We start from the raw sequence: 121,037 nt of genomic DNA, 5'->3' as shown, positions 1-121,037 counted from the left end.
ATCTTTCTTTCGCATTTTCCACCTCATGACTGACGCACACCTCCTCGTCACCGCTCTTTTTCGCAACAATCGACTTATGGTGGTAAAATCGAGGTTTCACCCCAATAAAATTTCAAGTGGCTCTCTCATTCAAACACACATAGCAATATGTGAGGAACCTTTCCTGTTGAAAGTCGATCACGTGCACTGTTTGTATTTAATCGCGAAGCGCGTGCTATATAGACCAAAAGATGCTCTTGAGATTACCTGTAATACCGAAGAATATAACATCACTGCCATATTGCGAAATGTTGCCCAATTCATACCTGCTTTTGATAGAGTTAGATAACCTATCAATTCCTTTACCGAGTGATTAGCAAATCGTCTCTAATTTCTATATCTCGCCAACGTCATTTCGCATATTTGCTCTTGCAGAAATTCCATACAAATATACATTGAGAGCGCACACAGAATATTGCTGCGTGAATTCTCTGTTCAACTACCGAAATGCTTTCCCTATATAGTTTAATTTTGTGTCTGTTGACACGATAAAGGTGGATTTGGAGTCAGACCCATACTGTGCTTCCCATTTGCTGAGTGCAAAAACTCACCCACAATCCCTAAGCGGGTGGAAATGTGAAGCTGGAGGGGTTTGTAAAATTGTTGTTCCAAATGAGATGCGTTTAATTACAGGTTTACAGGATCAATGTGGTATTGACTGACATAATTACTTTGCATACATAATGTGTACATTAATAAAATGTGATATTAAAACTCACTCTCTCAGAGCTTTTGTCTTAATTACACCTAACACTATCTGCCGACTCAAAACACCACCCATAATCCTTCAATGGATCTCCCTCCCTTCCCAATATTGCCAACATCTCCAAATTAGCAACAATTTCCTCTCTAAAATTGATTGCGTAAGTCACTGGTATGATGGGTGAGTTATTGGCACACGACGAGGCAATTCGCTATAGTTCGAAGGGGAGGAAAATCTCTTTGGCATACTGGATTAAAACCAACAAGTGGTTATTTAGTGGAATTCATTTGAGAGGCCCCCATTGAAGTTTAACCTCATATGACAGACACTATGGGAAAATGGAAAGGAGGCACTCGAGGGAGAGACAATGCCTGGGGAATGTTGTACATAACTCAGTTTAAGCTGCAATAAAACACCATCCAAGCAACTCTAATGGTATTGAGGCAATATTTTCCGACTTTAACGATTGTACACGTTACCATATTATTCTTCCCTTGTCGTTAAACACGCGCAATTCGCTTCGGATTTATAAATACCTCAGAATCAAATAACATGCAAATGAGTGGCCAAAAACTAAAGCAACGTCAATTGAAATTTTAATACCAAGCGTCCAAATAACCCTTTCTCCCTCTCTCACATCCATACACAAACATTGAAGGGTAGCTTTGGCAGCAATAAATGAAAACTATGAGCGAATTGGAGTATAGTAAGAGTGTATCGAAACAAAGAGAATGCTGAAATACCTTCAATTTTTACTTTATATCATTCAAAAATGCTAATAAAATATTGCACATTAATTAAGTTTAATTATGCGAAGTTATTTCAGACACAATTCCATGAGCCATTAACTCTCTTATTCGGGCATTAAAATTCTTTTTAGTACAAAGTTGCTTAAAGATAAATTAATTAGGCTTCGCACTACGCCCCTGAACAAGTACAGATGATATGAGTCAATTATCGCAACTTTAAAAGAACAAATGATGTGCAAGTGATTGTGAGGGAATGTTTTGCAAAAACAATTGACATAAGTCGTTCTAAGAAAAGTCATAAAAAATCGAGTATTGAATTACACCAGTTGAGCATAAGATAATCATATCCGAGAGATAGTGGTGAGTTCAATAAGATTCCAGCAGATGGTTTCGCCCATGTACACTGATAAGGGAGAGGGTATAAAAGCACCGTCGAGGGGGCATGCGATCTCCAGTTGAGTACCAGAGTGTGCCTTAAAGTGGTGGAGTGAGGAGTGTATATGTAAAATGCTCAAGACCGGATTAATATGGTGCCTTTTGGTGGGTCTCTATTTTGGGCCCTCCAGCGCCCATCCAGTCAACGACGTCACCTCGAGTGTCATGATCCCTGAGGCCGATGATGTGTCTTACCGTTTGCCCAACGACACCAAGCCTATTCGGTATGATATCAGTTTCACAACCAACATTCATGCTGCCGACTTCATCTACACGGGATCCGAAACGATTCTCATCGACGTGCTCGAGTCAACCAGCGTTATTACCATGCATCATCGTGACATTACCATCAGGAGCGTTGTTGTACGCGCTCAAGGAAGCATCGTGGATCTGTTCCTGAGCCACAGCTACGACGCAGACACAGAATTTTTCCAAATTACAACGAGCTCTAGTCTCAATGTGGGAACTTACGAAGTTATTATTGACTTCGATGGTCTTCACTCACGCCAAGTGACATACGGATGGTATGCTGCTGCTTATACAAATGACCAGGGACAAACTATGTGGCTCGCAACTACGGACTTTGAGGCTCCAGACGCTCGTCAAGCTTTCCCATGCTACGATAGTCCCGAATTTAAGGCTGTCTTCAAGTTCACCATTACTTATCACCAATCTTATGAAGCCATCTCGAACATGCCTGAGACATCAACGACAATTACAAATCAAATGAAAACCACCACTTTCCCAGACACGCCAATTATGTCCACATATTTGTTGGCTTTCGTGGTGTCTGACTTCGGTAAGCAATGCGGACAGGATCGAGAATCTCGCAGCCACTGTGCCTACGCCCGGCCGAACGCCTTGCACCTCTTGCCGTGGTCCCTGCAGACAGCCATCAAGGGAGTGGAGGCTTTGGATGAGGTGTACGGAGTGAAATACCCTCTGCCCAAGCTCGACCAGATCGCCATTCCGGATGTCTACTTCGGATCAGGCGCCATGGAGAACTGGGGATTAGTGACATACCGCGAAAGTCGCCTCCTCATCGATGAATCTAACTACAACTATCGCGAGAAGGACTCCATCGGCACAGTGATTCTGCACGAATTCGCCCATCAGTGGTTCGGCGATCTCGTCAGTCCAATGTGGTGGACTTACTTGTGGCTCAATGAAGGTTTCGCCACACTCTACGAGTACTACGGCACGAACATGGTGAGTCATGCAGTTATCAGTCCCCACACGACAAATTAATTATTTGGTAATGGGATATCTCCAAGACCCACTGAAGCACCTACCGTAAATCAATTGACCAAATTCTATATCAAACGTCCAATTAAAGCGGGAATATGACCTCTTGAAGTTGTCATTGAAAAATTCTCTTATCATTTCCTCATCACAGGTTTATCCAGATATGAGACTAATGGACTTGATGGTGTATGAAACAGTTCAAGGTAGGTAGAGATGGTGAATGCCTTTGATCATGTGCACTTGATTTTGCTGAAAATTTACATAATCAATTTCCGCTATTGATATTTTATACACATGATTCACATGCACTCACACTAAAATAGCGCCCAAATTACGAGAACCCCACAAAAACCTCCGCTCTTTGGCGTATATTTAATGAAATTTCAGTAACAAAATTATTTATTAATTTTTATTCAATATCAATACTGTGCTTTGATATCAATCAACAAATACTGGGTGGGGAAATTCCCGTGATATAGAATGTTGAGAGATTATCGTGAAATAAACCATCAAGCCAGAAATCAAATTTGTTATCTTTTATATACATCTATTGCATACAACGCCAAAAACCGTGAAATTATTGAATATAGTGTGTCACACAGAGCTATATGTGAGATTCATTCGAATTTAAAGCCATTTGAAATAAAATAAGAGCAACCCATTGGGAAATGCTCCAATTTCCTACAATCCATAATCACAAATCACTTTTGCGACAGCACGGCTGATGATTTTGATGCAAAATATCAATCACTCACGCGGAATTATACAATTCAATGTGGCGTGTTTGACAGAAATGCTGACTAATTAATAATATATATTCGATCAATTCAGGAATTATGCTGAGGGATGGCGTTGTTGGAACTCGTCCCATGACGCACTATGTTGAAACACGCGCCAACATTCGCGGTCTTTTCGACTATGTGAGCTATCAGAAGGCAGGAACCGTGCTGAGGATGATGATGTACGCACTCACAGAGCCAACATGGCACAAGGGATTGAAATACTACCTAGAAAAGATGTAAGTGGAGTGTGCCTATCTGGGAACAAATCAAATGTTGAATTTCACACCCCTTTTTATCACTCCCCAGGCAATACAGCAATGCTGTTGCTGAGGATCTCTTTGAAGGCATTCAACGGTCTGTCTCTGAGGACAGTGCTCTTCCAACAGGACTCAATGTGCTCACAATCATGAACTCATGGACCCTCGTTGGAGGCTTCCCGGTTATCACTGTGACGACTCCTTCTGCAAATGGCTTCACCCTCACGCAAAAGGCCTGCATTAATAATAATTTTGATCAGCCACCATCCAACTGGTACATCCCCATCACATACAGCACTAGAAGTAACCCCAATTTCGAGCGCACAACGGCCCAGGAATGGTTCCGTGGTGACGCCAGCAGTCTCCAAGTTACTGTGAGCGGCTTTAACAGCGAGGAAGATTGGTTGATCCTCAATAACCAGCAAACGAGCTACTATCGCGTCAACTACCCCATGTCCAATTGGCTTAAGATCGCCGATGAGCTCAACAATGGCACGTACACAGACATTCATCTCCTCAATCGCGCCCAGTTGCTCGACGATTCTCTGGATTTGGCCTCATTTGGTGTGCTAGACCTCGATGTACCCCTCAGAATCAGCTACTACCTTCGCAACGAGACCGATTACATTCCCTTCGCCAGTTGGAGTGCCGGTTTCACCTCCTTCTACGACAAGCTCGTGCTCTCCGATCACTCCGATAGAATTACGGTGAGTTTATCAGATATTTTGTGGTAATAAACAGCACATGCCTCTCAAGATATGACGCCATAAATCACGAAGTAATCTTGATCATCTCAATCTTTCAGAACTACGTTCAGCAAATTGTGGAGCTTTTCTATGAGACTTACGGTGCGACGGCTGGTACAAATGATGTTTACTTCACGATCCTTGCCAGAACTCTCGCTATTCAGTGGGCCTGCCGCGTTAGCAATAGTGATTGCCTCGAGCACACAGCCAAGGAGATGAGCGAACACATCAATAATGGCAAAGTTCTGGCTCTTGACTACAGCACAGTGATGCCATGCGCTGGTTTGAGGAATGCCACGGACACTGACTTCCTGGCGTACTTCGATCGCCTGAAGACTACCTCATCCGGTCGCAGTACCATCATTAATAACCTCCTGTGCACTTTCAAGCATAGTCAAATTGAATTGCTTCTGCAAATGGCTCTCAGTTCGCCCGCTCTGACGCAAATCACCAACACTGAGGCATCAAATATCATCATTGGAGTCGCCACGAAGAATCTTCATTACTACGAAGTCGTGCTGGACTTCATTCGCGACAATGCGTTCTATTTGAGATATCGTTTCACTTACTTGCAACTGCAGAACATCTTCCGTGCGCTCAGCCAACAGACGTACAGTGAGAGCAATGCGGAGTCTCTGAAGGAGCTCTTCAAGAGCTTCGAGACGGAACTTGGCGAGTCGTTCGAGACAGAGTTCGGCAACCTCATAAACGCGAACATTCAGTGGATGAAGGATGTGGCCAATCCAGCGATCGACCAGATGCGCTACTACGTTGCCAGTGGATCGTACATCTTCATCTCCATGACTGCCATCTTCGTTTCCGTGATTTCCTTCGTACTTCTGCAGTAAAAATGTCTTGACAATTGTCTTATGTAAGAACAATATATCGATCACAGTTTATTAAATCATTGATAACATTGTTAGATTATTTTTTGGCATATTCCTTCATTGTTGTTACCGTTCGGATCTCACATTTTCGAGTGCATGACCACTTGATAAAAGGCAAACCTTCTCAAAAGCACTCGCCTGATCTTGAGTGTCTCTAATAGCTCAAAATGAGACATAACACAACAGTCTCAATTGCTACTTCAATAAAATATCGCATGCAATTCCCTAAGCAATATTGACCAATTTTAGCTAATCTATTGCAGACTATCAAACCGATTAGACTAACCAAGAGTAGATTAGAAAAATTAAAAATCATTGGAGTATACCCGCTTTACAATATAGATACAGAGATGATAACTCTTGAGATTCCTTGATAAGGAATGAAAAAAGGCCCCTCTTTCACAATAAGCCACTTGACTCGCAAAGAGATCACCCAACGACGTTGATAGTGGTCGCGGGTATAAATTCCACGAAAAAAATTGGCGATAAAAGTTGAATGCTACGGAAATATGAAAAGGGGCTCAGGTGAGAAAACAGTCAGTCGGTGTGTGAATTTGAGCCGGAGAAGATGCTCAAGTGGGTAGTTCTAGTCAGTGCTCTAGCTGTGGTGGCTTCAGCAAAGCCACTCTTTGAATCCAGGATAGCAAACATCACTGCGCACGATGAGGATGACACGTATCGTCTGCCGAATAACACAATCCCTCAGCATTACAGCGTGTGGCTGAGAACCTGGATTGACGAAGGAACACCTGATTTCGAAGGAAGAATCGCGATTACTTTAATCCCTGTCGAAACCAACACGAGATACATCACCATTCATCACAGGCAACTGACCATCGCCCCAAATGTCACCCTTCTTAGGGTCACAAATCTTCCGGCAGTGGAAATTCCTCTCGAACCCTTCACCTATGACAGCACCTATGAATTCCTCACGTTCACTCTCTCGGGCACTGAAGGATTAGCTCTGGGACAAACATATGAGCTCACGATTTACTTCACTGGAACCTTGAGAGACGATCAAGCAGGATTCTACAGAGCTTATTACGACGAGATATCGGCGGGTAGAACGTGAGTAGACTTATACATCTAAAACGGCATTGCTTCAATCAAACTACATCGTAAAGTACTTCACTAGTGCTACGCAATTTAAGAAAAAAGTATTATTCAATTACATATCTTATAACATTCAAGTACTATTTCAATTGCAAATTCATATTTCAACGGGATCTATATCATTTTTGGTCATTCTTTCAGATGGTATGCCACCACTCAGTTCGAATCAACCGATGCTCGTCACGCTTTTCCGTGCTATGATGAACCCGCTCTCAAAGCCACCTTCGACATTAGTATCACCCACAATCCCGTTTACAATGCGATCTCTAACATGCCAGTGAAGGAGATAATTCCGTAAGTATTGTCCAATTATGTGTAGCAGTGTTCGTTAGATAAGAGTCGCCAATTGATTGTGTATCTCTCCCTCAAGTCTCGCGAATTCCAATCACGTAACAACTGTATTCGATACTACCGTGAAGATGTCCACATACTTGTTGGCTTTCGTCGTGTCCGATTATGTTTACCGTGAGGATGCACGGCCAAAGGTCTCTCAGCGCATATACGCTCGCCAGAGTCTCATCGAAGACACTGCCTTTGGTCTGGAGGCTGGCGTGAAGATCCTCGATGGCCTGGAGCGATACATCGACGTTCCATATTCTCTCCCGAAAATTGACCAAATCGGCATCACACAATTCGCGGCTGGAGCCATGGAGAACTGGGGATTGGTCACCTATCGCGAGAATTTGCTTTATATGAACCCTGTGACATCACAGACACGACAGAAGGATGTCATATCGACGATTGTGGCTCACGAATATGGTCATCAGTGGTTCGGAAATCTCATCAGTCCTAAATGGTGGACTTACATTTGGCTCAATGAGGGTTTCGCTACTCTTTATGAATACGAAGCTGTTGATATGGCTTTTCCAGAACTCAGGGTCGGCGATCTTTTCACAGTTGAAGCCCTCCAGGGTGTCTTCAATACTGATGCAACAACAAGCACGAGGGCAATGTCCACGTATGGAGAGTCTCCAAGAGAGATCAGCTCTCTCTTTGACAATATCGCCTATCCGAAGTCCGGATCCGTACTTCGTATGACCAAACATTATCTCACGGAAACCATCTGGAAAGATGGTCTGAAGAGATATTTCGCAGCCCGTCAATATGATGCCGCCGATGCTGACGATCTCTCTGCTGCTCTGGACGCTGCCGCCACAGCCAGTGGACTTGCTCCTCTTCCCAGCGGAACCACAGTGAAGACCATCATGGACAGTTGGCATCTGCAGGCGGGATATCCGCTAGTCCAAGTCAACCGCGTCTATGGCGGAAACAATGTGATGACAATAAGCCAGCGACGATTCATCGCCACCAATGCTAATCATGACATTGACACCACTTGGTGGATTCCCATTAGTTTGTCCTCCAGCGACAGGCCCGACGTCTACAATACAGCTCCCAACTTCTGGCTCCCTCAGGTGAGAAACAACACAAAGGCTGTTTAATTATTCCTTTTTTAAATGTCTATTTCTCTAATATATCTTATCAGGGATCCGCCCAAGCAAACTTCAACCGGCCGACTGGATTCACTTACACTGATACAGACTGGATTCTCATCAACAAGCAGCAGACCGGCTACTACCGAGTGAACTATGACGACAGGAACTGGCAGATGTTGGCTGAGGAACTTGTCAATGGAACCATGTCACGGATTCACTTGGCCTCTCGCGCTCAACTGCTCGACGATGCGCTGGACTTGAGCCGATACGAGCGTCTTGGCCACGACATCACCCTCTCGATTGTCAAATACCTTCGGCGTGAGACTGACTATCTTCCCTGGGCAGCAGCAGACTCCGGCATCACGTGGCTCCGTCGTCTCGTGATCAATTCCGATTCCACTGGACGCTTCAAGAACTTCATGCGCGAGATTTCCGATGCTATTTACAACAAGTATCGCGCCACTAGTGTTCCTTGCGAGACATATTTCGACAAGCTGGCCAGGAATGTGGCTATCAAGTGGGCTTGTTTGTCTGGAAACACCGCCTGTTTGACCGACACTACGGCGGAACTCAGGAAGGCTTTGGCCACCGGACAAGACATCGAGCCTGATCTCAGAACCGTGATTTATTGCCATGGCATGAGAGGAGCGAATAAGGACGACTTCAGAACCGTTTGGACCAAATTCGAGGATACTTCAAATGGAATTGCGAACAGAAATTTCTACCTGGATTCTCTGGTGTGCAATGAGAACGCCGAGGTTTTGGGAGAATTCCTTACAGAACTTTTCTCCGCCAACACTCAATCATCTGCTTCCACATCTGAAAAACAGAGGGTTTTCAATGGCATTTATGGAGCTTCATCGACTGGTCTGGCGGTCGTTCTTGACTTTTTCCGCGCGAATACGGCCCGCGTGTCTGCTGTGTACGGTAGCGCGGTTGGATCTCGGCTCATCTCTTTGGCTGATTCTCTCACCACCGCTGCTGAGAGTCAGATTGCGGAACAGATTATCACGAATCTGGGAGCCAGTATCACAGCGCAACAAGCTACAAATGTGAGAAATGCCATAACGAGCAACATCAATTGGGTGTCTCAGAATGAAAATGAGGTCAACAAATTCTTAACGGACAACTATGGCAATGTGAATTTAAATCCTCCAGCTCCGATTCCCACTCCAGCTCCGCAAGAGCCGACCACCACTCAGCCTGGACAGCCCACAACTGTTCCTCCAGGTGGTGGTAAAGCTTCCTCAATCGCTGCCTCCATCATCCTTCTAGCAGTGTCTGGCTTGCTTAGTCGCTTGATGAACTAAGCCAAAAGTGCAAACTTCAGAGCATGTTTTCAATAAATTTACATATAAATCACTACAAGATGTGTTTCATTTCCACGAAAAAGAAAGATGTGGGTATATCGGAAGTAATTACGTTATCAAGAGAAGGAAAATATTGATTCGCGTTTCTCGTAATGTGAAAATAATTGAAATCTTGAATACTCAACGAATATTCATGTAACTTTTTCCTTCTCAACTAAACTCGCAAATCTTATTTTATTCCATGAAAAAAATTAAAAATAACTAGAATGCTTTGCAAAAATGAAAATAGGCCCAAGTGACAAAAACTTAGAGAGTGTGAAAATTTGAGCTCAGAAAGATGTTTCGAATTCAGTGGATATTTCTACTCAGCGTCATCATAGTGATGACCATGGCAAAGCCTCTCTTCGAGTCGAATATATCCGACAAAGATAGGGATAATATTATTCCTAAAACGTATCGTCTGCCGAACAACACATTCCCCCAGCATTACAGCGTGAGCCTGAGAACTTGGATTGACGAAAAGAAATTCGATTTTACAGGAACAGTCAAAATTAGATTGCTTGCCAGAGAACACGAAACCAAATACATCACATTGCACCACAGGCAACTAAATATAGCTCAAGATGCCATTCTTCAGAAGATTACGAAAAAAGAAAAAGTTAATGTTCCTCTTGATCCGTTCACCTACGACAGCACCTATGAATTCCTCACGTTCCCTCTCTCGGGCACCGAAGCATTATATGTAGAACAAATATATGAACTCACGGTTAACTTCAATGGAACCTTGAGAGGTGATGAAGCAGGATTCTACATAGCTTATTACGACGATCCATCGCCGAATAAAACGTGAGTACACTTATATCTAATTTCTTCTTACTTCAATGCTACACTCATTTTACGTCGTTTATTTTTAGCGTAAAGTACTTCAGCGATACTTTGGGGTTTAAGAAAAGTTATATGATTTCATTTCCTACGACACTTGTGTGTTACTTCAGTGAGAAATTCTTCATAATAAAGAAACAGAAATTTGATTCATTTTTTAAAATTCTTTCGTAAATGCAATCATTTTATTCCCACAGAAACATAAGCAGTAAAAAATATGAATATTTCAAATAATTGATGTTATAAATCTCAAATAAAACTTCTGTCATTTTAGGTTTCCTTACAGATATTATGCCACCACTCAGTTCGAACCAACCGATGCTCGTCACGCTTTTCCGTGCTACGATGAACCTGCTCTCAAAGCCACCTTCGACATTAGTATCACCCACAATCCCGTTTACAATGCGATCTCCAACATGCCAGTGAAGGAGATAATTCCGTAAGTATTGTCCAATTGTGTGTAGCAGTGTTCGTTAGATAAGAGTCGCCAATTGATTGTGTATCTCTCCCTCAAGTCTCGCGAATTCCAATCACGTAACAACTGTATTCGATACTACCGTGAAGATGTCCACATACTTGTTGGCTTTCGTCGTGTCCGATTATGTTTACCGTGAGGATGCACGGCCAAAGGTCTCTCAGCGCATTTACGCTCGCCAGAGTCTCATCGAAGACACTGCCTTTGGTCTGGAGGCTGGCGTGAAGATCCTCGATGGCCTGGAGCGATACATCGACGTTCCATATTCTCTCCCGAAAATGGATCAAATCGGCATCACACATTTCGCGGCTGGAGCCATGGAGAACTGGGGATTGGTCACCTATCGCGAGAAATTGCTTTATATGAATCCTGTGACATCACAGACACGACAGAAGGAAGTCATATCAAAGATTGTAGCTCACGAATATGGTCATCAGTGGTTCGGAAATCTCATCAGTCCCAAATGGTGGACTTACATTTGGCTCAATGAGGGTTTCGCTACTCTTTATGAATACGAAGCTGTCGATATGGCTTTTCCAGAACTCAGGGTCGGCGATCTTTTTACAATAAGTGCAATGCAGGTTGCTTTTGAATATGATGCAACAACAAGCACGAGGGCAATGTCCAAGTACGTAGAGGTTCCAGAAGAGATTAGATATCTCTTTGACAAAATCGCCTATCTGAAGTCCGGATCCGTACTTCGTATGACCAAACATTATCTCACGGAAACCATCTGGAAAGATGGTCTGAAGAGATATTTCGCAGCCCGTCAATATGATGCCGCCGATGCTGACGATCTCTCTGCCGCTCTGGACGCTGCCGCCACAGCCAGTGGACTTGCTCCTCTTCCCAGCGGAACCACAGTGAAGACCATCATGGACAGTTGGCATCTGCAGGCGGGATATCCGCTAGTCCAAGTCAACCGCGTCTATGGCGGAAACAATGTGATGACAATAAGCCAGCGACGATTCATCGCCACCAATGCTAATCATGACATTGACACCACTTGGTGGATTCCCATTAGTTTGTCCTCCAGCGACAGGCCCGACGTCTACAACACAGCTCCCAACTTCTGGCTCGCTCAGGTGAGAAACAACACAAAGGCTGTTTAATTATTCCTTTTTTAAATGTCTATTTCTCTAATATATCTTATCAGGGATCCGCCCAAGCAAACTTCAACCGCCCGACTGGATTCACTTACACTGATACAGACTGGATTCTCATCAACAAGCAGCAGACCGGCTACTACCGAGTGAACTATGACGACAGGAACTGGCAGATGTTGGCTGAGGAACTTGTCAATGGAACCATGTCACGGATTCACTTGGCCTCTCGCGCTCAACTGCTCGACGATGCGCTGGACTTGAGCCGATACGAGCGTCTTGGCCACGACATCACCCTCTCGATTGTCAAATACCTTCGGCGTGAGACTGACTATCTTCCCTGGGCAGCAGCAGACTCCGGCATCACGTGGCTCCGTCGTCTCGTGATCAATTCCGACTCCACTGGACGCTTCAAGAACTTCATGCGCGAGATTTCCGATGCTATTTACAACAAGTATCGTGCCACAAGTATTTCTAAGGAATCGTATTTTGACAAACTAGCCAGGAATTTGGCCATCAAGTGGGCTTGTTTGTCTGGAAACACCGCCTGTTTGACCGACACCACGGCGGAACTCAGGAAGGCTTTGGCCACCGGACAAGACATCGAGCCTGATCTCAGAACCGTGATTTATTGCCATGGCATGAGAGGAGCAAGTAAGGAAGATTTTACAGCCGTTTGGACCAAGTTCGAGGATACTCCAACTGAAGATGCGAACAGAAATTTCTACCTGGATTCTCTGGTGTGCAATGAAAACACAGAAATTCTGGAAGAGTTTCTCACAGAACTTTTCTCCGCCAACACTCAGTCTACTGCATCGAGACCTGATAGGAAGAGAGTTTTAAACGGAATTTACAGTTCGTCATCGGCTGGTCTGGCGGTCGTGCTTGACTTTTACCGCACGAATACGGCTCGCGTATATGATTCTTTTTTTGGAATGGTCGAAGAAGATTTGGGCAGTCTTGCTGAGTATATCACCACGCCTGCTGAGGGTCAGATTATGGAAGAGATTATCACGAATCTGGGAGATAGTATCAGTGTGCAAGATGCTACGAATATCAGAAATTCCATAATGAGCAACATCAAGTGGGTATCCGAGAACCAGGGCGAAATCAACGCATTCCTAGACAATTCAAAAGCCAGAGGAATGACACCTAATCTAACAGCTGTGTCTATCGGTATTTTAGTTATAATATGGGAAATGTTTAGTCATTTCTTGAACTAAATTGAGGAAAATCTCAGATGTACGGAGTCTACAAAATTAATAAATAAATGTATGTTTCTTGATTTGTCTTTTGCTTCATTTTTTAATGTTTTTGGATGACAGAGGGAAGAAAGTGTGTAAACATGCCATACACGTGCACAGTATATATATATACTGTCTGAGGATGACACTTTTCTGATAGCAAAGTGCGAAGCACGCATTTGGGGAAATCAACAAGCATTTTAGGCTCCCCCTTATCACATCTCGTAATCTCAGCTTTATTTTGCATCACTAATGATTGGCATTCGCCTCGCGCCCGATAAGATTTCGGCACTCTAGATTGGGCTATGAAAATCATTGATAAGGTGAGCTTATAAAAGATGTGAGATTTTCTGCGATAGCCATTAGTTGCCCATTGAGTACCAAATCATTTCACTGTGCGGAAAAGATGTGGAAAAGTGTGATTATCATCTTTCTGGCCTTTCTTTTCACCCTCGATGCAGCACCTGAAGCGGCTGTCGAGACAGAGACTGTCCAGGATGCGCCACCATATCGCCTGCCCAACACAACTGAGCCTGTGAAGTACGAATTGTGGATGACAACGAATATTCATACTGGCGAATTCGCATTCAATGGCCGAGTCAGCATTACCATTCGAGTCTTGACCACCACCCAAGCGATTCATCTCAACTCGGTGGGTCTTAACATCTACGGTGGAAACATCAGGGATGAATTTGGAGTTGAAAAGGCACTGACAGCAACTACACCATATGTAGAAAATCAAATTGTTGTAATTGATGTGACGGAAGTGCTGGTGGCTGGAAGAACCTACATCCTTACGCTCGAATTCGATGGACATTTGCAAAGTCAAGCCAGAGGATTCTACTATAATCGCTATACCGATGATTTCGGGCGGACCTTTTACATAGCCAGCACAGCTTTCCAGCACATTTTCGCCAGATGGGCTTTTCCCTGTTATGATGAACCGCGCTTCCGCACGCCCTTCACCATCCACGTCACCCATGGTAGTCTCTATCGTGCTGCTTCTAACGTGGCGGTACTTTCAGAAGAAAATCAGTAAGTAGTTAAGGAGATTTTGTGATGAGAATATTGTAAATTTCTGCCATTCGTCCTTGCAGTGAAGACGACATGATGACCACACACTTCCACGAGACTCATTTCACGATGTCTGTGAATTTAGTGGCCTTCTCAGTAACTAATTATGTTTCTGTAAGCGCAATGTCTTCTTCAAATAAGCCAATGGGTGTCCTCGCTCCTGTTCATCAAATCGAGCAGGTTGAATTTGGTCTCAACAGAACAATTGAGTTTTACGAGAAAATCGAGAGGTACACAGCTATGCCACTTTCCCTGTTGAAACTCGACAGCATCGTTATCAATGATTTCATGCACATTACGATGGAAAATTGGGGATTAATGACATATGAGTAAGTTGCGAATTAACTGATATTCGATGGGATTTGCTGATAAATGATTGATTGCTTTATGATTGCAGCTCCAAATATTTCCTGCACAAAGAGGGCGTCACGACCATTGGCCAAACAGTGGATATTGTGAAACTCATCACCCACACTCTCATGCACAACTACTTTGGCAATCTCGTGGGCATCCCTTGGTGGTCATACACGTGGATGACCGAAGGATTCGCCACATACTTTGAGTACTACATCACTGATGAATACTTTCCCGATCTCCACATGTCAGACGTGTTTGTGACCCTCTTCTTGCAGAGGAGTCTCTATGAAGACTCCTTGCTCAGCACTCGACCTATGAGCACTTACAGCTTCGACAACATCTTCGACATTGACTCCGTCTTTGATGGAATAACTCTTAGAAAGGGTCCAGCAATTATTAGAATGTTGGATAATGTTCTTGGCAAAGACACCTTCCAACTTGGTGTGAGAAATTTCTTATTTGAAATGGCCTACAGTATCGCGGAGCCAGCAGATCTGTACAGAAATCTACAGAGTGCTGTAAATTTAAATGGTGATCTTCCTTCTGACCTCACTGTGGCAGAAATGATGTATCCATGGGAACATCTTCCCGGCTATCCGCTCGTTACCATTATGAGGAATTATCAAAACAATGAAATCGTGGTCAACCAGAGAAGATTTCTCTACCAACGAGAAGATAACGATCCTGAATGCTCTTGCTGGCATATTCCACTTTCCTTTGCTACGACTTATAATCCTGACATGGAAAACACCAAACCATCAACTTGGCTCCGCCGAGGCACTAAAGAACTCGTTCTTAGAACCACAGAAAATCAAACATGGTCATCAGAAGACTGGGTTCTCTTCAATATCCAGCAAACTGGCTTCTATCGAGTGAACTATGACACACAAAACTGGAGACTTTTGGCCAATGAACTTCATCAGGGCCCACCTTTCAAGATTGGAACACTGAATAGAGCTCAATTGATTGACGATTCCTTCAGTCTGGCGTTCTCTGACATTATTGAATTTCCTCTGTTTCTAGACATCATCAAGTACATCCGCGAAGAAGAAGAGTTTCCCGTTTGGACCACTGCTGAACGGCATCTTATTGCTCTCAACCGTCGCCTAGAAGGACCAACATATGAATTACACTTTGGTAGATTCCTCAAGTATCTTACCAGCGATCTCTTCGACAAGTTAGACATCTTCGAGAATGTTGGAGGCACAGAGAGTGCCAGAATCACCTTCCTTCGCCCAATCATTGTGGACCTCGCTTGTCGTGCGGGATCTCCAAAATGCCTCACTGCAACTAGGATTCTCGTAATGGCCGAAGCCTTAACAGGACATCGCCTTGTGCCGCATGAGAAGAGCTCGGTATACTACTGCCATGGACTGAGAAATGCCAATTGGGAAACGTACTTCTACTTCTGGCGTCGCCTCCATTCCATCCCAGATACTCAAGAGCGACACCATCTGGTGAATTCGTTGAGTTGCTTCCAAAGCAGTTCATCAATTGCTGACCTTCTGCTTACTACGTCAATCATCGATTCTTCCGCTGAAATCGTGTACAGCGTTCTTGAACGCTTTATGGTCCTCGCAACAGCCTTCCGCAACGGACACGTGAAAGTCGTGATAAACTTCCTGAAGGAAAATCACGAGGATGTGGCGAAGACCTACACATTCAACTATCGCATGGAGGAGATTCTTCGTGAAATGACAGGATATCTTCACAGTGATGAGGAGGAGGCAGATTTCGAGGACATGCTGACTATCTTCTTCGAGGCAGGACATCTCAGTGCTCTCCAAATTGCTGGAATTAGACAGGAAATGGAGCACAACCAGAGATGGATAGATGAAAATAGGGAGTCAATCGAACAGTGGATTCACAACTTCTTCGACCCAACTGAGAGTTCATCGTCCAAGAATTACCTTTCGTTGGGATTACTTCTATTTGGTGTTCTCTTCAAATTCTCCTTCTAGATTTTATGAATGTATTCACACAAATACATCTGATCAATGTATAATGTTCAGTAATTTAATCACAATAAAAAAATGTGTCGCACTTCATTACTCTCCGATACTTGCATTTTGGGAAATTTAAATGAAAATGCTTTGGTTGCACTTCTATTTTGCTTGCCACACTACCAGTCATTGATTTATATATCAACTCTTTCACTGATTGAGATATACAAAGCATAAGTTTTTATATATGTACAAAAAGCATTCTCTCTTCGTTTACATATTTTGCGCTCATGCAGGAAAGTTCATAATAATGGAGAGTGATAGACAGTTGGATATTCGATAGTCAAATTAATGGTTTCATCATACAGTTTTATGAGCTGCCGGAGATAAGACGTTCAATAAAAGCTATTGCTTTCTGGGAATACAATAACAGTACTCCTAATCCTATTGCAGTGGAAAAATGGTGGTGAAAATCATTGTGGGTGCGGTTCTGTTTTTCGCTGTGGCATTGGCTCAGGATTCAATTGAAATTTCCAATCGACTCAGTAACACAACTGAGCCAGTTTCCTACGAATTATGGCTTGAGACTAAAATACATGAACGGATATTTGATTACACAGGCCGAGTGAAAATTGCCTTAAAAGCTCTAGAAGCGACAAATAGTATAATGTTGAGCTCCGAAGGACTCTTATTTTACAATCAAACTCTTCGCGATCTAATGGACAACAATATGAAGATTAATATTGCTGAAGTGAATGAAAATCTTGGATTTATCATCTTTTCTATGGAGGAAAATCTTCGAATTGACGAGATTTACATTTTGGACATACACTTTGCTGGATCTCTACATAGGATTCCCGATGGATTCTGCTACAGTAGCTATATGGATGAGCATGGGGAAACTCTCTATCTTGCTACATCCCATATGCATGTGACAAATGCCCGAAAAGTGTTTCCTTGCTACAACGAGCCACGCTACCGAACACCCTTCACCATTCACATCAGCCATCACCCAACTTTACACGCAGTTTCCAATATGCCTGTCGCTCAAGTGGTAAACAAGTGAGTTTCATTTGAGAGCTACCCTTAGAAGAACGTCTAAAATCCCTTTCTTACAGTTCTGAGGACTCTGCAACGACCACCTTTGAACGAACATTCCCAATGCCTGTGAACTTACTAGCTTTCACCATCTCAAAGCATGCAGTTCAGACACGATTCTTTGAGTCCATGAATCTCAGTGTAAACATTTTTGTTCCGAAACAGCATCTAGATGAAGTTAATTTTGCCCTGGACTATATGAAATTCTGCATGGAAAAATTAAGGGATTTCGTCAATATGGACATTCAACTCCCAAAACTGGATTCAATTACAATTAATGATCTATTATTGACTGGCTTAGAGAACTGGGGACTAATATTTTTCAAGTAACTCACTAAATATCTCGCATATACAGTAAATTATCACCAAAAAAACCTTTTTTTCAGTCCAAAGAACTTTCTCTACAAAGAAAATGTCACAAGTCCCGGCCAAAGGATGGACATTGTCAGGACCATTACCCATCAATTAGCTCACAACTATTTTGGCAGCATTGTAGGCATTACTTGGTGGAACTTTTTTTGGATGACCGAAGGATTTGCCACTTATTTTGAATACTACTTCGGCAATGAATATCTACCAGATTATCCTCTAAATGACATGTTCTGCGCAGACTTCACGCAAAGGAATCTTGCTGATCATTCTCTTCTTATGTCCCCTGCATTGAATAAGTATATCGACGATCCAAATGATGTTACTGTGGCTTATGGTGTTTTTGACTTTGCAATGGTCAGCAAAGGTACAAAATACAACTATAAACATTACAATATCAATTGAAATTATTCACAAATTTTTCAGCTGCTTCAATGATGAGGATGATTCATCATCTTCTGGGAACAGAAACTTTCAGAAAAGGCCTACGAAAATATGTTAAAGAAATGCAATATGAAGCAGCAGATGCGAAGGATCTCTGTCGGAGTTTACAAGAAGCAGCTGATGAGGATCATGCTTTACCCGAAGATATTTCAGTGGAAGATGTAATCAGTTCTTGGACAGACCAGCCAGGATATCCACTCTTGACAGTCATGAGAAATTACGAATCCAACGAGATTGTTGTGAATCAACAGAGATTCCTCTCAGCCCGGGATGAATTTGACTTGGATGGACTTTCCTGGTATATTCCACTCACAATGGCCACTGCTACCAATCCTGACATGGATAACACCAAGCCTTGGGCTTGGCTTAAAAAAGGCATTCGAGAGCTCGTACTCACAATGACGGATAATAAAACATGGGCTGCAGAAGATTGGATTATCTTCAATGTTCAGGAAACGGGTTACTATAGAGTCAACTATGACACTCAGAACTGGAGACTTCTGGCCAGTGAACTTCATCAAGGACCTCCTTTTTCAATTGGAACGTTAAATAGAGCGCAAATTATTGATGATTCTTGCAATTTGGCTTACTCTGATGTCATACCATTCACTTTGGCTCTGGACATCATCAAATACGTTCGATTTGAGCCAGATTATGCTGTTTGGTTAAGTGCAAGTCGTCATCTATTGAGTCTCAATAGTCGTCTTGAGGGACCATCGTATGCACTATTTTTCGGGCGGTTTCTACAGCACCTCACTGAAGATCATTTTGAAAAACTCGACGTATTCGAGAATGCCAATGGAAAGGATACAGTCAGGAATACTTTCCTTCGGCCAATTATTGTGGATCTGGCTTGTAGGTCTGGATCTGGCAAATGCTTGACGGCTACAAGGATTATGGTGACTGCTGAAGCACTCACAGGTCATATTCTTGCTCCGCACGAGAAGCCGTCAGTGTATTACTGTCACGGCCTCAAAAGTGCCGATGAGAAGACATTTCGATATTTCTGGAATAAATTGAAGACCATTACGAACGAACAGGAGAGATCGCATATCTCAAGTTCCATAGGATGCTATAAAGACTTCCAAGCACTTTACACTTTGTTTCTAGAATTGGTTTCACCCGAGTTCTATCACTTATACACAGCTCTCGAGAGATTTCAGATAATCATCAACGCCGCGCGCTACGGAAATGGACCGGTTGTTCTTGAGTTCTTAAAGTACAACCATGAAGACATCTCCAAAATATTCACATTCAACAACCGAATGGAGCAAACACTGAGAGAAATAGGAGATAATATCCTTGATGACGACATTCCCCTATTTCAGGAGGTCATTGATATCCTCTTCAACGCCAGCCACATCACATCCGACCAAGTCATACGGCTTAAAATTAATCTGGACTATCATCGGACGTGGATAAATGAAAATAAAAACACCATCGAGGAGTGGATAAGGGAATATTTTGAACCCATTTCGGGCACTGCAGTTGGAAAAATTGCCCCCATCGCAGCAATTATCATTGGTATCACACTTCACGTTATTGCAAATATTTTAGTAAGATAAAATGCGCAGTAAATATTATTACCTTGTTGTTTATCACATTGCACGAGTGAGAATCACTTGCAATAAAGAACTTATTGACACATGTGTAAGTTTCAAGAGGAACTCTTGTGATTTTTGGCCCCCAAAATAGATCCTCATCAGATAAGGAATGGAGTAAAAAGATTGAGCTCTCGTGTCTGAAATACCAGTCAATTTGCAAATATTGATGAGAAATGTGTGTGAAAGCGTATCTTCTCATTCTTCTCACATTTTCACGAGGTGTTGTGGGAACTAACTCTGATTATACTGCATTTCGATTAAATAATACAACAGAACCAGTCGCCTATGAATTGTGGTTGGAGACGAAGATTCACGAGAGAATTCTTGACTACACGGGAAGAGTGAGGATTGTCTTGAGAGCTCTGGAACCAGCCAATATCATAACAATCAACTCAGAGGAACTCCTGATAGAAAATCACACACTGCTTGATCACCTAGGCAACAATGTGAAAATAACTTATATGGAAAAATATGAAAATCAGGGAATTTTAGCTTTCGTTCTTGAAGATTACCTCAGAATTGGCCAGAATTATGTTCTTGACATTCTGTTTTCTGGCGTCCTTCATAACAGTCCTCGTGGATTTTGTTACACTCGAATTATTGATGAAAAAGGAGAAACATCTTATATTGCCGTTTCCTTTCTACATATGACAAATGCACGATTAGCTTTTCCTTGTTATGACGAGCCTCGATTCCGGACACCTTTCATCATTCACATCACCCATCATAACTCGATGAAAGCAGCTTCAAATATGCCAATTTCATCAATAATAAATATGTGAGTTTAACAGAATGTCTAGCACTTAACAATTAACATGCTCTGATATCTTTCTTCAATCCTTTGCAGTTCTGACGGATATGTCATGACATCATTTCAAGAAACAGTGTTAATGCCCGTAAATTTAGTGGCTTTCGCTGTGTCTAAATACAACACAGAAAAAGTGTTCATTCAGGAAAAAAATCTTGAATTGGGATTCCTTGTTCCGGTTCATTTGGTAAATGAAACAGAATTCGCCACAGATTTCATTAAATTCATGTTAAACAAGTTCGAAGAGTACATTGGTGTGGGATACAATCTGCCAAAGCTAGATTCTTTGGTAGTCTCAGATCTCATGAATACTGGATTAGAAAATTGGGGCCTCATGGTTTATGAGTAAGATAATCCTTTTGATGTTGTTTTTGAGTGTAATGTTAAAGAATCACTTCTAATTTTTAGTGCCCAGAATTTCTTGTACAACGAAAGTCACACAAGCACAAGTCAAAAGATGGATATCGCCAGAACAATATGTCATTTACTGACCCATAACTACTTCGGGAATATTGTGGGCATTGCCTGGTGGAATCAAGTTTGGATGATTGAGGGATTCGCATATTACTTTGAATACTACTTTGCCCACCAATACCTCGCTGAATCACCGTTGGATGAAGATTTCGTTACTGATATGATGCAGAGATACCTTGTCGAAAATTCATACATCACATCAAGCACACTCAGCAAGTATGTTGAGACTCGAAGAGAGATAGGAGAGACCATCGAATTTGCAATGCTGACTAAAGGTAAAGCGAACTTTCAAATTGGTTAGACATTGATGAAAAATATTCCATGTATATTTAGCTGCTGCTGTTTTGCGAATGACTGATCACATGGTTGGAAGAACAACATTCCAAAAGGGACTTCAGAAGTACATAAAGGACATGGCATTTCAAACTGCTCTTCCAGAAGATTTCTACAGATCAATACAGAAAGCAGTTACAGAGGATAAAACGGTTCCAGATGACATGAAAATTGAAGATATTCTACGTTCCTGGGTAGATCAGCCAGGATATCCCCTCCTCACTGTCATGAGAAACTATCAATCCAACGAGATTGTTGTTAACCAACAAAGATTCCTCTCGGCTCGAGATGAAGTCGATGTCGACAGGCTCTCCTGGTATATTCCACTCTCAATGAGCACTGCTGCCAATCCCGACATGGAAAATACGAGGCCATGGACTTGGCTCAGGGGAGGAAATCGAGAACTTGTGCTCAGGACAACAGAGAACAAGACGTGGTCATCTGACGATTGGGTTCTGTTTAATATCCAACAAACCGGATACTACAGAGTCAATTACGACACGGCGAACTGGAAGTTACTCGCGTCTGAATTACATCGCGGAGCTCCTTTCGCCATTGGATTGCTGAATAGGGCTCAGCTCATTGACGATTGCTTCAATCTCGCGTATTCCGACATTGTGTCATTCACCTTGGCTCTGGACATCATCAAATACGTTAGATACGAGCAAGAGTATTCAGTTTGGATCACAGCCAACCGACATCTTACAATCATGAATCGCAGATTGGAGGGACCTTCTTATGCATTGTATTTTGGAAGATTCCTGCATCATTTGACAGAGGAGCATTTTGAGAAACTTGATGTTTTCGAAAATGTCAATGGAAGGGATTCCTTTAAAAACACTCTGCTTCGACCAATCATTGTCGATCTGGCTTGTCTTGCACGATCTGCAAAATGCTTAACAGCAACAAGAACAATGGTCACAGCCGAAGCTCTCACTGGTCATGTGCTTGCACCTATGGAAAGATCGTCAGTCTACTACTGCCATGGACTGAAAAATGCCGATGAAGTGACATTTCGGTATTTCTGGAGAAAACTGAAAACTTTGGCCATTGAGCAGGAAAGGACTCATATTGCTAACTCTCTTGGCTGCTATCATAATTTCAAATCTCTCTATTCTCTTCTGCTCGAAACTGCCGATCCACATCAAGAACACGCTTTCTATACAAATCTTGAGAGATTTCAAATTCTAATTGTGACCATTAGAAATGGACATGTGAATGCAGTATTGAAATTTATCCGAGAGAATCACAGGAACATCTCTAAAACTTACACTTTCAACATTCGAATGGAACAGGCTTTGAAAGAAATTGCAGACTATTTACATGAAAACGACCAACAAGAATTTGTCGACGTTCTGACTATTTTACATAATGCGGATCACATCAACATTAATTTGGTTGAGAGGCTCAAAATGGACATGGAATATCATCACACATGGGTGAAAGAGAATAAAATGAAAATTGAGAATTGGATCGCGGAATATTTCCAGCCGACTTCTGAGAATTCAGCTGTGTGCCATTTTATCTACGTTTCGTTGAATCTGATTGCTGTCGGTCAAATTATATTCAGCATGATAGTTTATCAGTAGATACCAAAAATATATATACTATATATTTTTTCTGTTATATCGCATTATTGTGATGGACAGTAATATGAAATAAATAATTCATTACCCATATTTTTGCATGACAAAGAAGTGTCTTTCCCTCGATTGGTCATCAAAGCAGATTGCAAGATAAGTAAATTGTTGTGCCACTGGCAGTAATCTGGTAACTTTCGCCGAGGTCGCATCAAAATGCTAGTCAAACTTGGCATTCTTATCGTGCTGTTTATGTTTACGATTTCTGAGGGATTTCAACAAAAAGCAAAGTCGAATAGTTTTTTAGAAAATGTTTCTCCGCGTTTAGCAAACACAACAGAACCAGTCGCCTATGAATTGTGGTTGGAGACGAAGATTCACGAAAGAATTCTTGACTACACGGGAAGAGTGAGGATTGTCTTAAGAGCTCTGGAACCAGCCAATGTCATAACAATTAACTCAGAGGAACTCCTGATAGAAAATCATACGCTGCTTGATCACCTAGGCAACAATGTGAAAATATCTTATATGGAAGAATTCAAAGCTGTTGGTATTGTAGCATTCGTTCTTGATGAATTCCTTAGAGTTGGCCAGAATTACATACTGGATATTCATTTCCTGGGAATCCTTCATAGTGTCGCGAAAGGATTCTGTTACAGCCGCTATGTGGATGACCAGGGAGACATTTCTTATTACGCCACTTCGTTTTTATATGTGACAAATGCACGATTAGCTTTTCCTTGTTACGACGAGCCTCGATTCCGGACACCTTTCATCATTCACATCACCCATCATAACTCTTTGGGGGCAGCTTCAAATATGCCAGTAGCTACTATAACAAACAAGTATGTCTTGGGTTATTATCATCTGTTGTGTCAATGAGGAAATAATTTTCACATTCTTCCAGTTCTGATGACACTGTAACTACATCCTTTCAAGAATCAGTGACGATGTCTGTGAATTTGGTGGCTTTCACAGTGTCGAATTTTAAAGCCAGGAAAATATACATTGAGAATAAGAATTTGAATATAAGCATCCTCGTACCGAAACATCTTATCAATGAAACTGATTTTGCCATGGATTGCATTACATTCATACTGAACAAATTTGAAGAATTTCATGGCGTGGGATACAATCTACCGAAGCTTGAATCAGTCGTTGTCAATGACTTGCTACAATCCGGATTAGAAAGCTGGGGCCTTATGGTATTCGAGTACGTATGCCTTAGTAAAATGTTATAGTGTTTATCTAACACAAATCTTCTTTCTAGCACTAAATATCTTCTGTACAATGAAAGCCTAACCACACCGAGTCAGAAGATGGACATTGCCAAGACAATATGCCATGTGTTGACCCATAACTACTTTGGAAATGCTATTGGGTTGTCTTGGTGGAATAATATTTGGATGATTGAGGGCTTTGCATACTACTACGAATATTATTTTTCCAATCTCTACCTTGAGGACTTTCCAATGACTGAATTCTTCATAACAGAAGTTACGCAGAGATATTTTGTTGATAATTCCTTTCTTCTATCAACCTCGCTTAGCAAATATGTGGAAGCTCGTAGAGATATTGAGAGTACATTCAACTTTGCAATGCTTAACAAAGGTAAGAAACAATTTATTCACTATAAGATTGTTCACATTAATATAATAAAATAATATGAAATTATTCTATTAAAGCTTCCGCTGTAATCCGAATGTGCGATCATTTTCTGGGAAGAGAAACCTTCAGAAAAGGACTTCAGAAATATATAAAGGATATGTCATTTAAAATTGCGGAGCCAGAAGACCTATATAGAAATATTCAGGAAGCAGCAGATGAAGATACCGCTCTTCCTGGGGATATCAAAGTAGAGAATGTCTTCCGATCCTGGGTAGATCAGCCAGGATTTCCCCTCCTCACCGTCATGAGAAACTATCAATCCAACGAGATTGTTGTTAACCAACAAAGATTCCTCTCGGCTCGAGATGAAGTCGATGTCGACAGGCTCTCCTGGTATATTCCACTCTCAATGAGCACTGCTGCCAATCCCGACATGGAAAATACGAGGCCATGGACTTGGCTCAGGGGCGGAAATCGAGAACTTGTACTCAGGACGACAGAGAACAAGACGTGGTCATCTGACGATTGGGTTCTGTTCAATATCCAACAAACTGGATACTACAGAGTCAATTACGACACGGTGAACTGGAAGTTACTCGCGTCTGAATTACATCGCGGAGCTCCTTTCGCCATTGGATTGCTGAATAGGGCTCAGCTCATTGACGATTGCTTCAATCTCGCGTATTCCGACATTGTGTCATTCACCTTGGCTCTGGACATCATCAAATACGTTAGATACGAGCAAGAGTACTCAGTTTGGATCACAGCCAACCGACATCTTACAATCATGAATCGCAGATTGGAGGGACCTTCTTATGCATTGTATTTTGGAAGATTCCTGCATCATTTGACAGAGGAGCATTTTGAGAAACTTGATGTCTTTGAGAACGTAGACGGAAAAGATACAGTAAGGACAACCTTTCTGCGACCAATAATTGTCGATTTGGCCTGTCGTTCTGGGTCTAGAAGATGTTTGATTGCTACAAGAATTATGGTTACAGCCGAAGCGTTGACTGGTCACGTTCTGGCACCTCACGAGAAACCTTCAGTCTACTATTGTCATGGTCTTAAGAATGCTGACGAGAGAACTTTTATGTTCTTCTGGAGGAAATTGAAAACTTTAACCAACGAACAGGAAAGGACTCATATTGCTAGTTCTCTTGGCTGCTATCATGATTCAGACCAGTTGTATTCTCTTCTCCTGGAAACTGCTGATATAAATTCGGACGTTGATTACTATACAAATCTCGATAGATTTCAACTATTTCTTAGTGCTGTAAGAAATGGACACGTTACAACTATACTTAAATTCTTGCGTGAGAATTATGAAGCAATTTTCCAACTTTACACCTTCAGTATGCGTATGGAGCACGCAATAAAGGAAATTGTGGGATATTTGTCAGAAGAGACCCAAGAAGAGTTTGTAAATGTGCTGAACATTTTACTAGAAGCCGGATATATTGATTCCAATTTGGTCGAGAGATGCATTATTGACATGCATTATCATCGCACTTGGGTGGAAGAGAACAAAAACACAATTGAACAGTGGATTGGGGAATACTTCCAGCCGGTGCTTGAAAATACCGCCACAAACAATTTATTCTACCCCACAGTGTTGTTCATCTCAATTGGGCAAACACTGTCACGAATCTTCTAACGAGGCAGCTTATCATATTTATCCAAAAAATATATATAATACTATATTTTCATAATACAAAATTAATTACAACCTATGTACAGTATTTTGGCAATCAAAACAAAATGTGAGATAGGAAGTATGATTGCGAAATTCTTTCAGTTCGCACTCAGTGAATTGGTGTCTTTCGCGAACATTAGATCGACATGACAGTGAGAATTCCTTTGTTTTTCCTTATGCTTATGTTGACGCCGTTAATTGCAAACCAAACGGAATCTGACAGGGATTCAGCAATATCTTCTCGCTTGAGTAACACAACAGAACCTGTGGCTTACGAATTGTGGCTGGAGACGAGAATTCACGAGAGAATTCTTGACTACACGGGAAGAGTGAGGATTGTCTTAAGGGCATTAGAGGCAGCTAATGTCATTACTATCAATTCTGAGAATCTTTTAATCAAAAACTTCAGCCTCTACGATCATCTCAATAATAACGTTAAAATTACTTACGAGGATTACAAGAGACAAGCAATTTTGGCATTCTTCCTCGATGAGCATCTCAGAATTGGTCAAAGTTATGTTCTTGACATTGAATTCATGGGAGTGCTGCAAAGCATCCCGCGAGGATTCTGCTACACTCGTTATGTGGATGAGCATGGGGAAATTTTCTACGTTGCCACATCCTTCCTCCACGTCACCAATGCAAGAATAGCCTTTCCCTGCTACGACGAGCCTCGCTTCAGGACTACTTTTAAAATACATATCACCCATCATCCCTCAATGATTGCCGCTTCCAATATGCCAGTAGCAATGATAAGAAATAAGTAAGTTTGATATCAATCTAAACTACTTCCACTAACGCTGTACTATTTCAGTTCAGATATTTCAGTGACGACATCCTTTCAAGAATCTGTTACAATGTCAGTGAATTTAGTGGCCTTTACGGTGTGCAATTACGTATCTGTAAAACATTTCCTCGAAGAAAAAAACCTAGAAGTGAGCTTCACCGTGCCAAGACACTTCGCAAATGAGGTTGATTTTGCTAAGGACGTTATTATATCCGTAATCAGTAAATTTGAGGAATACATTGGAATTGGATACAACCTACCAAAGCTTGAGTCTGTTGTGGTCAATGATTTGATGCACAATGGTTTAGAAAATTGGGGTCTTATGGTTTATGAGTAAGATTGCTTCTCACTGCCACATAATTAAAATTAAAATAATGATTTACCTTCATTACAGTTCCAAATCGTTGCTCTATAACAAAAGTTTAACTACCACGAGCCAGAAAATGGAGATCGGACGGACAATTTGTCATCAACTATCCCATAACTATTTCGGGAATCTCGTAGGAATTTCCTGGTGGAATTATGCTTGGTTGACTGAGGGATTTGCCAATTATCATGAATATTTGTTCACCAACTATTATTTGGAAGAGTTTCCGCTCAATGAAATGTTCGTTACAGAATTCATGCAGAAGAATTTTGTCGAAAACTCTTACCTCATGTCAAATTCGCTCAACAAATATGTCGAAACTCGCAAGGAGATAGAAGATGCTTTCGATTTTGGAATGGTCAGCAAAGCCTCTGGAGTTATAAGAATGACTGATCACATGTTTGGGAAAAAGGTCTTTCAGAAGGGTCTTCAGAAATATGTCAAAGACATGGCATTCAAAGTAGCACAGCCCAAAGATTTGTACAGATGCATTCAGGAAGCAGTTAATGAAGATGCAGTTTTAGAAAAAATCAATGTGGAGAGTATTTTGAGCACCTGGACAGATCAGCCGGGATTTCCCCTGCTGACCGTCATGAGAAATTATCAGACGAATGAAATTGTTGTAAATCAACAGAGATTCCTCGCAGCCCGCGACGAATTCGATCTTGAACGAATCTCTTGGTATATTCCATTGTCATTCACAACAGCTCAACATCCTGACATGAACAATACGCAACCAAGTGCCTGGCTTAAGCAAGGGATGAGAGAACTTGTCATTAGAACGAGTGACAATCAGACATGGACCTCAGATGATTGGGTGCTTTTCAATATCCAACAAACTGGATATTACAGAGTGAATTATGACAATCACAACTGGAAGTTGCTTGCTAATGATCTCTACAAAGGCGCTCCATACACCATTGGATTACTGAACAGGGCTCAGCTCATTGATGATTCTTTCAATCTTGCTTATTCGGACATTATTCAATTCAGTGTTGCTCTCGACATCATCAAATACATGAAATATGAGAACGAGTACTCGGTTTGGATAACAGCTTATCGTCATCTCTTAACCATGATTCGACGATTGGAAGGACCTTCTTATGAATTGTATTTCGGGAGATTTCTTCAGCATCTGACTGAGACACACTTTGAGAAACTCGATGTGTTTGAAAATCTCCACGGAAAAGATAGTGTTAGAAACACCTTCCTCAGACCAATTATTGTAGATCTTGCCTGTCGCTCAGGATTAGGAAAGTGTCTAACTGCAACAAGAACAATGGTGACAGCAGAAGCTCTTACGGGTCATGTTTTGACACCCCTTGAAAAACCTTCGGTCTACTATTGCCATGGACTCAAGAATGCGGATGAGAAGACATTCCAGTATTTTTGGAAGAAACTGAATTCTCTCACGAATGAACAAGAAAGGATACATATAACAACGTCTATTGGCTGCTATCATAACTTTGATTCTCTGTATTCTCTTCTCCTGGAAACTGCAAATCCACACCTAGTGGATGTCTTTTACACAAATCTCGAGAGATTCCAAATCCTCGTCAACACTGTGAGAAATGGTCACTTGCGTGTTGTCTTGCGATTTCTCAGAGAAAATCACGATGACATCTCCAGAACCTACACTTACAATATCCGCATGGAACAAGCTCTAAAGGATATTGCAGCATGTATGCCTGAAGAAACGCAGCAAGAGTTTGCTGATGTGTTGCAAGTGCTCTTGAAAGCGGGACATATAAACACCAATTTGGTTGAAAGATGCATGATTGAAATGGAACTTCATCGAACCTGGATGAATGAGAATCAAATGAAAATCGAAAATTGGATAAAAGAATATTTTCGACCAGCGCTTCAGAGCTCTGGCGTGATGTCCGTGATTTGTTTTCCATTGCTTCTGATTGCGGTTGAACAAACACTTTTCCGTGTTTTCTAATTTGGCCCCCTTATCGAGGAGTTCCTACAAGTATAAATTATGTATCTCTCTATTATATACTATCCATACTGCAAACAATATGTATATCTAATAAACCAATTATTAGCACTATTAACGAGTATGTTAACATTATCCGCAAAGATAAGAAATTCAGCCAAACTCTTCTCCCAATCACTTTGGCAATGAATAATACATACAGTTCATCGCTGACGCTTGAGCAAAATGTTGGTGAAAGTTGCTCTCGTCTTCCTCGTGCTCATTCTCCCCATAATTGTGGCATTCCACCCGGAATCCGCGGATTTTGTTGAAGATTTGCACAATACGACGGGAAAAGTGTCTTCTCGTTTGAGCAACACAACTGATCCTGTGGCTTATGAAGTGTGGTTCGACACAAAGATTCACATGAAAATCCTCAACTACTCAGGGAGAGTGAAAATTGCTCTGAGAGCCCTCGAGTCGACTAAACTTATCACAATCAATTCTGAGTATCTTACAATCGGAAATTGCAGTCTTGTTGATCATCTCAATAATCCCGCTGGGATTCTTCGAGTGGATGAGTTTCCCAGTGAAAGAGTCTTAGGTATTGTCCTGGAAAATCCCCTGAGAATTGGTCAGAATTACATTCTGGAGATAAATTTCACCGGAATTCTCCACAATTACCCTCGAGGTCTGTGTTATGCGCGGTACACAGATGAAAAAGGAAAAGTCATCTACACTGTCACTTCCCATATGCACGTTTCTAATGCCAGAGTGGCTTTTCCCTGTTACGATGAGCCTCGCTACAGGACACCGTTCACCATTCACATCACACATCACTCCTCCATGAATGCTGCCTCTAATATGCCTATTGCTTATGTGACGAAACAGTAAGTATTCGCTTTTCCAATATCTAGAAATCTTTTCTGACTCTCTGGGTTACGCTTAAAGCCCTGACGATTATGTGACGACAACTTTTGAGGAAACTGTCTCCATGTCACCTAATTTATTGGCCTTCTCTGTGGATAATTATGTGGCTAAGACGGAAATAATGGAGAAAAAGAAGCTCAATGTTAGTGTTTTGGTGCCAAAACATCAGGAAGATGAGGTGGACTTTGCCTTAGACCTGATAACATTTATGCTAGAGGAACTGGAAACATTTATTGGCGTGGGCTACACTCTTCCAAAGTTCGATGCCATTGTTGTGCCAGACTTTCTTCACAGCGGCATGGAAAATTGGGGATTAATGGTCTTTGAGTAAGTTCACATTTTCTACTCCTGCTTCAATTAATTTTATCCTCAATTTCACTATCATTTCAGTCCAAGATTCATCCTCTTCAAGAGAAACTACACCAGCCCTAGTCAAATGATGGAAGTGACTAAAACTCTCTGTCACCATCTTGTTCACAATTATTTCGGGAATCTTGTTGGACTGTCTTGGTGGTCAGATGCGTGGATTACAGAGGGATTCTCAAACTACTACGAAGCCGTCTTCTCACAAATGTATCTCACTGATTATCCAGTGGAAGAGCTTTACGTCGTCGACTACATGGAGCGAAGTCTCGCAGAAGATTGCCTTATAACATCACCTTCGCTCAACAGTTACGTGGAGACGCAAAATCAAATAGAATCTCTCTATGAGTTTACAACCACTGGGAAAGGTAACATAATTGACTTTTTAGTAATCATTTAATAATGAGAAATTTCCTTAAACAGCCGCGTCAATCTTAAGAATGTGTGATCATTTTCTGGGAAGAGAAACCTTTAGAAAAGGACTTCAGAAATACATTAAAAATATGGCATTCAAAACGGCTCTTCCGGGAGATCTGTACAGAAATTTACAAGAAGCATCAGATGAAGATCATGCCCTTCCCGAGAATATCAAAGTAGAGGATATCTTTGACTCATGGATAAATCAGCCTGGATATCCACTTCTGACTGTGATGAGAAACTATCAATCCAACGAGATTGTTGTTAACCAACAGAGATTTCTCTCGGCTCGAGATGAAGTCGATCCTGACAGGCTCTCTTGGTATATTCCACTGTCGATTGCCACCGCAAGTGATCCAGATATGAAAAATACCAAACCCTGGGCTTGGCTCAAGAGAGGAAATCGTGAACTTGTACTCAGAACAACAGAGAACAAGACATGGACATCCGATGATTGGGTTCTGTTCAATATCCAACAAACTGGATTCTACAGAGTCAATTACGATACGGAAAATTGGAGACTATTGGCCGAAGAACTTCACAGAGGATCTCCATACTTTATAGGAACACTGAATAGGGCTCAACTAATTGATGATTGCTTCCATCTCGCCTATTCAGATGTTGTTCCTTTCACATTCGCTCTGGACATCATCAAGTACGTGCGATACGAGAAAGAGTACGCCGTATGGGTCACTGCTAATCGTCACCTGTTGAACATAGCTCAAAGACTGCAAGGCCCTTCGTACGAATTGTTCTTTGGAAGATTTCTGGAACATCTCACCGAAGAACATTTCGACAGAATGGATGTTTTTCCACACGTGAATGGTCGAGATTCTGCCAGAACCACTTTCTTCCGACCAATTATCGTGAATCTCGCATGTCGGGCCGGTTCTGGAAAGTGTTTGACAGCAACTAGGATAATGGTCACTGCAGAGGCTCTGACAGAGACTTGTATGGTGCCTATGGAACAGGCTTCTATGTACTATTGCCATGGCCTAAAGAACGCCGACCTCAGAACATTTGAGTACTTCTGGAAGAAATTGCACGGGATGACTAGTGATCAGGAGAGATCACAACTCACGTACGCAATCACATGTTACCACGATCCAGACGTTGTATATTCTGTCTTGATGAATCTTGTGGATCCTGCAGAAGAACTTGCATTTTCAAATCTGGAACGGTATCATTTGCTAGTCGCAGCTGTGAGGAATGGACATTTGAAAACCGTTCTGAAGTTCCTAGAAGAAAACCAAGAGATGATCAATAGGACTTTCAACTTTAATCTTCGCATGGAACACGCTCTCAAAGAGATTGCGACATACATTCAAGAGGAGGATGTGCCAGAGTATGAGCATATTCTTACGACACTTCTCAACAATCGATACATCTCGGAGTCTCTGGTGCATCGAATAAGGACGGATATTAAGTATAATTTGGCATGGATCAATGGAAATAGACAGAAAATTGAGGAATGGATTCGAGATTACTTTGAACCAGCTCCAGCAAAATCCACTTCAATCTACTTCGCAGTATCTCTTCTATTTTGTACAATAACAATTCACCTCTTGTAACGATGTTTGCACAGAGAAAGTAACACAACTAATATAGCCTATGTTCGTATCATATTATTAAATCAGAATCATAAGTATTGATTGATCGCTTGGAGTGTCATCTAAATTTCGTGGGAACCATCAAAACAAGTCAGTCCAGATAAGAGACTCAATATAAAGAGAAGGCAAGAGCCTAAAGATCATCAGTAATCCAGTTTCTCTGGAGTTGGTGAAATGTTAGTGAAACTTCCCCTCTGTGTCATTTTCCTCTTCTTTTCTGTCATCATTGTGGCCACAATTCACGCTGAATGGCATGATGAACGTCCTCGGAATGGACTTCGCACTGAACAATTGTCCTATCGATTAAATAACTTCACCGAACCGCTCTTTTACGAATTGTGGATTAAAACCGAAATTGAGAAGGAAATCCTCGACTACACAGGAAGAGTTCGAATCACATTAGCTGTTCTGGAACCCACAAAGTTTATCACCATTCACTCCCTTGTTAGAATTCTGCACTACAGCCTAGTGAATGATCAAAATCGGCAAATACACAGTACATTTGATTTCAATAATGACACTGAAATTATCACATTCCTGCTAAGTGAAGAAATACATCCCGGTTCAAATTACACCCTCGATATTGAGTTCACTGAGAAGATAAATGATCAATCACGGGGATTCTTCGTGAGAAGATACATCGAAGAGGATAAGCAAGTCTCATATCTAGCCTCAACTTACCTCCATTCTGGAAATGCGAGATTTGCCCTTCCCTGTTATGATGAGCCTCGCTACAGGACTCCTTTCATCATTCACATCACCCACAATTCCTCCTTGCAAGCAATCTCCAATATGCCTATTGAATCCGTAGAGAATAGGTGAGTCACCCTTTCGATACTTCTTACATTCATTGATGTGAATTATTATCCATTGCAGCACTAATGGCTATGTGATGACTACATTCCAAGAAACACCGCCAACAACCATCAATTTGATCATCTTCACAGTCACGGATTATGCTTCGAGAACTCTTATGGGTCCCAGAGATATTTCCTTGACAATCTACGCACCGAAAAACTTTATTCACGAAGTTGACTTCGCTCTGGAATATTCAATACCAGTTCTGTCTAGAATCGAAGCTTATTTAGGCTACGAATACAATCTTCCGAAGCTGGATTACATCAGTGTACTGGATTTTATTCATCTTGCTATGGAGAATTGGGGAACATTTTTATTTGAGTGAGTAAATCCATCGAATAGTAAAGATTTCATTAATCACTATCGGCATTTTCAGTTCACAATACATGCTGTTTAAGGAATCTACAACGACGGAAAATCAAAGGATGAGAATGGCACGAGTTATAACGCATGAACTGCTGCATAACTTCTTCGGAAGTCTTGTGGGTGTAAAATGGTGGTCAGATCTTTGGATGATGGAGGCTTTTGCAAATTTGGGAGAATTCTACTTCACAGATGTCTTCATGCCAGAGTACAATTACAAGGAGATCTATGTCACTGAAGTCCTGCATCGAAGTCTGGACGAACATGCATTCATTGGAGTCCGTCCAGTTGCTTCTTACATAGAACAGCCGCGCGACGTGCGAAGATATCTCGAAGGATATCTCAGCAAAGGCAAGTAATAATATATTCCCAACAATTTCTCCTAATTTTATCTTTAAAATTACCCTCTTAGCCGGCCTCATCATGAGGATGTTTATGTATGCTTTCGGAGAGGAAGTATTTCAGAATTTTATACAAAGCTTCATCCGAACATACGCCTTCGATACAGCCACTCCGGAGGATCTGTACTTAACTTACGAAAAGGCCCTGGAAGAAGAACTGGATATGAGGACTGTGAAGATGAGTGACGTTCTCAGATCCTGGTTCGAGCAGCCAGGCTATCCATTGCTAATCGTGCAGAGAGACTATGAAACTAATGAAGTTATCATAAAGCAACAGCGCTTCCTCTCCGCTCGCAATGAGAGTGATCACACCAATTACTCCTGGTATATTCCACTGTCAATTTCCACCTCGAGAGATCCTACAATGGAGAACACGAGACCTTGGAAGTGGTTAAGACCTGACGTGAATAAACTCGTACTCAAGCCCGAGTCGGAACATTCCTGGGGAGAGGATGATTGGATATTGTTCAATATACAACAAACTGGATACTTCAGGATAAATTATGATACGCAGAATTGGAGATTGCTAGCTAAAGAGCTGCATCAGGGTTATCCCTTCAGAATACCTCCTTTGAATCGAGCTCAATTAATTGATGATTCCTTCAATCTGGCCTATTCAGATATCATTGATTTCCCTTTGGCACTGGATATCATTAAATATGTGATAAATGAGGATCAGTACACTATTTGGCAAGCGGCCAACAATCATCTAATGAGTCTCGATCGTCGCCTGGACGGACCATCTTATGAGAAGTACTTCGGCCGCTTTCTGCAGCATTTAACTGAAGAACACCTCGATAAGCTGGACGTCTTTGAGAACATTCATCCCAATGAAAGCATCTCTTCCATATCCCTGCGCCCCATTATTGTTGATTTAGCCTGCCGCGCAGGATCTGGCAAATGTCTCACTGCCACGAGAGTCCTGGTGATGGCAGAATCCATGACTGGGCATCGTCTAGTGCCACGTGAACAGAGCTCTGTTTACTACTGTCACGGCCTCAAGAATGCTAATTACGAAACTTTTCAGTACTTCCGGGAGAAACTCCACAATCTCTACCATGAGCAGGAGCGCTCGCACTTATCGCATTCACTTACGTGCTACCACGATAAGGAGGTGGTGATGGATGTCCTGCTCTCGACGATCGCTCAAGATAGTCCTGAGTTTATGTACTCCGGTCTGGAGCGACAGGCTCTCCTCGGATCTGCTGTCCGGAATGGCCACGTGAGGCCAGCCATAGACTTCTTCCAGGAGCATCATCAGGAGATTGCGGTGGCATATGGATTCTCAATCACCATGGAAGGGTTGCTGCGCAGCATGACCGCATATCTGCACTTGAAGGATGATATTGCAGCCTTCGTCGACATGCTAGAAACCCTGGAGATGGCTAAGCATATTTCTGATCTGGAAAAGAGAAGAATCCTCGATGAGATGGAGCACAATTTCGAGTGGGTAGAGGACAACAAGGAGGACATCGAGAGATGGATACAGAACTATTTTGAGCCAGGCTCGATGAATTCAGCTGCAGGAAAATTCCTCAGTTTGGGAATCATTTTCCTCGCAACGTACAGTAATATTTTCATATAAAATACATATGTATGCCATACAACTTATCAATCCAATTATATGCTTCAATAAAGTGTGTATAATCCATGTATTGCAAGAAATATACAAGAACAGCACCTCATAGTTTATTGCCAATACTCTCTAAGTTGAACAGACATTTTTGGCCCGTATCACCGCCTTATCTGTCCATGTCTCTCAATTAAAAGCCCAACGCATGGAATTAATGAACACGATTCAGTAGGAAAGTGATAAGGAGTAGTGATATGGCGCTGATTGCTGTCAATTGACTGCCTGTGCCTCCCGATGGCAATTTCACATTTGCCAACAACCACGCGTTGATGCGACCCTGGAAGTGATTCACCCACGCCACGTTCCTCTTTGCAGCAGTAATCTCAGTCTGGAATGCAGCGAGAAGGGACGGTGTCATCCGGCCTGAGTGAACTTGCACAATCTGCTCGAGGAGATCCAATAATTCGTCAGTGACGACATACATGGAGAGTCCTCGAATAGCTCCGGTTATTGATTCAAAGCGATTATCTACTTCCAAGAAATTATTGAGAATTAATTCCAGTGCCGCCTTGGTGCCATTATAGCTTCCAGTTGCCACTGAGCGGAAGATCCTGTTGCGATCACTGCCACGGAAAATGCTACCCTCAACTGGGATGTGCATAATTGAAAATTCGAGGAAGCTGTAAGAGATAAACATTGAGATATGCAGTTATTCATTAGGAGAAGTGCATAAAATCTGAATTACCTGTTAATAATTGTCTCGTTTCTTGAACATCCGACCCCATCGATAATTCTCATGAGAATCGCCTCGTGATTATCCCTGTCGAGGAGCAGAATTTGATTGATTCTCGTGATTAATCTGGTAATAATTTCTGTATCTGAGAGATGTTTGACGGCAGAGCATAAAACTATCGGTTGGATTTGTTCTGGAATCCCTAACAAGTGACTATCATCCAACATTCTCGTCACTAAATCACTGGCGTCCTGAATGCAGTCCTCATTGCCATAGAAACACACCAAATTTGCGGTGACTTGCGTATGGAGAGTGCTAATGTGATCAGTATTTGTGTAATTAGTAAGTCTAATTGTGGGATAAACCTTCTCCGTGAGAGTCTTGATGAAGTATTCAAATCGAGGATACTCTTCAATGCCACGAATCATCATTTCCAAATTCAAAATGTTCGCTGTAGCCGCCGACCAAGGAATGTAGTCCACTTCATCTTTCAGATACGAAATAATTCCGAAAAAGGCATCGTATCTCGTCTGGCCAGCTTTAGCCAAGTTGGCGGAGTCATCGATCAATTGAGCTCTATTGAGGATGTGAATATCCTCGAGATTCTGCGCGTTCTGTAGGACATCTGAGATGAATTTCCAGTCGTAATCACCGTAATTGACGCGATAGTATCCAGTTTGCTGGCGATTAACAATCACATAATCTGTGAGTGGAATGTTATCAATCTGCAATTCATATCCTGGAAGCATCCAGCTCATGGGCTGTGTTCCCACAACGTGATGATTGGACGTTGTCTTTGTGTTGATGGGAATGTAAAATTCCGACGGAACCACTGTCGTGTGTTCCCAGTCCACGAGGAATCTCTTCTGGGTGAGAGAAATGCCATTCGTTGTGCGCGTCACAAGCACCACCGGATATCCTGGGTTGTCTGTCCAACTCCTGATGATTCGCGCCATGGACGTGTCTGGGGGCAGAGGAATATCAGAAGCCTTGTCCACGACTTCCTGTATTCTCTCGTGGAAGTAGTCAGGATTGCTGATACCGAAACTTCGGCCGCTAATGTAGTTAAACAGGAATTCCCGCCACATCGGCGCACCAATTATGTGCTGGATCATGCGCATCACAGAGCCGGATTTAGCATATGGAACATAATCGAATTGCCCATTGAAATCCTGCGCTCTGTAGAAACTCCCCGTCATGGGGCGCACATTCAACTTGTCATCCTGCCTCATCGCATTGTGCACGTGAATCAGGAGATACTGATCCATCATTCGCCAGTTGGAATGCATTCTGTCGGCGATGAAGAGCTCAAAATACGATGCCATTCCTTCACTGAGCCACAAATAATTCCACGATTCTGGCGTCACTTCATTGCCAAACCACATATGCGCCAATTCATGAGTGATGATTGTCGTCATGCTCTGATGAGGACTGGCCAGGACAGTATTGGGATCGTTTAGAAAGTATCTGTCAACAGCTGTGATCAGTCCCCAATGCTCCATTCCGCCAAAGAACATCCTCGGCACGGAGATGAAGTCCAACTTTGGCAGTTGATACGGATGATTGAGGTAGTCCTCGAAGATGTCCAAAGCACTGCGAACGCTGGTTATGAAGTACTGTGCTGAGGACTCGTTCACGTTGCTGGGAACATGAACGCCGATGACAGAGTCAAACGATCGGAAGGTTTGGTACTCGGCCAGAGCAAATGCCACAAGATACGTGGGCATTGATGGACTGGGATCGAATGTGGTCAACACACGATTATTCTCAACGCTGAAAAATTCATCACAATATCAAGATTCTGAGATTGATTTCCCTCTCATATTAAAATGCAAGAAACTCACGATATTCTGCTGTCCACTTTCATATTGGAGTACGCCTCATATCGATCAGGATGATTTAGCTGAATCTCAAACACAGATCGAAAGTTTGTGTTGTCCCAACACGGGAACACAGCCCGAGCATAGGTCGCTTGGAATTGCGTTACAACCATGTACCTTTAAGAGAAGGAAATCAGCAATCAATCTGATAAGAAAAACAGCACTTTTGGAGCACCATAAAAACCCACTTCTGCTGATTGTCGATGGTGTATTCGCTGCGATACAGTCCAAAAACATCACTTCGAATGATTCCAACGAAGTCAATGTGGAGCTCGTAGGATTCCGGAGAGAGCTCCTGATCAAAGGTGAGTATTGCAACTTCTGTCTCATCACTGTATGTGTGCTGGGACGGAACTAGATCTGCCGATTCGTTGTCATTCAGATGTTTGAGCACAATATTATCCCACTCAATATCCAGTCCTCTCGCATTGAAGCGAATCTCTCGCGTTGGAGTCACAACGATTAACACAATAGCCTCATGTCCATGAAAATTCCAAAGATTTGTGTCGATATCCAAGGAGATTTGGTACTTCTGTGGCAACACATTGAGCGGAAGGTGATAATCTGCCTCGTCAAATATTTCTTCCGCCTCCTCTAGTTCAAGTTCATCAACTCTCTTCGCTAAATCCACTCCAGGTTTCGCGAAAATCACCGTAAAGATGAGACAAGAGACTAAAAATCTCCAGATCATGGCGGTCGCTTCACTAACAATCAACTGAAGCTCTCATTATGACACAACAGAGCCTTTAAAGACCATTGATATCGCTAAAGTGGCTCATTCACTGTCCAAGATAAAGTCACGATGGCTTGATTACGAGAAAGCTTGTGAAGCTTTCCTCCGAAAATAAGTTCATGTTCAACCGTCAAGATATTCACCACAATCACTATCAGGCATATCACGAAGAGCCACTGATAAACCATCGTGGGTGACAAATTGATTGATTAATTGCGATTTACACACTGTGAGTCAGTTATTTTTTGGCGTATTACAGACGGGAAAAAAGTCCCACGAAATACGAAGGGCAGAAATATTTCCTTTGATTGTCACAATTAGTAACTGAAAAACTCTCTCATTCACTGTAGATAAAACAAATGATAACAATCGCAATATTTGGAAATTCATAATACCCAAACTTATGACCAATCTGTCACGATAACAGGCCTAATTTTTGCGTCTTCCACATAAAAAAAAATGAGCCACACACTTTCAAATTTGGTCTCATTGGGAAAGGATCGCGCTGATCACAAGCACTGTTGTGACTCTCTTCTACCTTCATCGATGGCTATTAAATTTTACGGTTTAAGATACAACGACCATCACCTTCCCTTTTCATTGACGCCAATCCCATAGATTGAGAAATTCTTTTGGATCATCTATAGTGTTTTTTTTTTTTTATTCCCAGAACTCCCTCTGCCAAATATCTCTCCCTCGCCAAGTCATTGGTTGTTTTATTGCTGTGAGGCTTAGTAAAGTACGTGAGCAAATATCCGATAATAAGAGTGAGACAAGAACCACTGATAAGAAACAATTGTCGAAATATCCAGTGTTATAGGAGATTAGCTAATTGAAAAGTGCGGTGTCGGTATCTTTAAATACCACTCCAGCAATCCACCGCCGGGCAGTAGACCAGCGATCTTCTGGTCAGAAACAAGTGGAGAATACCCACTTCAGGAAATTCGCACACTCTGTAAGTATTTCCCATAAGTGCAGAGAAATCTATAAAAAATTGTGCAATAATTGGACGAAATCAAGTGAAGTGGATATATTGGGCTAAAAAAGAGTGACAATTTCTTAAAGAAAGAGAACAATAAGTTAGTAGCTAAGGCAACCTTTCTAAGAAAGAAATTAAAACATATAATTTCATATATTTCACTGAATGAGTTATTCCCAACCAATAATCACTTCAATTTTGGGTTCGTGTGTTCACGAGTGAAATCTACCATATTTTTTCATGCTCAGTCGATTTAGTCACATATGTCATAAATCGAGAAGAATTAGGAGCTTTGAGACTCTGTAATTCTCCTTGAAAGGTGTATAGAGACAATAAAGTAATTGAGTGCATTCCTCACATCATCTAATTCAATACAAGATAATAGGTTTAAGAGAGAGGATTTGCCCTACATTACATTTCCCCAGATTCATGATAGATCATAAAATAATTTGCTATCGCGCGACATAAAATAATCCGGCCACTCAAGTGATAACTGTACGTCAGTCCCCATTTCATCAATCAATATCGCTGAGATGGATTGTAAATTATCGCACTTTAATTGGCAGGACAACTTGTACCATGTCACCAAGAGTGACTCTCGTTTTCGCCCTGGTCGCGCTCGCCACAGCAACAGTGCCGCACGGCGATCGCGATCCTCCCTTCGAGGATGTGTTCTCCCCGAAGCAGCAGGGCGGCGCAGAATACCGCCTGCCCACCAATGTTGTTCCCGAGTCCTACGATCTCACCATCACGCCGTACCTCTTCGCCGAGGGCCAGAAGGCGGAATGGACGTTCGACGGTGAAGTGTCCATAAATTTGCGTGCGAATGTCGATGGAGTGAACACAATTGTCCTCCATGCTGTTGACCTGGAGATTGATCACACACAAACTTCGCTGAGACAAGGTGCGGTTCCGGGGAATTTAATCAGCGGCAATCCCACGTATGACACTGCCACGGCCAAGTTGACTTACAGCCTCACCACAACCCTCACGCGGGACGTCATCTACACGCTGTCTATCACCTACACGGGTCTGATTCACAACGACATGAGAGGACTGTACAGGAGCACGTACCGTGAGGGTCAGACGGAGAAGAGACTGGCCTCGACCCAGTTCCAAACAACATTCGCGCGTCGCTTTATGCCGTGCTTCGACGAGCCTAAGTTTAAGGCAGTCATCTCATTGAAGGTGTTCCGACCCAGCAACATGCGAGCCTGGTCAAACATGGACATTCTGGGCAGCTCAACTCAAGGCACACGAACACTGGACACTTTCAATCCCACCCCCAAAATCTCCACATACATCATAGCCCTGGTTGTGTCGGAATTCACCAGTCGATCCACCCCAACTTCTCAGCCTAATCACCATGGCGTGATTGCTCGACCTGAGATGTATCCCCTGTCTGAGTACGCCCAGGAAGTAGGCATAAACATTCTTGCGAAACTTGGAGAGCACCTGGACTACTCCTACTATGACTTTATGCCCAAGATGGATCAGGCCGCCATTCCTGACTTCTCAGCCGGAGCTATGGAAAACATCGGTCTTCTGACCTATCGTGAGGCAAATCTTCTATACAGTACCACGAAAAGTCTCTCAATGACCAAGCAGAGAATCGCCGCTGTGATCGCCCACGAGCAGGCTCACATGTGGTTCGGTGATTTGGTCACTTGCGACTGGTGGAGCTACACATGGCTCAATGAGGGATTCGCGCGGTACTATCAATATCACGGAACCGCCTTTGTTGAGACCAATTGGGCGCTGGAGCACCAATTTGTCGTTGAGCAATTGCAAGGCGTATTCCAGATGGATTCCTCCAACAACACCCACCCCATGACTAATCCTGAGATTTACACACCCTCTCAAGTCTCTGGCATCTTTGACAACATCTCATACAACAAGGGAGCCACGTTCATTCGGATGATAAATTATCATCTCGGTGGAGATAGACTGAGAAACGCTCTGCGAGAATATCTGCGTGTGAATGCCTTCGGTACAGCCGTGCCCAATGACCTGCTGGTACAACTCCAGGCTCAGGCTCAGACTACACACCAAATTGACTCTGTTTTCAACACCTGGACCACCCAAGAGGGCTACCCAGTTGTCAATGTGGAGATCAATGAGGCGCGCAATCAAGCCAGTCTCCGACAGAAGAGATTCCTCAGCTATTCCGCCGACACTCCCGATGGCAGTCTCTGGGCCATTCCCATTACTTTCGCCAGCAAGCGCCAGCACAGTCTCACTGATACCACCACGAGGAGCATCATGTCCGGCCGAGAAGCCCAAATCACCATCACTGCTTCACCCAATGAGTGGGTGATCTTCAATGTGCAGCAAGTCGGCTACTATCGCGTGAACTATGACTCCAATTCCTGGAACATTATTATTACCGCTCTCAAGGATGAAGCCCACGATGGAATTCATGTTCTCAACCGCGCCCAAATTGTCGATGATCTCTTCAATCTGGCCAAGGCTGGCTACGTTCCCTATGGCACCACCTTCCAAATGCTTGAATACCTCAAGAATGAGCGCAACTACATCCCATGGTTGTCTGCCTTCAATGGGCTCACGCACTTCCGACGACGCCTACGCGATGAGAACAAGGAGCTCTTCGGCAAGTACATGAATGAACTCATGGACGGCATATACGGCCACCTGACATTCAATCCGAAGACATCCGACAGCTGGATCGACATCTACAACCGCGCCAATGTGATCTCCTGGGCCTGCAAATACGGCCACGAAGACTGTCTCACCAATGCCAGAGATCAGTTCGCTCGCCTCCGCAACGACTCCACCAACTACATCATTCCCGTGGACATCCGCCCCACTGTGTACTGCGTGGGACTGCGGGAAGGTGGCCAGCAGGCTTTTGACTTCCTCTGGGATCGCTACCTCAACGAACAAGTGGCCACTGAGCAAGTGACCATCCTCAATTCCCTGGGATGCACCAACACGGACGCCACAGTGAACGCCCTCATTGACAACATTCTGTCCAGTGCTGTGCGGGATCAGGACAAATCCAGCGCCTTCGGCAACGTCTACGCCCACAATGAAGAGAACATCGCCCGTGTGTGGACCTATGTCACTACCAACCACGCCAAAATGAACCAAGCGTGAGTATTTCTTGAGCAAACCATAAATTCTTGACTAACACTGCGTGTCTCCTTCCCAGTCTCGGCGGATATGGCAGCGTAGCATCATATATTTCCGGAGTTGTGGGTCGTTTCCGCACCCCTGAGGAGATGGAGCTGCTCAAGACCTTCATCAACACTCACGGCAGCAATTTCGGCAGCTCCAGAAGCACCCTTGAGAATGCCTTGTCCAACTTGGAGTATGAATACTACTGGGACTCCAAGTACATGGATCACGTGGTGACGGGAATCGGAGGAGCGGGCATTAGAACTATTAGTGCTCTCCTCGTTCTCTTCACCGTCTTCTTCAGCTCCCTTTTGCGCTGAATACAACAGTATTTTGTAGATTAATAACATAAATCCATTAATAAATCATAAATTAGTCAGAGTAGAAAGTTAAAATTTTATTTAAATATATCTATCTTATCATAAATTCCTCAACTTCACGGGATTCACCAGACAAGAATATCTCGTTGGCAGATCTGCAGATTATTCCTCACTAGGGAGATAAAAGACAACGGGGAATTTCCTTCTGATAAGCCGCCGAACCGTCTTCAAAGAGGATAATTTAGAAGGTTAATCTAAATTTAGACTATGACAGAGAAAGTCTATTTATTGATAAATGATTCAACTTGAAATCGTAGCAATTGACGCACATAGATGACACATTTGTAAAATAAAACTCTAAACTGGAAAGAACACCGAATAGTTGAGGATTTTTTGTAGCTCTGTAAAATTGAGTGAAATCATATCCGGCTTTATCAGAGGTAACACATGACTTGCAAACAATAGATTACATGAAATATTTGTTCTTTCCTTTTTATTACTCTCTCCAGACATTACAGAAAATTGGAAGGATGACAAGAGTCCCGCTAATACTGCTCGTGACTTTTGTTCTCACGAACTTCAGTGAGGCTGATGTATCGCGACTGAACTTCAAAATCAGGCCGATGAAATACAGCATTTTTGTGAATTTCGAAGAATACGACATCAATCAGGAGAAACCGTGGACATTTCAAGGAGTTGTGAATATCTTAATACAGATATACGTAGATGATGTGAGATCAATAACACTCAATTCCTTCAAGCTCAATATCTTCGAACAGCATCTCAAGCTGAAGTGTTGTAATACGGACAATCTTCTTGTTGGAAAACCAACGTACAATCCAGACAAACAGCAAGTGACTTTTGATCTCAAAGAATCGCTTAACAAGAGTAGCGAAATCATACTAAGCATGAAATATCGCGGTGAGATCTCTAATGACAAACAAGGAATGTTCAAGACCATCTATGATTCGGAAACTGAAAAGAGGCAAATTATTATGACTGTCTTAGAGCCTCATTTTGCTCGCACTTTTATGCCATGTTTCGATGAGCCTCGGATGAAGGCGCAATTTAAGCTGAAAGTTCGGCGGGCATTTTCAATGTCAGTCTTATCAAATATGCCTCTTCTAAATTCTGTTAATGATGATTTCGTAGACTTCACCAATGATACCTTTAAGACAACTCCACCAATCTCCACATACATGTTGGCTCTGTTCATGGCAGAATCTCAGAATTTCCCCGCATATGAGGTAAACTCAACTATTAACATAATCTCCCGCACAGAAATGCAGCAACATCGTGAATATGCAGCGTCCATTGCTCCAAAGATTCTAGAATACTTTGATTTTATATTCGATCTGCCGTATAAGGAATTTATGCCAAAGATAGATATTGTGGCAGTGCCGAATTTCACTGATTTGCCCACGGAGAATCCAGGTTTAATCACTCTACGTGAATCTGCACTTTTGTATTCACCCGAAAAGACCTCGGCGACGCAGCAGCGATTCATCATGGAGTTGCTCATGCACAAGCTTGCGCACACGTGGTTCGGCAATCTAGTCACCATTTCAAAATGGAAAGATCTGTGGCTAAATGTGGGCTTTGCCAAGTTCTTTGAAAGCTTCTCCATTCCCTGCCTGAAGATCTCCGAAGACTTTCCGACGCTTTTCACTGTGCATGTGATGCACGAAGCCCTGGACTTCGATTCAAGCAATGTTACTCATGCTATGGGGATTGACAATTTCGAATCATACGAAGATATTGTGCAAAAGTACGATACAATCTCGTACAATAAAGCTGCCTCAGTGATACGAATGTGGCAACATCATTTAGGGCCAGATCTCTTTGGAAAAGTTATGGTGCAGTACTTGAAGGAGAAAAAATTAAAAACAACTGAACCTTCGGTCCTCCTCAAAATAATGGAGAGTGTGAAGCAGGACGAGCAGAACCATACAAAAGCGATTTTTCAGACATATACGAGATTGCCGAACTATCCAATTATCGAGGTGAACATTAACAAAGTCCGAAACTCCGCGAATCTAACTCAATCAAATTATTGCTCAGAGTGTCGTAGTGAAGAAAATGATTTATGGGCCATTCCCATAACATTTGTCAGCAAAAGACAGTACAACTTCAGCGACACTGCCACTAAAGCTGTTTTAATAGATCAGCTGGAATTGAAACTCGATGCAGTGCCAAATAGTTGGGTCATCTTCAATGTGCAGCAAGTGGGCTATTATCGCGTAAAGTACGACTTGAGATCTTGGCGGCTAATCCTCAAAGGCCTCAATTCGCCAAACTTTGATGGAATTCATGAGATCAACCGTGCGCAAATCATCGATGATATGATGCATATGGCCAAATTGGATTTGCTTGCTTACAGCGTCGTTTTCAGCGCGCTGGAGTATTTGCAGAAGGAAACGCATTACGTTCCCTGGAAGGCAGCGCTGAACTCCTTCAAGTTCCTCAGCTATCGCTTGAGGGACCAAGATAGGGATGTTTTTGGCAGATTCATTCTAAAGACCATAGAGAATGTCTACAACCAAGTGGGCTTCTTTCCCATTCCTTCGGACTCGTACTTGACCAGGTATCTTCGCATCGACATCGCTGAGTGGGCCTGCACTTACGGCCACAGTGATTGTTTGTACTATGCAAGACAACAGTACAGATATATGAAGACTAGCGGAAGCCACGAGATTCCAGTGGACATCAGAGAAACCGTGTTCTGCACTTTCCTTCGCGACGGCGGCGTGAAGGAATTCAATTTCTTGTGGAAGCGCTTCAAGTCTGAAATTCTGGAAACGGAGCAAATAAGGATTCTCAATAGTTTGGGATGCACAAACACTGACAAGTCCGTCGAATTGCTCATGTCCAAGATTTTCTCCCCAGAAATTGACGATGGCCTGAAAAAAGACACTTTTCTCAATGCGGTGTCGAGAAATCAGGAGAATGTCCATCGAATTTGGTCTTACATTATTGAAAATCACGAAAAAATGAGTAGAAAGTAAGTGCAATTGAGAGAAATTATATAATTTATATATATTTTTCCCATTTCAGTCTCATTCATGGATATATTGATGTAATTCAATATATTGCAACTGTTGCGAAATTCATGAAGAATTCACAGCAATTGTCAGAACTCGAAGAATTCATAGAGAACACGGGCGTAAAACTGAAAACATACAAAGACGATCTCGAAAAAGCTGCCGAGATAGTAAAAAGATCATTGCAATGGAATGATCGCAACCTCGATGAAGTTATTCTGCAAATAGAGATGTTAGCAAGTGGCAATATTTTCACAGCATCAAAATTATTATTGATGCTCACTTACGTCAACATAATTCATTCCATCATGTGAAATATTTATTGAATCTTCTCAAGACAACAAAATTTATACACTGAATTGTTCACTCGTGGCACGAGAAATACATTCTTAAGTACGAGACATGAGGGCACAGTCTTTGGAGGCGCTTCAATTCCGTAGCACACTGGCTAAACCACTTTTGTCACTTTTTCCAACCACGTTGTGATGACCTTGTAGTTCCTCTTCATCCAGGAAATATTAGCTTCCGCCTTCTCAATACTCTGCTTTACCGTTCGACCAGAATCTTTAAGGTGTACGTCAGCGAATCGCTTCAATTCCTCGAGTTCGAAAGGTGTATTGAGGCGTCTTATGGAATACTTAATAATCATATTCAAGTTTGTCAAGGAGCCCAAGCTGAAAGGGAGAGAAATCAAATGGTTACGTGATTGTGTGGAAAATAGTCTGATTGGAACTTACTACACTCGAATTTGATCCCAGTTGCTGCGCAAGTAGTTGAAGACGATTGTGTGCCCAATGCCATTGGACGCCACCGCCCCGAACACCCTAAACACATCCTGCTTCCGAATCCCGTAGGCGTCAGTGAGCGAGCGATCGAGGTAGCGTATGAGAATCCACGGTTCCCGGCTGCATCCGAGCGCCGACAAGAGGATCTCCTTCTCACTGGCCACTTGGGTATTCATGAAGCGCTCCCACGCAAAGTCCCACATGCGCTGCTCTCCGTACTTGATGGCCGTGCAGTAGATGAGACTCTTGAGATTGGGTGATATTGTGTTGTGCAGATCTGGATTCGGCTGATGAATCCACATGTTGAACTGCTCAACACTCCTGTCCACGCAATCACTGTAGCCAAGTTGGCAAGCGAGCGTGAGAATTTCCACGCGCTTGTACACCGTCAGCATTGAACTGTTGCCGGCATCCACGAAGCCCACCTGATGGTACACCTTCTCGAGCAGCGAGAGACAGTAGCGACGGAAGAGGTCAAACTGCCCCGTCTTCTGCAGCATCGAATCGAGGAAGTTGAGACCATTTATCGCCGTCTTCCATGGCACATAGTCAGTCTCTTGCTGGAGGTAGCGAGTCACCTCGAGGGCAGTCACGTAGCTGAGATACCCACCGCGCGCCAAATTCAGCGCATCGTCGATTAGTTGCGCGCGATTTGCCGGTGCAATCTTGCGGAATTTCACCGGATCATTTAAATCACTCACTATTGCCCGCCAATTCTCATCGTCATAATTTACTCTATAGTAGCCACTCTGCTGGAGATTCACAATCAACCAGTCACTCTTGTCAATCACCACATCGTGCAGCTGAACACTTCGCTCACCCCTCATCCAGTGCGATGGGGATGTGTTGCTGAAATTGAGCTCTTTGCTTGTGGTGTAGGTGACAGGGATCCACCATAGAGGATCTTCTTTCTCCTCTGATGTCTGATTGATGAGGAAGAAGCGCTGCTGCTGCAACTCCACAGTGCCATCATCGTAATTTCGCGTCACTGTTACCAGTGGAAAGCCCGTTTGGAGAGTCCACGTGTCCATAATCACCTTTACACTGGTGTCATTGTCGAACACACCCCCATTGCGTGCGGCATCCGTGAGAAATCCCCACAGGTCATCCTGAGTGGCGGAGTCAAACATCAATGTCTTCAGATATGTGTTTAGGCCACGGCGGAACAGCTCGGAAGTGAGAAAGTTGTCCATCATGCGAATTATTGTCGCACCTTTACTGTACGAAATGCGATCGAAGATGTCATTTATCTCATCCGGATTAGCCACATCAACTGATATGGGATGGGATGACGACAGTGCGTCCAGAGCGAAAACATTTTGCAGCTCCAGCACCACAAACAGATCCATTGACATCCATGAGGGCTCCACGGCGTCCACGCCCAGGTACTCCATGTAGCTAGCAAATCCCTCATTCAGCCACAAATCGTTCCACCACTTTAACGTGACCAGATTTCCGAACCACTGATGGACCAATTCGTGCGAAATCACCGTGGCCACGCGGTGTTTGTTGTTGATCGCCGATATTCCCTCTTCGTACAGCATTGAAGTCTCTCTGTAGGTGATAAGGCCGAAATTTTCCATGGCACCTGCAAACAGAGCGTCACAATCAACAATTATTATTATTGTTGTTCTGTATAAAAACCAGTAATGCTGAATCATAATGCATTCGTCTCACATAATATGTGAGGGCAAGTATAAGCAAAATTTAAATACCGAATAATAATTAATTTCACCCATAAGATAGAGAAATATAACTTTGCTAGAGGGCATTGCCCAAATTGAATTAAGCGACCGCCAAATGAATTGCACATACACAATGTGAGTGCTAAATATCACAGATTGCCAGACGCCGCGCATAATTATCCATCTCATTCACACTTTCGGAGACATGCTAATCTCACCTGCACTGAAATCGGGCAGTGCAATCATGTCCATCTTCTCCAGTGGATAGGACAGATTGAAGAACCGCTCGAGATACTTGAGTAGCCTGGGCCCAACGTTGAGAGCGTAATCCGTGGACTTGATGGCATCCTGTCTCGCCCATACGCTCACCATGCCTGTTTCGTCTGTCTGCTTGGCGAAATCGCACACGACAAATGCCACAAGGTACGTTGACATTGGCACAGATTCCTCATAAACATCCCACAGGTAGTCCGGATTGTTGTCTCTGCGGGAGAGGACAACCGATAAGGCACACAGTTTTTTACTCCCAGCATTGCACAACACCACTTAATGTACATTTACTGTGTCAATTGAATTAGAAAATTGCCAACCATATCTGAGGAGTGTGGCCTGGAGTGAGAATGCCTGGCAAATCACTCTCTCTCACTCTCTCGCTATATCTAGCTTCCCCATGGCATTTGATTAGTGTGACACAAATTGATGATAATTGATACTAATGTTCTGCAACACTTACACACTTGCTTCTCGCACTCTCTTCATGTTCGACAGTGAAATCATGCTCTTCGGTCTAGCGATGGATATGGTGAAGCGCGCCTTTAAGTCCGGTTGATCCTAAAAAGAAAAGCAATCATTTATTAAATACCCTCATTCAACCCTCATCTGTTGATGGTTGTGCATCATTCACCATGCAGGGAAAGGTTCTGCGAGCATCAGTTGGCTGGAATTGCGTGGCGGCCAGCCATCGAGTGTCATTTCCCACTCGATAAGAGCTCCTATAGAAGCCCTGCATGTATTCATTGAGGATGCCGTGAAACTTGAGCAGTACACGGTAGAATTGGCCCTTCTTCAGCACCTCATTACTCTTCACCACGAAGAATTGCTGAGTCTCCACCATAGACGTTCCCGACACGCCAATCTCCCTCTCTGTGCCGTTCTCAACAATCCGAATCTCCTTTTCCGGCACTTTCAGTGCCAATGAGTGTAGTGTGATATTTTTGCAATCCTCGAGAGCTTCCAACGTCACTACAACCTCGCCATCGAACATGAAATCCTTCTCCGCAAAGAAGGGCTGTATCTTGAGCTCATAGTGGTGTGGTTTCAGAGCCGTGGGTAGTAGAAAGTCAGCTGCTGTCAGTTTGGGCACAGGAATTCCCACACTTGGACCCGATGTCGTGGTACTGATATCCCCAACACTGCACTTTGGCTCTTTCGGGCAGGAGATGAAGTGATACACCAAGAATCCAGATCCAACAATGCCACACACAAAGATTCCCACGATGAACCCGAGAGTGATCTTCGAAATGTGAATGCCACTCCGGTTTGTGAAGGTGGGCGCATGATCAATGGCCAGTGTCTCCCTGACTTGCATCCCTACAAAGAGCATGAGTGCAAAATAGAGTGAAACAATTCTACTTGTCTGTGCAAATGTTTAAGCGTGCAGAAAAAATGTATAGAATGATACCCATTGTCACTGATCCTCAGAAATCCCTCTCTCTGGCGATCAGCTCCTGCAAAGTGACCAATTCCATGAGTATTTTTTCAAACAAACAACGCTAACGGAGTCAATTTCAATAGTGGCTCTTTTATCGCATCTCTCCGCAGTTGCATTCCCGAGGAACCTCATGCTAATGTGCGTGTGTACTCAAGTGAGGCATGTTTCTTCACCTTATGTCGATTTTTCCTCCAATGGCCCGTAGAATGGAGAATTATTGAGGCAGATGGTTGCCTCATTTCCAATTCGACACAACGAATTGCCCTCATAATTGTATGTCAATCGACTTCTTACCCCTGCTTATTTTCTATCAATAGACACTCGCTCATCAATTAACTAAATCATTCCTCGGCACGCCAAATTGTTTACACACTCATCGATAATCCTTCAAGCAAATGAAATCCCATCATTTCTCGCTATGGTAATTCCTATGCGGGCCGCAAGCAGCGTGTGCCAAACCATCACCCCAATTTTCCAACAAATTTCATTACGACAACTGGATTTGGGAGACGAGAGAGAGGGCGAGAAACTCAATTTCAATTTTGCCTCTTGCTCGTCTCTTCGCGGCATGATAATCAATTTTGAGAAGAAAGGCAAAGATGAGAGATTAATCGGATGTGTTTATGCTAACATGAACATATAATTTTTATTTGTTTTTCCTCCTTTTTTTCGCACTAATGCCCCGGCGCGCGGTCTCTTGATCCACACAGCCGTGAAGAGAGAATATCAATAAAAATGAAAGTGTTTTAGGCATTTTTTCCAACTGACCAGACGAAACAAATGCGTCACCAGCTGTTAAGCCTTCTCGAACGAGATAAGAGACAGCCAAATTTTTGCAAAGCACGCCTCTTTTAATTCTTTCAGCTGTACATTTTTATGGCTTTTAACTTACAGTGGCGCAAATGCATTTCAGCACACTACAATTACTTTCTTTACTACTTTATTTAATCTCATATTCATTTGTTATTTTATGTGAAAAATACTAAAAACACAATTTGATGATAAATTTATGCTTCCTGAAGCAGTAACTCAAGGTGATTTTTATGTAAATTTAACCTTCGAAATTTGTTTATTTTATACAAGTTATAAAAATCTCGCCGGTGTGTAATATTAATTCCTCTATTGTGCAAGAATATTTGTCACCAAAAATTGCAATTGCATAGCTAGTTAATTGTCTAATATACACGTGAAGCGCTCAATTGCCTGCGCACCACTGTACAGTACTCAATCTTGCATTAAATTGCCCAAAAATAGTGTTAAAGCAATTATAGCATTGTTTGCAATTGCCACTACAAATACCCTCGCGTCGCGCCACTGCGACTGAGCCTTAAAGCTTGAGTAAATATTGTCTTTCGTGCCTGCCGAGACGGAGTTCAGTGAAAGCGGATTGCTTTTTTCAAGGTGAGAATCCCGCGTATTTTGGGATACAAGAAATAATGACCCTAGCGACAAAAATCCCTTTGAACATCACAGACCGGGACTCATTAGATTCTAAAAGTCTTCACCCTCGTAAATGCTTCATCAGCACCACGCGATCATGAAAATTATCTGGTGTGTGACATAAATCACGCACGATGTCGCGACGGAATCTCGTGTGTCTAGTTTTTTTTTTTTTAGAATACAAGTCGCAGTTTTGGCCAGAATTGTCTTGCGTGACTATTTTTACCTCATCTGTGCTATTACAATATGGCATTAATGAAATGAGATTTTTATTGCACGCACTGTGGATGCACCGAGGCGGCGGATGTCATCGAATATCACATGAGTGCGACATATCATATGGGTGGCTATTGATTACGCAAATTCACCAATGTAGATTGAGAGTAATTTGACCCTGAACAGCTTGAGATCCTGCCTAATGAATTGTCCCCCATTGCAATATATCCTTTCGCTATCGCTCAGCCAGCTCGCCAGCAGGAGATTGCCTTCAAGAGTGGGTGGAAAAATCCATGGCAGCGCAGCAATATTGACCCAATCACTCACCATTGATTAACACTTTGTTCTCAACACACACACCGTATGCTTCACGTCTTTCCCACCCTCGCCTTGGCGAATGCGAACGGACGGAGAGCACATGAGCCTGATTCAATTAATCCCGCCCCAGTTTTCTGATCACCACACTTTCCCACACCACCGTCGCCGACAAGAAGATGATGAACTGTCTTCAGGAGATTACTCACCAATCTATCTCGTTGACTTTGGCTCAATCCAGAAAATCCAACCACCACGGCGCGCGATCCTCCGGAGTTGCGGCGGAGCAAGAGAGCACCAGTTCAGAGTTGCAAAGGCCACACTTTGGAGCGAGATCTACACAATCGCATCGGCTACACAATAGAAATCCTTCACAATCATGCGGGATTATCTGAAAATTTCACGATAAACCGTAATTGGAGTAAAATTCAAATTACTTTACACATTTGAAGGACGCACTATTTTATACTCACTCATCTCTCCAGCACTCTTGCCAGCACGCTTTTTTCCCAAATTGACCTCACTCAATATCAGTTTTTCACCGCCAAATTCCACATACACAAACACCACGCACAGACACTGGGGAATTTTTGTGGAAAAAGTGGGATTTTTTGGATGCAAGTCCAAATGCTGAGAATCGGGAGATTCACACGGAGCAACTTCCTCAGTCAGTGACGACTCAAGTGAGACTGAGTGTCGAACTGATACGCGCCTCTCGACTGGCTGTCTCACGTCTCCACTTCGGGAGGGAATCAAGCAGACACTCCGCTCGAGATCCGAGGACTTGGCACTCTCTCACCACCGAGAGGAATTAAGAGCCACACACATAATCGTGTTTATTTACACAGTCGCCAGGGCACGCACGAGAGAGCACTCACTGGCGTGAGGGCGGATGAAAGTGTGAATGAATGATTGAGAGTGATTCAATGTATCCGCGCGATGGAGATTAACTGTCACTCATCATCCTGAGAAATCATTCTCCTGTTGTACCTCGAGTGTGCAATAAATCTCTGTCCCCACATCACCCACCCTCGGAGGAGGAAAAAAAACAAGTGCACTCTCTCTCTCTCCTCGCATTTGCTCTATTTTCAGCCTTTACACTCATCTGCCATATCGAGAATTTATTCTTCTCATCCGTCATGCACTTTCTGCACTCGGATTTACATACTCATCATCACCCACAAAACATTGTTTAATGGACCATAAAATGCCATATGATGTTAATTACTCGGGAAAATACAGCGAAGATGACAAAAAAGTGTAAATTCGGTCAGCAATTTTACTACTCAGACATTATATATGGCAAAGGCCTTCAGACTCTGTGTGATAATGAATTCACAAAGCCACAGAAGTTACATATCTGCATCTTCTTTCAAAAAGTCTTCATTGTAATCCATTTGAATACGGTAGATTGCGATTATATCTCACCTTTCTTAAGTGATAAAACGAAGGTAAATAGAACAATATCTCTGAATTTAACCACTCATAGAAGTTTAAATTTTAAATCGCAATAAGCATTTCGATGTATATCAGATGTAATATATAAATGCCTGCTGAACTACATAAAATTAAATAATTTACATACACAGTGCGTAAAAATAATAAATTCCATAATTTTTCTGTATTATCTAGAATTCTTGCGTATGTTTCATATTTTATATTCAATGCAAAATTGACTCTGAAATCAAATTAGAATCAAATAAGAGATAGCACTGAAATGCTTTCGTCACTACTTTAACATCAACCGGGAAACAATGAAATGTTGGCAGCCTTGATAAGACTGTCAACAAAACGTAAATAAAATCATCCGCAAGAAAATAAAATTCTTATTGGAAAAAAGCTTTCAAATTATGGAGTTTCCCAAGGTTTTAGTTACAGGTATAATCTTTTTCGACTTCTTATCAGGCAACATATCTAATTTCCTCACCATTTCAGTTGGCACGACGTCATTTCCCGAACTAATCAGTGCCGTAAACACACGAGAGATGGTAGAAATCTTGAAGAATCGCCTGAAGTGCCACGAAATCACTGTTCAATCCGGGAAGAATGATTTGGAATTCATTCCAGAATTCAAAGACTTATCCACCAAGAGTTTCCACTATTCCGATGCCTTCCGGGATTGCATTAGAGCAGCCGATTTGGTGATCAGTCATGCTGGAGCTGGAACTTGCATGGAGGTTTTGGCCGCCGGAAAAGCCCTCGTCGTGGTGGTCAATGACACTCTGATGGACAATCATCAGACGGAACTGGCTGATCAGCTGGCGTCAGAAAACTGTCTGGTGCAGTGCATTCCGGCGTCCCTCTGCCAAACTCTGCGCGAGTTCGATCCAAGCAAACTCAAGAAGTATGAGAAAGGCGATCCTGGCAGAATTGTGGAGGAAATTGACAAACTAATGGGATTTCAGCAGTGAAATAAAATTCTGAATGAAGCAAAACATTTATTGACACTTTACATAATCTCTGAATTTGAGCCACAAAAACACATTAAGCGATCCAACTTTTTGGGAATCTATCTTTTCTTCCATTGATATAATTAGTGCAAGTATATTCGATACGGGTGCAATTTCTTTACTCCTCAGACGTTCCAGAAACATCAACAATTGATTCAAAGGAGAATGGCTGGAAGGCATAGCCGAGACCAGCATAGAACTTGCTCTGGAACTCCACCCAATGCAGACGGAGGGTGTGCAGGAAGGCCGAGAGGCCCTCCATCAGCACAAGAATGCCCACCGTGAGGACAGCCCAGAAGGCGAAGACCACCCACAAGACCACGCCACCCACCCAGCCGTCCTGCCTCAAGCCCACCTGCAGCACCATGTTCCACAGCACCTCAGAGAGCTGAGCATGGGCCAGCGACAGCGCCCAGAGACGCAAATACGATGCAGTGTGGGATATCGAGCCGAGCACGTACTCAATGGTGTGGATGCCCTGATGAATGAAGATCTCAGACATCTCCTCCTCCTCCTCGTGGCCTCCAGCTGGTGGTCCGGTGGCCTGACCCACAGCATTTTGGGCATTGAGTCCATTCTCGGCATCGCCATTCTCCGTGGGCACGATGGGCTGGTGGTGTCCCTCTTTGCGCGAGCGCATGATCATGATGGGCTTGGCAAGAAGCATCCACGGCACGCACAGCACAGCCACAAGCACGAGGAAAGTCTGCAGCGGTCCCTGACCACTAAACATGTACGGTGAGCAGATATCCTTCTCCGGATCCCAATCGACAGATTTCATCAGAACCATATTAATGAAGGTAATGAGAATGGAGGGAGCACAATTCTCACTGAAAGCTCCATCATTGGCCGCTGAGAATCTCACCCATTTGATGAACATCATCAGAACCATGTAGAAGAACAGGAACACCAAGAAGATGATTTGTGGGATGAATTCGCAGTAGATGGCCATCTTGTTCTTGAAGTATCTGTGATTGCACAAGCCCACCATTACGCCAAAGATCATGTGAATCACACCAAAAATGATGGAGATCTTCATCTTGTACGCATTCTGGAAGATGATCTTGTTCAATGGCGCCACCTGCCACACCGGATCCATGCCGACCGGATATGGATACTGCAAATAATCCGGTCCGGCCGGATCCAATTGCAACTGTTTGTTCTCCATCACTGTACTGGTGTTGTAGTTGATGCGCCAATGTGATCCGAAGATGTTGATTGACTTGGAGAAGAGATCATTGTATATCAATCCCGTGTACATGGAGAAGCATCCCATGAGGAAGATGATGTATCGGCCGCCAAAGAAGATATTCCAAATCTCATTGTCACTCTTCTTCGCCGCCAATGGTTTCTCCTTCAGCACCATCCACAAGCCAAAGAGTGCCATGATAGAGCCATGACCAAGATCGCCAAACATCACGGAGAACAGGAATGGGAACGTGATTATGGTGTACGGTGCCGGATTCATCTCCCTGTAGCTGGCAATACCATAAGCATCAATGAGCGCCTGAAAGGCATTCGTGAACTTGTTCGTGCGATTGTACGTTGGTGGATTCTCAAATGTTTGCATGCGATTGAGAATGGGTGGCACAGATGAGCCACTCCGCTCAGTGCCGCGTCGCAGCGCAATCTGAATGGTCTCAATGTCCAACACCGGCACCCAGCACTCGGCAATCAGACACTTCTGTGTCACGTCCAGATTGAACAAGTTGAGCGTGTGATAAATTGCCTTGATTTTGCGCACTTTGACAAACCAATTCTTCAGGTTCTTCGCCGCCGCCACCAGAACACGGTGCCGATGATCCTGAGTCTGGCCCAGAACAGTGTTCAAATCCTCAATGCGCGTCATCACACCCATGGCCATCTCGCGACGATCGGACGGTGCCTCGGGACAGGGATAGAGTGTGGCCCTGAAGCCCTCGCAGATCTTCTTCACGCGCGTCTTCAGCTGATCGCCTTGGAAGAAGATGATGAACACCGACTTGTAGACATTGTCGCCCTGCGCAAGAGACACACAAACCGATTAACTTCTTCCCAACAACTTCTCAAAAGAAACAAGCAGTCTTTGTCCTTACATTAGACGGATCCTCAAGCGGGGACTCGATCATTGCCTGACGCAAGAAGACATTTCCACGGCAAGCGCGCCATAGCATCCTCTCAAAGGCTGGCAGTCTCTCCCTCAAAATCACTCCAGCCACAAAGCTACAACATTCATCAATTAAACTATCTCACCAAAATGTCATCAAATCTCAGAATAATAGAGGAAATTTTTTTTTCTTAACACATTTCTCATGTCATGAAACTATCAAATTGTTAATTCATTCAATGTACAACAATTTATAAATATATATAAAAAAGATATCATAAAAAGAGAAGGTTATAAAAAAGGATGTTAAAGAGAGTTAGTATTTTACAAAGAATTCGACAATATTTCTATTCTCTTTTCTGTCTCTTAAAAAAAAATATATTTTCGAACTTCTTCAAAACGGAACATCTCGATTGATCAATGACTATTTTATACATGTTAAAAATGCACATATTTTCTATGAATTTTTTGTTACTCTAAATTTTACTTTAAAGAAATTTACTTGAGAAATATTTCTACTACAGTGAAACATTGACAGTGTCGATTGAAAGACCTACAGAGTTGGGTAGTCCTTCGACAGACAAAAGTACTTTGCCATTTTTACTGCCAATGTCTCACTGTCTATGAATACACATTAAGAGATTACTATAAAATGGAAAACAAGCGAAGATATAGAGAATATTTAAAGTCACCAAAAGTAAAAGGAATAATAAAAATGTGCAGCAAAAATATCTAAAAAGGAAATCAAGAATAAAATAAAAACAAGGACGATCACGGAAGAAGCACATTGAAGCCAAAAAAAAGTAGCTAAATCACAAAATCAACAAATAAAAAAGAAGCTTTTTAGCAAAATCAAAACTTATAAATGAGAGAGAAGAATGATAGAACATTAACGCCCACTAAGTGATAAGAACTCTGTTAACAAAAAGGACATATTCGATAGTGTGTGAGAGATTTGAGGTAAAAAAAAAACAACAACAGGTGATGAATGAATAGAAATGTGACTAAATATCCACTGAATATTTCAAAATAGAATAAATTTTTGAATTGTTACACTTTGTGTTACTGACCATGGCAGGAATTCTTCAGGCTCTTGCGATTTTTCCAGAAAACTAATCGCAATTCATCCATATTATAATCACAATTAACAATTGTGTTGTGTGTGTGTTGAAGAAATGATAAAATATTATTATAACAATCGCATTTCCTTTCTCATCAATTTTACACTTTCTTTTAGCTCTATTATTTTTCTTTTTTTTTTATTTTTAATCTAAACAGAGAAAATTATTTTTTAAAGCTCACTACAATGTTAGATAATAATAAGAGATTTTTCCTAAAAATAAAACAAAACTTTCTTTTTTGTTAGTGTTTTAGAATATCATCACTTGAAAAAATCACTCATTTTTTTTCTTTTATACTGGTTAACCTTTAGTTCCTATGTAGAGAATTTACTTGTTTGTTTTTTTTAGTAAATTTCAAATTTACAGTGTTAAAAAGCAACTATATTTGACCACTCCTCAATCTTCTCAATACCTACCCTAATTGCACGGTGCCCATTGCATTGCCAGTCCGAGACTCATCCGTGATCAAAGCCCTCGTCATGGATTCTGTGGTATTCATACCACCTTCTTGCTACAAATTTGTACGTTCAACTTTAAACTTACAATATCGCAATCTTACAGCTAAAAATAATGTTTAAGTACAACAAATATATGTGGTTTTGTGTTCGTGTCCTTGAATTTTTTTTTGCACTGTTGGGGTTAAGATGAAATCAAAAAATGAGAATTGATGACAATTTGTTTTTCATGAGAAGGGTTAATAATAAAATGAAGGATGATATTGAGATAACAAACCTAAAAGAAAACAAAAAAATGTGATAAGGATTTGCAGGAATAAATGTGGTGTATGTACAGAACGAATGCATTACCATTGATTTAGAGAGCCTCTTTTGTTAGACAATTTACACACACACATTTTGCAGCCTCATTTTCTACACCACATCATAAGCACACAAATACCAATTATTCCAACACCAACAGGAAATAAAAAATTACATTAAAAGCAGCAATTTGACATAAAAGAAACCAAAAAAGAGTGCCAAAGAAGAGAAAAACGAAATACAAGCATAGCTGTGCTCACCACAGTTTTTGTGCAAATTAAACTACGTACATATTATATATAATGTATTTTTTCATAACAACCAAAATATTATGTGCATTTTTAACTATTCAGAGATTTCTTCCATTCATATTATATTTGTAAAAAAAAATCTCGCCAATAGACGTCAATTCCGATTTTTCTTCTTCATTAATGGATAGTTAAATTCAATTAAAAAACCATTGCGCGAAATGAGGGTAAAATAAAACTTATAATTTCTTTCTTCTGTTTTTTTTCTCTCTCTTGCAACTCAAATCACGCAACAAAACACTCTTGCCTTATACGATTATCAAATTGTTGAGTATCCTCATCAGTGTAATTCAGCTGTAATATTCATACACAATGAAATACAACATTTCAGATAGTTTTCTTTTAGAAGTCAAAAGAAAAGATAAAACATGTGTTAGTTCAACACACAAGAGCAGCAGTTATTTGAAAGAATAGCTGAAGCTTGTCTTCTTCCTGTGTGTATGCTTTTCCAATGAATTCTTTCTCTCTCTCTCTCTTTCTCTCTTTAGTAATCCTTTTCCACAATTCCCTTCTTCGTCAAAAGAAATTGATTGTAAAACGTTGATATTTACCCAAGCTTGAGGTTTTGTCCCTGCGCTTGGGTCGCTCTCACGCCCTCCTCACCGCCTCCGAGCAGCTGAATTTGCTCCTCTTCTCGATTCGCCTCCGCCATCTGATAATAGCGGGATCTTATCGTAGGCATGACAAAGGTAGGTCCTGCCTGTGGCAACACAACCGAAAAAATTGACCCCAAACTCCCCTACAGTCCCTATCAATCAATAGACCCTCTAATAGCACTAACCCTGCCTCGTCAGCCTCCCGTCCATCGGGATCACTGTCCTAAATCATTGCCTCTGCCCTGAACTCATCGCTATACTTTGTGCAAAGAAGAATGTGGACAGAAGAAAAGTCAGAGGGAAAATAAACATGTGCTCAAAAAGTGTTTGCAAACAAAAGCGAAACGAAAAGGTAGAAAAAAAATATTCATACCAATAAAAAAAGCTCAAAAGAAGGGAAAAAAGAAGAAGTGGAAATTGAATTTAGGAAGTTTGTGCAAAAGCAATCAATCTTTTATCTACAGAAGGATGAAAAAGGAATTTTTTTATCAACTTGACTAGCTCTTCAACTAAAATCTACCCTAAGACAATTCTATTCTTCAGAAGAAACAAATATATATATATTAAAAGGAAAAACTCAAATGAGAAAATTCGGGGTCAGAAATTTTCTCATTTTTCACATCAGAAAAGATTCACTAAAATATACAATAAAAATTTATCAACACAATGAAACAGAAGTACAACAACTCAGAATCATGCAAAGCAACTGGGTTAAGAAGCATTTTGGCTGGAAATTATAATTCTTTGATTTGCCGCATGGAGAATGCAAGAAAATGAATTTAACAATGAAAATGAATTAGTAACGTGCCAATAATATTCTTCAATGGAAAAAGGTATTTGGATAAAGTAATTTGTAGTAAAAATTCTTTTCTTCACTTTTTTCTTCGTATTCCATTGGCGCAATTGAAAAAGCAAGCAAAACAAAAGCATATTTGCATGCGAAACAGAAAGAGAAAGCTTCTTATTGTCATACTTAAAAGCATCACTTTTTGATTTTTAAACAATAACTTACTCTTTTAATTGATATATAATAATTAATGGAGAAAAATAAATTGGAAGAATTAACGGAAAATCCACACAAAATGTGAGAAGATAAAAATAATAATTTGGTGTGTATAAAAAAGTGTAGAGAATTTTATCATTTCAAAACTATAAATTGTCATCTTTTTCTCAGTTGTGTTGTCTTTCTTTTTTTATCAGTTGAACACGAGATGCCCTCCTCCCTCCAGCATTTTGCAATCATTGTCCAAAGTGTCACCTAGCATGCATTTTCCCCATTTTTTTTTAAACAATCTTTCCATCCAATAAACCAAAATCACATTTTTGTACAGCTGGCATTGGTTAAAGTTCTGATTAGACATGGCATATAAGAGAGATTCGCCCAGCATAGCCAGGCTAATCCTTCGTTATCGCGCATTTACAGAAAGAAAAGAAAAAATCATGTTTCTCATGTAATGTAGCTTCAACCAATGAGTTGAGGAATAATAAAAGAAATGATAAAAGAATCCATGAACAATGAAGACATGATGGATGATATCATCACGATATTTTGTCATTCACGCGAAAATGGGGATTAAATGTTGCATTATCGCATGATTATTATATAGTCAAATGCAATGATTGAACGGTAGCTCATGGAATACTGCTCACTTACCTCGTCGAAGAATACTTGGGTCTTCCTCAGGATATGCTTCAGCTCTGTCAACTCTAGAAAGTTCCTCTTCAGCGCCTCGGCATTCTGATTGACTTCGCGCAGTTCATTCTCCAGCTTCTCAAAGGTCGCCTGAAATTAATGCTTTTCCTCATGAGCACACGACGACATAGAGAAATCTAATTAGATGTTCAACACGCACCTCCAAGTCAATCATTTCCCTTGGCTGAGGAGCTTCAGGGCTGTCGCCAGTGTCCAACATGGGAATGCCATCCTTCTTGATCTCCTTCTCCAAGTAGCGCAGCTTGCGCTCCATTTCGTCACACCGCCGCACTTCATTCACGAACTTTCGCTGAAAGGCGTTCACGTCGGGATTCAACTGCAAGAGAAACGCACCAGTTACTTTGACAAACCATCTCTAAATTGCACCGCAAGATCACTCACATCGCGGAATTGCACAAGTCCCAATTCTCCCAGCTCAGAGACGCAGGCGTAAGCCGCCTCGCTCTGGAGGAACAATTGACACAAAGTCATTTCCTCGCTCCGAAACAGCGAACCCATCTTGATGTTTCGCCCCGTCAATTGATCTCAAGACGAAGAGTGGTTCTAGCAGTTCCCTGAAACTGTGCGAATAGGAAAGAGTATTGCTTTAAGGCATACCAATTAGCAATCATATAAAGCAATCAGACTAAGATAAACCCCAATGAATCACAATATGTCCAAGTTATTGATCTCATTGGGAAACAAAGCTTTGTAAATTTCTTTCAAATTTTCCAAATAAAGCAGCCGATGATTTAGCTAATTTGATAATTTACTGGGTGTTTATTACGCTTTTTAGACATTCCGGTCATCTTTCATTTAGAGCCTTTACGCATGATTGACACTTTACGCACGCTCGATTCTCGCAAGCATTGGAATACTTAAGAAGCGAAATACTTATTGATAGATTTTAAGAAGTTCTCTAAAATGACAGCTGAATTTTACCTCCTCTTCCAAACCGTACGAATTTGATTGAATTCCGTGCACGAACAACTCTACACTAAAGCCTAGATTCCGTTGGCATTGGCGAGGAGCTCGTGACTCTCAGGGTTCGCCTTATGCAATGCTTGGATTTATTCCAAATTAGTCCCACTGATAAGTTATCAATTGGAAATTAATCCCCGATTTTGGACAGCCGTCTTGTGACCTCTTTCCGCCTCTGCGGAGAAAACATCTGGCAACTTGAGAACATCTCTATCGCCCCAGCCGTGAATGACTTTATCAAAGGCCTTTTTAGTACGCTATTTCTCTGTAAATAGACGATTTTTGGTGGTAATTGCGATGGCAAACGCGAGCCTCAAGCCACCGAACTCTCGCCACGAGTTCACTGGAAATTCACCCAGTGACGTCACGTTTCCCAGAAGTTCCCAGACTGACTCACAAACCTCAGATCAGTGCCAATTTCTCTCAATTGAACTGTTTATCGCCAGAATATTGTTTTGCCTGCGTCACAATTGCTTCCTGATTGTTCAGTGATAAGGAAAAAGCCTCCGAGCGAAAAATCAATAAGTGGGCCCCATCATCGCGCCGTCTGGCAGAGAAAAACGCCCAATATTCAGCGTGAGGAATCGCATTCGAGGTCCAATTGGGCGGCTGATTTGTTCTCTAAGCAATTGCCAATGCGAGAAAGGTCACTTTTTCTGTGTTTGGCCAAATGAACTCGATTTTTCAATTGGAAAAACCACAGCGAAGCAACATGGCTGACGATGGGGGACAAGCAGGATTTTTTCTTTGACACATTGCAAGGAAGATAACACACCGAATGATTGAACTGCACCTGATATCGCGAGAATATGAGTTGGGGGAGATTTTTACCTTTCTTCCACCTTTCTGGGTGACTGCTTTGTTGGTGAAAATCACTGATAAAATGCGTCCACCTAAACACCCCACAAATCAATACGGAGGAATTCCAACCCACTGCGCCGCCTAGCGGAAGTGTTACCGCAACAGTCTTCGTCAAGAATTTAACGATACACTGTGCAAAATCTTCGCGGGGAAGTTGAGTTCGACTTGGTGGGAATTATAGCTAAAAAGTCGGTGAGAGTTTTATTCGGTCTCGCGATTGAAGTGAAACGTCACAGGAAAAGAAAGGAAAAGTCTGTATTTGGAAGTGAAATTGGCCATCTATTTGCGAAAAATCAAGGGCTGAGCATTATGATAACCAGTGCGCTGGCCACCTCTCTTCTCGACAACTGCACTTCATCTTGCTCTGTTATCCGGTATTCTGACCGTGAACTAGTCGACTAAATTTGACTGCGCACCTCTTGGGATCCAGGGAATTCCTGGAACTGCAATGGTAGTAGGGATTATTTGAGTGTCCAGTGCAAATATTAAGTGCAGTTCCTTGTTTTCCCATCAGTCCACCATGGCAACAGTGGCTGGCGATGAGGAGAGCGACGAGGAATCTTCTTCCTCCTGTCACACCAACGAGACTCTTCTGGAGGAGTTCAGAACAACGTGGCAGAAGGAGTTGCAGCAATCGCAGGCTGCTCTTGTGGGCCTCAACCTGAACAAGGAGAGCGAAGAGTCTGAAGCGGAGCGATTGTTCCTCCAGGGCACTGAATATGAGCGGATTGGGAAGGTCTTCGAGGCGATTCATCACTATCGACGGGCTGTGCAGCTCGTGCCAGACATAGAGTTTCGCGTGAGACCTCTCCTGGCTCAGCAAGAGGATGAAGTGCCATCCGAAGCAGGTGTTACTCATCAGGAGAGCGAAGAACTGCCAGAAAGTCCAGCTGAGGAGGAGGATTTGTCCAATGTAGATTTAACTCTGCGTTTTCAGGTACAATTATCCGGTATATCAATGTGAATATTCTAACAGTTGTGCCTTCCAGAATGCTCTGGGACGCTGTGGAAAGGTCTGCGAACGTGTAGCAGATGAGAAAGTCCTCCAAACTTGTGCCCATCTTTCGGATTTGCCAATTGAAATCATCTTGTACATCTTCAAGTGGGTAATTTCCCGAGATCTTGACGTGCGAATGCTGGAGCAGCTGTCTGTGGTGTGCCGCGGTTTTTACATCTGCGCCCGGGATCCGGAATTGTGGCGCCTGGCGTGCTCTAGAATTTGGGGCGTGAGTGTGGGCTCGCCAAAGGGCATGGGTTACATCTCATGGCGCGAGATGTACCAGGAGCGCCACCGGGTGAACTTCCACGGGTGCTACATAAGCAAGACTAGCTACTTGCGATACGGCGAGAACAGCTTCCAGGACCAGTTCTACCGCCCGGTGCATCTGATTGAGTACTACAGGTACATAAGATTCTTCCCTGAGGGTCGAGTTTTGATGCTAACAACTCCGGACGAGCCGATTAATTGCGTGGGGAAGCTGAAGAGTCGCACACCGCAGAAGAAGGAAGTCCTGGCTGGTGAGTATGAACTTCATGGCGAGACAGTGATGATAGTCTTGAAGAGATCTGGCCAGAGGAGGCAGAAAATCCAATCAAAGAGACATCCCAACTTTTACGTCGACAATGATGCCAACACGTTCTATCTGGAGATGAGGATCCTCACGACAGCCAAGAGAAGATTCTGCCAGCTGGAGTGGAAACAATACTCTGTGAGTAATTCATGCGAGCCATTCTTGGAACTCTCTCATAAGCTCTCTTCCTCATTGACCCTTCAGGTCATCCAATTCAGGAACAAGACCGAGTTCACGACTGATTTCGAGTTGCTTCCCAATCAGTATCCTCCGCTGCGGTTCTCCAGAGTCAAAAGCTACCATTCGGAGTCCGATGCTCCCCTCTAGAGACACCGTAACAACTGGTGCTGAAATCTAAACACCATTAGATTTAAAAAATAAATCATATTACAGGAGAACGAGTAAAACTCCCTTATATCCTGATGTCCCAAATGTGGTAGAGTAGACAAATATAATGTAACTCAAAGAAATTATCTTTTATTATGTATCAAAAACAAGATTTTGCCAAAAACATAAATGCTCGGGGAGTGTTTTAGCGCTTAGGAACATTGTGTTCATCTCCAACTATAATGTCTTCCGCATTAAATTCTCGATTATGGCGGATTTACAATAAATTATGTCTTTCTCTCGCTGGTAAGTTTATACTTTACAGACGCTATTTAAGAGTAAATTAAATTATAATAGATTTTTTTTGTACAAAATTTACAGTGAATCGGAGAAATCTCTCTTAACATACAAAAAGCTTGTGGTGGTGCGATAAATGCATGTCTGTTGTCATTTAAGATGTATTTTCTTTATCACACATTAAGATGTCATTAGGCATTTTCCTTACTTTCCCGCTGAGTTTCTAAATGCTCAGCGAAGGCCTCTTTTTTCTGTCTTTGCTGCTGTTCTTGCCGAAGATGTTTCCCAGAACCTGTGAAATAGTGCAGAAATGATGATCTTCTTCACTTTGTCTATAGGTGCAATATCTTACCTTCGAGACGCTGTTGACACCGAGCTTCCGCCTGATTGGCAACGTCTTCAGCAGCTGAACCGAGCGCGCTTCCCGGAGAACCGACTGGAAGGCTAATGAGACTCCTGCTGAGCTCTCAGCGGCGGAGACTTCGTAGAACAAGCAGGAGTACTGCAGCGACAGCTCGTGTCCATCGTCCACAGAGACTTTCCTGGTGAGTACAATCAAACAGAGTCTCGCTGTAGTGAAAGTCTCGGAGGAATCCTTCATCGGATAAGAAGAAGGGCACACTCGAATAGCTCCGGGGGTCAGAAGAAGCAATCCGCTGATTTATAATTATTGGGGATGAATAGTTGGGGGAAAAATGGGCAGGAGAGCAGGAGAGTCGCCTTCTGTATAGTCTCGTGGAGTTCACCTGGCTCTGATTTATGTGCATTTCCTCGTTCTCTATGTCTCTTTGGGATTTTGCACTAGAATTTACGTATGGCGAAGAATGCCCCGGACGCATTTCTGGCCGCGATTCTCAAAAGCACACGAAGAATATCTTGTTTCATCTCCTCAACAATAGAGGCGGTTTATCAAGATAGCCAGCAAGTGGCCATAGAGGAGCTCCTCTTCTGCTCTCGAGAACTATCTCGCCCCATTGAGAGATATTTTACTCTTAATATGCACCGCAATATCACCTCAAGGCTTTTTTATAGGCGCCACGAAGAGTCCCATTGTAAACATTCTCTCCGGTCCCTCACAGATGATGCTGTGTATTAGATTATAAAGTCACTTTTTGAATTATTTGCTCCGTGCTTTTTGTGGAGCACTCTTGCGGGGTGGCGCGGGTTGAGAGGAAGGCTGTGGCAAAGCTGAAGAAATCACCAGCTGCAGAGCGCTGGAATCTCTACACTATATGATGCTCTCGTGCTTTTATGCAATGCACAAAGGGGAGAACAAGAGGACAGGTTCGCCACAGGAGAGATGAAATATTTATTGGATGCTCTAATCCTGACAGGGAGGATTTTGTACCCAACAATCAAGCGGTAATGAGAAATGATCATCAACAGTAGCTAATCTTGAGTCGCGAGACAGACGAAAAAACGACAACTACAGCATGATTTCTGACCGAAAAATGCATAAAGCTTAAGAGATCACGACTTTTTTCCGCCCGGCCACTCACTCCAATTTCTCATTCACTTTCATTTGACGGTCTCAAATGCTCAGACATGATCATGATCGCCGGATTAGGAAATCATCAAAATTAGACGCTTTCCGATGTGATGCTTGTTTCTCCAGCTGGGAATTTTTGGTGTGATTTCTGCAGTTATTGAAAGTGATTTTTCGCATTTTCTGCCATCTCTATGCGCTCTTAGCCTTCTATTACTCTTCTAATCAATCTACAAATGATTATCTACTCGTCGTCTTTGGCGGTGAGGCGAAACGCAACTCTCTTGACTTACCTCGTGTGATCTAGATCACGTTTATTGCCGAGCAGGAGAGTGGTGTAGTAGTAGGAGGGCATCTTGAGCTTAGCCAGTTGCGACAGATACTCCTCGGCTTCCAGGAAGCTTGATTTATCACAAATTGAGTACACAACAACAAAGGCGTCTCCCCATCTCAGATGCTCGTACAGACAGCCGGCTTTCTGCGGAGATAAGCGAAAAGGAGATAAGTGAGACAATTGAGAAAGGAATTTGCATTGCTGTGTGATCCATTCAATTTTTAAGCCATAGCTGAAATCAAGCCCTTCCCGCCCATTTGCTTATTGATTTCAATGTCACTATATTTTCACTTTAAACCGCCCCTAATGATTTATTTCCACTCTTTTGCGCGTGTCAAGCCTCTCACACCCGGATGAGAAAGTGCGAACCTCCAGAGGGACGCGCGGTGGACCCTTTGGGTGATCCTTTGTGGCCCGCGAGGCAACTGAAAATTGAAATCAATGCGCAAAATTACATTGTGATGCAAATAATTGCATTCACAAAATATCTCTTTTGACGATAAAACAATGCTCAGCATTCTTTTCGACTGTTCATTTGCCCCTCAGTCGCAATTGCGTGAAACGATTATCGATGGCGTTAAGCGAGGTATTTCTTTTTCTCCTCTTCCCTAAAAATTTCTTCACGTGTGCGCGCCTTCTTTTCTGGCCATTTCTCCCAATCATTTGCATGTGAGCATGATCTCAAAGGGAAATGAAGGCGAAAAATGTAAAATTTGCCCACTGTATCGTCTTTTGTTGTAACATTGTCAACGATAAATTTTCTCCGTCACTTTTCATGGTTCCTTTTTTCGCCTCTTACATGGCTCCAACTTTAAACATTCTCCACACCTCTGGCACGCAGACTGCCGGAGAATTAGTGGGAATTGATGGTACTTCCCTGATTATATTATTTTAAAATTTATTTGAGACATTTTAACGCACCATCACAAATTTTTGTATTCAGGAAGCAAGAAATTCCCGTTGATTATATTGTATGTTTGTACATATTCAGGGGCTCGTTTCACGAGATTGTTTTTTTTTTTCTTGTGCCTGCTGAAAATGCACCTAAAAATGCACAACGACACGTTTCAATTGCATGTTCTGTGTCAGTCAATTATTCAAAATTGAAGGATTAATAAATTATTCTCGAGAGATGGACGGAAAAAGTGAATTTGCCGTTTCTCTGCCGTTTCCTTTGGGTTGATTGGCCACAGAATTCGCCACATTGTCGCGCAGCTTTGAGACTAACCAGTGGAGAATTGTATATATTTGTTGAGGTGTAAAAAATCCTCCCGACAAACTTCCTTTCTCCCGTAATTGTGTGTAATTTAACATGAAAAGTTGATTTTATGCACTTTAAATCATTGCAATCGCGCGCGCGCGCGGTGTGTATTAAATTTTCCGTTGTGAGACAAAACATTATATTAGATTTAATCAAGGAGATTAAGAGATAGGAAGTCTAAAACGAGAGCGAATATTTTTGCCAGATGCACTTATGTACATATATTTATTTTAGCGACATGCATTGCTGACTGCTGTAGAGTGTCTGGGCGATGCATTTCAACTCAGAGTGCTCTTAATATGGATATTGGAGCAATGGGCTACCGTGTAAATGCACTGACACAAAAAAAATGTCTGCACGGTGAATTGTGCATTTCCTCGAGGAAAATGTCACTGACATCTTCTTCCTGGATTCTTTCTGGCGCACACAGCTGAAAAACACTGAGTGTTAGGCATCATAGAGCACGGTTGATAAGATGTTTCATATTTATTCTTACAAATCTACTCAGGCGAGACAAGTTCGCGAATGAGGGAAGATCTAGAGTCAGATATGCGCATTGGCCCCATTAACCCACCAAGTCAGAATGATCAGCTCTTAAGTAGTTTACAAAAGAAGACATTATAGCATAACAAAAAGCGTGAGAGTATCAAAGACGTTTCGTAATTATTCAGCGTATTTTGAGTGTACATAGGAAAATTGTATATTATATTTTAATATTGACTTTCACATTATGACTTTATTTATTGCAATTGATTTGTGTGCACCTATTAGAAATATGCTGACATATTTCTCTCTCACTTTTCAATTTTGCAGCATCAAAACCGACACTGTGCAGCGTGCGTGTGTGCACATACAAAATGCTCAATTTGATGGTGGCAAATGGGTGAATTGAATGAATGATGGTTAGTTTAACTATTTTACATTATAAGAAGTCAATTGCTTCATAATTTTTCACCTTGTTAGAGTGAAAGAGAGACGCATGTCTCAATGATCATGGCTAATTTCCTCTTCTTCACCCAGTATATGCGAGTCGAAATGCATAGTGCGGATTGTATGGATGTTTATTTGTTTGAAAACAAAAAATATCTCTGTCTTTCACTCTCGCTGTTGCAGATTCTCGAGGAGTTGCCATCGGATATGATGGTTTTCATCTGCCTGAGTTGGTTTTTGGGTCAAAGATCAGTAGTTCAAGAGGCACAGACGAGAAATGAAATCAAAATGAAGGTGAAAATTAGGACGCATGTGAGATATGAAAGAGTGTAAATTGAATGAATTTTCGATTTCATGGATAAATTTCTGTTGTTCTTGTTTCGCAAGCAATCAGTCCGTCTTATCGACATCTCTATCCGCCTCTTCTTGCAATCGCCAAATTCTTCTCCTCACTTTCCTTTATGTCGTTCCTTTTCGCATGGGTGTGTATCCGCAATTATTTCAATTTGTAAATTATGATGCAACTTTGATCTGCAATTCTCCGAATCTGCAGGAGCGAGAGTGAGAGAGACCCACGATTGTCTGCGTATTGATCAACACTATAAAAGTACTTTCTTTCATTAATCCTTTTGCTTATATTTTGGTGATGGAGGAAGAAATAATACGCCCTTAAGTAACGATAAAAAGTGTAGATACGACATGTTAATATATACAACATGTACAGATGAATCAATTAAAAAAGAAGCAAGTCAGAGTAATACACTAAAATCAAGGTAATATTTTTACTTTCATTTGAACTTCTCTCCTTCTCTCTCTCTCTCGCTTCGGCTCAAATATAATCAATATAATACTGTCCCAGGTGGAGGAATGTTGCATATCAAATGCACGACAAAATTCACGGATGATGGGGAAGTGAGAAAGAGAGGGAGTCACGCATTCTCGCTAAATTTATGTAGCTACGATCATTTGTATTAATTAATTTATGAGCATCACCACAGGCGACACACGCAACTTTCTTCCAATCGACATATTGTTAGACTTTATCTCTTGTGCACGTTGTTTTCTTCCTCCATTGCCGATCATTCTCTTCCGCTGATGAGGTGGTCCATTTGCGAAAAAAACGACACTAATGAAGTTGACATTCGTTACAAATTAGATGTAGTTTAGTGGGATTTTCTGAGAATCAATTAGAAATGCCCGCAACTGCATCGACTCACCCAACTAAATGCACCACAATCAATATGTTTGCCGAGGCAGTGACAGGGAAATAATCATCTCGCTTCGCACGTCCTATACACGTGAGATTATCTTTCAATTTGTACCTTTCCACGGTTCGGCAGAAGGAGCACACCGCATCGGGGCAATTTATTTATTGGTGAAATAATCAATGGTGAAAAAGGCCACCAAAAGTCACAATAATTCAATACAATTTTACTCATTATCCCCCATATTTCATATTGTGTGCATGAGATATTCCTTTCGGATGCAGAGAGAGCAAATTGCGAAAGCTTCTTTATTTTATGCAATGCGTTTATGCCGCCCTGTTGTTGAGATTAAGAACATAAAAATCTCGTAATATTTTATTGGTACTTACTGCACATTTCGACGTGTCCATTATTTCGACCTCTGTCGTAACATTGTCAAATGTAACCGTGTGTCTATAGAGGAAATCTGCAAGAGAAGAATTGTACATGATTGAATATATAGATATTTTACACTTATCACAAGAGCTTGGCAGTGAAATAACTATTTTCATTTATTTACTTAACATATTTCGTGCATTTTTGCTTTTATATCTTTATGGCGTGGAAATAAAGTCTCATTGGCCAATGAAAATTCCCATTGGTTCATTTGGGTGCCTTAAGAAAGCCAGACAGATCATCTTTCTGGCCTTTAAAAGTGTTGATCTCGTAAATTGAATCGTCATGAAAGTTCCTTTTCAATAAATGCGTGCAATTGTTTCACTTTTTGACACAGATCTTTCCGCAAGGAGATAATTTTTGCAATAATTCGTTCACGCATGTGACTTGCGGCAAGTTTGAGTGAAGATGGTGAAGACATGCAGATGATATTTTGGACTTACACCAGGGGAGTAATGCCGCTGAATACAGTTGAAATGAGTGTTGTAATTGCTTTGGAAGTGTTTCTTTGATTTATTTCCCCGTGGACGATGGAAAAAATTGTACATTTAAATGGTGAAGATCATTTAGAAAGTTTTCTTTCTCAACTTACGCGCAGAGCACAATTGGACATGGAAGGGCAATAACAGCGCAATGAAAAGATTCTCATCCGTGCAACCGTGAAATTTCACGATCATCTTCGCCAATCATATTTTTGGTGTGACTTTGACATTGAATTTGTTGAAAATTTCACTTATCGTGACAGATGAATTAATTGTGCTGATGATAAATATAAATAAATATAAATTCCCCAGCATTGTGTTGTATGTGGATCATGAGGTAGCCGCCGTGTCCTGCTTGATCTCATTTTTCGCCACCTTGGAGAGAAATTCATTGTCAAATTGCCTTCATCACAGTGTGCTGATGAAAATTTAATTAACACATGAAGAGCATGTTGAATGAGATTTAACAGGACGTTTGGAATTGCAATTGAATATTCATTTGACCGGTGCGAAGAGTGTATTTGCAAATATTTTGATAAATTGCAATTAACATTAACGGTAGCGTGCGTGTTTGGTAACACTCTGTTTTCCACGATTGCATCTCAGGTGTCTGTCTGTTGGCACCTCTCAGGGCTTCTTATACAATTTAACTATGAGAATTATCTTCAAGTTCATGTGTGTATCCCTCTCGAGTTTCACTTTGCCACCATCCACAGTTCCTCCTATTTTCCACTTTATTTATGCCTCTTTTTATCCTACTCCAACCATTCTTATTTTGTACAAAGATTTTGTGATTTTGTCAAGGTTTCTCTCCTCTTTTGCCAATTTAATTCCACACAACACATCCAAATGATATGCGCAATGGAGGAGAGAAATCCCCACAAAGAATTATTTTTGCCCAGCCAATGTGTGTGATTTTAGAATAAAATTTATACAATGTGATGCCAGCATATAAAAGCATTGATACGAGAAAGAGAAAATTCAAGTAATTTGTTCGCAATGTTTAGTTATCGTTTTTTCACACCTCCTCTTAATGCAATTGCATTTAGAAGAAATATTGGTATATGTTCGGTGTACATTGAAATTATTGGCACGGTGATCTTCTGGGTGAGTTCAAATTAGTGTAACATAGTGAGGAACTGAAAGTGGAAAATTGGGTCTCAATTTCAATGTTCCTCACACTATATTTCCTTTTATTATTAACTATACTGTCTCTCACTTGCATTTCTTGTACTTGTTGCAATTTCTACCTCGCTGCAATTCTCTCTCATTCGGCATTTATGTTATTTCGTATTGTAGCAGAGATGAGAATGAGATCGCACCTTATATGCATGCTTGAGTATCGAATTATCAGCTAAAATTAATGAAAGTGTTTTCTAATCATCTGCGAATTTCACTGCAAAAATGTGTTTGAACAATTGTCAGCTTCTGTTATTTCAACTTTTTTCCAATCCTTAGAATATGACAATTTTGCGATTTTCTTACATTTGCAATGATTTTGTTGTGTAATTATTTCACTCTTTGGCACAAGTTGATGTGTGCGAGTTTCTTTGAGGACTTTATGATCTTTCTCTGTAATCTTGCCAGGATTTTGAACGAAACCCAAGTGCTCACAACATAATGAACACCCCGCACGTCATATCAAAAATATGGGAAGCCCTTGGTGTAGCATTAAAACTTTCAATCTCGCTCTCTTCGTCCAAACGCCAATTGTCCAGAATGAAAATGTAAAGGCTGTATATAAACTCATAATCAACCCATCGCACTCGATCCTCCAGTGAATTCATTTCAACCTTTGCTGGAAGCTTTGATTCGTCTTGTAAGTGAATGTGTGAACAGTGGAATAATTTTAGCTCGTGGTAAGACCATATCTTACCGAGATTTTTCCCTCCTTCATTGCTCTCTTATTTCAACTCGCGAGTGCTTCTCTATTTCCGAGAAAAAACGTGAATTTACACTCTGTAATTCCTTTTTCCCGGCGGCTTTAATTTGTGCCTTCCTCGAGTCTTGTGTCGCACTTGTTGCCAAAATACATGCTGATGACGCCTATGAATGACAGAAAAAAGAATCTACCTTTCACACCTTCTGTCCTCATTTTCTAATCCAATTTAATTCCTATTTTGTGTTTTCATCAGTCATGTGATATTTGCCACTATTCTCGCGCGATCAATAGCACAAATTTCATTTACGAGCTTTATATTTGCCCGAGATTATGGATGGAGATCTGGGTGGTGAAAAAAAAACCACAGTGTATACTAACTAGAATGAGATTGGAACGTGCAAAAATGATTAAATATGCTAAACGGTGCTGCGGATTTATAAAGTGTGATACGCGAGAGGCAGAGAGAGAACTGACAAAAAAGGTTAGACATAAGAGAGAAGTTTTGAGCTTGATTAAGTCCAACCAGCGCGCAACCAGTGGAGCAAAATTTCCCGATATTCAAATTATTGAATCATTAGCATAGATCTCTGTTATACATTTGGAAAAGGTTGTTACAGGGAATCGTGGCTAAAACTTCATATAAAATATACCGATGGATCGGGCGCGTTAATAGAGTGTTTCTCTCCTTCTCTATCATCTGCACCATTTCGGATAAGAAACATTATTTCGCTGTGGTGCGGCGAATATATAGTTTCAATCCCAGAAGGTGCACAAGCAGCGCGTGATAATATTGTGTATATAAAAATTGTATAAGGAATGAGGAGGATTTTTTTTCTCTCCTTTCGTTGCTCATAAAAGAGACTTACACGGAGAAATGTGAGGTTAGTACAATAAAGATAAAAGTGGCGTTGAGCGCGCGCGAGCACACCTTTTGCGCGAAAAAGTTGCACACAATATTGCATTTAAAGTACGTGGTAATTTAATTTATTGCCTGATTTGATGGTGGTGCAGATTTAAGAAAGAGAAAGAGACAGTATGAGACAGTTTCGCTTTACTTTACTCTCCTTTCGCTCCATATCCTCGACTAGATCAGCAACTATATCGTATCTGAACTTCGTTCGCCTAATAAACTCTGTACACCAAAGTTTGTTGGCTTGTTAAAGACTGACCCAAAAATAAATGGAGGAACATTGAATGTGACAAAATCTATAAAAACAATTGCCGCTGAAGTCGTCAATATCTCAGAATAATTGGATGTAAATTTTTGCTTTAAAACACTAAGAGTAATTTATTAAGTGTAATGCAAAATAAAAGCATGAAAAGGCATTGAAATAGAAAAATCGCCGAGTCTGTGCAAATAGAGGTAAATAATGAATAGTCGCCGATATGAAAATTGATGCCCTGCAAACATGAAATTTGTGCTCTCTTCCTCACTCCCTCACAATAGTGGATTCTATTAAATTATTTTATTGCCCATCATAATCATATAACAAACGATCATTAAAGTTCGATAGATCAATGCAAATAAATATCCGGTAAAATAGTTATGCTCACATCATATCAAATAGCCATTTCTCTTCTCTTTTCTCCTTGGCTGCTTTGCACACTGCACAAACTCGCCTCGTTACTTTAGGCGATATTCAGAGTCATACTTTTTTCGTCATCTCTCTTCTGACTGGCTATTATTATTGTTTCTCTTCTGCATCCATGATTTTTGTCTTTCCTCTTGTCGGTACTTTGGCTGTGAAATTATGATATGTCTCTCTCTCTGTTGTTCTTGTTTTTGTTTACCTTTCGCCCAGAACAGAACCAGTGACATAATAATCTATCAGGAGATATTTAATTATCCCAAAAAATTATTTATCCACGGAAGAGGCAACTTGAAGGCTGAGCAGAGGTTTTTCCGCTTTGCCCCGCCAATCACGACGATGAAATTTATTGGGCATCGCTGTGGAGAGCTGGCATCCCTCGCCATTTACTTCTTTGCCCTATTCACTGTCTCATTATTTATTTTTCCATTGCTAATACCAACATTTAATGAGAATAAGAAGTTGTGTGTTCACTGTACTCAGAGATGGGCTTTTTTCCGCTGCATCTCCCTCAGTATTTCATCTCAATAGTTGCTCGTGTGCAATTTTCAATATAATAGCTTGTCGAGGATGGAAAATATATAATAAGCAGAAAGGGGCTCGCGCGATCTCCATGGAGTTGGGATTTCTTTTAGGCCTCCATCTCTCGACCTCTCGCGAGGAAGAAGTTTTTCTTGAGAGCATCCGTGAAAAAGCCAGGGACAGACAAAAAATATTTTTAGCACGATTTACTCATCTAAGATGCGCGATAAGGGGGAATTTAGTAGAAAGGCTACGGCGACTGGCTTGGGATCAGTGCAAGATTTATTCGCAAATAAAATTAACAGTATTGCCAGTGGAAATCCATAGTGATTGTATTGTTTTCGGTGTTATTTATAGATTTTGTGAGATGCATGAATGCACGTTATAGAATTCTTTTTACTCTCTTTGCCAGTTGAGGGTCTCTCTAAGATGCTTTACTTGAGTGCATCAATTTCATCTATGTGAAGGGCAAAATTGTCAAAAAATATTACGGAGACAATTTCATATTTATTGTGAAGAGAGAAAGAAAGGGAGATTTGAGATCGAGAGTGAAATCCGCGAGGCTCAAAGTCACGAATTTCCATATGAATATTCCTGGATATTGGAAGAAAAAAGGTCAAAAATTCAATACAGTGTATTTATTTATCAATTGCTCGCCTCTAATCTTCTCTTAATCTCCCCCAAACATCTTTCACTAATTTGTACTTTGTCAAGTAATAATTTGCCCTTTTGCTTGAGAACACTCTTCTCCTGTGGCGCTCTGGTTTTTCGCTTTCAATTTGCCATGTGCAATTTGAAAATTGAAAATATGGAACATTCCGTGAATATTTCGCTCTCTGTCGTGGATGGAAAAGCAGCAATCTTCAATAGAGATCAAAGAGTTCAAAGACAGTCCTTGTGTGTTTATAGAGACTTCCACACAATGGCTTGGGAAAAAAATGAAAGTTTTAACTCTTCTTCGGAGCACCACACGGAGTTGGATTCAATGTTGTGTCGATTATAGTATTGTGATAAGATTCATGCAATATTCCTATAAGTTTTTCCCGCTGTCATTTGTAGTTTACTTTTTTCGGTTAGCTCGCGTTTGCATGTGCTGAAAGAGGATTTCTCGAGCAAGTTCTTAAATAAATAAATTGTGTCTGTGAGCTGATTTCCGCGCTCAACCTCTCTACAGATGTTCTTCGTGCACAATCTTAGAGACAGGTATTTGTTTTCGAGCTGCACACGCGGTGAAGAAATGATCTCACTGTCTGTATTTCAAACTCCAATAGTCTTCAATTAACTGAAGACACCACATCAATGGGCAACTCCTCTCCGCCGATCAAAACATGAGTGAAATGCTTTGATTTTCCTTCTCCACGCGGCACAATAGGTTCAATATCAAATGCACAGACAAAAGAGTTGTGAGAGAAAGAAAAGTGTTGGCAAAGAAAATAGGAAGACTCACCACTTGTAGAGCTGTATTCACCGATGTAACGTTTTGTCAGGTAACGAACTGTCACAGCTGCAGAGAAAGAAAAGAATTAATTAAATTACAAGTAGGCAGAAAAAAATCAGAAGTGTAAAATTTCTCGCATGATGAATAAAGGCCCTTTTTAGCATCAATTTCCTCGTCAAGTGCCTTTTTTGTTTGTCGAAGCGCAAAGACGAACAAAATACTATTTTCACCTTCAAATATGATCAAATGTCTCGTGGAAAGTGAAGAGTGTTGAGTTGACTCACAAATGGTCTGTTTTCTCAGCGGTTGAAAGTGAAATTAAAAGTGTAAAATTTCCTCCTACAATTTGAGACAGCTTTTTGTGTCCCTCCAACCACTTCATCGCCCAACTTACAATTTATTATGCTTTTTAGTGTAGCGATCTGGTGTTGTTGGAAAAAAGTGGCAATATTTTGCACTCTTGTCGGCATTGGTGGCGATTGCAAAGAAAGTTGAAATTCTTATCTTTATGGTTTTCTTCGAAATATGTTTTTAATGTGAAATAGAAATAAAATCTCCCATTGGGTGAATAAGAATAAATAATAGTGAAATCCTATTTGAGGCTCACATGGCAAATATATAGCATATTATCTGTAATGGTCAGCAGTCTCATAAGTCATGTGTGTTATGCATGACTGTAAAAGTGTCCAAAGCACGTGGAAAGATACTCAATTTTCATCGATAAACATCGGATTTTTCTTTCTCCATTCGCAAAATTTCAATCACACTCGCAGGACAAAGAACGCAGCGCGAAATCTCCTTAGTGTTATCTGTGAAAGTCTATATCATATAGTGAAACAACAAATAATCCGACCATTCAGCAGTATTGCTAATGATCGGATCGCCCACGTTGCCACGGGCTGAAATGCTGAAAGAAGTGGAGGAAATTCCCCAAACCGGAAGCTCAATTTGATTAATTATTTCTACTCCTCCCCAGAGACTATAAGATTTTTCCAAAAGCGATACAAAATCTCTTGTTGATTCTGTCATAATCTCTCTGCGTGCAATTGTGCCTCAGAGTATTATGCAATGTTTATCATTGTAAATTGTCTTTGGACACTGTGTGCGTACTTAAGCTGAAAAATATACACACATGTGTGCTAAGCTCAATGTTCATAAACTTGAAATGATGTGAAAAGCGCCAGAAACACACTTTGTAATAAATTAAAGTCTTTATCGTCTCATTGATTAATTATTTGTCAATTGAAATGAGTTAGAGAGAGATACTCAATAATGTCAAGCATTAAATTTATTTTCACACATAAAGAATGTAAAGTGGAAAATCTCCATGCGCGATCCATTTGAGACACAGACAGAGAGAGAATTTGCGTAAAAGTGTACATAATTAAATGTGCAAGATCATCATCGGATCCACTGAGACATTATATTAATTAATTTGCATTCAAACTTGTCAATCAGGCAATGGCTATTTTATTGCACAATGCTGATTTACAGTGCAAATTTCGCCTCTATTTACTTTTGATCGTATAAATTAGGGGATCTCCTAAGTTGTTAGTGAAATGAAGCTGCGCTTTTTTTTCCTGAGGTCCAATAAAATGTTGCAAAATCCCATCACATGCCATGAACATTAGGTTGTGAATATTTCATGCAAATAAAAGCTGTTGCTGCTTTCTTTCTTATTGTGTGATTTATGAGCACTTTGCCATAAGAGTCAATTTATAGTTGCGATTTGATGATGATGAGTAGAATGTTCCGTAAACAATTCAGCAAATTTTATCACTTTGTACTAGAAAAAATAAAAATATGGGGAAGTTGGCATAACTCAAAGTTTTTTTTTCAGCAAGATAATGCGTCTATAATTCCTAAACTCTATTAAAATTTAAGTACAAACTCAAAAGGCTCCCTTATCCGAAAAAAAGCGCAACAAAATCAACAAGTGAATTTCTGCAAATATAATACACTTCACTGAATATCTCAGCTCTAAGTAACCCAGCTTTCCCCTAAGATGAATGGCACATTTTCTAATTAATTAACTCGACCTACAAGTTCAAAAAGGAGGTTCGAGCGGTTTAGACCGTTTTTATGTATTTTTGAAAAATTACAGTTTGCCCCATTCATGTTGCAACCCGGCACAGCTTTGGCTAATAGACAAACGTCCATCGGTGCACTGAGAGGCTCTGCAGGAGTAAATAAGTGGAAAAAAAGAGGCAAGTAAATTGCAATATTTATGAGTTTGAGAGTATTTAACATGGAAATCGTGAATATGTTGCTTTTTCTCCGTCGCTCACACACAAGATAATCACATGGTGATTTTTGGCCTCCAAAGAGAAACAAAATCATCATGTTCTCGTGGATGTTATAACAACCATCCGATGGTGTGTCCTGAGAGATGTACAGTGAAGAGATGATTTTCTCAGTCAAAACACAACACCAGACCGACAGTGGGAGTGAGTGAGATGGCGTGAGAAGAAATCGACCAAGAGAGCATGATTTACATCATTATAGCAACAAAATTTTCTATCACAAATATTTAATACAAATTAATTGTTACAATTGATGGAAATATGTGCAAGTTGTACAATGTTGTTATTTATTGAATGCGAGATGCACCCAATGTGAAGGGGGCCGCAATCTGAGAACTTTCTAAATGGGGATTTATTGACTCTTGAGGAGGAATTGAAAGAAAATCAAGATCCCTTCCTGGAAGCAAACATTATTTATTATTGCATTTTTCAAGCACACGAGCAACATTATGAATCTATCATTTCTCACGATATTTACGCTTCAAAATACACTTTGGCTACCAATTCTGCCACTTCTCACCATGCACACAGTGTGTGTTTAATGAGTGAAAAAAGCAAGAGTCAGATAAAAATTAATGATGATGGGACACTTGATAATCTTAAGTATTTTGTCGACTTTTTTCCTCCGCGGGGAAATTCATCATGTGAAAGTGTAACATAATAAAATTAAAATTTAATCATCCTCATCGGATGTAGCAAAAAAGGTGTATTGTTGAGAGGCGCGAAAGAACATGTCGATGAGGAGATGAACAGTGCGCTGGTCAGTTTCTAGATGACATTTTCACACGTGAGGTGTTGCAGGAAAATGCATGCGCAGCGCACATTTATTGGTGGATTCTTGGCACTTTTATCTGCGCGCGGCAGCGAATGGAGGATATGCCTAAAGACGAAAATGTGACATGGTGGTACATCAAATTAACTGTTGACAAAGTGGCAATGAGAATCTCTGTTCGAGAAATCTCTCTTTTCCTCTGCAGCAGGTTGGCTGATGAGAGCTTTCTAAGCTACTTGCCAAACCCGCACGCACTGTCGCCAGTGAAGATTGTCCACGGGGAATGAACAGTTATCCTCTTATTTAACACCCATCGCGACATTATGCTATGCTTGCATGTTGTTTTCTATGATGTGACGATTAGGGAAATATTTAATTAGGAATTGTATTATAACGAAAAGTGTCGGAAATTGCAGTGTATTGAAATTGAGTTGGAATGCTGTGAATGAAGTGCAAGTTCTTGGCTGAGATGAAGATAAACAATATATATGAACATATATTTGAGGTGAGCGAATGCTGCACTGATGGAATGTGAATTTACGGCATATTTTCATCGTGAATGATGTCGATGACAAGAAACGTCCGCAAAAAGCGCGCGCCCCGTGGAAATATGACGCGCGCGCGCAGGAAAAAGCGTGGGGAATTTCGTCCATGGACAGTTTTTTTTCTGCCTTCGCTGGTCTTCACCATCGCCGAAGACGGGCGCACATGGTCAAAAGCCTCAAAAGCGCATATCAGCGCGAAGCATGTGATAGGTGGGCGGTGTAATAAATTTTTCCTCCAGAGAGACACCTGCGTTTAATGGTGGAAAAGTGCAGTGGAGATACAAATTAATTACCTCAGTGTAGTCAATGATGAATGTGCGTGGCAATTTTCTCACCAGATAAGAGGGTAATCGCGAAATTTGGCTGACATCAGCCAACGCCAGAACGAATGGGACATGAAGTTTAAGAAATCACATCTGTAAGATCGATTATTTTTCATTCCTCTGATTCATTGGATTTCTTTTACTGATGATTTAATATTTTGGCCATGTTTTACCTTTCTCCTTGATGTGGAATCTTTAAAACTTCATTATCCTCCTCCTGCTAATTTGCGTGTACAATGAGACAAACTGTGTAAGAATCACAGTCGAAATGGACAGTAAGAGAAACAGCGAGGATAGCAAATGCAATAAATAAAGAGCGGTATAAAAGCGAAATGCCACGCAAAATAGTCACAAATCGCGTCCGTAACTAGGCTTGTCTTTGGCGGCGGTGCAATTTTGAACTTAAACAAGGGGCTGCTGCTGGAGATGGATGAGTGTGAGAGAGAGAAAGGTGGCGGTATGGGGAGTTTTGAGAATTGTGCTGTAACACAGTCCTATTGAAAAGTTTATTATTGTTTGGCGTTAGGAGCTCTCTAAAGAGCCAACTAAAATTGACGGTGCTCAGGAAGTAGGTAAATGATCAATTGGGTACGTTTTCTGTGTCTGGCGAGATCCAGAGAGGAGACAGAGAGAGAGAGAGAGAGAGAGCGAGAGAAGGAATTGGCATGAGGGAGATTTACAGTGATGCTGATGAATGTGGTTTAGTCAATTGCAAATTGACTGTATCATTCTCCTTTTGCCTTTTCGCTTCTTTTCGCAACTTGCAACAATCCTACAAAACTCTGTGCGTACATTTAGCCATTGGAGTCTCATTTTTCACCATATTCACTCAGTGGTGGCCGCAGCGTCGGGGAAATGGGACTAAATTATGGGTTACGACGGGGTCATTCGATTATTTGCTGCAATTTTCAGAGCTCTCAGTTGAATTTCTGTGCTCTGCATAGAGGAGATCTCTCATCGCCGGCATTTTTTCGGCTGAGATGGTCAAGGGAGAGTGAAAGATTATCAGGATTGCAATTCAGGTCAGATGCATCGAAACAACATCACACAAGTGCCTTTTATTTTCGTGCGTTGACGAGTGGAGATGGATTATCTCTGACCACCTCATGTTTTACGATGAAGATGATGATGGGTTCAGGGTCAGATTTTCCCATCTCATTTGTACCTCTCCATATCTCTCCACATGCCCCAGACAGTATTTTCCAATGTGCATTTGAGAATTGAAAGCGAACCCCGCATGCGAGAGTCATTAAACTGAGGGAATTTTTATGATTTTTACTCCAATTTATCATAATGTTGGATATGTGTATAATGCTATGGTGTGTCTCACTGTTTTTCCTTTCCTCCACACACGTTGGTCTCTTTCTCCAAATGGATGGGATTTAATATTAAAAGTGAGATTAACGCGAAAGTTTGTCACTTGCGAGTGGAGTTTTATTTTTTCCTACACAATCTTTATACATCTCTCTCTCGTGGCTTTTTGCACTGCTCACTGTGCACTGGGTGGAGAGACAGAGAAAATGCCTTTTTATTTAATGTCAAATAATTAAATTATAATCCAATAAAAATTCATTCATAAGTCAATAAAGTTGAACTTCTCAATTTCATTGCGAGATTGTTGATCTCTTGGCTAAGATCATCCAACTGGTTTCATTTTCTCTGACTATCTCATGAACCTTTTACCTTATAATACCGTGGCATGGCATCTCGTGGTGGAGTTCCTCGATGGCGAGTGGCGAAAAAAGCGACGTGAAAAAGATATGTGATAAATATGCAGCCAACACTCGCGTTCATCAATTTTTATCATGATCACACAGTTTGTGCGAGGCGTGGAACTCATGCTATAGCCGCGAAGAGAGCAAAATGTTGACTAATTCGAGAATTATATGTAGATGGAGAATCCACTAGAACGCTGACATGGCAGGAATTGAGTTAAAATGAAAAACCCTAGACAGTATGCGTCTGGAATGTATTTATAATCCTCATTATACATGTATATCGTCATGTGAAAATCAATCACCGAGCCCGAGATGGCGAGATGGTGAGACAGTTAAGTGCCTTGTCCTTGATCTAGTTACTGTGTTATCTTCTGACCAACTCCCCTGGAATTTCTTCCAGCCACCAGCGAGCTGGTGATATTAAATTGCATAACTTTATTTCAGCACGTACTGTCTGTAATTCACATGCGGCATTCACGCGATTCTGTCATTTCTTGCCACTCTGTGGCTGGTACATATTGAGAGGGAATTGACTGAGAAATTTGTCACGTGGCCGATGGCAGGAAGAAGCGCGATGCTCAATAAGACTGCAGCACTGCGACTCGAGTCTTTGCCAATGGAAAATTCATCAATCGCGTGCATAGATGAGCGCGTTCGAGGGAAAAATTGAAGGTGTGGCTAATGAATCGCGCGTCATGTTCTGCTCCGTCTGACCTTCGTCTCCGCCAGCTCAAAGAGTTGACCTGCTCTGCGGTCAGGTGAAAAGCATCATAAATTATAATTAAGCTTCCTTCAAATTGAGGCACAATTGCAATAGATTTTTGTCATTTGTACACAACAAACGGCACAATGATATCGACGAGATGCTAAATGCCTCTCGACTCGCGATCCACGCGATGCATTCTGCGCACAAGAGGCGTGTGTGGTGCCTTATGTATCGATTCAAATATAACAAGAGTGGCGCAAAGTGACTATATGTGCTGGGGAGAATGGATAAGAAATTAACTTGTATATTGACATGATCCGTTATCACATGGTATAATCGAGGCTATAATTATTCATTTCTCACTTTATGCACATAGAGAAGATGCATGTTAACAAGAGAATGATGCACCAAATTGATGATGTCGACAGATAACCGACTTTGGACAAAAAACGAAGAACCGCGAGTGAAAAACACGAGACAGGAATTCACTATGCGATCATCTCCCAGCCTCTTACGTGATCCTCCCTGATCGTTTTCTCATTTGAGGAATGCCTCTCTTCAATCTCTTTTTCTCTCCCTCCGCGCAGACGGACACTCTTCCGCACGCAGTGGCACAGTCATCACATTTCTCTTTCCATTCTGGCTAGAACGTGACAGAGAACAACTTTGCATATTGATCTGGGCAGTGTGGTCAGTCGAGGACAACTTGGGATTGTGCTATTCCCAAAGACATTCCAAATCAGTTCCCAGCTAACTACGTCGCTGTGCAAGCGATCAGTGCAGTATGTGTTGGCATATTTGCATCATCACATCATCAAGGGGGCGAGAGAGGGCCGAGTCTGTAATATATTGACGAGAGACTCCAATAACCGTAAGGGTCCGGTAAGGAGTCGTGCGACTAGCTGTCATAAAAGTGTTCCTCTTTTTTCCTGGGCAAATGAGTCGCATTAGATTTGCATGTGCGATGCTCGGCCGAAGATATGGGTGAAGAATGTCCATTTGAGTAAAGGTGCAAAATCGTAAATTGCGCAGTGTTGCTCAGTGGGCAACGTCTTCCAGTTGAGTGAAGTGGATTTGCCAGTGATTGGAAGTGCGTGAAGAGGCAGAAATCCTTTTTGGTCGATTGACTCTTGCAACACGACCATGTGTCGGTGTAGCATTTTCCACCTTGCTCAAAAGGTACATTAGAAGGTTGGGAGAGATGTTTTCGCGTGCATTAAGCGAACAGGCAGATGAATTGCTATACACTTAGTTAATTTGACATAATACTGTACATACACGCGGCCTGTATGATTGAAAAGCAAAGAGAGCGGGGTGGAGATGCGACGGTGAGGCATTAGGGAGAGATGTTTATGCACGCCGTGTTATATCTAGGCATTGCCCAATCTATAAAATCGCCTCTCGTCGTCTCTAATGTTATCAATTATTCACGAAGTGCGTTTCGAAAGTCTCTCACATGGCTTTCTTTGCACACGGATGAGAAGAGAACAGTCTTAGGACACAAGATTGTAAGCTCGTGAGAGTGTTTTTGACTCACTTTTTTCCATTTTCTCCCAGCTTGCAGAATATATTAGTGTGATGTGGATGATTTTTTATCCGGTAGTTTTGGGCAAAAATTCGCGAAAGACATATTTTTTCTGTCAGAGGAATTTACACACTTCGCGTTGGATAATCACAGGCGGGGGCAGAGGGGGTGTCAATTATTCACCTTCTATACATTCCCACAAAGTTGATTTATATGATTTTTCTTTCTCTCTCTCTCTCTCTCTCTCTCTGGTGCACACTGTATTTGCGCGAAAGGTGAAAAAATGTCATAAAAAATGACCGCTTATAGGTTCACGGAGGTGCGGAGAAAAAAAGTTGAAATGATGATGAAAATAAAAACGAGTAGAAATGCAAAAATCGATCTCACAGCACATTCCATTCGGTATTTCTTTTTCCAAACTTCCTACTATTGAACTACTTTTGGACCAGACGCTTTGCTGTTTTTCCGCTCATGTCTTGTCAAAATTAATACATGTTTTTATCACAATCATCAGCGATATATTATTTTTGTCATATCAACCGTTGTTTATCATGCGATTTGCTCTTCACCTCTTTAACACATTAGAGATCGTCCCATGCGATCTCGAAGCGAGGATCATTTGTAACAAAAATGATCAGCGTGCAAATTGTTTATGTCACTAAAAGACTGGTAACATATCAATCAATTTGTGTATAGTTTTTTCCTGTCCGATCGCGCACATGACTTTTATTATGTTATTTTTCCATCCAACACCTTCCAGTCAGTGATTATCGAGCTCATAATTTAATGTTCAGCAATTAATGTCAGCTGGAATGATGTCGAGAATAATAGAAACCATCTTTCATGCCACTATAGGTGAAATTACATAAGAAGATCACGGGTGACTTTTGTGCAAATAAGCATATTACGAAATCGCGCGGTGTTTGTAAATATCTGCACACAACATTCTCTACTTAATCAAATTATAATGTAGATCAGCGAGAAGCTTGCCTGATTAGATGATTTGTATACAATTACAAGATTTAAGGCGATTAAAATTAAAATAAAACGATTTTCGTGTATGAATTAATGGAGCGCTTGTGAAAAAGGCTCATTTAACCAATAGTTTTATTTGCGAATTTTATTGCCTGGCAAATTTCACTGGGTGACATCATTTTTCTTTTCACCTAAAAATTTTCAGTGCTTCTCCCCACTCTGCTTTTTCTTCTTTATTGTAGAGCTATGTGAAAATGCCACTTGGCCACTGTGTGTCAGTGCCAAGGAGGAAGTTTGTAACTCAAGTGATCATGCAACGGAGGGTGAAAAAAACTTACCTGTCTTCCCTGTTTTGGAGCTGCCCAGTACCACCACACGTATTCGATTTAAATTAGTCATTGTCACAATTGTGCGAGTATATTGTGCAGATCCTTTTTTCTCACAGTATCACTCTTGATCACCCACAGAGGCACATAATGTCCGTGTCAGACGCCCAAGAAGCACAATTACCTCCTCGATGCCGCATTGCAGAATTTGTCGCTGAATATATCATTGTGACGTGAAACACTGCAAAGAAAAAAGGCATTAAGGTTCTTCCTCAATTCTTAAGGGGAAAAAGTCTGCCGAAAACACGTTTCTGAGGGTGTGTATGTGTCACAATATGCCACTAAATAAGGGAAAGGATGAGAAAGGAGGATGGAACACTAATTTGTGAGCACCTTTAACGTTCTTATGCGATCATTCGCTCAATTGATAAAAGTGTTTGGCAATTTTATGACCATGAAATATCATTTATCAGAGAGTCTCTGGACACATGACGATGATTAAAGCGCGAAGACTCCACTTTTCATGTTTTCGTCGTTGTGCTCATTTATGCTAAATGACTCGCCATGCTTTGTGTTTACAATTTGACTCACTTTCTGTCGCGCCGCGCGATCACTTTCGACGCAACCTTTTTGGGGGGAAATTTCCTCTCCTTGTGAGAAAAGACAACACATCCCATTGATGCTTTTTTTCTGACCGTGGCCAAATTTGTGAGGTCCGCGCTAAGACAATGCTGGAAGAAATTATGCAAGTGCTCGATGGAAGTACACGATCATCAAACTTTTACAATCACTGAATGGGAAAAATCCCTCCATGTCACGTTTTCCATGTCAATCACACATTATATCGACGAAATATTCTCTGCATTGATGTGCGCAGTCATCAAACATAACATGACAATCAGTTCCGCGCGCGCTTTTGCATCTCTTCTGCTATCACTTGTGATCTTTACAACAATATTAGCAGCTTTTGGCTTCACTCCTCCCACGATGGTTGGATTGGGAATGCCATAGTAATTGTAAGCAGTAGAATTTCATTTCTATCCTGAACACGTTGAGATTTTGCAATAATTTCATTAAATGGCATGTATTATTAGTTTATAATAAGAATATCACCAATGCAATTTCCTAGCTTATATCTCACTTTTCAAGCTCATATAAAAATTCTTTGAGTAAATCTCCCAACCATAAGCTATGCGAGACCTTATTTTACACCCTGTCCAACTACATGATTGAAATATTAGAGAAATGGCCAGAAAAGTGACTTGGCAAATTTCTCCAACGCATGATCATCATCACATAATCTCTGTGAAATCATATCTCTACCAGAGTGTATCTACTATCAAAGTGATTGTTCCTGTGGTGTGTCAGATTGTGTTGATGTTTACCTTCCATCAAATCCTACAATATTGATCCGCGCAGTTGAACCGCCATTGATGATTGTGCGTGCGCAAATCAATATATCGGATTTTTGCAAAGACAGAGAAGCTCTTTCACTTTTTGGGCAGCGCAATTGATCGTCGGTTGAGTGTCCAATTGATTACTTTTTCTATATTTCCATACATGATGTATGCAGAGTAATTTTTTCCATAACCTCTTTGTTTGGAGCATTCTCACGGAGAAGTATGAATATGAATGAGATCGATGGAAAGGGGGAAAGAGTATTTGTGAAAAATGTACCAGCGGAAGATACTTTTGCAGAGTGATCTCATTTCACTGTGAAGCGAGCGAGAGAGAGAGAGAGAGGAAAAAATGGACAAATTGAAGAAAATATTAAGTGATGGGAGGATTAAAATGTATCAAATAACTCAGTAACGGTGATTGGTTATGGTATTGCGAAATAGAGAATTTAGCAGTGGAGAAGAATTGTTACGATGGTCTGATGGAATGAAAATTGATTTTTCGCGATCGAGTGCGGCTGCAAAGATCTCCATGTGATAAATTGATGTGGAATCTTCACTTTCAAATTCTCACTTCATATTTGAGATTTATTGCCATTTATTTCTGCTTCACATTTGCGAGAGCGGCGCGCCAATAAACGGTCACTGACTGTCGATCATCTGAGTATCGCGTTGATGGGTTTTGTGAATGAATTCCACCCACAGTCGTGTCGCTCTGCGGCCCGTGTTATCGCAAAACGCATAATTGTTCAATATAAATGTCAGAGAGTTTGATATTGAAAAGAAAAGAGAAGCTGTGGTAGACACTATAAATAAAGTGGACCTGAATATATTTCCATATGATTTGAATTTATTATTATGACTTGGGCGATCTGTTTGGCGATACAGATTACCAACATACACATTAATTGATGGTCAATGAATGTCTTTTTTCCCCTCAGCATGTGTGATATGTAGTCTTTTTTTTGTACATAGCTTAATGGGTTGTTGTATCTTTACGATCTCCATGTGATCTCCATAGATCTTCCACCCAGTTACTTCTGGTGTGTAAATATTAATTTGATCGAGGTGGAGACTCATTTGAGTGTGCTGTAAATTGATCCTCATCATAATTTGTCCGTCCGTCCCATTATTCAAACATCGAAAATGGGTAATATATTTCGCGCAGCATCATTTTTCTCCTTTTTCCCACCTGTCGCGGATCGTGCAAAAAATTGTGCATACTCCAATGGATTTCTCTCTCCCATGGCATCCGTGGCGACATGGATAAAAGTTGGCGAAGCGCTCAACACCGTAGCATCAGGGAGGTGATTTAATGGTGCAGTACAAAAAGGCAGAAGTCTTCATTAGAAAATGCGAATAAAATAAATAATATCCAGAGTAAGAGTGAAATCCATACGTATGAATTAATTAATACCTGCATAGTGTCGTATATCACTCGGGGTGCCTCTAATCAAAATATGGCTAATTTGTCCAGGCTCTCATTCATCTTCTCCAACTCTCTATGAGGTCACTGTGAATGTCTATTGAGCACTTTGGCCATTTATGGGGGTTTTTCCTGTCTATTGTGTTGTCTTAGCAGATGAATCGACACGATAAAGGCGAGTAATTATAATGTTCTTTATCTCCTCGCCAGACATTGATCATCATTGGGCGAGGAAATGGCACACCAGCGGCAGCTTTTGGTCCTCACAAGCTCATATAGAGGCGGGGGCAAAAGCTCCCAGCGGGTGAGACGAAATTGAGGAAAAAAATCTCTCGTGTGACCGCTAAATAGTGGCTGAGAGCTCAGTATTCGGTGAGTGTCACTATCTCTCCTATATTGAAATATGAAATGTGACTAAATATTTAATCTAATCAAATATGTTGGGATATTTAGCGCTCATATGAGAGTTAATAATAATAATCACATTCCTGTGTTGGTCGCGCCGTCTCTTCGTGTATTTCGCGCTCGCATAGTAATATTTATGTGTACATTAATCACCCGGAACGAGATTCCTTCACTGAATATCTTCTTGTCTCACTCAATGGCGGTTTTCTCTGTTTCAATATAATTCCCAATATAACGTACCCACCAGAAGAAGTGCATGCACATATAGTATATATGACTATTTAATATGATCTCCGGGCAAGCTTTGAGAGGTGGCTCTCAATGATGAACCCCAGTAGCGTTTTTAGGCGCCAGTCAGGCAATTTATTCATCACACAAGTGCAAATATTTGTCACACACAAAGCAAGGCCAAACTTCAATTATATCTCTCTTGCAATTTCAAATGTTTGACTGACTTTTAAGTGTACATATTGTAAGCGTCTCGATGACGACCGGTGAGATTTTTCTCTCCTGCCATTACGGCATTCCGGAAAATATCAACCGCGAGAATGATCGATGTTTTATGTGAAAAGGAATTTTCTTGAATGTATGATTTACCTGATATTACTTATGTTGAACTATATTTTGGGGAATCAACACAAGAAAAATCACTTCCCATGCAGACTTTGTCTGATTCCCAGGCAGAATTTAGCAGTTGCAGATGAAGATGATGATGAATATTCTGCTGGTGTATGTTTCTTTCCTTCCTTTCCTTTGTTCTTTATCCTCTGGTTTCTTGTGATCGCTTTTTTTGCACACTATACCGATAAAATTGTTCTCAGGAAAGGTGCATTCGTCGATACCTCGACTACATGTGATCTCTTCCGAAATATTTTTGCCTCAATTCGGATTCTAACTGAGCGCCAAAGATGGCAAGTACAGAGCTTTAATGCTGTGAGTGTCCGAGATGTGATTCAGTGCAGCAATTAAAATCACTAATATAAATTGAAATTGCTGCAATCAGTAAGAAACACCGCTCACTTTGCACAGTCCAAGAACCATTGCACAAATATCCATAGAGAGATCTTCACATGAAATAGTCAATAGAACTTCACAGTTGTGTGTTTTTCATTGAAGAATACCCCTTCACGGTGTGTTCTGCATGATATGAAAACATAAGAAGCGCGAGTTCGGGCTCGAGAGTTCGCTCCGAAAGTACGTTCACACTGCTCGGAAGTGAAACACAGACTGAGGATCTGGCGGAGAAACTTGGTTGATTTTATTGAATGTGAAGCTAAAGTGTTCCAGCGTGGTGAGGAGGTGATGTCTGTGTGCGATCGTGAGGAATTTTTTAGGGGATCGCGTATAGTGAAATTATCCGCACCCACCGCATGCTCAACTGATCTTCCTTGGAGGTGAAAAGGTAGAATTTACCTCGATCAGCACAAAAAACAGCCACAGCAGAAGATCCACTCGGCTTCTTGCTTTTTATTTTGGTAATTTCCATGTAAAATTGGCCCTCATCAGTGTTGGCAATGCAATTTGCAATTTTCACTGCCACACAATATTGCCTTCGTGATCGGGTATTTAGGCAAGGGCGACACATTTTCCTGCTTGTTAGTGTCTGCGGCCTGTGTTACAATCTGCTGAAGAGTGCAAGTAGAGGCGTCATTGACTTGATAGATCGAATTGCACGTTAGGTGGCAAAAAGAAGGAGTTCAAAGTTATCCACGTTTGCATTTTTCATCGCCAGTAATCTCTTGCTCATATTTTTCCCCCCTGCGCGATCGTGAATAGTTGAACGACCCAAAAGACAATTACTTTAATGCTTAATTGCAACCTTCAAATGCATATTGAAATGAATCACGTGTGGCGTTCATTGTGCAAGGAAGAAGAGCCCCAGAAGACACGGAGATTTTCGTGTGTGCAGAAAACTGGGCCTCTGGACCATACACCTGAGAGGCGATTAAATTGTGGAAAAACATGAGTTCCAGAAGGAGTGATGCTGGACGAACAAAAGAAGTGATCTTAATTTTAACCGCAGGTGCATTCAATTTATTTTGCCTCTTCCTCCTCCTTGTTTTTGCCTCGCTATTCTCGCGTTCTTATTTTACTCTCGCGGGCTTCAAAACACGCTGTTGTCTCTGTCCCTTTATTCGTGAATCATCTCCCTTTCGGCATGATCTTTTTTGCCCTCTTTTCACTATAGTCTTCTGTCCATCTTGCACTTGATTCTCAGCCTCTCCCAACCAAGACTAGTCCCTCGTACTCACATGACGTAATGCCAAAGGAATACACAACTTGAGGCATAAGGGAGGAGCAAACACAAAAGATTTCAGCGTACGCTTTTTTTTTGCTTAATAAGTAGAATCAGCGGAATAGTAAAATGAATACTTCTGAAAATTCATGAAGTGGAGATTGAATTGTGGCATTTGAACTTTTCCCGCCATTTTCCACACTGCCATTGTTATCCAGTCCAAGAAGGAGGAAAAACATTGAGAAATTACATATTTTATGAATGCAATAAAACTCTTCGTTTGTCTCTTATATATTAGTTATTTGTGCCTCTCTAACATTTTAAGTGACAATATATCATTCTATGCCACAAAATGCACTCGCTCCAAGGAATATCCCAGTGCCAAGAGTCAAGGGAATGGGCGATAAATGATTGCGCCCCACGATGGAAATTGGATCCTCTGGGGAGATTTGAACCTAACTGTGTGGGGACAATTAATAAAAATTTTATGTAAGTGAATCTCAGAATGATTCCTCCGAGGAAATTAATTTCCGGGGATGCCGTGATTTATGTTGAAGTGTTTCTTTAGTGTCTGCAGGAACACGGAAATTGAATTCTTCGCAGAGCAATTAATAAGTGCTGGGTAACTGAAGCTCAACGGGTTCAACGGACAATAGAGGATCATGTGGTGAAAATTGCATAATCTCTCATTTGTTGTCTCTCATTCTAAATGCAATGTTTATACCTTCAATCTGAAACTTGTAACTTTTATCTCGGAGATTTTCCAGAAATAGTCCCTAAAATGTAGTCAATTAATCATATGCTGAATATCGTTGTGTTATCGTGCCAAGGATGAATATGTGTGAAACAGGAGGAAAATCTCTTGAGTGTTTGCTTGGACATATGGAATTTATCAAAATTACACGATGTTTCAGTGGCGTGAATATCTCATGCGATGATCGTCTGCGATTGATAAAGAAATTTCTTGTCCATCTCTCGTGCCACAGTAGTCACAATGGCACGCTGCGAAAAGGAAGGTTCTCGCTCTCCCGATAAATTATTCATTATGTAGATATATGTATGCCCATTGAACACAAATAAATTGACAATTTATAATTTTTCCTTTTACAACCACCGTGTGGTGGATTTATCCTCAGTGGCACTGTTGCGCGGAGTCTCTCGATCATCTCGTGGCTCTCGTGTACAGCCCGAGAAGGGGAGATACCATTTATGCACATTATTATTCATTATTTCATGCAGTGATCACACTTGGTGGCACATAAAACATCCATTGCACCGAATTTCCTTTTGATTGCCTCCGAGTCGTCACTTTCAGTGTTCACCGGCGTGTTTTGTGTGTTGCCTTGCGATGACACAAATAATAATAAATTCATTTTCACACAAAAGTCTCTCAGTCATTGAGAATGATGAATGAGATATTGCAATTTTGACTTCACAATCCCCATACATTATACTCTATATGGTGTCATTTCTCACCGCAATCGACGAAAGGTGGACCTTTTTTCACCAGATCACCAACAACTTTCAGAAAGCTTTCTTCCACTCCAGAAATCCTTAATTCACTAAAATAACTTAATATGCCGATGAATTTTTAGCACTAACAGTGCAGCATTTAATGCGGCATTTCCTATGGGTAGAGAAGAATAGTGAAATTGACAGAATGAATTAGGGACGTTTGCGCAAGAATCTATTTAAAAGGTATTCTTCATCGTCTGTCAGTCTATTTCCTGTCCCAGCGCGAGAGTCACCTTCAACCCTCGGCCGAGAGATTCGCTTAGTGACTTGTCTGTGCTGAAGAAGACAAGCATCCTTGCGGGCAGTGAATGATTCCGTCTGAGTGTTCACTCCTCGACTTCTTCTCTGGGAGGTGTTTTGACGATTGAGTGTATTTGTGTGAATGGCAGACTCCAATGGATAATAAGATTTACGTTTGAATAGGAAACTGACGCGATGGTAATTTATATGTTGCCCATTATTAACTTGACAGAGTGTGAATTTGACTTGATCTCTTGCCATCATCGCGCCACTGGCTGAGGAAAGAAGTATGAGCTGAACTCCTTGGTAATGGCCCAACCATACACTCATAATATTTTTAAATGCGCGAGGAAAAAGAAGTGATTTTGCACAATGAATATGCTAAAAGGATATGTCTCTGGGGCATTGAGTTTGTGGTATGGGAAAAAGTGTCTGACTCGATGGTTTGTACAAATGAAATAGATTAGGTGGGAAGTTTTCACCTCTCGTCAAATACCATTGCATATTATGTGCCGCAAGAGACCACATGAAATGTATGGTGTTTGGAAATTGATGGCTATTGAAACTAAAAGTCTGACTCCCGTTTACTCTTGAACCGCACTTGATCGCACTTTCAATTTCACATCTTTTGGCCAGACAATAATTCTCTTCCTCTCTCTCTACTGTCTTTTTACTTTTTGCATAATATGGTATTTTTCAAATTTTGATTAATCACGTCTGGCCTGGCAGTCCTTTTTGCAGAGGATCCAATTACATTTGTCATGAATATGAACACAATATTTATTGGATAACATCAACAATTGCTTGCGCATTAAGTGAGCATTTCCTGATGCAGCCACTCTTTGACAAAAAGCCACTTGCGCGCGCAGTGAATGTGAACCCCCGATCTTGTCCACTGCTTTTCCCTGCATTGAGGTGTTTTTTTTCCTCCTTCTTCTCACAATATGTGTAAATTATTCGCCTCGGAGCATTATTAATTTAATTTAAATTTTGATGTGTATTTATAAATCTGAGCCGCGCGACTGAAAAACGACGCTCAAGACCAATTTGGTGCATGTCGTGAATTTCTTTTAAATTCAGTTGAACTCTTCACATAATTTATAGGCCCTTTTTTATCTTTGTGCTGATAATAAAGGCAAAGTGAGAGAAATTTTCACATCAGTTATGTGATATTTTAATTAAACTGAGCATTTCACAGGTAATATCGATGCAATTTTTGTTGGTTTTGCCTTATTGATGATCAATTTGGCTTTCTTGCACGTGATCGCACTACTAGAAATATATACATATGTGGTCTGTGTCTCGGATAAGAGCTTTACGAAGAGCTTTCAGCCAAGGCAATGTATATATAGCACATCTGCAACCAAATGTCGATGGCTTGAGTGAGAAGATGAGAAAACAATTGAAGAGTTTCACCAGTTTGATCGTATAATGAATATTTTATTTGTTTTTCACATTATTTATTCACACATTGATATGAAGTTTTTTCTATATATCCTATATAAGAGTCTTGAGACATAGTGACACATAAAAATATTTTCCTTCTTGCAGTATTTTACAGTGAATAATCGCGGAAGTATAAAAAAGTAACTTACATTATACATATTGCATAAAATAAAATATCTATCTTTATAAGAATATTTACACTTGATTGACAATGTTACTTTTAACATTTTGTTATACTCTTCGTCGTGGAAAATCAGTGAAGAGACAAGGGAATATTGTATGCAGTCCTAATCATAGTTATTTACAAAATAATGAAAATCATGTACTCATCTCACGCATCAGAGAGAAATGGGATGGAATATAGATATAATTATATACTTCACAACGCATTCTTTTGTATTTTAATTTAATCTAATTATACATGGCCTAATTGAATCATATTATACCTATTGTAGTATGTCTTTTTTCGTCTTCTTCTTCCTCTTGAGAAACATAACACCCCAAGATGGCTCAACATACACTGAAAGATGTATATGTCAATATAAAAATGCACGTTGAAAAATAATTTTGTCTCTTCTGTTTTGAGTAAACACAATGTTTGTAGCATAAAGAGAAAAATAAATATTGAGGATGTGTCTTTAGCCATCCTCTGACTCGAGTTACTACACATCTAAAGAACACTTGTTAACAAATTGATGAAACAATTACTGGTCGATTTGCTCTATCGCTGTGCTCCTACAATTCGGTGGTGGTCTCCACGTCGGATCGGTCAAGATCGTTCAGGTAGGCAAAACCCAGTGGATTGTAGTCTTTGTTGGCGAATGTGACATTCTCATTTGTTGCACTCGGATGATTGAAATGAGCTCCGCCGTATTGTCTGCCACATGAGAAAAAATAATAAAAGCCCAGAATGAGTTATAAAATAAAATAGAGTGTAAAATGGGTGAAGGGGAGAAGAATTTAGGTGTTATAACATTAACGCAAACTCATTTGCAATTCTAATTGCCATCTAAGAACATTCTGCGTGCTCTGCCAGACTTCATGGGATTCGATTTATTCCCACCAGCGATCGAGTGATGGCGCGGAGACAGGTTTCAAGGCGAAATCACGCAGAATCTTTTGAATCTAATATGGAATTCGACTTTACCTCTGCTGGAATAGAGGACTCGTAACTGGCATTATGTCTTTTTGGTGCCTATTATTGCGACCCAAGGTGTTGGTCATGAGTTCGTTGCTGTCGCCGCCGCTGTACATGTTGCATGTGGTTCCATTGAGCGTGTTGAATGTGTTATTTTGGGTCAGATTATTCCTACTCAGCGAATTCATGCCGTACCTGTGCGAAGAAACACCCAGTATAATGTTAGAGTCTCTCTGACTTCCCAAGTCACTGCATAAAATTACAATATTAATACTGTACAATTCATTGAGAGTGAAACAGGTTAAAAATACACCCCATATTTTGCCGGTATCAAAAATGTGCACCGCCAATGCTATGCTCTGTGCTCACTCTCTGTCTCTCTGACTAATCGCGCCCACATCGAGTGGGCAAACACAAGCAGCACAGCATTAATGCAGCCCATGAGCCTCTCAGCAAGTGCTTTTTATGCGATCTCGCAGACTCCGTGTTTAGAACATGAAATTGACTTCCAATATTTTCTGTGCCTTAATCGCGATGTCTCGAGGAGGGGATAAAATGTGTATAAGTTGAGGAGAGACTGAGCGACTCGATAGTGAGCCTTGAATTTTTTCCTCATTGATTCATTTCTTGTATATCTCATGCGCGCCATGTCTTTTCCCTCGGGCAACTCACACAGAGACAATGTAATCTCTATTGAACGAAGTAAAACCTACAGACTCTAGTTTTTCTCCCAACTCTCCACACAGCTCGCAATCTCGGACGACTTGAGCAGGTGTCAATGGAGAAAAAAAAAGAGCGCGGAGCGGTTTCACATTGTGTGCCTCATGTCTAATGGCAAAAGTGGACTGCGCGAGAGAAGAGGTAAAACGAGCTGCTCAAGGGAAACAGACCAACAATCAATCACCCACACATTTCCAATCGATACCATTTCCGCTTCTTTAATCCCAAACTCCTCTTCTCTGCGATATTCGCCCAAATTACATTTTGTGTCTCTCCAAATTCCACGAATATCCCATTAGATCAGACTTTTTCTCCCGAACTTATCTCCTTAATGACACAGCTTTCCGCACGTATAAAGCCTCACCGCGATCAGAATTAAGAATTACGGAGCTCTTTTCGAGAGAACGTGCGGTTTGGCTCAGCATATGCGATGCATAAAAAAGAAGCACTCTCCGCCCCAAATCAATCAAATTGAGAGTTAAATTCGAAAAAATGTGTCTTATTAGAGGCCAATGACTCACCCATTGTTGTAGTGGTTCCTCTCAGACTTTATTCGCCCCAGCGTGAGTGTTCCCGCGTTTTTGCCCAAGGGATTAGCGTTGTTGCGGTTAATCTCCAGGGCGCGATTGAAGGTGTTCTGTCGATTGTTGCCGGTCGCTTGATTGTTGAGATTGTTATTGTTGTTGCGCTGAAGCGTTGACATCGCCGCTGTGGTGGCTTCAGAGTGGGAAGGGCTTCGTCCTCCGTTCTCTTTGTGTGTGATGTAACTCACATTATCCAGGGTGAAGGCGTGATTCTTCGTACTGAAGTCCATTTGCAGATCGTCCTCCTGATCAGCATTTACCGCCATCGCCAGCACTTGGGTCTCGTACTCTTTCAAACTAGTTGTGCTGGCATCGGCATTGTGGTTGCCAATGATTACTGGGTCATATCGCATGGGATTCGGTGGGGTGGGATAGTGTCGCAATCGCTCTTTGAAGTTCTTGTAGCGCGACCAAGAGACGCAAATGTATATTATGCCAATGGTGCCCAGAATCAGAATAACCAGAGATACAGCGATCAAAGCATAGGGGAAGACGTCATTATCCACAGCGATGGCAGTTCGAACTTTGTGGATATGCCTTCGACTCTCCACTGGAGCGTAAATCCCTTGGGCAGTGGCTTTGGCTATTCCCGATGCGGCAAAGCTGAGCTCAGACTGGGCATCTGCCTCAATGAGTTGACTCTTCACTTCTGACGAATTGCGAGAGAGAATCGTTTCGGTTTTGGGATCAATCACGTAAAACCAAACATCTGTAGCATTGGGATCTTCTTCAACAGTTCCATTGTCAGTCAGAAACTTTCTATTGCTGAATCTCTCAATGCCAGCAATGAGGCCAGATGTCTTTTCTGAAAACAATTCCTCCAGCGCTCTGCCATGACTCTTGACATCCTTTGGACTAGCATCTGAGAAAACTAAAGACATCCTATTGATGTCAGCAATGGTATTGATTACAATTCGCGCAAAGGCTGTGTTGAATGGTGAATCGCTCTGTCCATTGTTATCCATAGCTTCTACAGATAGAATCACTGGAGAGTACTTGAGATTCTTCACACTTTTCTGAAGTTTCACGATTCCTGTGTCTTCCGATATGGCAAAGTACGATGTAGCTTCTTCATCAGTGGTCACATGATTAGTCTCTGAGCCTAGCAATCGGTACTTGATCATGCCAAACTTCCCGGAGTCCTTATCAGTGGCTTTCACCTGCAGAATTGGCGTGTCTATGTCAGCATCTACAGGAACTACACCGTAGTAAGTGTCTGGATGTTGAGTATCAGTCGAATAGGTTGGTATCACAAACACTGGCGGATTATCATTCTCATCTTGCACCACTATCTTCAGTTTGGTTACACTTTTCAGCGGGTTCACAAAGTACTTTAGCGATGATAGCTTCACGTCAAGATCATGGAGGGTTTTATTCTCATAATCCAGTTGACGATTTAGACTGACAACGCATGAGTGATTCTCAACGACTGCTCGGAACTGTCCAAAGATATTTCCCTTTATTATATCACACTTGAAGCCTGGATTCACCTTTGTTGCCTTCTTCGAATTCACTATTTGTATAGCTTTTACGGTGGAGTTTGCCAAAGCTGTCTCCGACACATGAGCCACGTAGTTATCTTCGCTGAAAGCTAGACCAATCTGATTGCTAAACGTGCCACTATTTAAATTTCCACTTTCCACTCGCGCTTCATACTCTCCACCACCACCATTGGGATCATTGAGAAGATGTCTCACGAACACCGGCAGTGTCGCAACGGAAGAAAGCTGAGGATCTCCCAAATCGAAGGCCTTCACGTCAACTTGGTACTCAGTATCATCTTCCTTATTAAGTTCATCCCGCAAGCGAATGACACCAGTATCGGGATCAACTTGGAAGTACTTGAGAGCCTTACCTCTGCCCACCATTTCGTATCGCACCACATTTCCGGGCGCCGTTCCATCACCATCAATTGCCGGCATTGATCCCACAATCGTGCCAATTTTCTGGTCATCATTCACTGTAACAGGCTCAGGTACACTCACGAAAACTGGTGGAATATCATTACGATCCTCCACGTCAATGTGAATCCGCACCACATCTCCAACCTCATTGCCAGAGTTCTCCACAGTTCCAATGACTAGTTCGTGCGTTTTCTCCTTCTCATAATCCAATCCCCGAATTGTCTTAACTTGACCATTTCTCGGGTCTACGCGGAAAAGCTCAGAAGCCCCTTGTCGCATTTGATACGTAATTTCTGGTTTTGTATCTGGATCAATTGCCTTAACAGTGGCAATTGTAAGATCGGGAACATTTTCTGGAACTCTAACTTCTAGTCTATCGTCAGAGAACACAGGAACTTCATCCGGAACATCAGTCACTTCAACAGAAACACTTGCAGTTCCCAGTCGACGGTCAGGTGCTCCATCCTTAGCCGTGACCACGAATTTGTACTCTTTAACCTTCTCATAATCGAGAGCAGTGGTTGTGCGAATTTCTCCGGATTTAGGGTGGATTTTGAAAGGAATATCAGATGGTAAAGAGTATGTAATGTCAGCATTAACTCCATCGTCAGCGTCTGTAGCATGAACAACTCCTACCAAAGTGTCAGCTCGACCTTCTTCCACCTTAAACCGATACGGTTGAGCATTCTCATCAAACTCTGGGTTATTATCGTTGATATCCGTGACACGGATATTGACTGTGGCAGTTGTGGCCAGTCCTCCATTGTCCTCCGCCCGAAGGATGAGTTGATATCGAGTGAGATCTTCCCGATCGAGTTTTCGAATAACACTGATGACTCCAGTATCGGGCGCCACTGAGAACTGTCTCAGGTCATTTCCCGAGAGAATAGCATACTTCACCGGATCATTCTCAGGATCCTCAGCCTTGACAACCACTATGGTGGCATTAATATCAGCTCCCTCACTCACCTGAACCTCATACACAGGCTTCACGAAGCGCGGCGGTTTGGTGTTAGGGCCCGGAGTGACGGCCACCTCCACAATAGCCTGTTGGGAGAAATATAGAGACAATTGAAATTATGAATATGGCGACATTCTCACGAGAACTTCCTTACCTGTGAGTGGAGATTGCCAATGTCAGTGGCTTGCACCGTGATACTGTACTGCTCCCCGGCATTGAGTGGCCCACGTGTTTCAATAACACCGCTCCGCTCATCTATGGAGAATTTCTTCACGCCGTTGTTGGATACGTGATAGATGGAATAAGTTATGACGGCATTCTCGCCCATATCGTTGTCCGTGGCGGTGACTTTGGTCACGAAGCGCGTCTCATCGCCGGCCATAATGGTCACAGGGGCGATCATGGGCAGCTTTGGGGGGTTATCGTTGACATCACGCAATGTCACAGTTAAGCTGAGGGGCGCACTGGCGACATTTGTGGACTTCTCGCGTGACACCACCTGGAAGCGGAAGACTCCCGGATTGGGCGGATCACGGTCGAGATTCTCCTCATTCACGAGGAGGTTGCCGTCATCGGAGACCGTGAAATAGGGCGTCGTGAGTTCATATATATAGTCGGGCTTTGGGTCATCATCCGTGAAATCCGCGTCGGTTGTGGTGAGACGGATGGGCATGCCTTTGGAGTCCACTATTTTTGTTCCTATCGACGAGTTCTCATCCACAAAACCCTCGGTGTCTGAAGACGCGATGACTGGTGGATTGGAGTCAACTGGTTTGACGGTTATTGATAACTTGGCGGTGGTGAAACGTCTCGCCTCGGACACCTCCTCAGCTTTCACGATGATATCGAACTTCTTGGCCACTGACGTGTCAATCACCTTCACTTGCTTCAATATACCCGTCTGCTCATCGATGGCGAAGAACTCGTCGTAGTTTGAGGGCATCCCACTGAGGAATGTATATCGAATGGGTGAGCTTATCGTGTCCAAGTCAATGGCTTGAATCTTTTCAGGTAGCACCGACAGAACACCCTGGAGTGACCCAGAGGGCACAGAAGCCGTGTACTCGGGATTGATGCAGGCACCGTCGAGCAGGATGCAGCCGCGATAGATGAATGATGGATCCATGTCGTCAGAGTCGGCCACATTAATCGTGAGTGTGGTGGTTGCTGTCAAGCGCTCAGAGACATTCCTCGCGCGATCCTACGAATGGCATAATTATCATACTTCCGCTATTGTGAGAGAGCATTTAGTAGGTCAAGACACACTCACCGAGGCGACAATTGTTAGATAATATCGCTGAATGCGCTCGTAGTCCAGTGTTTTGGCCACTGTGACCTATTAAAGAGGTTTGTTGTTTAGCCGAGGTTTGTGAAAAATTACATTATGCATTTCCCGAAGCATATTCACCTGTCCCTGATGGGGGAAGCCAATGGAGAATGTCCCATAGCCATCTGCGGCAATCACTTTGTCATCTGTTATGTTTTTCGTGCCCTCCACAATGAAGTACTCCACGAGACCATTAACGCCAGCATCGATGTCTTGGGCCAGAATATTCCTGAAGATGGTTGTGCCAACAGGTGTTGACTGAAAATACACGAGGGATAGAAGGTAATGAATTCTCTTGCCGGCTTCATGAATAAATTGCCGGGTCTGACAATTGCAGAGCTCCGATCTCACCTCTGGAACGGTTGTCTCATATGGCGTATTAATAAATACTGGCGCATTATCATTAACATCGGAAACACGAACTATTATTGGAATATTTCTCTTACGATGTGTCGATCTGATGGTGCATGAAATCTGCAATTGAGCGAGGAAAACTGCTCTATAATCTCCATCACATGGCATACCATAGCATATCGCCAACAATATTCCCCCATTGTGGTACAATTAGTTAAATTTATTGCTGTGAAGATGCGGATGATTTCAACTGGGTGATTTACCTGGAAAATGGTGTGGCTCAGATTTTCCTCATCCCTGTCCAGGGGCTTAATCAGCTGCAGAGCCTTGCCATTGAGGACGAACATCTTGTTCCCCTTGGGGAAGACGAGATCCAGAAGGATTTCACTGTCGGGATCACCATAAATTGGCAATTCAGGTGGGATTGTTCGCTGGCCGATGGCTGTGAGCGAGAAGGAAAGAATCACGAGTAATCCACAATGATTGATGATATTTTTAGCTCTCAGCGGAGCTCCATATATCAAACGAAGACTAACAATGTGATATTTTAGCAAATGAATTTCAATACTCACAGTCGCCTCGACTCTCCTCGATGTCCAGTATGATGTTCGTTTGTCCAGTCTCCACTTCACATGGTTGCAGTTTACCCCACGCACCTTGAACCGTCTCGCAGCATACAAGCAGGATTATGTGCAGTATCATCCAATGCCACGGTGTCTAGTTGTTGCCATGCACAGGAAGGGAGAAAAAGAAGAGATATGCCCATTTGAATATGGAATTTAATTCGACCCAGCTGAGATATCTTCAACGTTCTCATTTGCGTGTTTTCATCTGCCTCTCTCGCGTATCTCTTGTGTTGACCCATGTCAGAGTCGGAAAGGAGGGAAAAAAGAGCAACAACGGAGGTTGTGTAGAATAGGAATAAATTAGCAGAATTTCATCTTTCACCAACTCACACCGTGGATTTATATGATTCTTCCGGTATTATGTAGAACAATTCACACTCTGTCAAGCCATACAAATGCTACGAGATGGTGACATTAACACTGCACAGAGTGGCCTGTTCTCGGAGTCAGAATACGTAAGAGCATGTGTTTCCTAGACTTGATTACATCATTGTCATAAATATACTATGATAAACTCAAAGGTCACATTGAATGCATATATGAAAGAAGTCGTACGAACGTTATTTTGGCGAACATTTTGAACGACTTTGCAAATTTAGATGTTATACATATGTACATGAATTCACAGAATAAACGGAGAATCGACCGAGTGTTTTTTCTTTGAATTTTACGGGATTTGATGAGTTAAGCAAATGTTGGTTTGCTTTTAAAATGAGCTTTTTAATGGAGATAATTGACTGACAAAAAAATTGTCAATGCTGAAACACTTAATCAATCATTACAAATTGTTGCTAAGACTGCTTTTTCACCATTAAAATGATCATTTTTCCCAATTTCTTTTCTGTGTCTGTATTGAAAACCCACAATAATTGACACCTGAACTACGTCACATTGTGCATAAGTGAGAGAATCTCTTGCGAATTTCGACATTCTCCTCCACTCCTTTTGTCCCAACACTGCCACACCGGTTAACATGCTTGTACAATACATTTGAGATTAAAGAACACCTACAGCATCGTGTTATTAAATAAATTGAAGTGGTTTTCCATTGAGGGAATTTTTTCTCTCGAGTTACCACAAGAGTCTCAGTAAATATTATCACAATAGTTGAAGAAAAGACTCCAATGAGCGAGAACACGACGAACCTGTTATTCTTAATTATCAATTCACAGCGAAATTGCGCTATTGAATTTAATCAAAACAGTTTGATGATGTAGCTACAGAGGTAGCATAATTACACTGAGACGATCTCGCGGTGTCTTTTAGCGAAAAAAAAATTGTTTCTTCACGAGCATCAAATGGGAGGACACAAAGAGTCTTCATCTTTATAAAGCATCAACATTGACTTTCAAATCATCACGACGACTGGCCATAAAAATGTGGATGTACTTGAAAAGGTATTGTAGAAAATTAATACAATTTGGTTTTTGGGAAAAAAAGTCCACAAAGTAATTAATCATTATTGGGCAATTTTATAGCCCGAGAGTCGGATTATAATTCACGAAAAAAGTGTTTCCGCGTCGAATGTGAGACACATGCTTCTGAGAGTTGGAAAAATTGAATATCGAGAAATTTACCAATTATGATTTATTTAGATGGTATACAGTTAAGTAAACGCTGAAGTGTGTTTTTCACACTTAAGCAGGTTCACGAGGTGTAGAAACTCGAGAATGTTTTTTGTCACCGGAGGCGCACTTTAAGAAAGTGTGGATTGGATATACAACATTGTGAATATTTAGAGACAAAAACTATTGAAATTGCAAATTTCTTTTTTACATAATCAATTTTAGCCAGCATGACTTGAACACACAATTACAAATACTTCCAATTATCAACCTGTTGGCGATATTTGCTTAGCGGTGTGAGACTGGGATTGTATGGGATTTGTGGGATAGACTCTCGTGAATCTGAAAAGGGAAGTTGCGCAGAAGTTCTGCCGCACAGACATTTTGTTACCACTTTAACCTTTATCCCCCGCAATCTCAACGAAACTCTCCATAGTCTATAATTTTGGTGCTCTGCTGCCATGCCCCGGTGTTGTACAATGGGAAAAAGACGCTCGCGCGCGCGCAAAGTATCCTACTTGAATCACTTTGGAATGCCAAAGTTGCTCACTGCTCAACAAGCTGCAGACATTTTTCCTAACACTCTCACACGGCAAGATCATCGAGATCTCCACCACATTGTGATGGCGGTTATAAACTCACATAATTCACTATTACATCTTATCCATCATGAATCGGACTTTTTTCCCCTCGTGTTGTATATATATTCACTTACTCCTTTTGCAATGTAATCATGTGCCAGATTGGATTGTTAATCTCGGCAACTGGCATTTGAAGGCTCAAGAGAGACAGTTGCACGATGCCCATTTTGCGAACAGCAACAGTGGACTCAATTATTGTGATGTTTTTTTCCAGGCTTTCTTGCCAGAGAAGTGCACACAAAAAAGAGAGCTGTAGAGTTCTTTTTGTGCTAAATTTGAAAAATTGATCGCCAATCAGCAGAATAATTTTCGACATGAGTGCAGAATTTGAGGCGAAATCTTTTCGGTATATAATGTGTCTCATATGTTTTGGTATCACATATCGAAAGTGTAATTTCAATTGTACATATAAGAAACACTCAAGGACTACAACTTTGTTCAATTCATTAGAAATGTACAACAAATATTTGTTCAAGACAAATGAAATATTGGCGGATTCTTGCGAAAGGCAGCAAAGGATTAGTGAGCCATATAAAAACTCACTTTGCAATCTGCTTTGGATCGACGGGAGATTATGAGACAATTGGCGAGATCTCGCGGAGCATAAATTAACCTTTGATCTTGGAATGTTATTGTGTATCGGAGAAGGATGAGCTCATACATCATCTGACCCGGGCTTCCAGCCCAGTCGACGCTTTCCGATTGTATGTAATTTTCAGTGGCGTAGCAGACGATCACGTGACCTGCAGATCAAGATGCCACCCAATTCATGTTCTCCCTCTTCTTATAAATCATCCCAAGCCTCCAAATAGGGCTTCAGAGCACTATTGTCACGATGTGATGTCTTGCCTGTCGTCGAACGTCAAGGGCGATTGACTCCTTGTGCTGTGCTTGCTACGCCACTGAGATACATTTATGCGGTCCTCACATGAAAGCAGAGACATGGTGTTGGATAATCAATGGCATTTCACCTCTGATAAATTGTAAGAGAGTGAAATTTTTCATCAAAAAGTCAACGCGCAAGATGGGCATTTTTCCGGGGCGAATATGTAATGGGCGCGCGGCTGTCTTGTGTAGACATTTTTCTCAATGGACGGAATATGGGATGTGTGGTAAAAATGCAACTCCTCGAGTCACCAGTGAAAGACAGCCAGCAGTGCGCCAGCGACTTAATGCCTCTCGTGGATGGCTGAAGTCAAACAGAAATGTGGTACATCGTTGAGATAAATCTCATGTATATGGAATAACGGCATCGTGACACACAAATATCAAAGAGTTATAAGATATTTGAAATACATTTTACCCACTAATATCCCATTGAATTCCTTCCACTCCGTGCCTCTGCACAGATAGCGTGTGTTCGGAGCTATGAAAATGCATCCCAAATGATCCACGGCGCGCAGTCGAAAGAAAAAGTCAATGGGTAGAAATGGAAACTGAGTGGATCATAAGAGAGATTCGAGACGATATGGGAGATGAGAGCAAAAGAGACAGTGGAGAATTTTGATTTCTCTAATTGATTCTCGCTCTGTGTGTGCGAGAGTATAATTTGATGATGCAGAGCCGGAGAAATTGTTGAAGACGCCAAAGAGAGTCACAAAAGGCACATTGGGAGATTGTGAGGCTCAATATTTGTGGAGACGATGAGAAAAAAATACCAGAGGACCACCTATAGTGATGCAATCATTCATAAATTGTAATACACAAAAATTATCCAACAGAGTTTCTGATGTTATGGATTTTATTTCGGAGTGATAAAACAAGTCTTCAGTGGGTATTTCCAAAAATTACAAGAAAGGGCGTGTTTGAAGCGGAAATTCTCAATTTTCCAAGCTCTATCACGAATCTGATTGAAATTTTATAGCGTATCGAATCTATCCCGAAGAGTTTTCTACCCTTAGAGTGAAAAAAAGTGAAATAATTATTTCCCTACACTTTTCAACAGTTTCAAGTGTTTTTGAGTGCATTGCACGATTTTTATGATCTTCATCTTGAATAGAAACTCAGACTTCCTGATGAATTCTAGCTTTCATGCATCAGCTCAGCAACATGCTTGCCCATCATATATCGTCTGAAATGGCGCATATACATATGGAAGATGTTGAGGCAACGTGGAAGCCAACTGCCAATCTGTCAGCAGCATTTATGCTCTCAATTGCGCTCTTCTGTTCTTCTCACCTTTCCCATCACCCATCTCAGCCCATCCGCAGTGCAGCAGAATTCTTTATCAAAGTGGATTAGTAAAATCACTTGAAAGCTGCTCTACGCAGGAAGAGTACTCGTGCTCGTCAACATTGACGGTGATCAGAGAGTGAATGGAGCTTCCAGCACTATAAAGCATTCTTCGCCGGGGTCTTTTGTTGGAGCGTGTATGCGGCAAAAAGTGGGATGTATCGAGCGAGAGAGAGATTCATGTAATATTCCAATAATACATTATGAGTAGATGCTTTCATGATAAATTGATGTGGATGGTGCGGAATGCTTTCCTCAAACAAAAGTGTATACACTTCTTTTAGGCATTTGAAATCTCACTGTTTGCGATGCTCTTTCAATTGACCTTTTGCATGAACTTGATTCTGCCTTATTTTTATGCACAACATTGTAGTGAAATTGAAATTGCGCCGAGGCGGAAGGGCGCATTGTGAGAGAGGGAGAGAGAGAAATTGGCCACCAATAAAATCTGTCATAGATTTATGGATATTTGAGGCAGATGAAAGTTGGTGACATCTCGATTGAGCCATGCTCTCTGTGGTTTTAGTAATTATTATTAAAATGTGAACAGAGTTATCATAATATTGTCGATATTTAAATTTGTAACTCGCTCAGGAGGCAATTCAGTAAAGTATCGATGGGGCAAGTGAAATGGAATTGCAGTCAAACATGGCATGAAGTGAACGAAATCGCAATAAAGTCGTTGGTGTTCCGGCGGTAAAAATCATGTCCTCGCGCTATAAGTCGCAAGAAATGAAAGACACACGCAATAAAATCGCCCCATGCCGCCTGCGGAAGGCTGATCGCGGTGCAAAAGAATAATATTTTCAATATTATGTGGAAAAAGATCACACAAGATAATGTGGCTCACTTCCTCATCGCACTCTCTCATGTGGCCTGTTCTAAATGCACTGCTCGTTCACGCTAAAAGCATTCACCAATATAGGACTGTGAATATTGAATAGTCGAAAAAGCTTCATGTGCAATTACATAAGTGGCTTCGCGCGTCTCAACTGCCGCAACAGCAGTGGGATTGCATGTGGATATGGTCAAATTGATCTTTTATACACCATTTCACGAAAGTGTTGAGGATCAAATGCGAGTTGAGGCGCACGAAAGTGAGACTTTTGAAGCTTTAAGACAGCCCAGCGGAGAAAAATATCGCTACAGCTCACACTCGAGACGTGATGGAAAATGTTGATGGACTGGTGTGGCAAATAAATAAACAAGAGAATAATGAGAAATGAATGTAATGATCGTATTATTTGAAATGATTGAACATTAGATGAGAAATCTTGTGCGTATATGTTCACCGTGAGATTTCTTCCCATCATAGCATGCAATCACACTTAAGCCCAGAGAGCAGCAAGAACTCTCGGGACACACTCAAACGAGCCCGACAAAGCAATTTTGGTAGAAAAATATCGTCATTACATGGAGAACAAGGAAAAGACACAAAAACGCAGTAACATAAAATATTCATGGAGAAAAAATCTCTTTCTAAACGTCAACACGACAAGTTATAGTCAATTTCTATTATTCAGATGAACCTAATTAGAATACTGAATCTCAGCGGAGGTTGTCTCAGTGATCTGTCGTGGGATGTTCTCATGTCCAGCGTGATTTGTCCCGAAAATGCAGAAATAATGGCTCGGAGACATGACAATTTCATGATTTAACAGACCGTGGCAGTTAATTGCACGATCAGCAATCAGTTAATGCGTTGCATATAGGATATTTTGCTCTCAAAATTTATGTTATATGTCAGAGTGTTTATATTGATTTCACGCCTCCAGCTTTGAGGAAGTATTGTGCGATTGAGAAGCATATTTGCTCCAAAGTTGCCCCGAAGGAGTGCAATGTGTGGTGATGCAAAAGATGCAAAAAAGGGGGCACCCTAATCAAATTTGATCTTTTGCCTCCGAACTGTTACACTTTGTTAGAAATGACTGGGTTTTGTAAATGCCGTGCCGGCGAATTCATCACACACGCTAATCAACTTTCAAGGAATGTGATTTGAATTCCATTGGAAAATTGCGAGGAATTATGGTAAATAGATATCTTTTTGATCTAGCGCGCGAAAGACCTTTTTTGCATTTGCCATCAATTGAAACATTTATTCCATCTCCGCCCACTTTGAACTCTCTCACACTCTTGAACCCAATATTGTCAATCAGAAGTCGCACGAGCCTTTGTTCCCTCGAGCGGTGGCGTGGATAATTTTTGACTAATTGCTAATTTTGGGTAGCGAAATTAACGTGTGTGTAAACGATCTACATTTCATACATGACTTTCACCTCCGCAGTACCTGAGAGTGTTGTTTGGGTCAAATTCGAAATGCAAGACTTCCTAGTGGAATGAAAGGATGTTTTGTAATCGAGGAAAAAACGCGGAGTGAGTCATTTGCGAGACAATCATAACTTTTTTTTTTCTTCTCTAGCATCTCCTATTGAGATCGAAGTTAAGACCATAAATTATGATATTCACAACAAAACATTTACATGATGCAATTTGTCGAAAAAATCGATATGGTGGCACTTTTGGATGGCACTCCGCATAAATCAGTTATTGATGGGGAATAGAATTGGTAACTGAGCGTGATGAAAAAGTATAAAATGTGATCATTATTGTATTTATGCGCGAGGTCTTACCATTTTTCATGCGGTTCGATGATGATGAAATTTTTGGAGGCTCCGTAGAAAGGAGGAGAGTGAAGGTGGGTGTCTCCAAACAGTGTTAAATGTTGAACAGGGGGAATTGTGTGAAAAACAATCTCGAGTTAATTATTTCCTCACGATGCCACGCAGTTTCCATTCAGAGAGCATCACAACGCCACCAACACAATTCCTCTCCTCAGCTTCTGCCACGTTAATCCTCCTTTAAGACACAAATCACTCGATTGATGCCACTAATTTTCAAATGAATGCCATTGTCTGTGGCGGGCGAATTCACATCACTGGTCGTGGGCAAGGGCCACGAAGTGCAGAGTGCAATTAATTAATTAGCACGCAGTCGCACTCAAATTCAGCACAATTTCAGCCACACTTCACTTACAGCCAGTTCCATCTTCGCACTGTCTGAGCTGGAGCGATTTCACGGCAATCGGCAACGCCTGCAACAACAAGACAGAGAAGCAAATTAAATAAAGATTAATCTCTCATCTTTGGGAGAAAATCATTGCGTAAGCCATGGGGCACTTCTTCAGATAACAATCAGTGGAATCGTCGTGTCTTCGAGCTAGGCATAAAAAGATGATTGTTTAATAACATCCGATATGGCCGCGGTTGACTAGTCAATGGGGAGTGTCAATGGGGCAAGAAAGAGTCGTTTTAATAGATAAAATATATTGTACGAATTAATTATCAAGCTTGGGTGTTATTTTATATCATTTCTCCAGTTTATAGTGCCTGGCGATCGTATGCAAAAGTGTTACATTTAAGTGCCAAAAAACCACTTTTGTAGCACAGAGATTGAGAATGTGAAAACTTTTACTACCTCTCTTGCCGTGCCTTCTTTTTGCTTATTCACTGGCCTCTTTCTTTTTCGATTCTTTTCTAGTGTTTCAAATCGCGCGAAGCAGCTTTTCATCATCTCTATTAGCAACCAAAAGTCTCTCGTTGCGATTCATTCACCATCACGACTCTCTATGCAGCATTTTGGCAAAGAAGAAGTATCACAATGCCTTGTGTGGATTTTTTCTCGCGTGTATGCGATTTGCCAACAAATGCTCAATCATATCAATTTGTCTCGCGAGCACTTTCGCGGCTGAAGATGCTGCGCGCGGCAAAGGCTAAAAAAGGTCCGTTTGGGAGTGCAACTTGGGCTACATCAAACGGGGAAAGTTGCCGGAGATCACACAGTGAGAAGGTGAGGCCACTCTTGGTGGGCAAGAGAGAAAATCCATCGTGGAGGCATGAAAGAGATGGATTCCAGAAAGATCACCAAATGGCATCCGCGAAGGAGAGACAAGTGAATAGGAAATTCCCTCATGTCTCTCTTGATCTTCCTCAGTGCGCGCTGTCAGCCGATTAGGATGCCCACATGACAGCGCCACGGAAAGGCAATTTCCCTCCGATGATCCTTCCAGGGAATTTCTACCTGATCAATTTGGTGGAGGAATATAAAACGACACTTAAATTCGCCCCGTTGATGATTTGTTGTGACAGTTGGTGCTTTGAAACATTCATAAATTCGCGTTAGAGCGCGATGTACATTTCGCAAGCATAGCAAATTCTCTGGCTCTCCATAATATTACAAATTTTGTGCATGCACATAAGCACTGCGCATGTATATTATGGGTATATATATTATCTGTCTATGAGGAACTTTCAACAGGTTATGTTGGCGAATGGATGAAAAAAAATTCACTCAATGTGCGAAATGCACATTGGAATTTATCCAATTGAATATGTATGTTCCACGGAGACGTTCTGCCCAAGAGTTGCAAGAGCTGAGATAAATTTTGTTGCGCGCTCAAAAGAGAGTCCACAAGAAGTTGCCACAGTGACTATTATAGCACTATTTGTGGTAACTTCTTGTACACTCTGGGAGAAATGCTTACAACTCTCTGCACACAGATTGTCTCATTTCAGCGCTCTCTCCACCATCTCTCGCTCGCACTTGGACATAGTTTTCAGCTTGTGGCTCGGACTAAATAGCACAATGTGCAAAATTCAGCCAATTGCAAACTCTTACACTAACTAAAGTCACAGTGAGACTCCGCATTCCATGCAATATATTGTCTCTTTCCCCATTCTTTCTCCCGCACAGAGATCTCTTTCACCACGAAAGCTTCGACTTCGAGGAATCCAGGAAGTTCATCTGCGCATCCGAAAAAGCCAGCAGTATGGTGATCACTTAGCGAAATGCAGTGCGGAGCAGGGAAAAAAAGCGTCGAGGCAGGTGTTTAGTCAACACGCGGAGGTTGACGCACAGCCAAAGGTGGGAGAAGGAACACAAGACAACAAGACTAGCGAGTTTCAGTCGCACCTGAGGAGATGCGAATACGCGAAATATTCCGCTCGATTGAGCGCCTAGAAAATCCCAAGAGTTGACTATGCATGATCACATAATGCCATCTAAGCATTATTTGGCCCTTCCGGCCGATGGGGCGCCTCATTTGTCATAATATCTCCAAGTGGTGACAAATTGAATAATATCTCCAGAATTTCCTTCGCGCCACCTTGCTCGCTGACCACAGACACTTGTGGTCTATGCATACATTTCGCGGCAATATCTCCTCCTTCTATAAATATTCCAATCATGGTCACATTCCACGAGGAAAGGCTCTCCATATATATTGTACAGATATCCGTGGTGAGCGAACAAAGATCTCCTTATCAAATATGTTCAATCTCGACTGTTTCTCTCCGCGGACTGTGCGTGTAATTTTGCGCCGCTCCCCAGTGAAGATTGAAGTGCATGGCAAAAAGGGAGGAAGAAGTGGAGGAAATGTGTGATGAGAGCTCGAGAATTCAACGCCACGAGAATTATCGCAAATTTCTGACTGTGATGGCAAATATTTATATGCGCAATTAGGATTTTCTATTCTACCACAAGAGCGGAACAGCCAAAGCCCAACCATTCTTCTCCCCTGCTTAGTGATTGTACACATCGCAAAGACCATCTCAGACTCGCAGAGCGAATGCAAGTGACGCAACTTGACGCACGGTGTGCCATTCCTAAATGCGTTTACCTCGCGCGCTCAAATGCACAAAAGAAGGCATTAACCCATGAGGTAAAAATAGCGAAATACTGTATGGAAATATGGGACCACATCAAGCAGAGTCTTAGGAAATCTTGTGGCAAATCTTAGTACACGAATCCATTTTTCTCCCGATTATCATTTGTTGTGAATTATCACTTTACTTTCCATTGGAAAAAATCTACTGCAAAAACTTGATAAACTGCTCGAACAATTTTCGGCATCATTTATTATTTAATGACGAATTGTAAAAGTTATATTGTTCATAACACACTCGAATGGGTTAAGAGAGACTCATAAAGGAGAGAGATACTTTTGCTGAGATATGGTGGGGAGATTTGTTTTATGAAAATTCATTCATTTTATTGAATTGTTGATTTGATTAAAATCCCCCTCGGGAGAGTGTATTTGTGTGCTTGGCTAAAGAATGGCCACGACAGATCTGGCTGAACTCTTGTGCGCTTATAATCTTGTACAGTTTCCCTCCCCCCTCCCACTCTCCTCCCAATTCTCGCGGAAGATTTTTTGCGTATATATAGTATATGTTGGTTGGAAAAAAGTACGAAACCGGATTTACTGGATTCTCCTTGTGCACTGTTCGTTTGCCTCAATTCTCTTGTAAAATTTCAAAAGAAATTCACTCTTATTAAAATGCAAACCAGAGAGTAAGAGACGACATGGAGGGAAAAGAAGTAAAGCAGAGTGTGCAAAAAGGAATAGGTTGAGATATCAAATTCAATTGGACAGATCACAATTTACATATTTACTTTTAATTAAAAATTTATTACTCTCCGCTCTCAGCTGGATGTGATTCCTCACCAAGGACTCACAGCTTGTGTTATTGGACAAGAGTGGCTGCAAATGGTCTAATGGATTTGCGTGCTTGCAGCAGAATCCTGTGCTCTTCAAGGTGGGCCAGCATTAGAATCATCGCCACCCATTTGGACTCTAGCCACACTTGCATGAGCCTCTTAATAAATATCCCCGGCGAACATTGTAAATCTATTGGGAGATGGCAGATGAGGTGGAAAAATCACGTCCATGGTGTTCTCACATTGCATTCTCTGGGTGCCAAGTCAGTCGCAAGGCAATATTTTAATTAAAGAATTTCACTATACTTATGGCATCGGTGCAATGGAGAGCTTGTAAATTGATTTATCGCTATCTGAATGTAGGAGTTACGCCCAAGAATATTTTGCACTAATTGCTTTTTGCAATTTCTTCCAAAACAACCACGAAAGGGGGAAGTTTTTCTCCGCGGACACTCCACATGGCATGAAGAGTTAAGAATTCTAAGATTGCTCTCTTAATCTACACCTCACGTTGTTCTGCTGTACAGTTCACCAGTGCGGAGCCTATTGTGGATTCCGAGCCGAGGCTCCTGCAGCTCATCGAGCCAATTAACATTTCAATGGCCCCTTTTCTGTTCTCTTACATACATATATGCGATTTTTATTGCCCTGACATTTTCAAGGTGAAGATATATGTGTAGATACTTTCGTATATAGTGCAAGATATTGAGCAAAAATGATTAAGAGAGTGCAATTTCTCGAGTGAGAGAAAACATGAACACGACACACACGGGTCCACTTTATCGCCACTTGTGCGTGATTGTGCAGTATTTGTGATTTGATCAGTAATTGTGCATATTAAATTGTATCGCTATCAAAAGGTTGAACAGAGATGAATTGACTGCGGCAATTAGGGAAAAAGTATTGATGAATTGCCATGGCTTGAGCAAGTGAAAAACGACCTGATCACTAGTGCAGTGCGCTAGTTAGCAGCATTGGAGAGTAGCAATGAATACAGCACGCGTCCTATTCATCAGATGAGCGAACTATAGGAGAGTGCCTGGTGTTGCAGAATAGACAATCCCATTGAGGAGATATCCGAGAGCAGAATGTATAGACTGTAGGTGCTTAGATGGAAGAATGAAGAACGCCTTCCTCTGTGGGCTGGCGCGAAAGAAAGAGAGCCTTTCAATTGAGACTCTGGCATTTCGATTTAGGGTCATAATCGCATCCAAAGTGGCAAACCTCCACATGGCGTTATTTGTTTGCGATTAAAAAAATATTCACACAATATTTCAGCGAGCAGTCCAATTTGTGAGTCGATTGTTTGCGACAGAATAAATCAAAGGCTCTCTAGTGGATTTGCCATTGAATGTGAGTCTGGCTAAAGACCAAACACGGCAGGAGAAGAACCGTAAAGTGAGCACCAGAGATGTGGGCGTTTGCAGGTGAATTCATCAGATGGTTCATTTGTATAGACATTTCGCATTGGCCAATGGCCGCCTATTTGACACGATAATATTCAATGGGAGATCCCGCGAGACGCTCAATATTTCATTCGCACTCGCCAGTCCAAATTGACGGGTTTGTTGATCTTCTTTTTTTTCTTCCTCCTATGAGAAAAACATGAGGCCAAATCATATTTAATACACACTAATAACGCATTCGCCGATGGACGCCAGAAGGTAAGAAGCCACAAGAGCAGATATAGAAGAGTACAATGATCAAGAATTCTATCCCATCACTTGAAAATACACATTTTCTTTGAGAATGCTGGCCCCGTGTGACTAGAAAAACAATGAGATTGCCGGTGAGGAAAAAAAGGCATATGGCTGAGAGAGTCTCTCCAGAGCGCGCTGGCTTTTATGATGTGTGGGCAAGTATAAAATATTCCACATTTAATATTCCTCAACCAGTGGCTTTTATGGCAACAAGAAGAATGAGATGGGAAATAGCATTTGTGGTACTTGGGGGATTTCTTCCTAAATAGCCCTCCTCTCTCTCTCACTGGATGTGATATGCTTGTGTATTGCTTCTTGCCTTTGAGGAAAGGCATCGTTTGAGAATTTATTGGAGAAAATAAAAAAGAGAGGCCAAAGAAAGGATCTGAAATATTTCCTGCTCAAATGAATACCACAAATTGACCTCTTATTGTTTAATATCTCAATCGAGGCGGTTTTTTGTGTGCGCGATTCATCCTCCCCATCGGCTCTATTTATTTGATCTCAAAGGAGGATATCTTATGATCTTTTTCAACGCTCCTAAGCCAATGAAATACTACGTTAAAATGTAGTTAAGCAATAAGAGTGAGAGGGAAAAAATCCCATCTTCTGCGGTGGAGATGACAAAACAGTCGGAATTCATTAATAAATCACATTTTATGATTAGACGAGATGGGACAGAGATCAATGTCGGTGAATAAAATGATCTTGCCAATGTCAGATCGTCGTATCTAATATCCCGGATCGAAACGCGACCCGTTTAAGCACAGATCATCCAGTTAGATTCACAAATTAATCCCCAATGGTGGAATGTTCTTACTTCATCCATGCAAATGAATTGTTCTTAAATACTGTGTGTATGTGTACCTAAAAAGCCAACGGTGGAGTTGCGCTGAGAGGCTCGAAAAAATACCACCGCGTATTCATTTTTCACGTTAGAGATCAATGTTTATACATGGCGGTGCTCACGTTCTAACGGTCGCCCATTCTATCCCATTGAATTACAATCCGGAACACGACCCAGTCCTTTTGTTTTCAATCAAATGCAAACCAACTATATTAATCTAACTTTTTTCTGCTCTTTTCCAGCCTTTTTAATAATAACGTACCTCCAGTGAACCAGTGTTCAGTGGGGAACTGTGCACAAACTGTTTTAAGCATTATTATAATAATGCATTAAGAGTGAGTATGCTACATTGAAAATTATCTCGAATAGTACTAATTCCCATTGGAAACATGGTTAGTCACACAATGACCCAGGCAAAAGGGGCTGAAATACACACAATTACGCGCTGAATTGTGTATTATCATTTAGAATGCTGAGAATTTTGTAGTTTGCATCAGAAATTAAGGCGGATAAAAATGGTTTATCAGAAGAGCCTTATTAATGCTTGGAGCAGTCTTAGAGAGAGAGAAAAACAACTCAATTCCAGAGTGAATTAATAGCAATCAATAAATCACAATTATATTATGGGAACTCTTTTTCTCTGGCTATTGAATTTAAGTGGGATTTAAGCATGACAATTAAGTGATGAAACCATTATTTACAGTCTGATCTTTCAGCTGATAACGCATTTTTTCCTGGACGTTTCATTAACTTTGTCCCATCCAAATACTGATCTCAGTCGGTGATTATCTAAAATCAAAATTCTAATGACTCGTATTTGTGACTTTCTCATCAAAAACAATGACGAAGACAATACATTTCCCTGTACAATTCAATGGTCATTTTTTCCTCTGGCTTTTTTCACGCACTCTGATTTAATTATGCCTGGCAATTGAGCAAAAATAAGAGTTCAGTGGGAAATCTATAGAGCGCTTTTCGCCACCCAAGTTCCTGCCTAAGTGAGCCAAGAGTGCAATTTGTGTCAATTACGACAATTGTCAAGGAATGGAACTAACTGGATGGTGATTACAATTTCATGAAAAATTTCGTGTGTGTGTAATTTGATTTGGTGGACAAGTCTTTTTCAAAATAACTTGCACGTGAAACGCTTCATCGATTGCGACCCTCGCGACACAATAATTTTCTCTTTCGCTCTTCTGTGAGATTATGAGGAAAGGTTTTTTGCCCGGGCACATAAATATTGCAATTTAAATGGCAGGGTAGAGGTTCCTCCGGCGGAGAGAGATCAACTCCGGGGTCTTCTCATGACTGCCTTCCACATTTTCGCGTCCACTAATTATAATCTCTTTGGAGAATGACAAATCATCTTTCTGGGCATGATAAATTTGAGTATGGACATAGCCTTCGTGGTATTTAAAATTGTGTTGAAAGAATTCATTATACGCGATGCGGTATTTTGAAGTGTTGGGCAATTTGAGGAAAAGAACACTTTCCCCTCTCTGTTCGGCCATCAGAGTGCAACTGAAATCGAAAATATGATTTGCAAAATTTGAAAATAATAGCACATTCTGGAGGTGAAGAAGGAACTTTAGAGATAACCTCGCGGAGAATTATTGTGTACAATTCAAAAGCAATTCTCATGATCATCATAAAGCAATTCTTTTCGCATTTCCTCTCTTCGTGTCTCTGCAGCATAATTGCCACTGGGGTGATGGCATGAGCTTGACTACCACTCTTCGCATGTGATAACATAAATTCTTACTCATTATACAACAATTTCTGCCTGGAACTTGCGGCAAATGTCTCTTCTGTTGTTGGCAAATTGTGTGCGCTGGTTGACACAAAAATGATAGGAATTGTTGAAACTCCTATCCCGTAATCCTACAGTTGGTGTGTGCCTCAATCGGACAAAACTGTGTCTTGCACACCGTTTCATCTTCTTATTTTCCAACTTTCTCACTCACGACACCCAGTGAGAATTCTTTTTCCTCCACATACTGGCTGATGCGCCCATAAGAATATCATGGGAGCCACGAGAGGAGTCTTCTGGGCGCGCAAGTCATGGCAGAAGCGACAGGTGAACGATGGCCAAGATATTGAGGTAAACCGCGTGAGGAGTTTCACGAACTTGCATTATTTCTTCTCTTTTCTATCTCATATTACTTTCCTCTTGTACACTCTATCTTATTTAAAGTGTTTCTCTCTCTAGCACAGAGAGCACAGATCACATTTGGTAAGAAGCTATTGAAGCATGGGCCATACCACACAATTCCCATTGAGATCTCTCTGTGTCTGTTGGCAGTGGCGTAGAGACGTTTGACTAAAGTCTCAGAATAGAGAAAGATAATTAGCGCACGAAGGCAAAGGATTGTGGCAATCAAAGATTATCTCCGTGTGTTTTCTGGGTAATGAATATGGAAAAACTTCAACATCGCCGCCACTGAGCGTTGGGCTTGTCGTGTGACTTCTTAATTTTTGGGTTGATTGCCTCACAGAGTGCAAATGTTCCCAAAAGAGACTTTGCTTTTAAATATTATTTATACCCACGATCACGATTTCGCTTGGATTTTTCGGGGTCTCCGGGGAAGAGGCCAAATACAGAGAGTGGGAAAGAGATTTTTATGATTTTGTAAATATAAAATTTTTGCAGCGAGAGGGAAGAGTGATACGTGAATTGAGGGAGAATTAAAAATCAGGTATATGGCTTTATGGGCCTCTTTTTTTCATCTTGCCAGAGAGACTTATAGCTCTCCAAGACTGGTAGTGCGGAGATGTGAAGGGGAAAAATGGCCTGCAGGGAATAAAAGAACAAATTAATGAGGTTTTTGCCATTTAACTTGAGAAGAAGTGAGTGTGTGGCATAAGAGTTGCAGGTGTGTGCTCGGCAGAGACAAGTGTCTCCTGCCATTTTAGCCTCCATGGGTGTCTCTCTCTCTCAAGAAGTGATCAACTTTTTCCACTGCCTCTCATACTGCCTTTTCGATCTGTCTTGCTTGTTATATATACGCCGAAATTCGGCTGGGATTTCGCAATGAAATCTCTTCTGTGAGGCCCGCACGCGAGAGATCCGCATTGGCAATTGTCTGAGAAAGCGATCCTCTCGCGAGGAGTTCTTAATGTGATTTGATCATCGACTTCCGCCACAAATTGTGGCCGCCTTGCACAGCGATGCTATCCTTTCCATCGCTATGCCACAGCCACATATATTAACAAATGGGAAATTCTTGACCCCGTACTTTTTCACCGAGTCTCTGGCTCTCGCTCTAATCCAACTTGTTCTCCACGCAAGTAAAATGGAGCACAGCAAGAGAATGGATTAATCCGGAGGTGGTCATCGCACAATACCACCAAGAAGTGCGCGATATATCCAGAGGAATTCAACTCAGAGTAGTGGCAATTAAATTATTTGTAAATCGCCTCTCCCACTGCAGACAATTTGATACGCGGTTTACAGATGAGATTAATTACAACTGAAAAATCTCTTACTTTTCGTGCACTGCGCACACAAAGCTGCTGCTTTTCGTATTCCTTTTCTGGACTCCCCCTTAAATATGGACACACACAGAGTCACTACGTCACCACCGAGTTCAGGAAAGCACTCCTGATGCACACCACAAAGACTCTTTTTGGGAGAAATGGAGGTTCGAGAGCGGAACGCGATCGTCGTGCTACGTTGGGAGTCAACTCGCAACTGCTCCAAGAGTGGCAAAGTGGGAAAGGTGAGACCCACAAAAGAGAATGCTGAGGTAAGCAATAAAACCTGTGTGCACAACACTCATGATCAAAACAACCCATACAAGTGAGAAGTCTCTGAGTCACAAAAGGCTAGGGCGAGCAATCAAGACTTGGCGGAGTGTCTGAAGTCGAGGCAGAAAGTCTTGAGATTGAGATTCTGAGTTAGTTGAAGTGTTAAAATTCGATCAATCAATAATGGTGGTCCGTTACCAATTGGATGTGATGCAAAAGGTCATGAAGAGGGGATTTAAGTGTATTGGCTTTGCATTATGTTGTTTGAAAATTTTATTTCTATCTATTTAAGGAGTTAAACCATGTTTTAATAATCAACACCTTCCATTATTACAGATATTCCTCGAGACAAAGAGTTTAACGCA

The 121,037-nt window shown here is 41.6% G+C and overlaps 18 protein-coding genes across 24 annotated transcripts; 13 read left to right on the top strand and 5 right to left on the bottom strand.

Annotated features, from left to right (window-relative positions):
* Nucleotides 1-1,998: 1,998 nt before the first annotated feature.
* On the top strand, nucleotides 1,999-5,804 carry LOC132258468 (aminopeptidase N-like). Its single transcript, XM_059755796.1, has 5 exons — nucleotides 1,999-3,135; nucleotides 3,323-3,374; nucleotides 4,003-4,189; nucleotides 4,260-4,917; nucleotides 5,016-5,804. Exons 1-5 carry the CDS (start codon nucleotides 1,999-2,001, stop codon nucleotides 5,802-5,804), a joined length of 2,823 nt encoding a protein of 940 aa, XP_059611779.1.
* A 579-nt stretch (nucleotides 5,805-6,383) lies between these two features.
* Nucleotides 6,384-9,760, top strand: LOC132257367 (aminopeptidase N-like). Its single transcript, XM_059754232.1, has 4 exons — nucleotides 6,384-6,911; nucleotides 7,098-7,250; nucleotides 7,327-8,371; nucleotides 8,443-9,760. The coding sequence occupies exons 1-4, from the start codon at nucleotides 6,412-6,414 to the stop codon at nucleotides 9,700-9,702; spliced, it is 2,958 nt and encodes a 985-aa protein (XP_059610215.1). The 5' UTR covers nucleotides 6,384-6,411; the 3' UTR covers nucleotides 9,703-9,760.
* Nucleotides 9,761-10,090: 330 nt separating this feature from the next.
* LOC132258467 (aminopeptidase N-like) lies at nucleotides 10,091-13,404 on the top strand. Its single transcript, XM_059755795.1, has 4 exons — nucleotides 10,091-10,548; nucleotides 10,871-11,023; nucleotides 11,100-12,144; nucleotides 12,216-13,404. Exons 1-4 carry the CDS (start codon nucleotides 10,091-10,093, stop codon nucleotides 13,383-13,385), a joined length of 2,826 nt encoding a protein of 941 aa, XP_059611778.1. The 3' UTR covers nucleotides 13,386-13,404.
* Nucleotides 13,405-13,812: 408 nt separating this feature from the next.
* LOC132258466 (aminopeptidase N-like) lies at nucleotides 13,813-16,798 on the top strand. The gene is made up of 3 exons (XM_059755793.1): nucleotides 13,813-14,441; nucleotides 14,504-14,809; nucleotides 14,878-16,798. The coding sequence occupies exons 1-3, from the start codon at nucleotides 13,813-13,815 to the stop codon at nucleotides 16,796-16,798; spliced, it is 2,856 nt and encodes a 951-aa protein (XP_059611776.1).
* A 442-nt stretch (nucleotides 16,799-17,240) lies between these two features.
* LOC132258465 (aminopeptidase N-like) lies at nucleotides 17,241-20,256 on the top strand. The gene is made up of 4 exons (XM_059755792.1): nucleotides 17,241-17,842; nucleotides 17,899-18,204; nucleotides 18,265-18,614; nucleotides 18,674-20,256. The coding sequence occupies exons 1-4, from the start codon at nucleotides 17,241-17,243 to the stop codon at nucleotides 20,254-20,256; spliced, it is 2,841 nt and encodes a 946-aa protein (XP_059611775.1).
* Nucleotide 20,257: 1 nt separating this feature from the next.
* LOC132258464 (uncharacterized) lies at nucleotides 20,258-26,755 on the top strand. The gene is made up of 9 exons (XM_059755791.1): nucleotides 20,258-20,264; nucleotides 20,569-21,063; nucleotides 21,139-21,448; nucleotides 21,512-21,852; nucleotides 21,911-23,464; nucleotides 23,831-24,335; nucleotides 24,398-24,703; nucleotides 24,761-25,101; nucleotides 25,176-26,755. Exons 1-9 carry the CDS (start codon nucleotides 20,258-20,260, stop codon nucleotides 26,753-26,755), a joined length of 5,439 nt encoding a protein of 1,812 aa, XP_059611774.1.
* A 185-nt stretch (nucleotides 26,756-26,940) lies between these two features.
* Nucleotides 26,941-29,893, top strand: LOC132258462 (aminopeptidase N-like). The gene is made up of 3 exons (XM_059755790.1): nucleotides 26,941-27,557; nucleotides 27,609-27,914; nucleotides 27,976-29,893. The coding sequence occupies exons 1-3, from the start codon at nucleotides 26,941-26,943 to the stop codon at nucleotides 29,891-29,893; spliced, it is 2,841 nt and encodes a 946-aa protein (XP_059611773.1).
* A 370-nt stretch (nucleotides 29,894-30,263) lies between these two features.
* On the top strand, nucleotides 30,264-33,150 carry LOC132258461 (aminopeptidase N-like). Its single transcript, XM_059755789.1, has 4 exons — nucleotides 30,264-30,759; nucleotides 30,821-31,126; nucleotides 31,190-31,530; nucleotides 31,586-33,150. The coding sequence occupies exons 1-4, from the start codon at nucleotides 30,296-30,298 to the stop codon at nucleotides 33,148-33,150; spliced, it is 2,676 nt and encodes an 891-aa protein (XP_059611772.1). The 5' UTR covers nucleotides 30,264-30,295.
* Nucleotides 33,151-33,363: 213 nt separating this feature from the next.
* LOC132258460 (aminopeptidase N-like) lies at nucleotides 33,364-36,396 on the top strand. The gene is made up of 4 exons (XM_059755788.1): nucleotides 33,364-34,007; nucleotides 34,066-34,368; nucleotides 34,424-34,761; nucleotides 34,823-36,396. Exons 1-4 carry the CDS (start codon nucleotides 33,364-33,366, stop codon nucleotides 36,394-36,396), a joined length of 2,859 nt encoding a protein of 952 aa, XP_059611771.1.
* Nucleotides 36,397-36,428: 32 nt separating this feature from the next.
* Nucleotides 36,429-39,688, bottom strand: LOC132258459 (aminopeptidase N-like). Its single transcript, XM_059755787.1, has 4 exons — nucleotides 39,186-39,688; nucleotides 38,962-39,114; nucleotides 37,130-38,890; nucleotides 36,429-37,064 (listed from the first exon to the last, which is right to left on the bottom strand). The coding sequence occupies exons 1-4, from the start codon at nucleotides 39,686-39,688 to the stop codon at nucleotides 36,596-36,598; spliced, it is 2,886 nt and encodes a 961-aa protein (XP_059611770.1). The 3' UTR covers nucleotides 36,429-36,595.
* A 926-nt stretch (nucleotides 39,689-40,614) lies between these two features.
* LOC132257377 (membrane alanyl aminopeptidase-like) lies at nucleotides 40,615-44,224 on the top strand. Its single transcript, XM_059754244.1, has 3 exons — nucleotides 40,615-40,685; nucleotides 41,276-43,822; nucleotides 43,882-44,224. Exons 2-3 carry the CDS (start codon nucleotides 41,289-41,291, stop codon nucleotides 44,165-44,167), a joined length of 2,820 nt encoding a protein of 939 aa, XP_059610227.1. The 5' UTR covers nucleotides 40,615-40,685; nucleotides 41,276-41,288; the 3' UTR covers nucleotides 44,168-44,224.
* A 473-nt stretch (nucleotides 44,225-44,697) lies between these two features.
* On the top strand, nucleotides 44,698-47,522 carry LOC132258458 (membrane alanyl aminopeptidase-like). The gene is made up of 2 exons (XM_059755786.1): nucleotides 44,698-47,168; nucleotides 47,222-47,522. Exons 1-2 carry the CDS (start codon nucleotides 44,698-44,700, stop codon nucleotides 47,520-47,522), a joined length of 2,772 nt encoding a protein of 923 aa, XP_059611769.1.
* On the bottom strand, nucleotides 47,506-54,109 carry LOC132257985 (aminopeptidase Ey). 3 transcript variants are annotated; one of them, XM_059755070.1, is made up of 8 exons: nucleotides 53,820-54,109; nucleotides 53,570-53,751; nucleotides 51,360-51,405; nucleotides 50,583-51,268; nucleotides 50,412-50,509; nucleotides 49,897-50,162; nucleotides 47,946-49,581; nucleotides 47,506-47,882 (listed from the first exon to the last, which is right to left on the bottom strand). In XM_059755070.1, the coding sequence occupies exons 3-8, from the start codon at nucleotides 51,361-51,363 to the stop codon at nucleotides 47,657-47,659; spliced, it is 2,916 nt and encodes a 971-aa protein (XP_059611053.1). In that variant the 5' UTR covers nucleotides 51,364-51,405; nucleotides 53,570-53,751; nucleotides 53,820-54,109; the 3' UTR covers nucleotides 47,506-47,656. The 3 variants fall into 3 exon arrangements, with proteins under 3 accessions (XP_059611053.1, XP_059611052.1, XP_059611054.1); XM_059755069.1 differs by having other exon boundaries at nucleotides 53,834-54,109; XM_059755071.1 differs by lacking the exon at nucleotides 51,360-51,405 and having other exon boundaries at nucleotides 53,834-54,109.
* A 1,018-nt stretch (nucleotides 54,110-55,127) lies between these two features.
* On the top strand, nucleotides 55,128-55,785 carry LOC132258838 (UDP-N-acetylglucosamine transferase subunit ALG13 homolog). Its single transcript, XM_059756339.1, has 2 exons — nucleotides 55,128-55,238; nucleotides 55,296-55,785. The coding sequence occupies exons 1-2, from the start codon at nucleotides 55,211-55,213 to the stop codon at nucleotides 55,769-55,771; spliced, it is 504 nt and encodes a 167-aa protein (XP_059612322.1). The 5' UTR covers nucleotides 55,128-55,210; the 3' UTR covers nucleotides 55,772-55,785.
* On the bottom strand, nucleotides 55,779-64,311 carry LOC132258835 (V-type proton ATPase 116 kDa subunit a 1). 5 transcript variants are annotated; one of them, XM_059756333.1, is made up of 8 exons: nucleotides 64,185-64,311; nucleotides 62,775-62,953; nucleotides 62,533-62,709; nucleotides 62,334-62,462; nucleotides 59,434-59,528; nucleotides 58,967-59,008; nucleotides 57,886-58,012; nucleotides 55,779-57,809 (listed from the first exon to the last, which is right to left on the bottom strand). In XM_059756333.1, the coding sequence occupies exons 2-8, from the start codon at nucleotides 62,889-62,891 to the stop codon at nucleotides 55,929-55,931; spliced, it is 2,568 nt and encodes an 855-aa protein (XP_059612316.1). In that variant the 5' UTR covers nucleotides 62,892-62,953; nucleotides 64,185-64,311; the 3' UTR covers nucleotides 55,779-55,928. The 5 variants fall into 5 exon arrangements, with proteins under 5 accessions (XP_059612316.1, XP_059612314.1, XP_059612318.1 ...); XM_059756331.1 differs by lacking the exons at nucleotides 58,967-59,008; nucleotides 59,434-59,528 and adding an exon at nucleotides 60,635-60,783; XM_059756335.1 differs by lacking the exons at nucleotides 58,967-59,008; nucleotides 59,434-59,528 and adding an exon at nucleotides 60,635-60,735 and having other exon boundaries at nucleotides 64,185-64,310.
* Nucleotides 64,312-64,402: 91 nt separating this feature from the next.
* LOC132258836 (F-box only protein 9) lies at nucleotides 64,403-66,256 on the top strand. The gene is made up of 4 exons (XM_059756337.1): nucleotides 64,403-64,665; nucleotides 64,729-65,151; nucleotides 65,204-65,923; nucleotides 65,990-66,256. The coding sequence occupies exons 1-4, from the start codon at nucleotides 64,663-64,665 to the stop codon at nucleotides 66,110-66,112; spliced, it is 1,269 nt and encodes a 422-aa protein (XP_059612320.1). The 5' UTR covers nucleotides 64,403-64,662; the 3' UTR covers nucleotides 66,113-66,256.
* A 342-nt stretch (nucleotides 66,257-66,598) lies between these two features.
* Nucleotides 66,599-91,098, bottom strand: LOC132258837 (ras-related and estrogen-regulated growth inhibitor-like protein). The gene is made up of 7 exons (XM_059756338.1): nucleotides 90,992-91,098; nucleotides 87,179-87,407; nucleotides 77,983-78,039; nucleotides 72,015-72,091; nucleotides 68,189-68,373; nucleotides 66,762-66,951; nucleotides 66,599-66,701 (listed from the first exon to the last, which is right to left on the bottom strand). The coding sequence occupies exons 2-7, from the start codon at nucleotides 87,237-87,239 to the stop codon at nucleotides 66,633-66,635; spliced, it is 639 nt and encodes a 212-aa protein (XP_059612321.1). The 5' UTR covers nucleotides 87,240-87,407; nucleotides 90,992-91,098; the 3' UTR covers nucleotides 66,599-66,632.
* A 4,684-nt stretch (nucleotides 91,099-95,782) lies between these two features.
* Nucleotides 95,783-110,627, bottom strand: LOC132258274 (cadherin-99C). The gene is made up of 10 exons (XM_059755499.1): nucleotides 110,514-110,627; nucleotides 103,392-103,536; nucleotides 103,083-103,261; nucleotides 102,817-102,939; nucleotides 102,547-102,723; nucleotides 102,409-102,474; nucleotides 101,293-102,339; nucleotides 98,211-101,224; nucleotides 96,979-97,164; nucleotides 95,783-96,708 (listed from the first exon to the last, which is right to left on the bottom strand). The coding sequence occupies exons 1-10, from the start codon at nucleotides 110,514-110,516 to the stop codon at nucleotides 96,567-96,569; spliced, it is 5,082 nt and encodes a 1,693-aa protein (XP_059611482.1). The 5' UTR covers nucleotides 110,517-110,627; the 3' UTR covers nucleotides 95,783-96,566.
* Between the last annotated feature and the right edge of the window lie 10,410 nt (nucleotides 110,628-121,037).

This window comes from Phlebotomus argentipes, unplaced genomic scaffold (genome assembly GCF_947086385.1).
Source record: "Phlebotomus argentipes unplaced genomic scaffold, Phlebotomus argentipes genome assembly scaffold_4, whole genome shotgun sequence".
Taxonomy (NCBI): Eukaryota; Metazoa; Arthropoda; class Insecta; order Diptera; family Psychodidae; genus Phlebotomus; species Phlebotomus argentipes.
Note: the sequence above shows the minus strand (reverse complement) of the source record. Positions and strands in the feature narration are given on the sequence as shown.

Excerpts from the sequence above, each read along its gene's own strand:
- LOC132258468 (XM_059755796.1), top strand. The coding sequence starts at position 1,999 with ATGCTCAAGACCGGATTAATATGGTGCCTTTTGGTGGGTCTCTATTTT. Across the intron at positions 3,136-3,322 it reads AGTACTACGGCACGAACATG|GTTTATCCAGATATGAGACT; the intron begins GTGAGTCATGCA and ends TCCTCATCACAG. Across the intron at positions 3,375-4,002 it reads GGTGTATGAAACAGTTCAAG|GAATTATGCTGAGGGATGGC; the intron begins GTAGGTAGAGAT and ends CGATCAATTCAG.
- LOC132257367 (XM_059754232.1), top strand. The coding sequence starts at position 6,412 with ATGCTCAAGTGGGTAGTTCTAGTCAGTGCTCTAGCTGTGGTGGCTTCA. Across the intron at positions 7,251-7,326 it reads CCAGTGAAGGAGATAATTCC|TCTCGCGAATTCCAATCACG; the intron begins GTAAGTATTGTC and ends CTCTCCCTCAAG. Across the intron at positions 8,372-8,442 it reads CCAACTTCTGGCTCCCTCAG|GGATCCGCCCAAGCAAACTT; the intron begins GTGAGAAACAAC and ends ATATCTTATCAG.
- LOC132258467 (XM_059755795.1), top strand. The coding sequence starts at position 10,091 with ATGGCAAAGCCTCTCTTCGAGTCGAATATATCCGACAAAGATAGGGAT. Across the intron at positions 10,549-10,870 it reads GATCCATCGCCGAATAAAAC|ATATTATGCCACCACTCAGT; the intron begins GTGAGTACACTT and ends GTTTCCTTACAG. Across the intron at positions 12,145-12,215 it reads CCAACTTCTGGCTCGCTCAG|GGATCCGCCCAAGCAAACTT; the intron begins GTGAGAAACAAC and ends ATATCTTATCAG.
- LOC132258466 (XM_059755793.1), top strand. The coding sequence starts at position 13,813 with ATGTGGAAAAGTGTGATTATCATCTTTCTGGCCTTTCTTTTCACCCTC. Across the intron at positions 14,442-14,503 it reads GTACTTTCAGAAGAAAATCA|TGAAGACGACATGATGACCA; the intron begins GTAAGTAGTTAA and ends TCGTCCTTGCAG. Across the intron at positions 14,810-14,877 it reads TGGGGATTAATGACATATGA|CTCCAAATATTTCCTGCACA; the intron begins GTAAGTTGCGAA and ends TTATGATTGCAG.
- LOC132258465 (XM_059755792.1), top strand. The coding sequence starts at position 17,241 with ATGGTGGTGAAAATCATTGTGGGTGCGGTTCTGTTTTTCGCTGTGGCA. Across the intron at positions 17,843-17,898 it reads GTCGCTCAAGTGGTAAACAA|TTCTGAGGACTCTGCAACGA; the intron begins GTGAGTTTCATT and ends CCTTTCTTACAG. Across the intron at positions 18,205-18,264 it reads TGGGGACTAATATTTTTCAA|TCCAAAGAACTTTCTCTACA; the intron begins GTAACTCACTAA and ends CCTTTTTTTCAG.
- LOC132258464 (XM_059755791.1), top strand. Across the intron at positions 24,336-24,397 it reads GTAGCTACTATAACAAACAA|TTCTGATGACACTGTAACTA; the intron begins GTATGTCTTGGG and ends ACATTCTTCCAG. Across the intron at positions 25,102-25,175 it reads CTTTGCAATGCTTAACAAAG|CTTCCGCTGTAATCCGAATG; the intron begins GTAAGAAACAAT and ends ATTCTATTAAAG.
- LOC132258462 (XM_059755790.1), top strand. The coding sequence starts at position 26,941 with ATGACAGTGAGAATTCCTTTGTTTTTCCTTATGCTTATGTTGACGCCG. Across the intron at positions 27,558-27,608 it reads GTAGCAATGATAAGAAATAA|TTCAGATATTTCAGTGACGA; the intron begins GTAAGTTTGATA and ends GTACTATTTCAG. Across the intron at positions 27,915-27,975 it reads TGGGGTCTTATGGTTTATGA|TTCCAAATCGTTGCTCTATA; the intron begins GTAAGATTGCTT and ends CCTTCATTACAG.
- LOC132258461 (XM_059755789.1), top strand. The coding sequence starts at position 30,296 with ATGAAAATCCTCAACTACTCAGGGAGAGTGAAAATTGCTCTGAGAGCC. Across the intron at positions 31,127-31,189 it reads TGGGGATTAATGGTCTTTGA|TCCAAGATTCATCCTCTTCA; the intron begins GTAAGTTCACAT and ends CTATCATTTCAG. Across the intron at positions 31,531-31,585 it reads GTTTACAACCACTGGGAAAG|CCGCGTCAATCTTAAGAATG; the intron begins GTAACATAATTG and ends TTCCTTAAACAG.
- LOC132258460 (XM_059755788.1), top strand. The coding sequence starts at position 33,364 with ATGTTAGTGAAACTTCCCCTCTGTGTCATTTTCCTCTTCTTTTCTGTC. Across the intron at positions 34,008-34,065 it reads ATTGAATCCGTAGAGAATAG|CACTAATGGCTATGTGATGA; the intron begins GTGAGTCACCCT and ends TATCCATTGCAG. Across the intron at positions 34,369-34,423 it reads TGGGGAACATTTTTATTTGA|TTCACAATACATGCTGTTTA; the intron begins GTGAGTAAATCC and ends CGGCATTTTCAG.
- LOC132258459 (XM_059755787.1), bottom strand. The coding sequence starts at position 39,688 with ATGATCTGGAGATTTTTAGTCTCTTGTCTCATCTTTACGGTGATTTTC. Across the intron at positions 39,115-39,185 it reads ACCATCGACAATCAGCAGAA|GTACATGGTTGTAACGCAAT; the intron begins GTGGGTTTTTAT and ends CTTCTCTTAAAG. Across the intron at positions 37,065-37,129 it reads AACGAGACAATTATTAACAG|CTTCCTCGAATTTTCAATTA; the intron begins GTAATTCAGATT and ends TATCTCTTACAG.
- LOC132257377 (XM_059754244.1), top strand. The coding sequence starts at position 41,289 with ATGTCACCAAGAGTGACTCTCGTTTTCGCCCTGGTCGCGCTCGCCACA. Across the intron at positions 43,823-43,881 it reads CACGCCAAAATGAACCAAGC|TCTCGGCGGATATGGCAGCG; the intron begins GTGAGTATTTCT and ends TCTCCTTCCCAG.
- LOC132258458 (XM_059755786.1), top strand. The coding sequence starts at position 44,698 with ATGACAAGAGTCCCGCTAATACTGCTCGTGACTTTTGTTCTCACGAAC. Across the intron at positions 47,169-47,221 it reads CACGAAAAAATGAGTAGAAA|TCTCATTCATGGATATATTG; the intron begins GTAAGTGCAATT and ends TTCCCATTTCAG.
- LOC132257985 (XM_059755070.1), bottom strand. Across the intron at positions 50,163-50,411 it reads AGAGTGCGAGAAGCAAGTGT|AGACAACAATCCGGACTACC; the intron begins GTAAGTGTTGCA and ends CCTCTCCCGCAG. Across the intron at positions 49,582-49,896 it reads ACTGCCCGATTTCAGTGCAG|GTGCCATGGAAAATTTCGGC; the intron begins GTGAGATTAGCA and ends CTCTGTTTGCAG.
- LOC132258838 (XM_059756339.1), top strand. The coding sequence starts at position 55,211 with ATGGAGTTTCCCAAGGTTTTAGTTACAG. Across the intron at positions 55,239-55,295 it reads TCCCAAGGTTTTAGTTACAG|TTGGCACGACGTCATTTCCC; the intron begins GTATAATCTTTT and ends TCACCATTTCAG.
- LOC132258835 (XM_059756331.1), bottom strand. The coding sequence starts at position 62,891 with ATGGGTTCGCTGTTTCGGAGCGAGGAAATGACTTTGTGTCAATTGTTC. Across the intron at positions 62,463-62,532 it reads GGGAAATGATTGACTTGGAG|GCGACCTTTGAGAAGCTGGA; the intron begins GTGCGTGTTGAA and ends CATTAATTTCAG. Across the intron at positions 58,013-60,634 it reads GGACAAAACCTCAAGCTTGG|CTTTGTGGCTGGAGTGATTT; the intron begins GTAAATATCAAC and ends TGAATGTTGTAG.
- LOC132258836 (XM_059756337.1), top strand. Across the intron at positions 65,152-65,203 it reads ATTTAACTCTGCGTTTTCAG|AATGCTCTGGGACGCTGTGG; the intron begins GTACAATTATCC and ends TGTGCCTTCCAG. Across the intron at positions 65,924-65,989 it reads TGGAGTGGAAACAATACTCT|GTCATCCAATTCAGGAACAA; the intron begins GTGAGTAATTCA and ends TTGACCCTTCAG.
- LOC132258837 (XM_059756338.1), bottom strand. The coding sequence starts at position 87,239 with ATGACTAATTTAAATCGAATACGTGTGGTGGTACTGGGCAGCTCCAAA. Across the intron at positions 68,374-72,014 it reads TGGACACGTCGAAATGTGCA|AAAGCCGGCTGTCTGTACGA; the intron begins GTAAGTACCAAT and ends TTATCTCCGCAG. Across the intron at positions 66,702-66,761 it reads GTGTCAACAGCGTCTCGAAG|GTTCTGGGAAACATCTTCGG; the intron begins GTAAGATATTGC and ends ACTATTTCACAG.
- LOC132258274 (XM_059755499.1), bottom strand. Across the intron at positions 101,225-101,292 it reads TTGGCAATCTCCACTCACAG|GCTATTGTGGAGGTGGCCGT; the intron begins GTAAGGAAGTTC and ends TTCTCCCAACAG. Across the intron at positions 96,709-96,978 it reads AGTCCTCTATTCCAGCAGAG|ACAATACGGCGGAGCTCATT; the intron begins GTAAAGTCGAAT and ends CTCATGTGGCAG.